Source organism: Hibiscus syriacus, unplaced genomic scaffold (assembly GCF_006381635.1).
Source record: "Hibiscus syriacus cultivar Baekdansim isolate YM2019G1 unplaced genomic scaffold, ASM638163v2 tig00116945_pilon, whole genome shotgun sequence".
NCBI lineage: Eukaryota > Viridiplantae > Streptophyta > Magnoliopsida > Malvales > Malvaceae > Hibiscus > Hibiscus syriacus.
The window spans coordinates 43,465-187,643 of NW_024063480.1; the positions used below are offsets into that span (position 1 = coordinate 43,465).

Genomic DNA, 144,179 nt, shown 5'->3' on the forward strand with positions numbered 1-144,179 from the left:
AATTCATTGAAGGATTAACATTGTAATTAATTCTTTGATATCCGATGAACTCTAGTTTTATGATTCGTCTCAATTGTAAAACCGTGAAAGTGACAATATTTTCAAAATTTTGGACCAAACATATTTCAAAACTCTTTTTTTGATATTTTCAGAACTTTGAAAATAAAAGAAAAAGAAAAAAACATTTTCAAACAAGACAGTCTCTCTAGAGTGGATCTTGGTAAATGCCATGTGACTCTTAGACATAAAACTCATGCTCAAAATCAATGCTGAAGCAAGAAATGAGGAACATTTGGGCCATCTTTGAAGATTCAACATTAAATATTGGGGTATTTTTGATATTGGGGCATCATTTGGGGATTCAACATCATAATGCAAATTATCAGACCTTTTTCAGGAGATAAAATATAACCAATTCATGTTACATGCATATTATGCATACATTTTAGAACATCATATTTGTCATTTTTTTCCCACATACATAATTTTTGCAGCTTTTACAGTCAAGTTTCGACTTCAAGATGAATGATACTCGATTCAAAAGCACCTTTAAAGATTGATGTTGGTTGCTTAACTCAGCAGCAAGAAGCTACACTTCAACCAATTTGACATATTGAAAGATCGACAGATCTTAGAATCAACTTTAGGTGAGTTCGAGAGCTAATTCAGAACCAATCCAGTTCACATTTTCAAGTTGGATTTCAACTTCACGACGAAAGATGTCCAATTCCTGGCTTAACTTCACGACGAAGGGGCCACCCACTGTAACACCCCCAACCCGTATCCGACCCGGATACGAGTCCGAAGTGTCACATTGACTTTTCAAACATTTATTTGTATAAAATAGTGAGTAATTTAAAAACTTTGATAACAGTTAACTCATTCAAAACGTTTACAAAATATATCAGACATTTGGTAAGGAGAACTGACCTGTCTTGCCCCGCATTACTCTTTACTCTTCTCGAAACCTATGTGTGAAACAATCACACGTTAAGTCGAAGACTTAGTGAGGCATAAAAACTTATAAGGTAAACGGTAACTAATAATCATACCTAAACAATTCTTACTATCATTTCATACCACTCATACTTTTACATGTAACGAATATATGCATACATATATGTCCTTATCATTCATATATCTTATCTCATGTTCCTATGATCTCTTATGTCCATATCATATAACATATACCATAACCAATTGCACATACACATACCATGTCATGTAAACCATATATAGATATTATCATAAAACACGTACACTCAATCAATTATATTATCATCTTCATTTCTTTCTTATTTTATCACTATCATTGATTCCTTTCATCATATAGTCTTATAAGTTACCATTTGTACAATCAATATCACACATGAAATTCCACAAGGGAACAACCATATTATCCTATCACTTTATTAATATTATCTATTTAATAGCCCGTGATACTCATGTGAGAACTAAAGATATGCGAGTACATAGAGGTTGTGCACTAATGTTGTCACCACAGCTCATATAATTGCACCGAAGTGCCACGTAGAATTGCACCGGAGTGCCGCGTAGAATTGCACCGTAGTGCCATATAATAATGTCCCGAAGGACCACATATCACTCCTTAAGAATCATATACATATACTAGGGATCAAGTATGTGTCTCACCAGACTTCACACATGTTCCAAAGAATACATATATATCCCGAAGGACCACATATCACTCCTTAATAATCATATACATATACTAGGGATCAAGTATGTGTCTCACCAGACTTCACACATGTTCCAAAGAATACATATATATCCCGAAGGACCACATATCACTCCTTAAAAATCATATACATATACTAGGGATCAAGTATGTATCTCACCAGACATCACACATGTTCCAAAGAATACATATATATCCCGAAGGACCACATAGACCCTCGACTCTTGGCATGCCAACTATACCCCTAGCTCTCATGACACATAACATGGGCATTATATTTTATATCCTTTTACATATTCATGTAACCATATCATATATTCATATAAGCTCATGGTTTTATTTACATATACATGTAATCACGTAGTTTCTTTCATGTAATTCATGTCACTTTTCATATGAATTCATATTCATATGTCATATAGGATTCACCCTCATGTATCATATATACTTTCTCTTTCATATGGCTCATAACATTTCTCATGTGTTCATATGACATGTAACTCATTGTCATCTTATCATGTTACCACATAGACATATCATCGTACAATACATACAAAACATATCAATACCTATATTCACATATACCTATCACTTCATTATCCTTATTATTATTCTTATCATCACCATTAATCTCTTTTACTTACCATATTCATATCAATAACACATATACCCATGCACACATATAAATCATAACAAATACATACTTCTATGAATTCATGTTTTTCACTATTGGAAATAGACTTATCATAAGTCTTATTTTCCCTTGAACCTCATATACTAGAGAATGTGCACTCACCTTAGCTTTGCTTTGATTCGATTATAATCCTTCAATTGATCGGGAACAGGATCACGTTCTACATCTACATCATCATACATAGATCTATATTAGTATTATAACTAATATACTCTAATAGTTCACTCTTTAGACCAAGAGAAAAGTTAATTTCATCTTTTAATGAAGGTATGCATCGATGCACTACTGATGCATCGGTGCATAAAATGTATTCGATGTTGTATTATTACTGGGATGCATCGATGCATGCCTTATGCATCGATGCACTAATTGCATTCGATGTTTCCTTATTAATGTGATGCATCGATGCACTACTTATGCATCGATGCACAAATTGCATTCGATGTATTTATTTTAAAAGAGTGCATCGATGCACTACCAATGCATCGATGCACCTTCAAACAATTTCTGGGTTTTAACATTAATGTATCGGTGCACTATGAATATGCATCGATGCACTCTGTCCAGAACCTCTTTTTGAACCCAAAAAATCCTTCTTTTTGGATTAAATCCTTCATATTTCCACCCCTTTCATATTCCTAACTTTCATATACATAATTAAACTCATTAATATTCATTTATCTCATCTTTAACCTTAATATCCTCTCCTCTTTAGGAATTTCAATAATCATACCCTATTTTCCACATGTTTCAAATCCAATTCTAACACTTAATACTTCTTAATTAAGCTGATGGCAAGTCAAATCCAACTTTAGAACTTCAAAAACCTTTCTATAACAAAAGTTCATTTATAAACCCTTAATAGAAATTCCTTTCTAATTCTATCTCTTTGGTGTTTTAAACTTATATAAGCTTTCCTTAAGCTTATATAACCCTCAAAGACTCAAATCCAACTTAAAATTTTCAAGAAATCAAAAGCTAAATCAAACTTACCTTTGCTCTTGGCTTCCACGTGAAGAAGAAGAAGAAGAAAGGAGAAGAGAATTCTGGAGAATTCTCTCCCTTTCCACGTGTATATAATTCCATTTTTTCCTTAAATGATCAAATGACCATTTTACCCTTTATTTCCTTTAATAATTACTAAATAACCTTCATCATATATATCCAATAATCATTGAACTATTTCATTCTTCTACTTAGTCATCAATTCTGAAACTTTACAATTTGGTCACTAATCTATAATTTGGGATGTTACAAATCTCCCCTCCTTTTAAAAAAATTCGTCCTCGAATTTTCACTGCACATCCTGAAAAAGACATATCTTCTAACGTTCTCATGCTGCTTTCTGAACTTAATCTTTTGTATCATCTTTAATAACTTGGTTCTTATCTTTTCAATTATTCGGCTACCTTTTTACTTTATATCTCCTATCATGTCACTTATCAGATAGACAATAACATTAATTCTTATTACTCCAACTCATAAATCAATCAAATTCCTTGCCAATCTTCAATTGTCTTTCAAGAATCACCAAACTTTTATTTCATCCTTACTTGACTGACTCCAAAACTTCCTTACTACATATAAATCTTTATTCATTTCTCTGACTACATCCACTTGACCAAGAAACATAACCTTAAATCTTCATCATAACTGATTAAACATACACTTTGCATAACTAAACAATTTCTCATATTACCTGACATACCTTTCTTACTTCTGGTTAAACTTATAACCTATATCTCAACATAATCTTTATCACATCTAATTCTTTAAACTTCATCCTTTCATTTTCTTCATAACTCAAAAATATTCTTATACGCCAATCATATCTTTCTTTCATGTTCACATACTCTTTTCCTATCACTTAAACTTATCTCTGATTACCAGTCTTTATTATATCTTTATAATTTTACTAATCAACTTCACTTATACAAAACCTCATTCTTATCATATCTTTCTTGTATTTTCTTCCTTCAAAATTTTCTTTAAAACATATAAATATTTATCTCCTTGCCTATATCATATTTATATGATCAAAATATACAACCACATCCAGATTCGTATCTCATTTGATTAACTTACTTTATGTTTCCTTCAAATCGGATAATTCTAACATCCATGCCATTACAGCTAATTAATCTTTTCAATCTAGGGCGTAAGCCCTGATCAAATTAATCTTACACATCATTTCAGTTAAAAACAACCCAGTGTAATTCACTTATTGAACCCATACTCTCATTCATATACAGTATTATGCCTTGTCTCCTTTATTACCTTCATCGAACCATTCATATACATTCTTTGCATTCGGAATTATTTCAACAATAGTTTACTCAAACTAATCAAATAAACATTCAATCTCATACACCATTTCACTTCCATTATTCAAGCTTAACATTCTAACTTCCTTTATTTATAAACTGATCATTGATGTACCCATACTTAAACTCTTCTTACCAATCCTTAGTTTTACTCAAACATTTGAATCCTCACTTCCTTCACTCTATCACTTTACTATAATCACAGTATACAATTGTATCCAGATTCACTTCATATTTGGTTATCATAACCTACCATATCTTGAAATCTTGTAATTTCAATACATTTCGTCCCATAATCTTGTTAGCTCACGCTAACTCTTTCCATCTTAAATACAAAAATAGTATCTACCTCACTTGATACATTTAAAATACTTCTTATGCTTCACATTATTTAATTTCTAGCAAAACACTTAATCCATTCCTTGATCTTTATCTATTTATCCTTTTATAATCCGCATTGTCTTATACATAACTAAACCATATCATGTTCTTCATAATCCCATGCTCTTTTATATCACATATATTTATCCATAACCATCACTCCTTATCACATTTTCATTACTTTGATAGTCAACTTTACTCGCACAAAACCTTATTCTTTACCATTCTTATACTTATGTTTTCTCCACTTGTTTAAAAAAAAATCACCAGATTTCAATACTTTTTCTGCTTCGATTTACATAACTTCTAAAAGAGCTTTTAACCCAATTCACAAGGGTTGTCTTTAACCCTGACTTACCCTCAATTAACTCTTTGTTTAATCTTTCAAGATCAACCCTACTGTTGGAGTCTGTCGAACTCTCATCTGATTTGATTCTTTGACGGAGAATATAACTAATTCATGTCTGGTTTAAAGTTGAACCAGAATCTCTACCTTTATTTGATGGTGCGAAAATTCTATGAAGCACTAATTCTCTTAATCATCTAATATTTTATTTCTCCAAACTTTTCGTTCTGAGCTTTTTCCCTTTAAAGCTTTAACACAATTAAACATTTCTTGAAACGATAACAAATTCAAAACCAGTAACACTCTTTTGATTTAAGGCGCAAGTCCTAACAAAATATCACATGTATCATTTTCAGTCGGAATTAACTCATCAACAATTCTGCTTAGCTTAATAAACTTATAATCATACTCATACAAGGTGTAATTCCCTTGTTTCAATCTCGTGTATTCCAGTTTCATTTGTTTTATAAACTGGTCATCAATGCACTTATTCTTGAACTCTTATACAATTCTAATCACATCATTTAATCTTTTAACGTTCTTATGGTGACAATTGTCCACCATACTCTAACTTACCAAAGTAGTAACAAAAATACTCAATTCAACATCTCCACTTTGAAGAAATGAAAACCTTCTATCATATCATTCAACCAAAGGTCTATAACAATAGAACATTCCTCAAATCCACCCTTGAACTTGGGTGCTCGCAACTTTATCAACTAATTTGATACATTCATTCTATGAGTTAAAGAAGTATAAATTGAAAACACATCAGAACATTCTTCAATCATGAAGAATAATTTTCCAAATTTTATACAGGCATTTCCTGAGGTGTTCGCTCTTCTCCCTGCCTGGCCAGGGCAGGTGAATGCTATTACCTTCAGGTTTATTACCTTTCACTTCTTTCGAAGCTCTTATTATCATACTTCTATTATCACATAATAATATATTTTTTTATTAGCAAGACATCATACTCCTTACACTATCAGATCAGAAATTTTTTTTCACTTTGAGTTGGCATGTACACTTTTTAAAACACTTCTGACTTCGATTTAAGCCTAGAATCAGCTAAACCATAGCTCTGATACCATTAAATGTAATACCCCCAACCCGTATCCGACCCGGATACGAGTCCGAAGTGTCACATTGACTTTTCAAACATTTATTCGTATAAAATAGTGAGTAATTTAAAAACTTTGATAACAGTTAACTCATTCAAAACATTTACAAAATATATCAGAGTTCATATAATTTATATCTTTAGACTACATGCCAACTACACTCTATAACCAGTACATATATTTTCTGATCTGACATTTGGTAAGGAGAACTGACCTGTCTTGCCCCGCATTACTCTTTACTCTTCTCGAAACCTACGTGTGAAACAATCACACGCTAAGTCGAAGACTTAGTGAGGCATAAAAACTTATAAGGTAAACGGTAACTAATAATCATACCTAAAAAATTCTTACTATCATTTCATACCACTCATACTTTTACATGTAACGAATATATGCATACATATATGTCCTTATCATTCATATATCTTATCTCATGTTCCTATGATCTCTTATGCCCATATCATATAACATATACCATAACCAATTGCACATACACATACCATGTCATGTAAACCATATATAGATATTATCATAAAACACGTACACTCAATCAATTATATTATCATCTTCATTTCTTTCTTATTTTATCACTATCATTGATTCCTTTCATCATATAGTCTTATAAGTTACCATTTCTACAATCAATATCACACATGAAATTCCACAAGGGAACAAACATATTATCCTATCACTTTATTAATATTATCTATTTAATAGCCCATGATACTCATGTGAGAACTAAAGATATGCGAGTACATAGAGTTTGTGCACTAATGCTGTCACCACATCTCATATAATTGCATCGAAGTGCCACGTAGAATTGCACCGGAGTGCCGCGTAGAATTGCACCGTAGTGCCATATAATAATGTCCCAAATAACCACATATCACTCCTTAAGAATCATATACATATACTAGGGATCAAGTATGTGTCTCACCAGACTTCACACATGTTCCAAAGAATACATATATGTCCCGAATGACCACATATCACTCCTTAAGAATCATATACATATACTAGGGATCAAGTATGTGTCTCACCAGACTTCACACATGTTCCAAAGAATACATATATATCCCGAAGGACCATATATCACTCCTTAAGAATCATATACATATACTAGGGATCAAGTATGTGTCTCACCAGACTTCACACATGTTCCAAAGAATACATATATATCCCGAAGGACCACATATCACTCCTTAAGAATCATATACATATACTAGGGATCAAGTATGTGTCTCACCAGACTTCACACATGTTCCAAAGAATATATATATATCCCGAAGAACCACATAGACCCTCGACTCTTGGCATGCCAACTATACCCCTAGCTCTCATGACACATAACATGAGCATTATCTTTTATATCCTTTTACATATTCATGTAACCATATCATATATTCATATAAGCTCATGGTTTCATTCACATATACATGTAATCACGTAGTTTCTTTCATGTAATTCATGTCACTTTTCATATGAATTCATATTCATATGTCACATAAGATTCACCCTCATGTATCACATATACTTTCTCTTTCATATGGCTCATAACATTTCTCATGTGTTCATATGACATGTAACTCATTGTCATCTTATCATGTTAGCACATAGACATATCATCTTACAATACATACAAAACATATCAATACCTATATTCACATATACCTATCACTTCATTATCCTTATTATTATTCTTATCATCACCATTAATCCCTTTTACTTACCATATTCATATCAATAACACATATACCCATGCACACATATAAATCATAACAAATACATACTTCTATGAATTCATGTTTTTCACTATTGGAAATAGACTTATCACAAGTCTTATTTTCCCTTGAACCTCATATACTAGAGAATGTGCACTCACCTTAGCTTTGCTTTGATTCGATTATAATCCTTCAATTGATCCGGAACAGGATCACGTTCTACATCTACATCATCATACATAGATCTATATTAGTATTATAACTAATATACTCTAATGGTTCACTCTTTAGACCAAGAGAAAAGTCAATTTCATCTTTTAATAAAGGTATGCATTGATGCACTACTGATGCATCGGTGCATAAAATGTATTCGATGTTGTATTATTACTGGGATGCATCGATGCATGCCTTATGCATCGATGCACTAATTGCATTCGATGTTTCCTTATTAATGGGATGCATCGATGCACTACTTATGCATCGATGCACAAATTGCATTCGATGTATTTATTTTAAAAGAGTGCATCGATGCACTACCAATGCATCGATGCACCTTCAAACAATTTTTGGGTTTTAACATTAATGCATCGGTGCACTATGAATATGCATCGATGCACTCTGCCCAGAACCTCTTTTTGAACCCAAAAAATCCTTCTTTTTGGATTAAATCCTTCATATTTCCACCCCTTTCATATTCCTAACTTTCATATACATAATTAAACTCATTAATATTCATTTATCTCATCTTTAACCTTAATATCCTCTCCTCTTTAGGAATTTCAAGAATCATACCCTATTTCCACATGTTTCAAATCCAATTCTAACACTTAATACTTCTTAATTAAGCTGATGGCAAGTCAAATCCAACTTTAGAACTTCAAAAACCTTTCTATAACAAAAGTTCATTTATAAACCCTTAATAGAAATTCCTTTCTAATTCTATCTCTTTGGTGTTTTAAACTTATATAAGCTTTCCTTAAGCTTATATAACCCTCAAAGACTCAAATCCAACTTAAAATTTTCAAGAAATCAAAAGCTAAATCAAACTTACCTTTGCTCTTGGCTTCCACGTGAAGAAGAAGAAGAAGAAAGGAGAAGAGAATTCTCTCCCTTTCCACGTGTATATAATTCCATTTTTTTCCTTAAATGATCAAATGACCATTTTACCCTTTATTTCCTTTAATAATTACTAAATAACCTTCATCATATATAACCAATAATCATTGAACTATTTCATTCTTCTACTTTAGTCATCAAATTCTGAAACTTTACAATTTGGTCACTAATCCATAATTTGGGATGTTACACCCACGGTTTCAACTTCACAACGAAGGGAATCGTGCTCACCATTGTCTCTCTTAAGACAGTTTCCCTTGAAACGAATCCTATCTCTTTCAAGACAACTTCTCTTGAAGCATCATCTGAATCGTTACACTCAGGTCATGCACATACTTGGGATGGTCGAGAAGCATTTCTCAAATCAAAAATAGAATGTGCACATCAGATTTGAACATTTGAAGAATTTGAGATCAGGGATCAGAACTTGAAGATTCTAGAACTAAGATTTCAGAAAAGCAACCGGAGATTGAGATTTCTCTCATGTGCCCAAAAATAACATATGTTGCATATGCATTTGAGGCATACCTAAGAGCATTGCATCCATCTCATCACATATATGCATAACTTTTTCAGGTTTTAGCTAGAGTCAATTTCAACTTCGCAGCGAAGGAAATTGGACTCGAAGCGACACAATTTGCTCGAGAGTAGATTTCAACTTCACGACGAAGGATATCTAGCTCGAAGCCAAACTTCACAATAAAGGGGTCTCCATGGTTTCAACTTCACGGCGAAGGGAATTATGTCTACCCGCAACATACAATACTTGGATTTCAACTTCACGACGAAGGATATTCAAGCCAAGGCTTAACTTCACGATGAAGGGGCCATCCGCGATTTCAACTCCACGACGGAGGATATCGTGCCACTCCAGACAACGCAAGTTCAACTTCACGACGAAGGGACCGCTGGTTGTCAATAAATAACTTCTCAATTTCAGAGCCAATTTCAACTTCACAGCGAAGGATATTGGACTCAAGACAACGCAAGTTCAACTTCATGACGAAGGGACCGCTGGTTGTCAATAAACAACTTCCCAATTTCATAGCGAAGGATATTGGACTCCAGACAATGCAAGTTCAACTTCACGACGAAGGGACCGCTGGTTGTCAATAAACAACTTCCCAATTTCAGAACCAATTTCAACTTCACAGCGAAGGATATTGGATTTCAGACAACGCAAGTTCAACTTCACGACAAAGGGACCGCTGGTTGTCAACAAACAACTTCTCAATTTTAGAGCCAATTTCAACTTCACAACAAAGGATATTGGACTCCAGACAATGCAAGTTCAACTTCACGACGAAGGGACCGCTGGTTATCAACAAACAATTTCCCAATTTCAGAGCCAATTTTAACTTCACAGCGAAGGATATTGGACTCAAGACAACACAAGGACGGCTGGTTGTCAATAAACAATTTCCCGGTTCCAGAGCCAATTTCAACTTCACGACGGAGGATATTGGACTCGGAACAATACTTGGATTTCAACTTCACGACGAAGGATATCCAACGCAAGCTCAACTTCACAACGAATCGGCCACCCGCAGTTTCAACTTCACGACGAAGGGAATCGTGCATACAAGCATCATCATCTTTAGATTGGATTTCAACTTCACGGCGAAGGATATTCAACTCAAAGAAGGAGTGTCTGTCAACACACTTTCCAGTTTCAGAGTCAATTTCAACTTCACAGCGAAGGATATTGGCCTCGAAACAACGCAACTTGCATTGGATCTCAACTTCGTGATGAAGGATATCCAATTCTCAGGCTCAACTTCACGACGAAGGAGCCATATACAATTCCAACTTCCCCAACATATTGACCCAACTTCACGACGAATGAGTCATCTGTAACACAACAACACTGAAGTCTTCAAGACAAGTTCCACCTTCACGACGAAGTATCTTGGGCTAGAAGACGATCCATGAGCTACTTCCCAATACTCTGAGTTCTATTTCAACTTCACGACGAATGATTCATGCTCAGAATTTTCCAGTTTTGACTCAACCTCACGACGAGGGAGTCATTTCGTGATTCATATTGACAAACCAGTTTCAATATCGGATTTCAACTCTACGACAGAGGATGTTCGATGTGACCGAAATTTGCGTCTTTAATCTTTGCTCTATTTTCATTACACGATAATGAGCAAAGAGGGGCAACTGTAGACACCAAATTTCGACATTTTCCATTCAATTAAAATTATTATATTATATAATATAGTTATGTATTATATTTTATAATACACATATATTTACATATTATTTTACATTTTACAGGCCCAACAACGGGTGGCCCAAATGCCAGTCAGCAGCCCAACTGGTCCAAACCCGTGAAAATAGCTAGGGTTTTTGAAACCCTAGTTCCAAGATCCATCAGCGCCGCGCTCCACTCACCGTGGACTCCTCGCCACTCACGCATCTCATCCAAGCCAACACCGTAAGCTTCCCTCATGTTCCACGTCCCCAATGCCGATTTCCTCGGCAACAAACCAAGTCAAGAAACGTGCAAAAAACAAAGACCAGTGTAGTTAGGACTCTAAAAATAGCATATTTTCTTCAGTATAAATATTGCATGTAACTTAGATGAAGGGGGGGAGGTTTTTTTACAGAGAATATCACACGAAAATGCTAGCAAATCCTAAAAGGAAATACGGGCATTTGTAAAGTTTTTGACAGAGAAATAAAAGAAAGATTGTCTTTTACCTTATTCGGTTGTTATTGTTGTATGCCTTCCAATTCTTGTTTTGTTTTTGAACCCGAATAACCCAAAAGCGGGTTGCGCCGATGATCGGAGGGGGAGGTGGTCGAATCTTCTTTTTTGGATCTATACCCCTACGAGGCGAATTTTGGAAAAATATGTTGATTTCGGAACGAGGGTACAAGGATCTTTTGAAAAAATGAAAGCTTTTTCAATTTCGCCGCCGATGAACGGCGGCCGACGAGGTGGCGCACGACGGAGCGCGGCTGGGTTCTGGGTTCCTCATGAGTACCGGCCGCCTTTGTTCTTCAGCATGAAGAACAAATGAGAGCAAAATAAAGAAGGGGTAGGGGTGCTCTCGTGGAGAAGAAGAGAAATGAGGTTTTAAAAAATATATTGGCTTTTATAGTAAAGCCCACAACCCGACCCGATAACCCAAGCGGATCCCCTAGGGGATCCGCATGTTTTTGAATAAAATAGGGTAAACTACCCTTTTGGTCCCTCTGATGTTTCAGTACCTTTATTTTGATCCCAAAATTGAATTTAAACCCGATTTTCTTTTAATTTGGCCATTTGATTTGTTTTTTTTTCAATTTAGCCCATATTAAAAGTCAATTAGTGTTTTAGCTTTTAAATTTTATTTTATTTATTTTTTACATTATTTAACATATTACGTTTTTTGTTTATTTTATTAGTATTATGGTATATTATATATGTATATGTTCCATACTTCATCGTATTTATATTAATAATTTTAGTTATTACTTTTGTGCATTATTGTTATTGTTAGGAATGTGATCTTAATTCCCTTAAGTCAAATTTTTTGCCGTCTAAACAGATTTTGGCATTGTCTTGTTCAGGAAATTCAATGAAAATGGAATCCAATGCTGTAAATTTCTACTAAGTGATTCCCACGTATATGTTCCTTTATGACTATATTCCAACAAAGCAACAATTATTATTTTTTGTTTCATTTTAAATTAACATATTTTTTTTGTTCTTTTTATCATTCATTTATTCATTTGTTTATTGATTTCCTTTAAAATTTAGATTTTTTAAACCGTTTCCCCCTTCTTTTATCTAGCTTTATTTATTTATTTATATTTTATTTTATTTTCTCATTTTGATTTATTTAATATTCCTTTATTATTTCCTATCTGACATTTTGACTTTTTAAGGTAATTTCATTCGATCAAAGGTAGGTACTTCGAATCGGGTAATTTAATTTTTTTTGATTTCCACAATTAAAGACAACCGATAAATTAATTGGTACCGAAAGGACGGTACAAGGGTGCTAATCCTTCCTTGACCGTAACCGACTCCCGAACCCGACGTATTTCTGGTATAACGCAGATCAGGTAAGAAATAGGGTATCCGATCAATCCATTTATTTTAAAATAAGTGGTCGGTGGCGACTCCAATTCATTTAATCCAAGTCGAAGCCCACATCCCGGGTCCAACCGAAAGACGGTTACGACAAATAGTACAGAAAATCACGTAAGTTTCATAAATATAAAATATCAGTTATATACTTATATCATGTATACTTAAAGTAATGGTTTTTTTACATAAGCCACTAATTTTATTAAAAATTAAGATCACAAGGACTATACAAGAAATATTAAAATTATAACAAAAAAAATCGAATAAAAATAGTTACAAATAGAGCTAATCACACCGGCAAACGAACCAAAAAAAGGGATCAAGCTACTGAAAGACCACCAACAAATCGTAAATTAGAATCGGGTGACGTTAAAATCTATCTAATGGTCCAAAGCAGGGAAGATCAACAAGATATTAATAAGCGCAATCTTGATATGTCATGACGATGTCAAAGACGGACGCAAAATTTTATGTTAGGAAGAGCGAACTTATAACATTTTAAGTAGAAGGGAAATTGTAAAATTTTAGGAGGAAGAAAACATATTTTCAATAGAAAACAAAAAGAAAATATCTAAAACATAGAGGAATTTGAAATTTTCAGGAGGCGACCGCCCCCTCTAGGTTCATCCCTTAATCAACCCTTAGTAAAAGATAAATGAAAACAACAGTCAAATGATCGAAAAACGTGTTAAAAGACATAAGAAAACATGTCATAAAGGCAGATGAAAATGTGCCATACATGCAAATTTTTTCAAAATAAAAAAACAAAAGAAATAAAGATGCGATCTAAGAGAAAAACGAACAATAAAGAATACCGATGATCGACAATCAATATAAAGTTGGTGTCACCGTCGATCAACAAAGACGAAAAGAAAAAGGGATGAGCGACGCACCAATGAGAGAAAACTAGAATAAATTTTAAAATTAAAGAAAGAATATCTTAGAATATAAAATGTATAATGAAAGTTAAAAGAAAATTCAAATCATAGAGAATACTTAAAGTAATATTTAATTATGTAATCAATAGTAAAAATTTATGATTTTCTGTACTATTTTCAAGCAATAATATAACTCGAAAACAACTTTGACGAATCTGATAAATTTAGAGTAAATTTTAGATTTCGAAAAACAATATAACCTATTAGGTTTCTATCTTGATCTTTCAAACACAACTTTAGGTTAGGCAAGTTGGAATTTTGATTAAAATTTCCAAGGTTCAACATCATATCTGTCTCGTTTAGTTTTGAAATACTTACTAAAATGCTCATCATTACATTTAATAATTACTATTTTTATTTTAATAAAATTATTCTTTTATATAATACTTAATCTTATAAAAATAATATAGAAAGTTATACTAAAGGTTAAAACATTAAACAAAATAGAATTCAAAATAAGTTAAGATATATATAACTCGAGTCACATGGCATATTGTCACATGGACTGAAAAAATCAGGGACTAAAATATGAATACTTTTCACATTAAGGGACTAAATGTTACTTTATCCAACGGCCATTGGATGTTTCAAAGGGACGAATTATACACTGCAAGCAATAATTTATTATTAATTTATTTCCCTTTTATTGCCCAATAAGCTAGGCTTTTTCATGGTATTATACATAGGATGAGGGAAATAGAAGGAAAAGGAAAAGAAGAAAGAAATGTCCAAGAGGAGCTTGCAAGTTTGCAACAATGGTGGTGCTGAGATTAGAGTTCTGCATGGAGTTGGTGAAACTCGCCGTAAAGTTCGTCATTGCGGTGGCTGAAAAGGTCGAGAAAGCGTTTACCGAAAACAATCACCGGCGACTGGTTGCAAGGACGATGGTTAACCGGTCTTTCCCCGCTCCGGTTCCCTTTGTTGGTCTCTTTTGAAGTGTTCCATTTGTAATATGTTCTTTCTTTGCCAGCAAGGTAGGTTTTGGAGTTTGAAGGTGTAAATTTGTCCTAAATTTAGAAACAAATTATCAGTATTTGTGATTTCTTTTCATCTCAAACCATAACATTGTTGCTTAGAAAACAAGAAATCTATAATATAACTTAGTTCTCGTACTCTTTCGATAAATGAAATTTAGTCTCTTTATTTTAAATTCTACGAATTTGGTGTCCGTTAGCAATATTCTTAATTAAACTTTAATTTATGAATATGATAAGTATAGGAACTAAATTCTTGAAATTTTATAAAGAGAGATTAAATTTAGAATTTCTGAAGAGTACACCGACTAGACCCATAATTAAACCAACCTTCTTCTTGTATAAAGAATCCTAACATTCCCAATGGCCATTTTTGGGCTAAATTATGGTTTTCCTCCTCCTACAACGCTTGAATTTGGAATTTATTCTTTTGTATTTTAATTTGATATTTCCACTTTTGTAATGTCATTAATCAACCCAAATGGTTGAAATGTTAATTATTCCATCAAAAGTGTTGATTTCTTCTTCTTTTTAAAGAAAAAATTTGAACACAAAAGAATCATGTCAGTACGATGAGTTAAAAAAACGTTTCAAAGAAATATCCATAAAAGCATTTTAATTGATTTTTTTAATTTTTTAAATTTATTTTACAGTTTATATCCAAGACTCGTAATTATTATTCCTAATAATATCGTCTCCAAAGTTTGAACGTGATTTCTCTTATCGAAGGTGCAATGTGCTTTTAACGTTCCACTCGATACTTGCCGGTAACAATGCGAACTATTTGAACTAACTAATTATATCATAAAAACAGAGGAATGCAATTATATCAAATTATAATATAGAGACTAAATGCCAAAGTGAAGCATAGTACAGGGATCAAATCTAACATTTGACCTTTTTTTAATCTTTCCTTTTCGAAGTTTTAAGATGAGGAAGAAAGGAATAGATGGTGGAGATGCAGTTGAAGTTTACTGTAAGACATGTCTCTCAACAGTGCTGTTTTTAGCAAAACATGGACAAATTTTCATAACACTGTCTGTCTCTGTTTTCAGACAAATTTAATTATTGCATTGATAGGTATTGGCAGATGATTTTTTGTTTTTTTTTCCTTCCTTTTTTTCGGATTTTTTATTTGCATTATTAACTATACATCGAAAGAATAAATGCAAGCTTAATTATTTTATATTATGTTTATCGGTTATAGTTGTGTTGTTGGTGTTTTTAAATATTATATTTCAAATTGAAAAATTATTAGATATATTGATCGTATAAATTCTAGATTTTATAAATATATCTGGTTGAATGTTATATCATAAATGTTTTTTCTTTTTTATTAATTTGAAGGGAATATAATGTAATATTTGTTTGAAAGACTAAATCATTTGACAATGAACGCTTATACACCTTGTATATATTGTTCTCGAATCTGAGACTTCAAAAAGTAGCAACAATCTTTTAATCAGTGAGATCACTTGATTCATACGTAATCTTATATATTTAAATGACCTTTTATCCCATATCATGATTCTTAAACTCTAAATCTTATACTTTATAAAATTTAAGCTCTGAATAGGACAAATTATATCAATAAAATCTCGTTCGTAGATTATTTTTCGCCATAAGAACACGAGATTAATCTTTTAAAATATATATATTTTTAAGGATATAATTCACTTACATTTCATAAAACTTATGGATTTTACACGAAAATATACTTGTTCTCTTAAACTGTATCTTTTATATCTGTATTTAATTTATCTCTAGGTATATTGGCTTTCAATAAGCATCTAAATTATAATTTTTATTATTATTTTAATCTTTAATAATATTTTTTATAAAAAACATTTAATTAATAATATGATGACACATTATATCTCATATCATTTATTAATATTTTAACTTAAAAATTACTGTTTATATATTACTCATCACAAGATTATTATTTTTCTAAAAAAAATATTTGATGAGATGTACAATATTATCACTTTTGAACTTCATAACCCCTTCTTTCTTCTCTGACATGAGTTTAATAAACGTATACATAGGTATAAGCTTAGACAACGTCTTAGATACAATCCCACAAAACCTGTATTTAGATGGAACAATTCGAGATCATTTATGAAATTCATTTTCATTGTAGTGTAACAATCAATATCGGCATAGTTAAGACTGATTCCGGCCACGACGCTCAAACAAGCCGTCGTAAACGGACACATCGGATCCAACCCCATCGACAATTTTATTGAAAAGATCGGAGTAAATAGCCTTTTTAAAGGCTTGAAGGCAGGTGCACGCTCTCTTTAAGCCCCTGGTTTGCAAAAGTTTCTATTACTTTAGCCCCATGTTCAACTTCGTCGGGGAGTTCACCGTTCGGTGAAAGGCTCATAAGCTGGTGACGAACGATGTAAGCCACCTCGGCATGGTTAATGCGACACCTTAGTACGATTCCCGACCATCCTTTATCACTGCCCACCTGCATACAACTCGACAATGTGTGGAGGTTTGAGCTTCTTTGCATCGTTGGAATGATAAAGCCTCTGAAATGCCATTTACACCTAAGCTTTATCCATATGACAACCTACGGGTGGAGAACCCTAAGATGATGATGTGTGATTTCATTTTGTAGATTATGATATTCATCAACATCATCCTTTTACCCCTCTCTCTTGCTCCAAGTTTGTTTATTCCTCACTTTTATGGATTATTATTTTTAAAATCCCATTTCAAATCGAAAATGAGTCCCAAAAGTTTTGAGTTATTTGTTTTTTCAATCCAAAAATCAAATGATTTTTTTTATTTTATCGATATATTTTTCAATGAAACGAACACTGAATTCGTGTTCAAAAGATAAAAAAATGAATGAACTAAAAATTTTAAAAATCAACAATCATCGACAACGATAGTCAATGTTAACATGTGACGTCAACCAATAGTGATCGACAACAATTAAGAGTGATAGCCAACAGTGTGAACTTTGACTGAATTCAAAGATCAAATTAATATTTTATCTAAAATGGAGGTGTTAAAATAATATTTTATATAAATGTTTAAATCAAATTAACGTAACTTTTTCAAAATCGATGACTAAAATCAAACAGACCAAAAATAAAAAAGACCACTAATGTAGTTTACGTAAATATTAAAAGCTAAATTTATATCAATTAAAATTATATAAAATTGATTGAAAATGTCAACATCACAATTTTTTTTTGAGGAATCATTTTGCCCAATTTATTTAAAGATTAACACTAACAAATCCGAACTAATACAAACTGCTGATCAGCTAGCAAGATGAAAATTGATATCCAACATAAATCTAAAAGATGGTATGCATGTATGTATGCATGCATGTATTATGTATGCCTGTATTTTCAAACACTTGTGATCTTAAAACATGTAATAGAGAAGTTGGGTGCCGGTCCTTTTGTTTTCTGTATATACTACAATATGACATCCCATTGCCGGGGGATGTCCATGAATAAGCACAATTATGGTAAAATGCACATTCATAGTTGATGATGAGGATCGATTTTAAGAACCAAGCAGCTTCTTCCTTCTGGCATATCCTAGGACAAGCAGGAAAATCAACACGCTCCCTTCAGTAATACATCCCAAAAAGATATCAAATACCCCGTCCGTGTGGTCCCACGTATAAGGGATGTTCATGCCGAACCACCCGGCTATCAATGTTTCGATGGCTATGGCGAACGATGCGATGGTCAATGTCAATTGAAGTTGAATGAGCTCGTTTCGTTGGTTGTCGAGTTGGATGTTAACATAGTCTTCTGTATCATCGATGTACTCTCGTACCTGCGGGGATGTATCAAGTCAAGGAGATGAAAGTAGATGCATCAATTCCGCATGATAAAGACGAATACTCACAGATAATATCTTGTTTTGCGTTCCGTCCAGCTGCATGAAAAAACCCTCGAGCAACATCTCTAAATCCTCGACATCATCATCATCCAAGTTGTGGATGCTCACCAAACTTCCGCTCCTGTTTGAACCGAGTAAAGATAGACAATGGTAGTGATGCTATTTGAGGCTGCAGCTCCTGATAAAGCCTCCGATTGCTGATTTTGGATCCACTTTCTTGTCAAATACAAATTTTCCATATCTTCATTGTCATCCAGTAGATGTTCAATTTCATCCCTCACCTGACATTCAATGGGTACTCGTTAATGTTCCACACAAAAAATCAAATATGGGTATTGGGTAATTGATGCAGCATCAATCAGTTACAGCTTTAATGAATCATATTTTCACTTTAAATTTGTTTATAGCAAATAGTAGAGTTTCAACCCGATCCTTGGGAAGTTATATTCGTATTCCGATCATTCTGACATGTCATGTAATTGGCCCTCCCTCCCTTCAAAGACACAGAGGCACCGAATCCAGATAAGGAGCATTCTCCTTATGAGCAACACCTACGACATAGAAAGAAACATACAGATGCGGAAAGACACATACATAAAGATTAAAGAATACCTTTTGTACATGTGCAAGAAGACGAGTGAGATTGCTTTTCAAACTCCGCACGTGCTCCAGATTCTTGGTACTGACATTTCGGGCCAGTTCATCCAACACAGGGTAAGCATCCCTCTCGAGTTCTGCCACACTTTTGTCCAGAAATGAGCAGACAACCTCTAATGCTATCTCCAGAACCTGAAACTCAAATGGAAGCTCATACTGCAAACTCTCCATGGCTTCAGGAACAGGCAACCACCATCCACCAGTTGAAACATGGGTTTCACTATCATTTACACCCACCGTGCCCGTTCCTCGAGTCTTATATTCACTTCTATAAGGAAGTTGTAGTCTTAGTTGATCCACGAATTGAAGAACCTCCTGTTGTAGAGGATCCAGTATGAGAACTTCTTCAGCTGTAACAATAGCCTTTATAAACTCTAAATTGACAACCATGGCTTTCTCCCGGGCTGGAAATTATACGATAGAATCTCAGAAAGATGTCTTAGTGGTTTCATGATAACGATGAGTTAACAAAGCATCCAATATCCTTAATTGTTTGATACATATACCTAGACAATGAAATAGACCAAGGTACAAAACAGATCGAAATAAGAAAAAAATGGAATAGAGTCTCGAGAGCATATAAAACTAAACTATAATTCACGCCCTTCATCCTTTGAGAGCAGACAAGCAAATAGTGGAATACACGTGCTTGGTTCACAGCTATGTATTTCCCAGCATCCCAACAAAAGAGATTCTCAATCACAAAAAGTGCCAACTGCCAAGGAACTCTGTCATTAAGCATGGTGGTGTCATGTATATGTGACCTTAAATATGGGAGTTTTTCTGACCGAGATCTGCCTGAACACCACATTCAGCTTACTATCACGAGCGTAATTCATAACCAAAGCAAATAAAATCTTTAATTAATACCGGATAACTTAAAACGTTCAATCAATTCCCATTGTAAAATCCAACTGAAATTCAACAATCAACAGAGAGTAACAATATATGCTGAAGAGTTGGCAAGGAACCAAGAACAAAGAATACTTCAAGAGAGTAACAATCAACTAAATTGTTCAAATTTTACCAAGTTTCTCCACTTATTTCGAAGGTCCAAAGTCATATACTCATATCAGGCAGATATGGGTTGGACAAGAGGGCGTAGAACACAGGTACTTCGACAAAAAAGAAGTGCCAGAACAACATGTGTCAGAGGGTTAATCAGCAAGAAAACTAAGAAATCACTCCAGTGGCACTCATTTCCAACCAAAATGCTCCCTATCTTACTTTTAGAAGCAATCTTCAGACTTAAAAACGAGAGCAGTTCATAGTTCATAAATCTGAATCTTAGCAAGCATATGCAATTCCACTCTAAACTCACAGCTTCTACACTTCCTAGTACATAAATCCTCAGTACATAAATAAGGGGACACTAAATCAGGCGAACCCTAAAATCAACTAGATCGACATCAGTAAAGTAAAAAATGGCAAACTATAAGCAAACTAAATCCATCAAAAGCAATTTACCCAAAGAATTGAAAAAAAGAAAGCCATAGTTTCAAATTGTTAAACATACCAAGAATAGTGGAGGAGTGAGAAAAGACAGGGTCGAGGATCCTCAATGTTGCGTAATACGACTATCGGATAGAGCAAAATCGCAACTGATAATTTGAGAAAATAAAAATGAAGATAAAAGAGACACAAAATTTACGTGGAAAACCCTTAAAATATTTAGGGTAAAAACCACGGGCAACGGTAGAAGAATTTCACTATGTGAAAATAGGAATTACAACCTCTCGATCTACCAAGGAGAAAACAATGATAATTCTCTCTAGATAAAAAGGAGAAAACAACTCTCAAGAAACTCTCTAAATTCTCTCTAGTTTTAGAAGAAAGCTAGAATGTTTTGGGATGATTTTGAAGCTAAATGAGCTAGGGTATTTATAGTTAAAACATAAGGACTAATTTATAAATACCCTAAAGTTTAGTGACTAAATTGAATTATCCCATTTAATATTTAAACAAAATTTCCATCCCCCCTTTTTGACTAAAATATGCCGGTGGATTATTTTAATTCACCTTTCGGTGGATTTGCTTATTTTTCAACAATCTCCCACTTGAAGATTTGATTGGAACAATCATATCTTCACACCATTCTTTCTACCTTGTACCTTCATGTTGCTTATGTCTCTGACAGACCACAGGAGGATCGACACCAAGTAAATTTATCAGTGTTGATCGCCTTCGTCATGAAATCTGCTATGTTGTCTTTAGTATGGATCTTCTGCATATCTACTGTCCCTTCTTCCACCTTTTCAAGAATGAAATGGTACTGAACTCGTATGTGCTTTGTCCTTGAATGAAATGCGGATTCCTTGCTAGATGCAAGGCGCTTTGACTGTCACAAAACAGAGAGACATACTCTTGATTGTGCCCAAGCTCCTCCAATAGCATCTTTAACCAAATTGCTTCTTTACTGGCTTGTGTAGCTGCTACATATTCTGCCTCTGTTGTGGACGTAGCCACAACTGACTGCAATTTGAAACCCAGCTTACAGCTCCACCAGCAACTTTGAACACATATCCTGTAGTAGATTTGCTTTTATCCAAATCCCCTGCATAGTCAGAATCTACATACCCATTGATTAGTAAGTTTGATCCTCCGTAACATAATGCAATATTTGAGGTCCCTTTGATGTATCTTAGGATCCTCTTTATTTTATTCCAATGCTCTTTGCCTGGATTCGCCATGTACCGACTAACCACTCCCACTGCTTATGCAATGTCTGGTCTTGTGCATATCATAGCGAACATTAAACTTCCCACTGCTGATGCATACAGTACTCGAGACATCTCCATCCTCTCTTCTTCACTGCTAGGACTCATACTGGAGGATAATTTGAAGTTAATAGGAAGAGGGGTAGAAATTGGCTTACAATCTTGCATGCTGAATCGTGACAAGATCTTCCTCAAGTAATTCTTTTGTGAAAGCCAAATCTTCCTATTACTTCTGTCTCGGTGAATTTGCATCCCTAGAATCTTGTTTGCTGATCCCAAGTCCTTCATTTCAAATTCCCTAGCCAGTTGTGCCTTTAATTCTTCAATATGATCTTTGTTGGGTCCTGCAACCAACATGTCATCCACATACAACAACAATATAACAAAATTTTTATCATCAGACCTCTTGAAATAAGCACAAGGGTCTAAATTAAGTCTGTTGTATCCAAGGCACATAATGAATGAATCAAATCTCTTATACCAACACCTCGGCGCCTGCTTTAGACCGTACAGAGATTTGTTCAACCTGCAAACCAAGTTCTTCTTTTCTTTTTCTTCAAAACCTTCAGGCTGGAGCATGTAAATCTCTTCTTCAAGATTTCCATGAAGAAAAGCTATTTTAACATCTAGCTGCTCTAGATGTAAGTTCAATGTAGCACACATTGCCAAAACTACTCGAACTGTTGTTAGTCGAACCACAGGAGAAAATATTTCATTGAAATCAATACATTCTTTCTGAGCATATCCTTTGACCACCAGTCTTGCACGATACCTCTCCACTTGATCGTCACCATTTCGCTTGATTTTGAAGACCCATTTGTTACCAATTGGCTTCCTTCCTTGTGATAGTGGCACAAGGTCCCATGTATTATTTTTATGAAGAGCTTCGATTTCTTCTTGCATCGCCATCATCCATAGTGAAGCATATGAGTTGTTTATTGCCTCCTGGTATGTTGATGGCTCACCATCCTCTGTTAAAAGACAGTATGCAATATTACCTTCTATAACATAATCTGAGTGCCAATTGGGACGTCTTCTCATATGGTCTGATTGACGAGAGTTGTTGGAGCTTCAGAACTCTCTGGTTCTTGTTCATCATGTGCTAGTTCTGCTTCAGAAGAATCTCCTTGTTCAACCTCCTTTTCCACATGTATCTACGTAGTCTCTGACTTTTCAGCGCTACTATCTTCTTCTTTTCTTTGTAGCTTATCTTCTACAAAGATAACATCTCTGCTGATGATCACTTTGCAGGCAATGGGATCCCATAAGCGATACCCCTTTACACCATCAGTATACCCCAAGAATTTGCATTTCCTGGATTTTGGATCGAGCTTTGAAATTTCTTGGGAGTTGTACATAACGTACACAATATTTCCAAATACATGGAGGTTTGAATAATCAACCGGTTTACCAGCCCACATCTCCATTGGTGTCTTCAGCTCTATTGCAGTTGATGGAGCTCGATTCACCAAATAACAGGCGGTATTGACTGCTTCTGCCCAGAATGATTTTTCTAGGCCTGCATCCCTCAACATTGCTCTTGTTCTTTCTAACAAGGTTCTGTTCATCCGCTCTGCCACTCCATTTTGTTGAGGAGTGTTCGCCACTGTGAACTGTCTTTTGATGCCTTCTTTCCTGCAAAAGTCATCAAATTCTTCGCTTGTGTATTCTCCTCCATTATCTGTTCTGAAACACTTGATCTTATTTCCAGAATCAAGTTCCACCCGCGCTTTGAAGTTTTTGAAAGTGGAAAACACGTCTGACTTCTTCTTAATAGGGTATACCCAACATCTCATAGAGTAGTCATCAATAAAATGAGACAAAGTATTTTTCTCCGCCTAGGGATGTAACTGGTGCTTGCCATACGTCAGAATGAATCAATTCTAGAACACTTTTGCCTCTAGAATTTGATGTGTTGAATTTCAACCGGTGCTGCTTACTTGTTATGCAATGCTCACACAAAGTAAGTGATACCTTTGTTAAGCCTGGAAGTAGCTTTTTCTCCGCAAGGACTTTCATTCCTTGTTCTGATATGTGTCCAAGTTTCTTATGCCATAGCATTGCAGAATCTGAACTACATGAGGCAACAAAGGCTTCTGCTTCTAGCAAAGTCTCTCCCTTCAGCATGTACAAGTTTGCAGCTATCTTTTCGCCTTTCAACACCACAAGCGCTCCACGGAACACCTTCATGATTCATTTCCGTGTTTCAATCTTGCTTGCATTATTATCCAACAATCCGTAGGATAATAAATTTTTCTTCAGACCTTTCACGTGCCGCACATCTCGAACAACTTTAATTGTTCCATCATACATCTTCAATTTGATGGTTCCCACGCCAATGATTTCTAAGGCATGATCATTGCAACTATACACAGATCCTCCTGAGACAGGTTCATAATGATGTAACCATTCTCTTCTTGAGGTCATGTGATATGTTGGCTCCCGAATCAATGAGCCATATATCTGCAAATCGTTTTCTTCCTTCCACGGTGGTTGACGCTTCACAGCATAGAGCATCTCCATCATCTGAAGTGTTTGCGGTATTGCCTTATGGATTAGAGTTTTTATTTAGACTCCAATAATCCTTCTTCAAGTGACCCTTCTTTCCACAGTGGTAGCACTTTAAATTCTTCTTACTCCTCGACTTTGATCTACCATGTTTGTGACTGCTGCTTTGGCCACGTTCTGTTGATCTCCCTCTCGTCGTTGTCAACGCTTCTGCTTGTTGCAGATTTACTTGTCTGTCTTCCTTGTTCTTGCGCCGATTTTCTTCTTGTAGAACAGCAGCTGCAACGTCATCGAAGACTAGACTGGTGACATTACTGTTTGTCAAGTTGATGATGAGTTGATCGTACGAATCCGGTAGACTTTGAAGTAGAAGTTCAGCACGTTCTTGTTCTCCTATTTTACAGCTTAAGGATGTAAGCTGAGAAAATAAGGTGTTCAGTGTATTTAAGTGCTCCGTCACTGAAGTAGATTCTGGCATACGAAGAGTGTACAATTTCCTTTTAAGGAAAATTTTATTGTGCAACGATGTGGCCTCGTACAGTTTTGTGAGATGATCCCATATCTCCTTAGCTGTCTTCTTCTCCTCGATGCTTGACAATACTTCATCTGCTAATGCTAGATGAAAGTTTGCCATAGCATTCCCGTCCATCTCGTTCCATTTGATGTCATCTGTGAAATCCACCGGCCTTTCATTGATAGCCGCTAGACACCCGTCTTTCCTCAGGATGGCCTTCATCTTTAATTTCCACAATGAGAAATTTCTCCCATTGAACTTTTCAATATCAAATTTCGTTGCCATAGCTTCTTTTACGGATAGCTCCCACTATTTCACTATAGTGAATAGTTCTCTGGAACCTTCAAAGAATGGGTAATAACTTATTACTTTCTTATGTTAGAGGATCCACCTTTTAGTGGCAACCACAAAGCCAATAAGCAGATATTACACACTCCAATCTGGCTTTGATACCAATTGTTGCGTAAGACGGCTATCGGATAGAGCAAAATCGCAACTGATAATTTGAGAAAATAAAAATGAAGATAAAAGAGACACAAAATTTACGTGGAAAACCCCTAAAATATTTAGGGTAAAAACCACGGGCAACGGTAGAAGAATTTCACTATGAGAAAATAGGAATTACAACCTCTCTCGATCTACCAAGGAGAAAACAATGATAATTCTCTCTAGATAAAAAGGAGAAAACAACTCTTAAGAAACTCTCTAAATTCTCTCTAGTATTGGAAGAAAGCTAGAATGTTTTGGGATGATTTTGAAGCTAAATGAGCTAGGGTATTTATAGTTAAAACATAAGGACTAATTTATAAGTACCCTAAAGTTTAGTGACTAAATTGAATTATCCCATTTAATATTTAAACAAAAATTCCCATCCCCTTTTTGACTAAAATCTGCCGGTGGATTATTTTAATTCACCTTTCGGTGGATTTGCTTATTTTTCAACACTCAAATCCCTAGCGGGAATTGAAGCCCTTTTAATTATCGCACTCTTATCGTATTCCACCAGCTCCGAAACCCCACTCGTGTCGAATCTCATCCATAGTCTAGCTCCCGCCTTCTTCTTCTTCCCCTTTCTCGCCGCTCCCACCCCACCACCACCGCCGCCGATCAAGTTGCCCGTACTAGGAAGCGGAGGTGAAGATGAAGAATCGGTTACAATAGGCTGCGGAGGCGATTGAGGTGATGTCGTGGACTTCGGACGCCGTCGCCTAATGGACGGGCGCCGGAACGAGAAGGGGCTTTTTCCCATTGAAGACTTCTATCAACTATAAACCATGGTTGTTGGTAATGCGATTAAGGGAACATGTAATCTAGTGCTGCAGAGATTGGAGTTTTTGTTCCTTCTTTCCCTTCTTGATTCAGCTTCTTCTTCTTCTTCCATAAACGAATTGAATTTTATTTTTTTTAATTTATTTGAATTCAGATTGCAGAAATGAATTTCATTTTTTTGATTCTCTCGGTGCCCCTCAACTTGGTGTTTTTTTTGGGTACAATATTTGAATCATTGGTCAGTTCCCGTTCCCGACCGAGACATACAATTAAGGGTAAATTATGTATTTAACTTTGTCATTTATTTTTTCTTCTTCTAAAATCATATATAACATTATATTTTAATTTATTTTTATCTCACTGTTAATATCAAATCGATAAAATATTTAAATATTAAAAAATATCAAATTAATTTAATAAAATATATAACTTTTGAAAACTTTGATAACTAAAACTATCATGATATAATATCATTATTTTTATTAAATTTAATCATAAAATATCAGAATAAAAATAAAATATAATATTAAATATAATTTTACAAAGAAAAAAATAATTGTGTAACTAAATATAAACACGAGAAATGACGTGATATTAGATTAATTTACCTTGATAATAACTTGGATGTACGGCAATATGCATATAAATAAGGGTAAACTACATAAATGATCACTTATGTTTGGAAAAATTTCTTTTCCCCACCGATGTTTTAAAATTAACAATTTGATCATTAATATTATTGATTTAATAATAAATCAATCACTCGTACAATAGCAAACTATTAACATCAAACGATCAATTTATTATAAATCAATAACATTAATAACCAAATCATTATTTTTAAAACATCGATGGAGAAAAGAGAAACTTACTGAAAATGACCATTTATATAAAGAGAAAATCGCCTCAGTGACAAAAAATGCCTTATAATATACGATTTTAACCAACTTTTTCCGGATTTGCCAAAATGACCAAACAAAATCGCAATGTGATCGCTAATTCGCAACGCGATCTCCATTATCGCAAATTCGCGTTGTATTTCGCGTTGCGATAGTTGGAAATCGCGTTGCGATGGTCTACAGTGTCGTTGCGATTTTCCCAATTCGCAATGCGAATAAGTAAATCGCAACGCGAATTGGGAAAATCGCAATGCGATACTGACTATCGCAATGCGATAATACAAAATCGCAACGCGATACTGACTTTCGCAACGAGATAATACAGAATCGCAATGCGATTTTCAAAGTTCGCAACAGGTTTTAGTTTCGCAACACAAATTTTTTGGGTATATATCTACGCAGCAGCAACAACTCATAACCTAAATCCCTAAATCGCAACTCATTCCATCTCCATCTTTCACTCTCTCTGGCGATATCTGTTCCTATATCCGTTCCTACATCCTTCCCCATCCGGCAACAGGTCTTAGTTTCGCAGCTCGTTTGTTTAGTAAATTAATTTACAACCATGAAATCATCTAATGTTGATCATGTTTGGATAGATTTGTGTTTTGGAGGGTCATGGGAGAATGTTCATGGTGTTTTACAATATATGCCTTTACCCATGAATCTTCAACTAAAACTGTCATTAAAAAAGTTAACTTATGAAACTCTAATGTTACGTGTTTCAAAGGAATTGAATTTAGAGCCCCTAAGTGGATTTAGGTTATCTTATCAGAGAAATGATAAAGTTTATTTATTAACCGACAATGAAGATGTTGAACGATTCATTGCTTACATTAGTGTTTCAAGTGATGATGTTACATTGTATGTTGTTGAACCTAGAAGTAGTATTGTTGGGTCAGTAGCGGGTAGTAATCAACTAAGTTTTTCTCAAAACCTATAACCTTTCTCTAATCCAAATCCCAATCAACTTTCAGCACCAAATTCCGGTTTTCGTATTGACCAATTAGACGATGATAAACCAACAGAAAAAATTGTGAGTACTAGTCAGTATTCGAAATTTGATCTTGGTCAATACCTGGACTTTGATATTGTACAATACTCGGATTTTGATGATGTTTCAGAAGAAGAAACAGACCCTGCGTGTAATGATTTTGATATTGGTCAATTCCTGAATTTTGATGATGAAACAGCCGTTGCCGAGGAAGATGTTGTTGATGATAATGAGGAGGAAGTTATGATTGTGAATGAACATGTTGAACATCCATTCTGTAATTCATATAATCCTGAAGAAGAAAAAGAAGAAGAAAAAGTCCCCGAAGAAAAGAAAATGCCACGGGAGTATAACTGGAATATGCCAGAATTACTTCAGATACCGGAAGAAGAGTTGGTAAAGAAAGCAGTTGATTGTTACACAAAAGTTATTCGTATCAAGAAAGATGATTGTTTTGATACAAAGGAAGACTTGAAGATAGCTTTGTATACGAAATGTGTGGAAGATAGCTATCAACTAAAAGTTAACAAATCAAGCAAAGATCATTTCGAAACAAGGTGTATGATTGAAAAAAACTGTACGTGGCGTATGATTGCAAAGAGGATAAAAGATTGCGAAATGTTTCAAGTTAGGAATTTTATTGATAAACATACATGTTCAAGAACCCAAGTTTTTCCTCACCATAGACAGGCAAACAAAAAGGTGTTGGGTGGTTTTCTGGCTGAGTTAATGTTTTTGAATGGCAGGGTATATCGGGGACATGAAATTATGACTGACATGAATGCTCGGTTCAAGATTAGTATATCATATTCTCAAGCTTGTAGAGCCAAATGTCATGCCTTGGAATTGTTGAGGGGGTCGCCAGAAGCATCGTTTGTCCAACTGCCGGCTTATTGTCACAATTTAAAGCTGAAAAATCCTGGGTCGGTAACTCATATCAAAACAGATAGAGATGGACGCTTTGAGTTGCTGTTTATCGCCATTGGTGCTGTGGTTAGTAAATCAATATAATTCTGTTGACTCATTTTTGTTAGTTACATGCATTTCACATTTAAATGATTATATTTCTTATGTATATTATTTTGTAGATTCGTTCGTTTATTACTTGCATGCGCCCAGTTATTATAGTTGACGGAGCACATTTGAAAGGTCGATACCTTGGAGTAAACTTATTAGCAGTAGCCATGGATGCTAACAATGGGATATTGCCAATAGCTTACGGGGTTGGAAAATCTGAAACCTCTGATTCATGGACATGGTTTATGGGGCATCTTAGGGATTGCATAGGTCCTATTAGCAATCTGACAATCATATCCGATAGGGCAAACTCAATTGACAACGCTGTTAGAAGGTGTTTTCCAGATGCTTTTCATGGACTTTGTGGTGTTCATTTGTATAGAAATCTAAAATCAAGGTCTGCTGGTATAAAAAGCACAAATGGACATACTGGAAGGCTGTAAAAGCTTATCGGGAAGTGGATTTCAATAAGCATATAAACTGTTTAAGACGTGTTTGCCTCAGTGTGCTCAAACACTAGAAGATGTCGGGTTTGAAAGATGGTCAAGAGTACATCAACTTGGAGCAAGATATGGTTTCATGACGTCTAATAGTGCAGAATCAATCAACGCTCTAAGTCGTCATTCCCGAAAATTACCCATTACTATGTTAATGGAGTTTTTTCGAGCCTCTATTCAACAGTGGTACTACAAGAAAAGAAACAATGCAGGTATTATTTCTTTGAATTCGTAACTTATCATATATTTTACTAAGTTTTATTTATTTAAATTTACAGGAACATTGGAACATCGTGTTACACCATGGACTGAAAAAAATAACAAAACGTGTTGTGAAGTCAACGTCATGGAGAGTTGAACCATGTTCAAACACTTTGTTTGAAGTACTGGATAATAACTTAAATGGGCTTGTCGATCTAAATGCAAGGACGTGTAGTTGTATGAAATGGAAAACATCTGGTTATCCGTGTGGCCATGTTATAAAAGTTCCTCTTCATCTAAACCAAGATGATTCAAGCACATATACGCTATGGATTGCTACACTACAGAAGTATATCGACAGACTTATGTCGAGATTATCTACCCTATTCCACATCCTTCTGAGTGGGACATACCAGATGACTTACAAACAGTTTTGCCACCAGCCATGGACAGAAGGCTACCTGGCCGACCAAAAAGTCACGATCGTATACCGTCTAAGGGTGAAGAGAAGAAGAGATCGACATGTAGTCGGTGCAAGGAAAGTGGTCATACAAGGTTGACATGTGGATCACCAGTGCCATCACAATCATCTTTTCCTCTACCAAAATATGGATCATCATCAAAATCCAAAGCTCATATGGTGTCAAGAAAAAGGCAATCAAAATCGCAATCATCTTTAAAATCCCAATCACATCTGGCTTCACCTTTTGGGACTGTTAACTTAGGTGATTTTTAAATGCAAACGTTGTATTATGTAGATTTTTATGTGTGAACTTTTAACATTTTCAGTTAGGCATGTATTAGTAACTTGAGTTTGAAAATTGCTATGATCTGTTTAGTTGTTATCACTTAATAGGCAATCATCTTAATGTCTATCGCAGCGCGGAAATTACTATCGCAATGCGAAATGAAAATCGTAACGAGAGAATCGTAATGCGAAATGAAAATCGCAACGCGAATTTCACAACGAGGGAATCGCAATGCGAAATGAAAATCGCAACGCGAATTTAATTTCGCGTTGCGATTCTCTCGTTGCGATTTTCATTTCGCGTTGCGATTCTCTCGTTGCGATTTTCATTTCGCATTGCGATAGTACTTTTTGCCTTCAACATAATGCAGATTGAAATCAACAAAATCAACCATTACATTTCAATCAATTAAACAAGCACAAATAAGAATTATGTTAACATCAATTAAACAAATCAACTTTTACAAATCACCTTTTACAAATCAATTAAACAATCAAAAAATAAGCAATAATTCTTATTTCCTCATCTACTATTGAATCAACTTTTGCAGCCATACATCATTTTCACGCAGCTCACTTCTGAGATTAACCTGCATAAACCAAACATTTGCTCAAACAACACTTTCTACACATCTAAAACCTACAAACAACAAATTATTGAATTCTAGGTACTTAACCAAACATTTTCAAACCACAAGCCTATAAACATACCAATTGTTTATGGACATTTTTATAACGCGGATGCAGGTAGGCAACGTCTCGTATATATCGATCTAGCCATATAATGCCGAAACCACAAGCCTACTGCAGCTCTATCTCTATCGGTGGGAGGTAGATACTTTATACTTCCTGTGATCAAACGGTCCAACGCCAAGCATATGAGAGGACCACAATCCCCTCTGGGTCCTTTCGTTTGTTGTGGTGCGGTCTCGTCTCTGCTAACTATAATATTAAGCTTCTTTGGCTTCTTGTTTCCAGAACGAGTCCAATAATTTATCGCATCCAAGAATTTAGCCAAATAAGAGCTCCATCCCTTAATAATATCTCTTAAATCAGCCAATGATATGTAATTTATCATGCTGTCATGTACTATTGCCTTAAGGGATGGGATCTGAAGCTCGACGAGAAGCCAATGTTTACGTTCCAAAACAGGGATAAACACCTGCAATCATAAGTAATAATTCATTCATTTGCGCACTTATTTATGAATACCTTTAAACTCAATCTAAAATAAACACTAACCTTATCGACCTCCCACCATGCAGGATAAAGTTTAGCTTGTCTATTGCCCAACGCAAATGATTCATCTCGTTGATTCTTCAAGTGAGCGGCGTTAAAAGACGTCGGCATAATTGTATATCATGTATTTCTTTTATTTTCCATAAGTTTCCTAATTATTAGAAGACGTGACACCCACTCATCGATATGCTGTTTTACAAAAAAAAAACATATATTAGTAACTTACATAAATTTTAAAAAAATAATCAAATTAAAATATAAGAAAAATATAAGACTTACCCCTCCATCGAAATAGCCATTGTCTTCGACCCCTAATAATACGCCCCACCAAGACCGATCAAGCAACAAATAGATATCAACGTTGAGCTTGCATATGTCAGTGAAACACCCCTGGCTCCGCTCATGTAGATAAAAATCAACTGCGGTCTTAGCCCAAAGGGTGTTATCCAGAATTATATCCGGTAGTTGTTTCCTCTCCACTTCAGATACCGGTATGGTACTGGCCAGTAACTCATACGAGAGCCAACTTGAATCCATCATGTCCGGCACGTCAGAGGGTTTCTCAAGAATCCTACATATGACGCCATGTGAATCGGGCTCTTGAATGGTGGGAGGGACCTCTTCAACGATGACAGTGGCCTCTTGAACGGTGGGAGGGGACCCTCGAGGAATGATAGGGGCCTCTTCAACGATAGGAGTGGACTCTTGAGGGATGACAGGCGAGTCAGGCTTCTTCTTGCGGTGTCTTCGCACAATTGGGGTATACGGAGACTTAATAGCACGTGCACGCCGTCTGATGCGTGAACTCTGTCTTGCAAGAAAAACCCGACGTAAAGCATCCACCTTATCGGTCCGCTAAATAATTAAATACAAATATCAGTAAATAAACAGACATGATATTTAAACAGTGAAAACAAGACAAATATTTCAAACTTTCAACCAAAAGACAAAACAAAGACAAATACTAACTTCACAGTGTTAAAGAATACACAGTTTAGCAGAATTGGCAGCAACCGAATAAATTTACTTCAACCAAAAGACAAAACAAAAAGACAAATACTAACTTCACAGTGTTAATAAACAGTTTAGCAGTATTGGCAGCAACCGAATAAATTTACTAAGCAATCTAAGTGAAATGGTTAATTTAAGTGAAATTACGAGTAAATTTATCATCAAGTTAAATATGGAAAATCTTAAACTTAACTCGTTGCGTAGAGTATGAACCTCATTCTGCAACGATACTACCATCTCACGTAGAGCGGCAACCTCACCACGTAAAGTAGACACCTCCACACGCCATGCACCATCGTTATCGCGTAGAGTACTGATCTCCTCACGCAAGGCATTGACCTCATCACGTAACTCCCTTGACTCATCCCGTGGAGGTGGAGAACAGGGAGATAGAAGTCATGGCATCTTTGCCGGTCGCCTATCATGAGGTGATGGTGGAGAAGAGGCTCGATGATGTGACGGGATAGGCGATGGCTCTCGTTGTAGAGGTGTATAGTCTGGTCGATCAGGTGATGGCTCTGGGTGAGGTGATGGCTCTCGAAGTGGAGGAAATGGAGGCTGCTCATCATTCGTGCCATTAAGAAAACGCTGACTAGCTTGCCACCAATCAGTGGCAAGCTCAGCCTCCGTGGGTGTCAGTCTCATTAATGGAATGTTGGCCTCCTAAAAATATAAAAACTCAAACAAAGTTAAATGTCCACTATTAATAACTTGTTTATATATGATAGTATTTGTGTTAACTTACATTATTTATTGTCGCATATGGTATTAAGTCTTCACAATCCAACAGACGTTTCCTCTTCCAGGAAATAGCCCTGGGAATATCATTTGAAGTTTTTATTGCATATGTCTTCATGGCGGGAAAGGCCTCGAATATCCAAATCTACAAATAATATAATAACAAACATTAGTAATTGTTAAATAATTAATTATAATTTTGAAAACATTATATAGAAATTCTTACCTTAAAGGCCCAAACAAAGCCTGACAAAGTGTATTTCGACCCATCGCCCCGCAAACTTTTGCGGTCATCAAAGGCAGACGACAACTTAGTCCAGGTAGCTTTCCATATATACGAACCCCACGAAAACAGATTCCATGCATTTAGGTCCTCTACCAATAATATTAGCTCCTGAGGAATAGGTTGTCTGGCCTCTCTGCCTAAAAAGCCGGCATACAAAAGTAGTAGAAGGCATACTCGGGCAACATCGACGTCATTCATCCGAGTAAAACCATCTTTCTTATTAAACAATTTCTTCATGTCGTCGACGTGTAAGTTCGGCTTCTCTATTGACTCATCAGGAAAAACCCTGGATAACCATGATGGGCGGGTGATATGACGAGTGTACCGGCCTACATCATCATGTCCGAATAGTAGACCAGTGATTAAGCAGAACTCCTTCCGCCCAAAACAAGTATACGCCGGTGGAAAATGAAACCATATCTCTTCCTCACCACGTTGTATACTGTCGGGTAGATCGCTAGTCATGGTCTGAAGCCACAAATGGGTCAAATTAGCATCTCCACCCGGATGCTGTACTCTCAGCCATGGCCCGAAGCAGGTTTCCTCAAACAATTTTCTTTGTGCAGGTGAAAGCTTCGAAGCAATTGTAGTGGCTAGGCTAACTTTATTCCTTAATGTTAATGAAGCCGAAAAAATTTCTACAAAAAATAAACATACCAAGTTAATATACCAAAAACTACACTGTCAAGATATACCAAAAACAATAAACATAAATAGTAGTTTATTCTTGAAACTAAAATTTGCAACACTGTTTTGTCTTTTGGTTGAAATGAAAATCGCAACGAGATAATGAGAATCGCAACGCGGAAATGACTATCGCAACGAGAGAATCGCAACGCGAAATGACTATCGCGACGAGAGAATCGCAACGCGAAATGAAAATCGCAATGCGATTTTGGTTTCGCGTTGCGATTTTTATTTCGCGTTGCGATTATCTCGTTGCGATAGTTATTTCCGCGTTGCGATTTTCATTCTCTAAACTATTCTTCTTCTGCATTACTTCAACCAAAAGACAAAACAAAGACAAATACTAACTTCACAGGCTAAACAGTTTAGCAGTATTGGCAGCAATCGAATGAATTTAATAAGAAATCTAAGTGAAATGGTTAATCTATTATTGAAATTACCAGTAAACTTATCATCAATCTCAATATGAAAAACCTAAAATAATGTAAAAATTTCAAAATAAAAATAAAAAAAACTAACCCTCGGAGGTTGATTTTCCATTTCTGAATGATTGTGAGGGATTTTTGACTATGAATGGTTGTGAGGGATTTCGCCGGCGATGGGGACGGAAATCTTCGGAGATGGGGGCGGATTTCGCCGTAGAGAGTGAGAGATGGAGATGGGACTGAGTGTTGTGATTTTGGGTTTGAGGTTATGAGTTGCGATTACTGTGGACGGTTCAGTTTCCGATTATAAGAAAAAATTCGTGTTTGGAATTTGAAAAAAAAATACGCGTTAATACGAATGGCGCTATGTAAATCGCGTTGCGAAAGTCAGAATCGCGTTGCGAAAGTCAGTATCTCGTTGTGATTTTGTATTATCGCATTGCGATAGTAAGTATCGCATTACGATAGTCAGTATCGCATTGCGATAGTCAGTATCGCATTGCGATTTTCCCAATTCGCGTTGCGATTTACTTATTCGCATTGCGAATTGGAAAAATCGCAACGACACTGTAGACCATCGCAACGCGATTTCCAACTATCGCAACGCGAAATGCAACGCGAATTTGCAATAATTGAGATCGCGTTGCGAATTAGCGATCGCATTGCGATTTTGTTGGTCATTTTGACAAATCCGGAAAAAGTTGATTAAAATTGTATATTATAAGACATTTTTGGTCACTGAGACGATTTTCTCTTATATAATTTACCCTATAAATAAAGAATAAAACCCATTAAGTAAATCCTTTGAGAAGTTCCTTATCCCTAAAAAGGAAGTGCAGATATTTTAGCCATTAAGTTCTTACAGATAAAGGACAAAAGTATTATAAACCAAGAGTCTAATATACATATGTTATCTGTTTTTCTGCCATTCTAAATCAGGCTTCCGATTATACATCTGTGTGTAGAAAAGAAAGAGAGACAAAGCAAAATCTCATGCAAACCAACAATACAACCCCCTCAAACCCTGAAATTTCATCTATAGGCTTTGCTCCGGGCTCTCGACCCGTACATTGCCTCATGGAAGCACAGACGGTTAAGGTTTCAAACAACTAAAAGGTTTAGTCGCACTTGATGTTTCTGTAGATCCTCCTTACGAACAGATTAGAGCCGAGATAACCGACGGCACCTGCATTTTGGAAAAAGGAAATGATGAAGAACCACATGATGTAGAAACAAATATCCAGAGCGAATGCTTGTACTTTTCAAAAACTTACCACAGAGAATTCCCAAACCAAGACAGAACATCAAAGTATATCCGAAGTAGAAGCTGATCTGGAAGAAGCCAGACATCTTCGTTTTGACATGGTAATAGTAAATGGAGTACAATACAAATAGATTGCGGTTGAGGCAGCGGAGAAGAAGGATGTCCACTGCCAATGATAGTTCTCGGCATTTAACAGGAAATATGTTCCCACAATCGTTACACAAACGGTTACAATGATTAGAATCAAGAAGACCAGCAACATAAAGCCATAGACATAATAAACCTGCAAAACATACAATTTCCATGTCAGAAAAGAAATGAAGACTATGTTCTAGCACAGTAATTTCCAGTTTGTACAGCATAAGAAAGAGTGAAAGGCTACCATGAAGAATAAAACATATGGAAAAGAATTTCACCTTGTAATTCCAGAAGGATGTGAAGACAAAATACATTTCAATGAATATGCTGCCAAATGGCAGAAGCCCTCCCATCATAGAGACCACAGAGGGCGTAAGATACCATTTCTTTTCCGGAATTGGGCGAGGAATGGTCTTCACACGGCATGGATTATTTGGAGCACCACTCCAATTTCTTCCAACAACTGTACCAAGAAGGGCCAGAGGGAATGCATTAAAAGCCCAAATTACAAAAACAACCACCATTGTTCCAAAAGGAATGGCTGCTAGAGATCCATAAAATATGGCAATTGTGTTCAAGATGAAACCAATCGCAAAGACCATAAATGGGAACAGAGATGCTGTGAGGATCATAGCCTTTATCCAATTTTTACCTGAAAATGAAAAAAAGAGAAGAATCAAACTTTTTTGAATGAGAGACAACTAGAGGAACAAATGCAAGTGAGAGGATAAGTGATAAAGATCGTATCGTACCCCCATTACGTGAGTACATTCCACCACTCACGTAACCAGAAATGAATGATGTAAAAGCATAACACAGTATAAAAGTTGTGACAATTGCTCCTCTCCTGAACCAAGTAATCAATATATAGAATTGTTAGTATTTAAAAAGCCTAAGTTGAAGTGTCAAGACCAAAGAACAATTTGGTCAACAAAAGAAGGATCATAAAATACAAGTCCTCTTACAAAAGGGATCCCTTTGAGGGCTGCATACAGGGTGATTTTTATATTATTTTTGTTGGTCTTTTAAAACTAGCAAGTATAATAATAAAGTCGGAAGTCTTTTCAAGTAGTTAGTTAATCTAAGTGAAGAGACTTTAACACTTTTTAATTTCATATTTATGAAAAAAAATTATTTAGTTCTTGTCAATTCTCAATTGAGTTGGTCTCACTTGATTAGTGCCACTAACTCTCAAGGGTTCTAAAATAAATATATATGTTCACAGCTCTCATGAATTTTGAAATCAAACTAGCTTCTCAACATACCCGACATACAATGTTCCCACAATTGCCAATAAGATGACAAGGAGAACAAGCATCGCTAGCTGAGCACCTGTGCCAACAACAGCAGAAAGCACGGCCAAATTGCGAGGAGGTCGGAAAACATCACCATGGACAAGTTTCCAACCAGATTCTTCACTCACATCCCTTTCCTGAGAGCAATAGGTGAAATTGCAAGGAGAACATGAATTTTCAAATAACAAAACCATCCTTAAAGAAGAGGAAAAAGAAAGCGTTTGGGTATTACTACCAAGCTTTCCAGATCATCATCTTCCCTTGCATACTTTGCATAGTCATTTCTCAGAGTTCGCAACAAGATCATTGACACCAAACCAGTGAGGAAGATAACCATCATGAATGAATTGAAAACGGAGAACCAATGGATCTACATATTGCAAAATGTATCAGAAAATTAAAGAAAACAGAGCAGCCTAATGCAAGACTTGTGAAAATAAATGAAATACATCGTTGCAAAAGAAAAAAAAAAAGAATCCACTGAAGTAAAAAATTATCAATGGTACTTACTTGGTGCTCAAAGAAAGGATAGTCCAAATAAACATCAAAGCGACGAGCAAAAGTGACATTAGTTGGAATCCATTTGACAGAGTATGTCATGTCCAATACTCTACCTACTTCCAGTGGTTTTGGATTCTCCTGAGTTAGATTGACATGAATAATCTGCAAGATTAAAGTGTGGTCAGTGGTCACTAAAGCTGATTCAAAAATAGGGAATGGAAGCCATATATATGCCAGGTACTACAAACCTGATCCTTATTGTACTTAATAACAATACTCTTATGTGTGTAGAGGACATGCTTGCCATTATCACTGTTCTTATCAGGATGCAATTCGCCAACAAAGCCTAAAAAGTTAAAACATAAACTCTTCAGCTACAACCCATAAGGATTAATAAATCAGATAAAAGGAAAAGAAAAAGGGAAAGGAAGTAGGCTATGCATACCCCATAAAGGCAGATCATCTGAATTTCCAGCATTGTTAAGAGCACAAACATGGCAAAAACAAAAAAGAAAGGAAGATAGAGTAAGCCCTCCAACAAGGTAAGCAATATAGACAAAATGATACCTAAATACACCAAACATCCATTCAATGATTTCAGATCCTGAGATTTTCAGTACTCAATCAAGCTGTCAAGCATCAATATCTTTGTAGCTCTATTTGTGCGTACTTACTATTCTTATATAAAAGAATGAAAAGCTAAACATACCCACAAAGAATTCAAACCAATAACTGTTCTCAAGAGCATCCTTGAGCTGTTTGACCTTCGCCTCATCAAGTTCCAGTTGGCAAATGGTACTTTTGTCAACACTCTCTGTTGAAGAATAAAACACAAAGAACAGGAGAAAGGATATAAAAGTCAACCACATGGAAAATAATTACTAAAGGAATTACAGCAATCAAAATAAGATTCTAACAATGAAAAAAACATACTTTGGAACTTTATATCAATTTGGCTATCGATCAGTTCATTTCCACCCAGGACCTCACCAAGACCACCCCACTTGTGAGCAGGATTTTTACCCGGATGACAAAATGGAAGGCTGAAATAGTTATATGTTTCTTGTGGATTGTTGTATGGACCGACTTTATTCACCCATAGGGTAACTGGATCATTTGTTTGATACTGCAAGGAAACCAAGACGAGAGTTTCTAAGTGTTGCCCATAGCTATTAGATTAGAGAAACAGAAGGAAAATATTATAGAAATCCATCTATATGCAATAACAAAAAAATCTGAATATCAAACACACATTGAAAGAACATTTATAAAATTAAGTTATCATCGAGAAGAAGTCTGATTTTAATACAAGGACATGCACAGGATAGGATGATGTAACATTGGTCTCAAAGAATGACTGACATTCAGAAAGATACTTTGATAAAGCCTATATGAACGGATATAAAATAGTAAGAATATTTTACAACCAACTAATTCGTAGCTGATAAGTCAATTCAATAAGGGATAGACAGATAAGTTTTGGAAAATCTAGCCCGGACCATAGTCCTTACACTAATAATTCAATTCAAGACTGCAGATCAAATTTCTTGGTAAAAGCAAATGATTGAAAACCAATGTTAGAAAAGAATAGTGTAATGATCAATCCACCAATATAAAAGAACTTAAAAGTGCTAAGATCTGTACTTAAACCTAAATGAATGGAATTGGGCAAAACATCCCCATTCTAGATACGCTACATTACATCAACGATTAACTAATCCACCTAACCTACACATGAAGAAGATATAACTCCATCGTATATATAAATAAAGAGACCATTTCATCGGTAATTCACGTTCAGTTTTGCATAACAAACGACACCTATAAAACCTAAACGTGGAGAAGATATAACTCAATCGTATATATAAATATATCGACAATTTCATCGATAATTCACGTTCAGATTTGCATAACAAACGACACCTAAATCAAGAATAAAACCTAAACGTGGAAATGATACAATTCAAGCGTGCAGAACACTATTTAAAGTACATTGTTATAGTTTGAGAGAAAGAAGGATTTAGGAGAAGAATTCAGACGAGAGAGAGATGATAGAGAAGAAAATTCATCATTCATTTTGCATAAGGAAATTTTTACACCAGATTCTGTTAATTATTTAGTTACAATTGCCAATCATTAATTGCCAGCTGTCCCAGCTATGTAACTAACTGATTCTTCTCTTTCTTCTCTTTCACAGGTACTGGGCCTTCTGTCTTGGGCTTCTCCTTCAGTCCATCCTCTTGCTCGGCCTGCTCTGTAAGTAACCCCGTGCCTTTCACCTGATTGAATTCCCAATTTGTTTCTTCAATCCCTAACCCTCGACCTTCATTTCCCAAATGTTCTTCGATATTTTCTCGCCGTTCCTCTTCTTCTTCTCCAATCCTGACAATACCCACCCCTCGAGACGAGCCTTGTCCCCAAGGATCGAACACCGAAAACTGCCCTTTCAGAGTCAAGTAATCTTCCCAAGTATCATTTTCTGCAGCAAGATTCTCCCAGCGAACCAGAAGTTGCGTAACAGGTTTACTGTTTCTGTTTATAATTCTTCTGGCCATAATTTTCAATGGTTTAATCTGTATTTCTCCTTCTTCATCTACTGGAGGAGGATCAGTAGCAACAATGGAGGAATCGCCTATGAACTTCTTCAGTAAACTGACATGGAAAACCGGATGCAACCGAGAAGAATTAGGTAAGTCCAAGCGATATGCGACTGCTCCTATTCTTTCTAGAATACGATAAGGTCCAAAAAATTTTGCTGCTAACTTCAAATTTCTTCGCAGGGCAATCGATGTCTATCTGTAGGGCTGCAATTTCAGGTAAACTAAATCCCCAATCTGAAAGGTTCTGTCAGTTCGATTCTTATCTTCTTGCTGCTTCATTCTATTACTTGCTATTTGCAACTGATTTTTTAGCAACTGTCTGGTAGCCTCTCTACTGCTCATTATTTCTGATATAGTCTGTACTGTAGACTCAATAGGCCAAACCATAATAGGTGGTTTATACCCATATAACGCCTGAAAAGGTGTTATCTTTAGAGCAGTATGATAAGTGGTGTTTGTACTACCACTCTGCATGTGGTAGCCACTTAGCCCATTGCTTAGGTTGATAGAAGCAAAGGCCCCTCAAATACTGTTCTAAGCATTGATTGACTCTCTCCGTTTGTCCATCTTTTTCTGGATGGTAAGCAGTACTGAAAAATGTCTTTGTGCCCAACTGTTTCATTAACTCCCTCCAAAACACACTTGTGAATGTCTTATCTCTGTCAGAAATGGCCATCTTAGGCTGGCCATGTAACTTATACACATTATCTAGGTATAGCTTAGCCACCTCTGTTGCAGAATAAGGGTGAGCCAAAGACAAAAAATGGTTGTACTTTGTAAACTTATCCACAATCACCAAAATACAATTTTTCTTAAATGAAGTAGGCAGACCTTCAATGAAATCCATAGTGATTATCTCCCAAGCCTGATTAGGAACAGGAAGGGGCTGTAGCAAACCAGGCTTTGCTACATGTTCTACCTTAATCTGCTGGCAAATTTCACAACTTCTCACATAAGTAACAACCATAGCTTTAAGATTTGGCCAGTAAAAATGTGACCGAATCCTATAATATGTAGCTTGAGCTCCTGAATGGCCTCCTTGAGGAGAGTAATGTAAGGTCTTAATAATCTTCAACCTAAGACTGCCATGAACTCCAATATAAACTCTACCACTGTATCTAAGGATAGCTTTAGAATATTTCCATTTATTGTCAACTGTAGGATTAATAGTAAGAGCTGAAATCCAATACTGAGCTAAAGTATCCTCTTGATAACTTTCTTCCACCTCTTGAACCCAAGCAGGTATTAAAACAGTAGCTTCCAAAGCAAAGTAGTGAGCCTGATCCTCCCATCTTCTAGATAAGGCATCAGCAACAACATTCAACTTCCCTTTTCTATACTGTATGGTATAGTCCAACCCCAGAAGCTTTGTCAAACCTCTTTTCTGAATAGTGGTAGTCAGTTTCTGTTCTAAAAGAAACTTTAGAGGCTCATGATCAATCTTAATAATAAAAGATTTACTCTCCAAATAATGTCTCCATTTTGAAACAGCCAAGAGAATAGTAAGGTATTCTCTTTCATATATAGATAATGCTGAATTTTTTTGACTTAGAGCTTGACTCAAATAAGCAATAGGTCTTCCTTCTTGTGAAAGAACATCCCCTATACCTCCAGAACTAGCATCTGTTTCTAGATAAAATGTTTTAGAAAAATCTGGTAAGGCCAAAACTGGAGCAGAACACATAGCCAATTTAAGATCCTCAAAAGCTTTATAAGCAGCATCAGTCCACTGAAATCCATCCTTTTTCAACAATTGTGTCAAAGGCCTACTAATAATGCCATAATTTCTGATAAATCTTCTGTAATATCCAGTTAGGCCTAGAAATCCTCGTAAAGATTTAAGAGTTTTAGGCTTAGGCCAATTCTGCATAGCCTCCACCTTGCTAGGGTCAGTAGATACCCCTGCAACAGAAATAATATGACCAAGATACTCCACCTGATTTTGTCCAAAGAAACACTTGGACCATTTTGCAAATAATTGATTCACCTTTAACACCTCTAAAACCAGCTGTAAGTGTTCAATGTGATCCTGCATACTGCTACTGTATACCAATATATCATCAAAGAAAACTAAAAAAAATTTTCTGAGGAAAGAATTGAATAATTCATTCATAAGTGCCTGAAATGTAGTAGGAGCATTAGTAAGACCAAAAGGCATTACCTTGAACTCATAATGACCTTGATGAGTTCTAAAGGCTGTCTTGTAAATATCTTCAGGTTTAATTCTGATCTGCCAATAACCTGACCTCAAATCAATTTTTGAAAAGTATACTGCCCCATGTAACTCATCCAACAAATCTTCCACTATAGGAATAGGAAATTTGTCTTTGATGGTCATACTATTTAATTCTCTGTAATCCACACAAAATCTCCAAGTTCCATCCTTTTTTTTAATTAGAAGGCAAGGAGAAGCAAATGGGCTCTTACTAGGTTGAATAACAGAAGAAGAAAGCATAGAAGCTATCTGTTTTCCACTTCAGCCTTTTGATTGTAAGGAAATCTGTAAGGCCTTAAATTGACAGGTGTAGCAGTAGATTTGAGTTGAATAGCATGGTCATGAGATCTCTGAGGAGGTAGCCCTTTAGGTTCATCAAAAATTGATCTGTACTGATCCAACACATGTTGAATTTCAGTAGGAATAATAGTAGACTTCCCTTCCATACTCAATAAAACAACATGACCCAAAATATCTGAATCCCAGGCAGACATTTTAAGTAGTGTAGCTCCAGAAATTTGTAGTAATTCATTAGAGGACTGTTGACCTTGAATACAAATCTGATCCCCTTGATGGTCAAAGCTCAAAGTCATGTTGTTGAAGTCCATTAGTATTGGACTAAATAGCTTCATCCAATCAACCCCAAGACAATGTCACTTCCTCCCAATTTAAGCAGCCTAAAATCATGTAAAAAAGTATGGCCATGCATTTGCCATTCTACCTTGTTGCACCGAGCTGAGCTGAATAATTTCTGGCCATTAGCCACAGTGATAGCCAGAGGATTAGGGGTAGTAATCTGTATACCAACATCAACCCATTTAGGGGTTAAAAAGCTATGTGTGCTTCCACTATCAATTAAGATATTCAGGGGTTTCCCTTGAATTGTACCCTGAATTCTCAAAGTATTATGGCCAATACAACCAGTAATGGCATTCATAGAAATTTCTAGATTTTCTTCTTCTGGCTGCTGAATCTGTTCTGCATCAGTGGCACTAACTTCCACAGGAAAATTATCAATCTCTTCAGTCATCATATTGAATTGCCTGTTTTTACACTGATGGCATGGTAAATATTTCTCTCCACATTTGAAACAAAGATTATTTTTCCTTCTATAATCCATAAGATTCTGTTTTGGATTAGATGATGAGGTCGGCTTTGTAGGCACTGGCATAGCAGGTGTCTTAGACATAGATATGGGGTTTGGGTAGGGTGGGGTTTTAAAAGAAGGCCTTAATCTTTTATTTTCAAACTCCACAGAAAGTTCATAAAGCTTGGCCTGTTTACATGCTTCAAACAAGTTTCTAGGATCCAAAGCCTTGACCCTATGCTTAATATCATCTCTTAGACCACTAATAAAAAGTGATACAAAGAACTCCTCAGTTAAAGTAGGATTCTGCAACAACATATAGGGCTGTAACTCCTCAAATTTTTCCTGATAATCTTCCACTGACCCTTTTTGAGTCAATTTAGTAAACTCTTCCACAATATCACAGAAAGATCTATCACTGAATCTGTGACAGATATCAGCTTCAAATTCATGCCATGTTACATGGTGCTTCTTAATTATATATCCATCAAACCATATTTCTGCTTTGCCTGTCAAATACATAGTAGCTACCTCTACTCTTTGCTCAACCGGAACACTACAAATAGAGAAATATTTCAAGCATTTTTGAATCCATCCCCTAGGATTGACCCCATCAAAAAATGGTAGATCTATCTTAGGTCCGTGCCACATAGTTCCAGCACTGTTAAGTGAACCTCCTGGCCCCCTTTTTTCAGTTTCCAGTCCAAACAGATTAGGTCTATAATCATTGTTTTCACCCACTTGATTTTCAGGCCTAAAACTGTTCTTAAGAGCTAAACATGCATCCGGTTTAGTCTTTAATAACCCAGGTTCATCCGGTTTATAGGTAAATCTAGACTTGTCATTCACCACAGTCACCAAAATAGGATTTCTGTCCTTATTTTTAGAAGTATCAGGAGATTGTACCTGCTCATCAGTAGAATGCTCCTGTTCCTCATTCATGCCTGTCAGAATCTTTAACAGTTCCTTCACATAACCCTGATTAGTGGCCATTCTGGACTCTAATGCAGTGATTCTATTCTCTTGAGTCTCCCACCATTTAGGTGGATTAGTTTCATCTTGCCCCTTCTTCACCAAAGCAGCTAAGTCTTCAATCTGTTTTTGTATCCCAGCTAAATCAGTTTCCGCCATAGACTGGTTCTTCTTTGTCATGCCCCCCAGAAATTTTTGCCAGAATCAAAGCTCTGAATACCAATTGTTATAGTTTGAGAGAAAGAATGATTTAGGAGAAGAATTCAGACGAGAGAGAGATGATAGAGAAGAAAATTCATCATTCATTTTGCATAAGGAAATTTTTACACCAGATTCTGTTAATTATTTAGTTACAATTTCCAATCATTAATTGCCAGCTGTCCCAGCTATGTAACTAACTGATTCTTCTCTTTATTCTCTTTCACATGTACTAGGCCTTCTGTCTTGGGCTTCTCCTTCAGTCCATCCTCTTGCTCGGCCTGCTCTGTAAGTAACCCCGTGCCTTTCACCTGATTGAATTCCCAATTTGTTTCTTCAATCCCTAACCCTCGACCTTCATTTCCCAAATGTTCTTCGATATTTTCTCGCCGTTCCTCTTCTTCTTCTCCAATCCTGACATACATCAAATCTAGACATGCACGATAACGATTTAAACCATTTCGTAGATAATTTAAATTAAGAAAGAGCCTACTCATCAGAGATCCATATCTTACACCTGATACTTGCAAGATAAAAACAAATTTTCTTCTTATTCTTCTTTTAGTATAACGAATGCTTCAAATGACAGGTAAATCAAGAATTTGCACAAATCAATGGCGAGACTTAAAAAAGGAAAAGAAACTGAGAAGGAAAAAAAGTTTGGCATAGGGTTTGAGTTAAGAGGGAAAAACGGAGAGATTACCTTGTGATCTGACTCGGAAGAGGAAGCAGGAGATAAAAAGAAGAAGAGAAGGAAGGCGAGAAGAGAGGAGGATCGGACGGTGAATGACATGGCCGACGAATGTCCGATCTGGAGGTCTGGAGGCCGATTTCGAAGGACAAGGACGGTGAGTTCTCTCTCCTTGTTCTTTTGTATATTTGTTGAAGTTTGGTTTTTTTTTTTGGGGGGGGGGGAGGGGGAGTTTGTGTGTCTTGTTTGTAATTTTAAAGAAATTACAAGAATGAACCTTGTTAAAATGTAGATCGGTTCTGACGTTGGACTCCGTTGTTGTATTTGTTAAAATTTAGGCCTCAAATTGTCCCTTATTAAAGGTTTAATACCAATTTCAGTCCTCATACTACATACAGATTTTCAATTTGATATTTTTTTCCATTTTACTTCTGTACTTCTTTCCATGTCTCACCTTACTCCATACTTATATTTACGTGAACCTATCAGAAATTTTTACGTGGAATAGATATAAAATATATATATATATATATATATATATATATATATATATATATATATATATATATATATATATATATATATATATATATAACATTATTATAAATTTAAAAATATATAAAAAATTTAAAAAATCATTATTTTATTTTTATTTGTATTAATCTTTTAATTTTATAGCGTGAAGTATAAATAATTTTATAAAGTTAATACATTTTAATTGATTCTATTATTTAGATTATAAATATATTCCTAAGATATTTTATAATCTATGTTAATTAATATATTTTTATAAAATAAATATAATTTATTCATTTTAATTTAATTTAATTAAAAATTACTTTTTATCAACAATTCGACAACTTTTTAATTTAGTTTAATGATTATGTATTAGACCCCTTACGATATAGTTCTAGATTTAACTCACTTTTAGCAATTATAGTTACTGATTTAATCACAAAATATCGAAATGAAAACATCCTTTATTAGTAGCAACTAAAATAAAATTTAATCAAAGTACAAATGCCTTTTATTAATATTTCAAATATAAATAATTATATATATATATATATATATTCTTAATAATACTTTATAATCCTATTTCTCCCCTCAAGTTTACATGCCAAAGCTCATGGACGCCTGTAGAAACTGTGACCATAATCGCCACTAATGCGGTTTATAAATCTCATGATCAACGTTTTTCATTTTAATGTGAGATCATTATATTTCGTCTCTCGCAATACTCTTGTCACGAATCGTTATTAAGATTATCCATCTTGTTTATAAATCTCTTGTACCTTCAAACAATAATAATTTATCAGCCCAAGTCTTACTTAACTGTTCAAAGCTAAATTCTTAAGTATATAAGCATTTTTCGGGTTTTACTATCAATTTGGAGGATTTCGAGTCTGAATTTGACCAAACGGATTGCGGAATCGGAATCAGGACGTCGAAAAACATAAAGTATGACTTTTTAAAATTCAAATTCTTGGTTAAAATCAAAGTCAACGGGTTTGACTGATGATTTGGATGCCTTCGGGTTCGAATTTGGCAAAAAGGACTTCGGAAACGGATTCGGCACGTCGAAAAATGTCAGAATAGGTATACTCGAACAAAATCAAAGGTCGTTTAATGACAGTTTAAAGCCGGTAAAAGTTGTGGTCAAAGGGGTTCATTAGTCCACATCGAAAATTCCCAAATTGTCATTTTTTCACAAAAATTCCCAGAATGTCACATTTTTCACAAAAATTCCCAAAATGTCACTGGGTCGGGTTAACGGGTCGGGTCAGACCGGTCAACCCGGGTTCAGACCGATCAAACTGGTCATAACACCACTCATCAATTCGGAACTCCCCCACGTGCAGGGGCGGCGCGTGGGGGCACGTGAAGGGTCTTCCGGACTCCAAAAATTCCTGAAAAAAATTCTAAAAATTATTTTAAGCGATTTTGAGTCACTTACCAACCTCGGTTCAAATTTTTGAACGGTGGAGAGCTCAATTTCACTTCGATCGAAACTTTGACCGCTCCACCTCCCACACGCGCCGCCGCCTACGGAGACAAGGACGACACTGTCGGACTCGGAACGACAACAAGAAGAACACGATGGTGCGGGAGGTGTCGAAAACCGATCAACGATCGGAGATGAATTTAAGATTTTCCCGGCGGTGGTGCTAAAAAACATCGAGACTTTGACTCGAAATTCACGTCGTTTGGCAGCGCTTCGCTATAATTGGTTTACTGGGTTTTGATCACGGGTCGACGATGAACACGATGGTGGTTTCAATTTTTCGATTGGAAGTCGGATGACGTCGGAATTGAGCTTGAAAGTAGAGATACGGGAGGAAGAATTTTAAGTAAATAAAGCATGTGTTTTCTGATTTCAATCAGAAAACATGCTTATAATACAAGCCTGCCGACACTCCTTGGTGGAATTCAGGGCTTGGTCCATGAATTTCCTTCAACTTCTAAAATGGCCTATAAGTTTTCATAAATTTTAATTTAGCCACTAAATTTCACCAAATTACACCGATTTAATAAATTTTTTTTCTCGGGTTGTTACAATTCTCCCCCTCTACAAGAAATTTCGTCCTCGAAATTTACCTTATGAGAATAGTTGAGGAAACTGAGCCTCCATTGACTCCAATGTCTCCCAAGTAGCTTCAGAGGGGCTTCGGTTACTCCATTGAACTTTTATCATCGGGATACGTCTATTCCGAAGAACTCGCTCATCACTTTCCAAGATCTGAATAGGCTCATCCTCATATGACAAATCAGGTCTTAGCACTACCTCTTCAACCTGAATGATGTGACCCGGATCTGGACAGTATCGCCTCAACATTGATACATGAAAGACATCTTGAATACGATTGAGCTCATGAAGCAATTCAAGCTGATATGCAACAGGTCCTAACCTCTTCAAAATACGAAATGATCCAATAAATCTTGGACTCAATTTACCCTTACGCCCGAATCTCAATACTTTCTTCCAAGGTGATACTTTTAAAAAGACCTGATCTCCAACTTCAAACTGAATATCTTTCCTCCTTTGATCTGCATAAGACTTATGTCTATCAAATGCCTCTTTCAGACGGTCACGAATCAATCTCACTGTGTCTTCCGTCTCGCGTATTAACTCAGGTCCCAAAGTCTTTCGGTCACGCAACTCAGTCCAACATATCGGAGTGCGACATTTACGCCCATAGAGTGCTTCGTAGGGTGCCATACGAATGTTGGTCTGATAACTGTTATTGTAAGCAAATTCAGCCAACGGCAAAAAGTTCTCCCAACTACCATGAAAATCAATTACGCAACCCCGTAGCATATCCTCCAAAAATCTGAATCACTCTCTCAGATTGACCATCAGTTTGTTGGTGAAAGGATGTACTATAATCCAATCTTGTTCCCAAAGCTGTATGTAGCGCCTTCCAAAATCTCGAAGTAAATCTCGGATCTCGATCAGAAATAATAGACAATGGAACACCATGTAATATGACAATCTCTGAAATATACAATCTCGCCAGCTTGTCCAAATTATAATTTACCCGCACAGGAATGAAGTGAGCTGACTTTGTAAGTCTGTCAACAATCACCCAAACTGAATCCTTTTTCGAATGAGTCATTGGTAACCCAGTAACAAAATCCATAGTAATACGCTCCCATTTCTATTCAGGAATCTTGATAGGCTGTAACAAACCTGATGGATGTTGATGTTCTGCTTTAACTTGCTGACAAGTCAAACACCTAGCCACATAATCCGAGATGTCCTTCTTCATACCGACCCAATGATACCTCTCCCTCAAATTCCGATACATCTTATCTCCACCAGGGTGCATAGCATATGGACTACTGTGAGCCTCATTAAGGATAATTTGCCTCAACTCAGCATCATCAGGCACACAATATCGACCCTTAAAGCATAAAACTTTATCCTGATCAAGGGAGTAATCTGTGCTTGTCCCCTGCTCTACTTGCTCAAAGATAGATAGCAAGGAGCTATCAAGGGGCTGCTTAACTTTAATTTCATCAACCAAAGTCGGCTTAATTTGTAATTCTACTAACAAAGTGTCATCGCCGTATAAATTCATCCTGGCCATTAAAGACCTCAATTCCGATACCGCCTTTTGACTCAAAGCATCTGCCACAATGTTAGCTTTACCAGGGTGATAATCAATCACACAATCATAATCCTTTAGAAGCTCTAGCCAGCGCCGTTATCTCAAATTAAGCTCCTTCTGAGTCAGAAGATACTTTAAGCTCTTATGATCAGTGAAAATGTAACACTTCTCTCCATAAAGATAGTGTCTCCAAATCTTCAAGGCAAAAATCACTGCTGCTAACTCCAAATCATAAGTAGGATAATTACACTCATGCGGCCGCAGTTGACGGGACGCATAAGCCACCACCTTACTTTCTTGCATTAGAACACATCCAAGTCCTGAATGTGAAGCATCACTATACACTGTAAAATCCTTCCCGGACTCTGGTTGAATCAACACTGGTGCTTGAGTCAAAACCGCCTTTAATTTCTCAAAGCTCTCCTGTTATGCCTCACCCCAATCAAACGACACGTTCTTCCTTAACAACTTTGTCAAATGAGCAGCAATGATCGAGAAGCCCTCGACAAAACGTCGATAATATCCAGCCAAGCCCAAAAAACTACGGATCTCAGAGACATTCTTGGGTCGTTTCCAATTCACAATAGCCTCGATCTTGCTTGGATCGACCTGAATACCTCGAGCAGAAATAATGTGCCCCAAAAACGACACTTCTTGAAGCCAAAACTCACACTTGCTTAGTTTGGCATATAGTCGATGCTCTCTCAATGTCCGCAGAACAATCTTCAAATGCTCGTCATGCTCTCACAATAGGTGAAGATCCCGGATAAGTCTCAATCTCGAACTCTACCTCTCTATTAGGAGGTAACCCAGGCATCTCCTCCGGAAAAACATCAGAAAACTCGCTAACTGTACGAATCTCCTCGATCGTGGACAAGGAACCTTTAGTGTTAAGAATACATGCAATGAAAGTCTCATACCCCTTCCTGATCATACGATCAATTTCTATAGTTGAAACAATATTGGAGAGATAGCCACGCCGTTCACCAATTAACACAATAGTCCGACCATATGAAGTCTTCAGAGTAGCACGCTTGTATTCGCAATCTAAATTTACCTTGTGTTTATTCAACCAATCCATCCCAAGAATTAGATCGAACTCCTCTAAAGGAAGCTCCATAAGATCAGCGAGAAAAATTTCTCCCTGAACCTCTAGAGGACAACGCTGAAATACTTTATTCACTAATACTGCCTGTCCTATTGGACTCGTAACCATAACAGTATTATCAGTGTTCTCGATCTGAATTTGAAGGTTTTGAGATACTGAGCTCGATACATATGAGTGGGTGGAGCTATTGTCCAGTAATGCAAAGTAGGGAATAGAATAAAAAGTAAATGTACCTGCAATAACCTCAGGCTCATCTCTATCATCTTGACGTCTGGTGGCATAAATCAAAGTTGGTTGTCTAGCCTCTGAAACTGCAGGCTCTCGAATCTGCTGGGGTCGAGCTCTACTATCGGCTCTGGATGTTGATCCATAAGGCTTTCCCTGATTACGACCTCTAGTTGGAGTCTGTACTGAAGTCTGAGAACGCACAGGAGTCTGGGTAGCGGTCCGCTCTGACGAAGCTAACTGTGGACAATCCCTCCGAAAATGATCACTGGATCCACACTGATAGCATACCCCCATTTTCTTACGACACTCTCCTGTGTGTCGTTTACCACAATACTCACAAAGGAGTCTATGAGGCCATAATGAAGAACCACCTCGACTGACAACTGAGGGTGAATATGGTGCAGGCCTAGAACTGGTATTGCTTCTCAAAGGACCCGAAGTACGAGTCTTCTTTCCAGGACGTACAGAGAACTCGTTTGGGCCAAAAAATCTCCCAGGCCTCTCTCGATCAACACGGTCTCTTGCTGGAGCCAATGTCTCTACCTCCTCAGCATCCTTCGCTCTGCCTACCAGCACATCAAAAATCTCATCCTGATGGGTCACAATCTGTCTACGCAGCTCGTATATGAGTCCAAGGGCAAATTTACGAAATCGATCTCTCTCGGTAGGTACCATACTGACTCCATATTTTAGCAACTTCAAGAACTCGATCTCATACTCAGAAACGGTCATGTCTCCCTGAACCAGGTCCTGGAACTGCTGTCGTCTCTGAGCCAGAAAATGGCTCCGAAAGCGCTCCTTAAAGAAACCACAGGTCAAACGATCAGTCGAAACACTACTGACAACTGTCTCCCACCAGGTGTGGGAATTGCCATCTAACGTCGCAACTGCACCCAGATATCTCTTAGTTGGGTCCAAACCCAACTGATCCATGCGTCTCTCAGTATCCTGGAGCCAATCTTCAGCTTCAGTAGAAGGTCCATCAATCTGTCCTCCAAAAGTTCTGACTCCATTAGTAATCAGAGACTGAGAAATATGCACATCTGATCCAACACCAGCAGCTCTGACCGCTCCCTGAATCAACTGTAGAAATTGTCTACCAAAATTCTCATCAGGTGCAACTCTGGTAGAATCAGACTCAATATCAGTCGCTCCTATGATTGGTGTAGTCATGCCAATACCAGCGGTAGGAGGCAAATTCGTCGGGGTCGCAGGAGCAAGATCAACTGTCGGAGGTGGGGGATCTACCCGAATCTCGTTGATCGGGTCTGCAAATCTAGCCACTCGACCTCTCCCTCGGCTAGTTCGACGTCCACGTCTAGCACTCATTTTTGTAGATCTCTAGTTTACTACAGAAGATAAAACTCAGGGTTAGATAAACACTTGGAGTCTCGAACACAATTAAAATCGTAAAAACTTTGAGACATGACCTTAACAACAGGTTTTGTAAAATATTTCAAAACCGTAATTTCAATTTAGACTCATACTCAGTCCGAGGTTTAAAAACCAAAAGCTCTGATACCAATTAAATGTCACCCCCTAGACCCAGCCTATGCGTTTCGACTAAGTATAGCGGATCACATCCATGATTTTTAAAGACATTTTCCGAAACCCTTATTCGATCAATGTAAATTCACATTATAAATACATTTATAAAAGGATATAATAAATTACGATAAAACCTAACTCATGAATATAAAACTAAATAGTTAAAAATTTATTTTTTAAAACATGTCGTAGAATTTGGATCACTATAAACCAATTATCAATAGCTTAATAATATTCATTTCTAAAACAAATACTTCAAATAAAAGCTCATGTTACCAAAATAAAGTCAACTTGAAATATAAAAGCATTACAAATAGATGTGCATCAAGATATATGTTGATTCTCCAAGTTCTCGATCTGGGGTATCTAACCAACAGTATCTAAAAGGGGGAAAATATTTTCAAAAAGTGAGCTAGGCTCAGTGTGTCCCAATAGTACAATAAAATCATAGTAGGTACAATAACCGAGTAATAGTTCAGAAATCATCATAAAATCATAATGAAGTTTAACTTTTGAAAATCGTAGTTTAAATCCCTTCTCCTGTACAGGAACCGTAGTTCCCAAGAACTGCGTCCGTAGGGCTACCTTAAGCACACAACAAAAAGGAAGCCTACCTAAGGATAAGCTTTTGGGCCTGTATCCTTAGGTCCGTAGGGCTTACTCTAAGCACACAGCAAAGAGGGCCAACCTAATAGAGCATCTTGGGGCTCGTGAGCCTACCCAAGAGTCCATTAAGTCCGTAAGGTTTACCAGCTTGATCAGAGCTATACCTCCGTAATTCAATCCAACCCAAAATCAGTATTTCAAAAATACTATTTATACAGTGAGCATAATTTCCATAAATCAGTAAACATCGTTATCATATATTAATGAAAACCAATAGTCATATATCAGTCATTGTCCATAAACCATCAATAAACAATAAATCATAGCTTTCAATGTATCATATTTCAAAACAGATAAAACAATTAAATAGTACTTAGGGAACACACCTCGATAATAGGTTCAAGTAGTAGATTTACTGATTGCTGGTCTCACCACGTTCTGCTACAGTTTTCGAACCTAATTTATAATAACACTATATTACTAATGGGTAACATAATTAATCTCTAAAATCATAAAATTTATGAATCTTACGGGTGAATACTGGCACACGTGGTTTAACTGATCTAGAAGAGCTGGGTCGAGCTGTCGAACGATCCGGAGAGTCTCTTGTACCTTCAAACAATAATAATTTATCAGCCCAAGTCTTACTTAACTGTTCAAAGCTAAATTCTTAAGTATATAAGCATTTTCCGGTTTTTATTATCAATTTGGAGGATTTCGAGTCTGAATTTGACCAAACGGATTGCGGAATCGGAATCAGGACGTTGAAAAACATAAAGTATGACTTTTTAAAAATTCAAATTCTTGGTCAAAATCAAAGTCAACGGGTTTGACTGATGATTTGGATGCCTTCGGGTTCGAATTTGGCAAAAATGACTTCGGAAAGGATTTGGCACGTCGAAAAATGTCAGAATATGTATACTCGAACAAAATCAAAGGTCGTTTAATGGCCGTTTAAAGCCGGTCAAAGTTGTGGTCAAAGGGGTTCAATAGTCCACATTCGAAAATTCCCAAATTGTCATTTTTTCACAAAAATTCCCAGAATGTCACTTTTTTTACAAAAATTCCTAGAATGTCACCTTTTTCACAAAAATTCCCAGAATGTCACTGGATCGGGTCAGACTGGTCAACCCGGTTCGAACCGGTCAAACCGGTCATAACACCACTCATTAATTTGGAACTCCCCCACGCGTGGGGGCGCGTGAAGGGTCTTTCGGACTCCAAAAATTCCTGAAAAAAAATTCTAAAAATTATTTTAAGCGATTTTGAGTCACTTACCAACATCAGTTCAAATTTTTGAACGGTGGAGAGCTCGATTTCACTTCGATCGAAACTTTGACCGCTCCACCTCCCACACGCGCCGCCGCCTACGGAGACAAGGACGACACCGTCAGACTCGGAACGACAACAGGAACACGTTGGTGCGGGAGGTGTCGAAAACCGATCAACGATCGGAGATGAATTTAAGATTTTCCCGGCGGTGGTGCTAAGAAAACATCGAGACTTTGACTCGAAATTCACGTCGTTTGGCAGCGCTTCGCTATAATTGGTTTACTGGGTTTTGATCACGGGTCGACGATGAACACGATGGTGGTTTCAATTTTTCGATTGGAAGTCGGACGACGTCGGAATTAAGCTTGAAAGTAGAGGTACGGGAGGAAGAATTTTAAGTAAATAAAACATGTGTTTTCTGATTTCAATCAGAAAACACGCTTATAATACAAGCCTGCTGTCGCTGCCGACACTCCTTGGTGGAATTCAGGGTTTGGTCCCTGAATTTCTTTCAATTTCTAAAATGGCCTATAAATTTTCATAAATTTTAATTTAGCCACTAAATTTCACCAAATTACACCGATTTAATAATTTTTTTTTCTCGGGTTGTTACAGTATCAGTCTATAGATTGGAAGTTTCTACTTTTCATCCTGGTTTCAGCTCAGGATATATTATAATGGTCTTTGGTTTCAGAAAATGGTAACCAATTTCCAGCGGCAAAATCGAGTATCAAGAACTAGTTTTTTTTTTTCCAAATCCAAATGTTTTATAACTCTGCCTTGGATTCTAGATCATCCGATGATTGGTCACTAGACGAAGTCTCGGACGATGGTGATGATGGTGATAATGAAGTTGCTCGATCGGGATTTATTATCAGATCTGTCCACTCCAAAACTGTTCTTCTAGCACCCAGAGCATTGACGTATGATATAGATGATCAAAAAGTGATGCAATGTAAAAGGAAAGTGGTATGAACATTATAAGAATCACTGGGGTATAAATATAGAGTAATGTACGATTATAGAATACCTGAAGTTTTGGTTCTTTTGTCATTGGATTGTTGCAAAGATCGATGGTCTTAGCCTTCGATTTGGTGGCATTACCACATCAAGATTCACACCACAACCATTCTTGGGGTAATGAGAAGACTGGTACTGTATGCTGAGCATAGTTTGGAAGATCCTGAAATAGTAATGATTGTTATTTGAATATTGTATATATATATTAAGCAAAAATATCGGTGACGATGTAACGGATTTAACTTGCCTGATCCAGATTGGATAGACTGTTCGGATCTTTGCTAAGACTTTCATAAAAGACTCTTAATTATCACCAGCTGCTGTCTCACGGAACTTCACCAAGTCAACCACATACAATGCACTGTAGAAGTACGACTCGTTAAGCCTTTGTTATGTTAACAAGGAAAGAAGTTTACTGTTATACAATTTGATAGTGATCACAAACCTAATATGGTATGGTCTGCCACGCAAATGCTCTTTCCAGAATCCCTGTAAGGAGAAGTGGGGAGGGCGTAATTATAAAACAGTTTTATTATAGTTATCGTTTTCAGGTGATAAAAAGAAATGAAGCAGACTGAGGAAAAGGACAATTTTGCGGAGAGTGCAGGGATGGTAGCACATTACTTGTCTCCAAAATCGATATCCATCCATGTCCTTATTGTTATTGCAAAAAGGAGTATACGCAAGAGGTCTTCCCTTTATATCCATGTCATAGAGTTCTCCTATATCCGCCCTCACAACTTGATCGGCGTCAACAAATATAACCTGCAAATGCATTTTCATGCATGAAATTGGGAAACAAAAGCGATAGAAGAGAACAGATTTCTAACAAGAACCGGAGAAGGGGAGAAAAACCTTTTCCAATGAAATGGGAAATATAACATCAAGGAACAAAATCTTGTATGCCCAAATAATTCGCTGCTTTTCTGCCTGCTTGTGCAGCCACGTAGGCCATTTGTAGGTGATTAGTTCATAGTCAAAGCCATATTCCTGAGCCATATGTGGAACCATCCTGCATAACCCGAAAGCAAACGTGCATTAGACATGTACTAACAGGGGGAAAAAGTGCTAGACAAAGACGAAAAGAATGCCAAAAAGTTATATACAACCTTGAACTGAGGAGACGAGTAGTTCCTTGTGAACCAGAATTTCGCTGGACGATTGGTATTCTTTAAAACACTTAAAATCATAATTTTAAGGAAGCGTTCATATCTGCAAATGGAAATCAAAGAGAAGTTAAAAAATGATTGTGGGTTAGAAAAGTGATTGAGGATTAGTAAAGTGAATATAACAAGAATGTTGCCGTTTCACAGGCAGATAATTGAACTTTTTGAATGTGTGGAAGAGCTTATATTACGAGCTTTATAGATTACAATATTTTAACTTCAGCAAGAGCAGAAGTACTATTATAATACAACATAAGGGTGCAATATGTCAATTCTTTTACTCCATCCAAATAATGTTTCAGACTGAAAAGTATTTTCAAAACAGTCATCCCACACAAACTGCAACCGATAGCATTTACTCAATAGTTTCCTCAACTTCATTGTCATGATAACTGGTTAAAGTTAGAAAGGAGACAAAACACAAGCAAGGAGACAAAAATAAGTTTTAATTGAAGTGACGCATGTAAACTACAACCTGGAAGAGAAATAATGGAGTTAAGCCCAAGAAAACAACCATGTACATGCTGAAAACTTGACAAACCAAGAGCGTGGACTTGAACACTTTCAAATGTCCTGAAGAAATTGAAAAAATGTTGATTGTTTTTCCAGGTCGACCACCCTTTCCATGATCCCGAGGGAGGAAAATGAATAAGTGATTCCAGTACCTTAGGAAGAAATTGAATATAAATAACAAACAATAAGGCAAGCAAAGCCGTGCCGGCAACTGAATCATACCATAAGGAGAACCAAGAATGAAAGATCTTAAAATATAAAACTAAATGCTGCTCATCTTTCAACTGTAATGGGGGTTCTGAATGGTAAACATATTTACATACTACTGCTATGTACAATTTTGATCTGCTTACCATATTATTAGACCTCAGTGTTGCTACTGTTAAGGTGAGGACTAGAATAATAAAGTCCATACTACAGCTGCACCCAGAAACTAATATCAGCGGAAAAAAACCTAAGCAGCTTATATGCTCCCTCCCACAACTACAATGGTAGCTTATTTTGACCATGGTTTAAGGGACATTCATTTTTCCTTTTCTTATATCATCTTTTGTCTTATTTTGATCCCCTCTCACAGCTTCATATTTATATCCATTTCTTGCAACAATTAATCCTAATTTAAGGTGAAGTATAACACAACACGATATGAACATAGATTTACAGGGGGGAGGCTCACCACCAAACCGTCACGACTCTTTTTTGATTTCTCGCTGCCACGAATAAAACCAGAAGCCCATTTGAGAATGTTTGAGTTCCAGCCTTACGTCCCTGCTAGGTATCCACAAAGATACCTCAGTCATCCATGAGCACAAAAAGATTGCAAATTACATTTCAAACAAAAAGAAAAAGCTCACCTTTTCTTTCGAACGGTTGTCATCATCAGATGAAATAAACAATTTTCTTTCTCTTTTCCCTTTTTCTCCACTACTTCAAGATGGACAACTTTACCCCTCAAATCATTTATGGTAATTCGCTTTGACAAAGATTTCTCTTGATTCCCATTATCACCATCTCTGAAAAGATACAACTCAGAACTTCTGCCTGGAGCAAGTTGCATGTACCAAACTCCAGGAGATACTTTCATCTGCCAATAACCCAAGTTGGCCATCACAATAGTATCAACCAAATGAGGTGTATTCTTTGTTCCAAGAATTAGCTGAAGACCTCTGGGAGGATCACGATCCTTCTCGGCACAATGACCTAAATTACGCACAAAAGTCTAAGAAAATGTACAGAGTATCTCACTACTCTAGTTAGGTTAATTTTTTTACATTATTTCCAAACAAAAACAAACTCACCAGTCAGAACAAGAGCTTCAAGTTCAAAAACTGCATGTAATGTCCTGGTGTCACCCAGGTTCTCAAGCAAAATATTGTCCAGGTCATGACTGAAGTATTTATATTCACACAGAGAGAATGAGAGAGATTAGTCAATGCAGTAAGGTACAAGATGTTGCAAGTCTTCAACATCTCGTAAGGAATATATAGGAAAGGCAATAGACAAAGAAATCATGGTGTTAATAATAAGGAAGAAGCATACACAGCAATGACAGGCTCCACAAGCCATGGCTCAGGAACATCCAGGTTCATTGCAAGTGTTTTGGACAATGGCATATTTGCGAAAAAGACTTTTGGTCCACTTACTGTGTAATCAGTGCTGCTAAAGTCTTCCTGCAAGGTTTTTGAGTCCTCAAATTTGAGTGAATTCTAAAGTGAGATGCATACCATGGTTGGGATCACATATCTGTAATAGTTCTTCGATGGAAGATCAACAAGGGAACTCTGCCACAAAAGTAAATGTTTATAATGTTTTCCTAAAAATTTTGTAATTGAATGACTTCAAGAAGGAACAAAATAAAAGAAAAAAGATCGCGTCTTTTATTGGCGGCTTTATCATTATTGCATGGAAACATCAAATGTATTTTTAGAATTTTGAAACGAAGAATTTGATTTCGGTAAACTATTAAAGAAAAAATGATTAATTTAATTTTTAGTAATGCAATTTGAACGCTAGCTAAATTAATCGCTTGAATATCTCTGACTGTAATTTAATTTTAAATTTTAGTTTCGTTATTTGATTAAATTTTAAAATTCAGTTTGATATTTTTTTTAAATTCAATTAATAAGGAGGGACAATGACCTCTTGAGAAAAAAATTCATAAATAATTTGATTTTCTCTTTAAAGTATGGGATCTGACCTTTTTCATTATCCAATCTAGGCCGTTGAGGTATCACCATTTGATTTGTATAACTTGCTACGAGATCATTACTCTCCCTCCTAAAAGGCATATCCTTTAATTATATAATATTAGCGTTTTAAACTCAATAATCTCTTATTTTCTTTCCGATGCGAAGTTAATATCAAAGATATATATTACTAGACAATAGCCCCATTTGGTCTAGTTTCTAAATATTGACATCAATGTCAAGTTAAATAACAGGCTCCTACGTTTAGATTGAAAGTATTCATAGGTTTCATATATGATTACATCATTAGCTATACAACATACATCTAAACGCTAAACTCTACCGTCTTTCATCTCTTTCGTGAAGGCAGCACCGGCTACTGCACGTTCTGCGTTGCACGATTCTCGTGCGGGGTATCGGTATAGACCTGCCCTTGCTCTCTCACATCTCTAAACATGGAAAGAAACGAATTGCGACCTTCCGATGAAGCACCTCCCAAGATCCATAATAACAATGAACTGAATGAATTTAGAGTTCCAGGATTAGGACCAGCTTGCTGAAGCTCTGGTTGTCCGGGAATATGCAGAGGGTTGCCACCCTGGCCTATGTTCTCATTTTCTGACAGTCTTCGAGGTCCTGCAGCTTCTCCAACTCCATTTGCTGGTACTTCTTGGTCAGATCCAGGCCTCAACCCTGGCACAGAGTTCGGATCGGGTCGAACTACACCGGGATTCCTGGTGTTCAATCTGGTAATGTGTAGTGTAGACGCAAGGATAGTCGAGGATGTGATATGAAAATCCGGATGTTGCTGAAGTTGAGACCGCCTGTTTTGCATAAACCTTTGAAGAGCAGGTACCTATGGGAATAACAGGTTAACCGCTAAGGCCTTTGAATCTCAGCAGTATCGATTAGAGGCGTTAAAACATGAGATTCAAATCATCATACAGAAAAGGAAATTATTGGGCTGTTCAATAATTGTTACCTCGAAACGATTCCAGAAGTACAAAATAAGGTGCTGCATGAATGCTGCAGTAGTTGAGAGAGCCAAATACGAAAAGCCTGGAGAAAATAGAAACATAGACTTCGGATAAATGAAATAAATTCCAGTAAAGCAAACCAATATTCTGATAAGTATAGGATGATACCATATGCATAGCAGAAGAAATAAATGTGAAAGACCAGAAAGTAGAGCAAAAAGAAGCGTGGAAAGAACTTCATCGATATCGGAGTCCGAACACTGCAATTTATTGACAGAAACAATCATATTAAATAGGTATTGCAACAGAAAGTAAAAAAAGTAAACGCGTTTTGATGCATAGGCGTGCATTGTACATATTAACACAAACCCAATCAAAAAGTGATAAAAGACACAACAATCATCTCCTCATCTAGGCGAGGTGATTTCGAAAGAACGATACAGAGATTTCGAACCCAATCAAAAAGAGAAAAAAGACACGGAGCTATCTAATCTCATCTAGGTGAGGTGATTTCGAAAGAATGATTCAGAGATTGAGCATGCCATTTTGCTCATGTTTATTATGCCTGCTCGTAGAAACCACCTACCCTATGTTACTCAGACTCAGATGTTGTCTCCTGCACGTATATGTTTAATTTTTATCTTTCCCATGTAGTTAGAGGGTCCTTAGAGGGTTATCCTCATCATCATATCCGAAAATATGCCAGACACGAGTACTTTAAGAATGAAGAGTCATAGTAACATAACACTCACCTATCTACCTACATGCGTAAGAAAACATGCATAACCCAACTTTTACTAATTGAGAGAGAAAGAGAGAGAGACCTGATCAGTATAAATAATTCACACAACCAGACAAGAATTAGAACCATGAAAGCCAAAAGCTGATCATCATAGAACTCGAATAGAAAAAATAGGATGCCAATCATAATCTGCCAGAAAACAATGACATTCTGTAAGAGGCTAGTGACAACACTTGGAAATTCAAATGAAAAGTAAAGAGATGTTCTATAATCAGAAAAAGGCTTTGAAGAGTACTTAATTTGAGATAAAGATTTAGGCGCCTACCGGTACAAAAACAAGTGATTCGATCACATGCACAAATATCAACTGAAATGTTGGAAGCCTATGTCGAGCATGGTGTTGAAGCTGCACTGCAATAATTTGAGAAAAAGGATATATCCAATCATATTTGAAGATTGAAAGAATAAACGATGCATTACAAAATCAAGAAAGCACTTCCACATCACTCTAGTCACGGGATTCATCCGTCAATATAATCTGATCGAGAGACTTCATCTTAAAGGATTTTTTTTTTTGATAAGAATTTCAGGCCTCATTAAAAACCCCCTTCTTGATTAATGGATCTTTTAAGAAAGCACCTTAATCAGCGGAAAGTAGAAAAGAGTGCCTTAGGATTTTATTGATCAAAGACAAAGTACATAAAATACAACCAGAAGACAAACTAACAAAACCTAAAAAATTACAGAACATAGAAAACAAAACCCCAATGCGACCAGACCTCCCTTAAACAACACCAAAACTGACTTAGCCCCAACAACCTCAATAGACCACCAACCCTATTGAAAACCCTCTAAGGCAACCTTCATTCATCATCCAATCCCCTGTTTAACTAAAGTATCAGCCTCACAATTGCAGCTCCTCGGGATATGTCTAATAATGATCTCCTTTTCCAAGATTAGGGAAGCAATTTTCTGAACCAACGAACTAAAAAAACGAGGAGATGATGTCGGCAGCAAAATCCAATCCACTACTGATTTACAATCACTCTCTATAATTAACATTCCCTTCCTCGCCCAATCCGACGAGAGAAAAAAGTCAATGCCTTTCTCAATGGCTTTCAGCTCAGCAAGTGGAGGACGACCTGGTCCAACAGCGTGCGAGAAAGACCCGAGAATTTTACTTTCTGAATCTTTTAAAATGCCCCCCATTCCCCCTAGCAGCCCGTCCCACTGACTGCCCCATCAACGTTAACTTTATAAAAATGAAGTGGAGGAGGAAGCCAGCCCTGAACCTTCATCCTTTTAAGGTTCCTAGTATGGTGCTTGTCTGCAAGTGTAGGGTCCCCAACAAGGGAGTCTACCTGAATAATGACGTCCGGATGCTTAGCCAGGAACCATTTAGCCAATCTAAATCTACAAATGAAGAAAAGAGTATGGCTGTCCAGTTTCCAATCCTCGAAAACCACCGAGTTTCTAGCCTTCCATAATGACCATAGAGCTACACCCGGTATAAAGCTCCATATTAGATAATTTGGCCTCATGTCCGACCAAGAGCACAGCAAAGAGACTGGATCTTTAGGTAAAACTGACGAGACTTCCCATAACCTCCAAAAACTGCTCCATAGGTCCCATGCTACCAAACACGATATGAACAAGTGCTGAACTGTTTCTTCCTGCTTAGCACAATACGGACAAGAGACCTCCTCCAATGAAACACCTCTTCTTGTCAACTCCGTTCTAACTGCCAATCTTTGATGAAAGACCTGCCACAGAAAAGTTTCGACTCTTGGGGGAGCCAAACCTGACCAAACGAACCTTTTCCACTTGAAACTATCCCCTGAATTTGTAGAAAGAGTCAACCTACATGCTTTAGCGGTGAACAGTCCATCTCCCTTCCCCGACCACGCCAAAAAATCATCCACCGATTCAGACAGACCAACATTTTCCAATAATGACATCAATTGAATCCAGTAATCCAGCTCCCAATCACATAGATTCCTTCTCGTTTGAATATTCCAAATCCATCTATTACTCAAGAAACTGCCAAACTCTGAAACTTTTCCCCACTTGTTATTGGAAAGAACATAGATCCTTGGAAATTGATTCTTTAAAGAATCCTCATTTAGCCAAACATCGTGCCAGAATACAATAGACTTGCCATTGCCTACTTGAATCTTCGAGTGAGATCGCAAACCATGACCAATTGCATCCTCTGCCAAATAGTTTCTTGTAATACCCTTCCATATCCAAGAATACGAAGGAGAGACTACCTTTTTGAGGTCTAAAGACATATTACTCACATTATGTTTACTGCAAATCATGTTCTTCCAAAGAGTGTCTTTTTCATTTGCTAACTTCCATACCCATTTACCTAGCAGTACTCTGTTAGCGAAATTCAGATCTAAGATTCCCAAACCTCCCTCCTCGAAGGGTTGACAAACCCTTTTCCAATTCACCCAGTGAATTCGACTTTTTGAAGAACCTTCCCCCCACAAAAAGTTGGCCATAAGAGAATTTAACTTCCTATAAACCTTACTCGGGATTTTGAAAACAGAGAGGTAGAAAATCGGCAAGGAGGACAAAACTGATTTTATCAACACCAATTTGCCCGCCATAGATAGTGTGGAAGCTTTCCAACCGGATAACTTTTTGATGAAACTCTGAAAGAGTGGCTCCCAAACAGTCTTTGAATTTCTCTTTGCACCTAATGGTAAACCTAAATATACTGTGGGCAGGACACCTACTGCGCAACCAGCCTCCTTAGCCCATTCATTTAATACGTCGTCATCCACATTAATTCCATACAAATTACTCTTCGACAAATTCAAACGGAGTCCAGTCATTACGCTAAAAATCCTCAAGACTCTCTTAATATTGAGAATATAGGTAGGTGAATCTTGGCAAAACAAAATCAGGTCGTCAGCAAATTGTAAATGGGTTAAATTAAAGGGAACCGATCTTCCAAAAGCAAAACCTTGAAAAAATCTCACATCCGTTGCTTTCACTAACATACGGTTTAACAGTTCCCCCACTAAATTAAACAAGAGAGGAGACAAACTACATCCTTGTCTCAACCCTTTGCCCATCGAGAACTCCTCTGTAGGAGAGCCATTCACTAACACCGAAATCGACGCCGTGGAGAGGCAACATTTTATCCAGGAAACCCATCTCTCCCCAAAGCCCGACTCTCAATAATCTAAAGATAATTGGCCATTCAACCGTGTCATACGCCCTCTGAAAATCAGCTTTGAAAACTACCCCTTTCAGCACTTGCTTCCTCCAATAGTCTATGCCTTCGTTTGCAAGAAAAACACAATCTAAAAGCTGTCTCCCCGGAATAAATGCAAACTGTGAAGGGCTCACAATATCTTGAATCACTGAAACTAGTCTCCTTGCTAAAACTTTGGAAATGATTTTATAGAGACTGCCAACGAGACTTATAGGTCTATAATCTTCAATTACTTTCGGATTGTTTTTCTTTGGGATCAGAGAAATGAACGCATGATTAACCCCATGATCCTATTTTCTCCCACAATACACATCCTCCATAAACTTCATAAGTTGCCCCTTCATAGTTGGCCAGAATTTCTTGAAAAAACTCATCGTAAACCCGTCGGGACCTGGTGCTTTAGAACTGTCCGAAGAGAAAATAGCCTCCCTTACTTCCTCCTCTGAAAACATAACCTCCAGGCTATTCCTTTGATCTCCTCTCAATTTTGCAAAATTTAAATTCAAGTTCTCCACCTCTAAAAAATCTTTAGAATTATAGGCTTTCTTAAAGAACTAGGAGACATAATCTTTAATCAGCTCTGGATCTATCATCACCTCCCCATCCATTTTCAATGTCGAAATGGTGTTGAATCTGTTTCTGTTTACAGCACATAGGTGGAAGAACCTAGTGTTTCTATCACCATCATTTATCCATTTCGCCCTCGACATTTGAAACCAAATACTTTCTTCAATTCTATGCAATTTCCAGAGCTCTTTTCTGAATGACAGAAGTTGTTCCCAGTCAAAAGTAGAAAGCCCACTGCCTTGCGCCTTAATTTCCAAATCATTTATTTTGCTCTCCAACCCTGTGATAGCTTCAGATATCCCTTGTTTACTTCTGAATGGCCATTCCTTGATACTTTTTTAGTTCCTTTTAATACACTGTAAATTCCTCTTCCTCCTCTATCTTCAACCCGATCTGACATTGCCTTCTGAACCATATCTACAAAACCATCTTCCTCCAGCATATAGTTAAAGAACCGAAAAGGTTTAGGGCCCCAATTTTTCACATCTTCAACCAATAGTATCGGGTTGTGATCAGAGAGAGATCTAGGAAGCAATTTCTGAACAGACTTGGGGAAGCAGCTTAAGAAGCTGCTACTCAATAAGAACCGATCAAACCTTACCCAAGTAGTGATTTCTCTATTATTACCCCAAGTGAAAGTGCCACCTGCCAAAGAAAGATCTATTAAATTTGATTGTTGCAAGAAATTCCTTAGCAGACCCATTGAATGCCAATTTTGTGAGGCACCAATCTTCTCCTCTTGGTCGAGATAAGCATTAAAATCTCCCCCGATGCAAATTGGCAGATTAACAGAGTGAACATAACTCAACAGTTGCCTGAAAAACTCCTCCTTTTCTTCCTCTACAGAAGGACCGTACACATTAATAATAACACACTCCACTTTAGACACCTTGAACTTCCCTGTTAACACCTGAAATCTACTTTGATTATACACCTTGCTTACCTCATAAGCATTTTCATTCCACAAACACAACAATCCACCGGCTGACCCATCCGCTGGCTGGAAACTTTCTCCCATCAGCAGCTTTCCTCCTAATTTCCTTCTAAGCCCCTTCTTGCTTTTACTCAGTTTTGTCTCCTGTAAAAGCAATATGACCGGTTTGTTCTTATTTACAAGTCTCGACACCCCTCTAATTTTTTCCTTTCTTCCTAAGCCCCTAACATTCCACGAAATAATATTACATTCCAACATATACACTTCAAGCCCAAACCTTCGAGGAAACAAGTAACTGACTCACTTAGCAGCTTCATTTGCCACCCCTGCACCTTCCTCCATCTTTCTAATTTTATCAATAAAAGCCTCCCTCCCTTCCTTGAAAGAAATGCCTAAACTCTGACAGACTTCCCAAGTATTCAATGCTTCCTCAAGAACTTTAGAGAAGGAACAAGAGTAGACTGTAGATACTTCTGCATTGGCCAAAGCTTCTGAGATTAAACCTCTTCTCTTCTTTCTGTATTTTCTCTGATTCCTAGAAGCAATAACCTGATCTGCCACCCCACTGACTGGAGAAATGCTGCTACTAATAGGGCTCATAGGCTTGTTGTGACCATGGGCAGAAACAGTAGTATCCTTATCCTGACCCCTAACCCCTGAAGCTGATGAAAATTGCTTAGAATTATGAAGTACCAGCCTGTTCTGAATGTGCTTATGAATATTTGATGAACATAACCAAACTCGTCTTGTTTTTGACCTTCTGTATACCCTCGCAAAACGTCCACAACCCCTTGATCCTTCGGAAGTCTTACTAATTGACACGCCTTTAGATACCTGATATCCTAATCTCCATCTCCTACAACTCTTCACCTTTGCATTTCTGTTGACCTTCTTAGACTTAATTCCTTTGTCACCCATATAAAAAACCTCAACTTCTTGAATGCCTTCATTCTCTTCCTCTACCATGTTAGTATTGTTCTCCTCATATGTTTCAGAAAGTGATTGGTCCTGTAAATGGCTTTCATTGTCCGCAGGACATCGCTGGGCTAGTGAAACACACCCATACTGCTCAGGCCCAAACACCTCAGATCTACCCATTTTATAATTAATCCCACAGTCTTTGACAACTTTATCTTGTCCCGAGGTGCCACCTTCCACGCTGAACACCTTTTTCCTTCCAACAGCAGGAACACCTGACACTTTCTGCATACTTTTAGCCTCCCCTAGTACTATCCCCTCATCCCAATGGCCAGCCCCTGTAATATTATTGACTTCCACGTTAAAATTCAAATTATCATCGATCATTGTGTCATCCCCATGAGAAGCACCTTTAGCCCGTGCTTCTTGTCTATTCCGAGCTTCTGACATCTTCTGGAAATTCAACTGCTCTTGCTGACCTTCTCTATCATCCCCTTTGCTCCCTTTCGATGAAGTCTCTTCTCCCTGGTCAACTCGTTCTTCCACAGAGCCATCTTCTTCCTCCCCCTCGTCAAGCTCAGGAAAGAACTCATCACAGCCTTCCACTTTAATCTTAATAATAAAAGATCTACCATAAGTATTAATGATTTCCTGGGGCGGAATATCGAACGGGCTTTCCACTCTTAACAGCAAATGAGCCACCCTGCAGTCCACTCTTTGAGCAGTTTGATCCTGAATCTTCACTAACTTGCCCCATCTCGCAGCCAAACTAGAAAAGAATGAAACTGACCAGCAATTTAAAGGAACACCCATCAAGGATACTGCACAGAAAGGTAATGGAACGCCCTTCTCCTCCATGACAGGCTCCAGCCTTTCAAACCAGAAAGACAATGCCTCCCATTTGTCCTCCACTGCTACGATTTTCTCCTCCACAGACTTAAATACAATCAGACATGCATTTCACGCAAAACCCCACCTTATCACCTTGACATTAAAACCCTCAGTCCTTAAACCTCTTTGCACAAGCTCAACTTCGAAAATCTGCTTGCATATACCAGTTAGAGATGATCTTAACCAAGTCCTTTCTTTCATTCGAATATGAACTTCCAAGGGCTTCTTAACCTCCCTCGTAACTCCACAGCTATTCCTCTGCTGACCCTCAGTATTATCCCTTCCCACTACCGCATCCTTATAAGATCTTCCATCATGAAATTTACTTAGCAACTCCCTCCTTCTCGCCTCAACTTGGACTGTTGATCTCTTCCCTCTCGGCTCCACTTCGCTGGCAACTCCAGACCCCACTCCAGTAGCTCGCTCTCGGTCGCGCGGATAACTTCTCTTCTGGTATTTCGCAATCGACACCGATATCCTCCTTCCATCTACCACAACATTATTCATCCTATCCTTTGCATCGAATAGATCCTCCTTACAAGCAAAATGCACAAAAGCGAATGTATAATCCTTGTACTTTGGTCTCCTAAAAATTGAAAAAACACAATCCCGTGGATACACAAACTTCGAGTTGCTTGTACCATATGTCACATCTACTGAGAAAATGGAATTGAACAAACCTGTGAACTTCAACATACGAGTCTGAGTTTCCCTCAATGTAAATGATACTGACATGGTGGTTGTGAAAAATACGAACAAAGACATCATGAGCACACCACACTTGGTGACAAGATAGTCTGCATTGAAACCAGATAAAAAGAAATACATAACTCACCCACGGAAAATTTTATCTCCTTGTTTCAAAACAAGATTAAAGAAAATATATGTGACAAAATCTCTTGTTCTTGTTATTTTTATCTTTATTTTTTGTTTTTTTGAGAATGTGCTCTGAATTACGTTAGCATCTTCGAGTGCAGATGGGCAAAGAGTTAAAAGAACACCCATTTTGTGTACAAGTGATACAAAAGCATTGGATGGCCAAGTTTGAGTAGTAAAGATCCTGATGTTTGAAAATAAGTTAAAACTACAAACCTCCAACTCTTGCGGAGCCATCTGGCAATTCTTGAGCATAACTAAGATTGTAGAATTCCTTTGTCTGAAAATTATAAAGATAACCTGAAATACGGTTTCCAAATATGTATAAAGAGTATAAAGTAACAAAAATAGCCCAGAAATCAAAATGCAAAAAGAGCACAAAATGCATCAATATATTCCAATTAATTCATAAAGTCCACCATCATAATGGATATTCTAAATTAGCCTTCGTAATATGCTATATACAATATACGCCAAAATCATTCAATTTAAGTAGAAGGGGACTGAAAATATTTAGGTAAAACAAAAGCCAACATTACGACTCGGAGGATCTGCAGATAGTCAGCTTATCATCACAAGACGTGCAGATAGTCAGCTTATCATCACAAGACGGCCACTTTCAGCAAAAATGTGAATTACACAATGTTAGAGAGATGTCAAATTACTGAATATATAAAAAGGATTACCAGTAAAAATTGTGTTCATATAGAAGTTAAAACTGGAGCAGGAAATAGTACTTGGCATTTCATCAACAAAATTAGAATTAAACTACTGTGTGATATTTGACAAACAGGAAAGTTTATAAGGAATAAAATGAAAGCCATGCTTAAAAAGATAAAACAATCCTAAAATAGAATTGGGAGAGAAATCCAAGAAAATATACATACAAACAAATTTCGTTCTACAAAACTCAAAAAGACGCCAAAAGAAGTGCAATGCTGCACCCACATAAAAATGTATTACCTTGACCAGGCTGGTGCAATAAACTATTCATCAAAATAGTGTCGTAGCCAACAAATCTATTGATGAGAAGTTGCTGCCACCTGCTGTAAGATGGCATTCATTAATATATGGCGACTTTATTTTGTTTAGTAATAGCATTTTGATCAAGAACAAGCAGATAAAGCAGATGACATGATACACCCCTAAGAAAAGATGAAAATGGAAGAAGCAAATAGTAAAGTTCAACACATGTAACCTGTTTCCAAAACAGGGATGCCGAGCTGATATGCTAATATTAATAGTACGTATGTTATGTTGTGACTTAGCGGCTTCGGGCAGCAAGAAATAACCCTGCAGCAGCAGCAACATTCTAAGCTTCAAAACAAGACTCAAATGAGCATATATTCACCAAAACAATAGCTGAAAATTCAGAATATAGAGAAAACACCTTTTCCATGGTATAGAGATAAGTCGGTTCAAATGCTTTACTTCTTCTCACAAGCCAGTGCACTGCAATCAACAGCACATTTTTAAAAAATATATAAGAAGTATTTAACATCCCAAGAATCCCAAAATACCAACTTAATATAACATATTGTGTGCACAAGCTCGGGTATGTGTGTGAAAGCAATTAAAAAATTTTCCTTAAGTTCAGCTTGCGCTCAGAAAATATCATGTCTTATTAAATTATGGACAGCACACAGGCAAAGACGATTGTTACATTATGGGTACCAAATTGATGTAGAATTACATACACGGCACCAGCTATTGCAATTTGATATTCATGATCAAGAAGCCCATTGATTCACAATTACTTCTGAATAATCATAATTTATACCAAGAGAACAAAGATGATTAGAAGAAGGACATGATTTACCTGCATATGAGTTAATCCTATCCAAGTGAAGTATACGCAACCATTTAGGAACATCCAGATTTAAATGTAAACCTGTTATATTCTGCACTTAAGAAGTTCAAACTCAGCAAATAGAAGTTTAAGCCATGAAATAAGAACATTGTTTTTTCCTTATTCACTCACCCACAACTTCTGGAAACTTCCAAAGATCTGAATGCCATGTCGCCAAAAAAAAGATAAACGCCTGTGCCACTTTTTGCCAAAGTGCACAAAAGCTGCTTTAAATGTCTGTTTTGCTGATAAATAGAAACTATTACGTGTCTCCTCTTTCTTGATTTTAAGAACCGCATCATCAATAGTTGTCTTAGAGGTTTCGCCATTGCTAGAGCTTTCTGCTTGCTTCTCAATAAATTCATCATCGGTCTTCCAGAACTTCAATGCCAATTTTCCCCTCCTAACACCGGAACCAAACCAGTTCAACCAAAATTTAGCATCCAAGAACATCAACCCATCATCAATTGCATTTGCAACTTCTTTATTTTCAGTTACAGTTTCTGGATCAGGATTATTTACAGCAGTGGATTCAGACTCATCTTGTGACCACAAGCCAGCACTGGTTATCTACAATAAAGAAACAAGTATGAAGTCTAATAAGTAATCGTTTAATATTAAACAGAGTTCTCATTCTCTTGAAAATTTATGTAGCATTCATATGTTACAAAAATAAAATCCGGCTGCCAACCTTAATCTGAACAAGTTGGACTTCGTTTGATTCAACTCCAGAGAGCTCACTCGAACAACCAGGCTTCAAATGCAAGAAACATCACAATCATTCTAAGTCTTCCTTACATATTAAGAAAATCAATTTAAAGAAGAGGACAAAATAGAATAAAAAACAAAATTGCAAGCTGCCATCCCTCTTCCACTGAGATCCTATTTCAATTCCTAAGGAAATAAGCACCTGCTGCATGATGATAATATCAATTCTACCACGCTACTGTCACAACGAACCATCTCTAACTATTTCTCTGAAGCAGGGATAAACCGAGAGGGGAGTGGACGGGGGCAGTTCCCCCCACCCGAAAATCACTAAATTATCATATATTTTAGATATTTTGTATTTTCTGTTGATAAATACGTCCCTCCATTAATTTTTAGAAGTTCGCGCTCTGAACCCAAAATTTTGCCTTCCATCCCTGTTTTGAAGGGTGTGTTGATCACGGCAATCATCAATTATACAATTAGCATAAGTCGGCCAAACGTTCAGGAGTAAATTGAAACCATGAAAAATACTAAACCAGGATGAAACTATAACAAAAATTATATATGGAAAAAAAGCCAATCAAAAGACAAAAAAAGTTCAAATACTAGCAATACCCAAAGAGGATTTACTGAAACTTACACCATCTAAGCACTTAGATTCCGATTAAACCATTTATAAGAAAACCAAAATCAGAAACCACACCCCAAACCAAACAAAAGAAAGAAATACCAGGAAAAAAGGGGAAAAAGTGAGAATTGAAATACCTGTTGAACATAATTGGCGTGCATAACGACAAGAATAGAAAAGGAAGTGATGGCAATAAAGAGATAGATATACTCCAAAGCTACTCTCACTCGTGGTGTTAATATCTGAGAAAATCTCTCTTGAACCCTTATAAACGTTTGTTCTGGATCCATATCTCCCTCTCAATCCTCTGTTCCACAACTTTTAGATGAATCGGGCTTTCATCGGGTTTTCTTTTTCTCTGTTCAAATTTTGAATAATTTGTTTTCTACTTTTCTGGGTTCACCTTAAAGTAGCTGATGGGTATTGAAAATGCTTTCTTTAATCTTAAATCTTGACTTTGACTGGCATCATTTTATTTTAATCATTTGTTTTCCATTAATGAATGGACCAACAACAGAGTATGAACCGTAGAAAACGATGAGGCTGGCATGGCATCTATGGGTTTTGGTTGGGCTTGAGTTTGAGTTCAAACTCGAGCATCAGATCATATCGGACGAGAAATGTCTCATGTATGTAGATATGCTTTTTTTATATATATAATACGCAAATAGTCTCTTAACTATGTATTATTAATATTTCGTTATAAAAATTATAAAATTATAACTCAACCTATGAAATATCAAATCGATTATTTTTATTAATTTTTTAACAAAAGATAATTTGATAATTAATAAAAGGGTAAAGTAAATAAATAGTATGTCAATTATATAGTGTTGTTTTATTAAGTCATATGACTATTAAATGTTACAAAATGATTTTCTGGCTATGGGGTGTTGCTTTGTTGAGTCATTTGACTATTAAAAGTTACAAAATAATCACTCAATCATTCGTATGTTCTAAACTCGTCCATTTTTGTTAAAATATTGACGGTCGTCTGAGATGGACGTTAACATGTTGACTGAGAAATGATAAATTAATCTGACCCCAGAATCGTTTTGGCTGTATTTTGTTAATCGAATCTCCGTTTATATTATATCGTCGAGCAAGTGCTTGAAAGCAACGACGGTGTCAATATATATCATTAAAATATAATTTTGTCATATATCAGTCAGTAAGTTAACGTCTAACTCAGACAGGCGCAAGTTTTTTTAATGAAAATGACAATTTTAAAATATATGAATAATCACGTGACTATTTTGTAATTTTTAATAATCAGAGGACTCGACAAAACAACGAGATAATTTTGTAACTTTTAATAGTTAGGATACTCCATAAAATAATGTCCTATAGTCAAAGGATCTATTTTGTACTTTATTATTAATAAAATTAACATAATAACATATTTAATTTTTAATTTTTATATTTTATATTTTAACTTAATCCTAATTTTAAAAAATTGGTTCTCAATATTTTAATATTCCATCAATTAAATCCCCTCAACCCATTGTCACTCCTCGACTTTTACACCCAAATCAATTTAATCCCCCTCAACCCAAACCAATTGAATCCAACCTACCAATTCTTTACCCACTTCCGGCAAGCACCCAACACCGAAATCAGTCGGGAAGTGTATTACTTTTTAAACCTATTTAGTTAATTAATATAAAATCAGAATTGTGTTAGTTTGATTGATCAACTAAATAATGTCGAGAGGGAGTAAATTAGATCTTTAAACTTTGTTGAAGTTATAGAAAAATAAAAATAATTTATATAATGATTTATAATAGTTTGACTTCTAAATCATGTCTACACTTATTATTTTAGTTATTCGTATTATTTTTTTTCAAATAATTTTACTTATCTAATATTCTTCTCAAGGATATGTTCAAGAACACTTGACAAGAAAAAAGATCCTTCAACTTAATGAATGATCCATAGGGTACAACAAAACAATACTTTTTTCTCCATTCAATGATTATGTGAGTGTGCTTGTAGGCATCTTGATAATTACAAGAGTTCTTCAACACTTAAGGAGTTTGATATTATAGTAATTAAGTGCCTTAAGCAATTTTTTAAAATTTTTAATATAATTGGAAAATTTGGGCTTAGTCCCTATATTATTTAGGATTTTAGAACTAATCTCATATGTAGTTTACGATATATATTATTTGTGTTAATTTTTTTTCAAAACCCAAGTTGGCCTAGGTTCGAGCCATATGAAGTGCAATTTAACATTAATTTTTATATAAAAAACGACATCATTTTGAGCATCAAAATGGCCAGTGACGGAGTCAACATGCATTAAGGAGTGTCAATTGACACCCCAAAAGTTTCTAAATTTTTTTTCGGTCCATATAAATTATATATACATAATATAAAAGAAAAAAATGGCATCCCTTCTAAAAATATTTTGACACCCTTTAGAAAACAAATTGACCTCATATTTTAAAAAAGTAACAATAAAAATTTTAAAATTCAATTTTCCCACTTAATTTTTTCCATATATTTTCTAAATTTGACACTTTAATTTTTTTTCTAGCTCCGCCCCTAAAAATGGCGTTGTTTCAAAGTGGTATCCATGTTATCAACCACCAACCACGTCATTGTATCTATAACCCCCTAGACCAGGCTTAGATGATACGACCGAATCTGGGAGATCACACCTACTCAAATTGTCAGAAATCATGAAATTTTCAAATAACAATATGTATTGTCAGAAAATCAATATAAATTCATAACAGAAATAGAGTCTATAAAACAAAATATAATCCGAAACTAAAGTTCAAAATAAGAAAAAAATGCAATATCCTAAAATTCCAAACATAATAATAATAGTATAAACAAATAATGAAAGTAGAGATATAGTTTGAAATCGTTCATACGGTATATAGGGAATAATGTTACTAGTCGATCCTCTAAGTACCAGTCGAAAATCCTAAAAGTCTGAGAGATATGAAAGGACAAAAACTAAAGAGTGAGCTATAGAGCTCAGTGTGTCCTTTAAGTGCAACATACATTCTCAACAAATTATAAACAGTTCAGTTATGTCATATAATGCAAAATATAACACAACCAATAATAATCAGTTGATCATTATCAATATAGTGCCAAAATAGAAAATTCATGCAACTTTACATTCCACTGTGGATTCAACAGAATGGGGTCGTTACCCTTCAAAAGGTACCCAAACCTAAATACAAAATATCAGGATGGGGATATAGCTCTCCGTAGAGGATCCCAATCAAAATCAGAATTGGGATATCGCCCTTCGTAAAATATCCCAAAATAGAATTAATACAAGGATATAATCCCATGCAGAATCAGGACGGGGATATAATGCCATGCAGAATCATGTATGCATCAGTATACAGTTAAAAAATGATACATTCACAATCAGAAATCAGACATATCACAGACCGTCATCAGAATACAATCATGCTAACAAATAATATCATAAAATAAAACAACATAAATTTATTAAAGGTATCATATGGGTAAAGGGGCACACCTATAACAGCTAAACACTACCAATTAAGCCTTACGCTTCCCACAATCGGTAGCACTATGTCATGCAGAATGGTGACATAAAAATAACACATCACCCTATGAATATAAAACCATATATCTAAAAAAATATGCCATTAAAACATTTTACAACACTTACATGAATCTCGAGACGAATGTCTAGAGTCAAATTGAACTGAGTAAGGACGATCGAGATTTACCGGGGACGGAGACTTGTGCTCACTTTCAGAATATAATAACAAGAAATTAGTCCAAAACCTCATAATTTACTTAACATAATTAAGATTTTAAGTAATAAATTATGAAAAACAGGGCTTTTGGGTTAGAATTTGGTAAAATGAACTGCGAAAACGGACTTAAAACGTCGAAAAACATTAAGATTTAGATCTTTGGAAAAAAGTCAACAGTTAATAGTCAACTGGTTTGATTTCGTCAATGGTTTGGTTCGATCAATGGGTTGGGTCAAACCAATTCACTGTTTGAACCGCCAGGACGAATCCCACTCTTGCTCGATGGAGAGTGGGGCACGTGGAGCCTCCTCCAATGACCAAAAAAATCCCAAAAATGCAGAAAATTACTTTAAAGCACGGGGAGTTACTTACAAAAATCGATTTTCTGAAAAGATTAACAGAGATAGGTTTTTATAAAATTCAAATATTCAAACCATCACCGATGACAAACGACAATGGAGAATAAAAATCTAAGGACATTGAAACGGGGTCGACGAGACGAACATTATGGTGTTGGAGGTGAGAATCACGATGGTTGGAATTATGATGGATTGACAAAAAAATGAAATCGGTGATGGAGATATAGAAACTGTGCGACGGAAAAATAAATTCAAATTTGAAAATAGAAAAAGAAGTTGAAGCGGGGGTTAGGGGTTTTAACCTTAAATTTTTGGGTAAATTATGCTATAAGTCCCTATACTCTTGAGAAGTCTTACCTGAGCACAAAAATTTTAAAATTCTTCAATTTAGCCCCAAAATTTGAGATGTTACAACTCTTCCCCCTTAAGAAAATTTCATCCGAGAAATTTTACCTGGCGAAAAAAGATGAGGGAACTGCTCTTTCATGGATTTCTGAGTTTCCCAATTGGCCTCCACGAGGCTACAATTACTCCATAAAACATTAATCATCAGTATGAGTCGACTTCTGATAACTCCGTAAAAAGCCACATTTTGGGGCCTTTTGACTTAAGTTATTGAATGTTTAAAGGCTCATTTAGGACCATGTAGATGCATTTAGAAGCATTTAGTTGCATGTGGTGGATTTCGATTTGATGTGGCATTTTATTTTTACAGCGGTGCTACTTTATGGGAAAGGTACTTGTCTGATGAGGTGCAGGTATTGAGAGCAAGGAAAAGATGAAAGAAAATACTGTGACATAAGGAGATTGTTGAGCAAAATGAATTTGCCAAGTTCATCCGGCATTTCGAAAGTACTTGAATTACGGGAAGATATTTTTGAAGCCAGGTGTATCCAGCTGTCCGAGAGCTCTGCCCGAGAAATCCACCTCGAAAATACGCCTGGAGGGATCAGCGCTGCAACCGCCGGTTCTGCTGATGACGCCACCTGACCCTGCAGATCCTGGTTATTCTTGGGCGTCTGCCACGGGATTATGTCGGTCACTCAGCCAGCTACCCAGGCTGTATCATCACCTGTCTTGCCCGACTCTCAAGCAAAGTTAACCATGGTTTAGGAAAGTTAACTCTTAGTTCAAGGGTTAATTTGCCCCTATAAATAGAGGATGAAACCAAATTGTTAGAGACTTTAGTTCCACCTAGATTTGAGCTTAAAAAGTTAGAGTGAGAAGGTCTCAACTCTCTCAGTCAATCCGTCTTGTCGTGGCATTTCTCATTGACTAGTAGAAGGGAGTGGCGTTCTGAGCGTCCGAGAGGACCCAGTATACTGGGAGCAGTTCTTGTGGCCGAGAGGAGCATTGGGCAGTACACGTCAAAGGCTTTCTCTCATTCCCTTAGTTCTTTGCTTTCATATTTTGTTGTTGGGTTGTAAGGAACGAATGGAACTTGTCTTGTACTTGTTTATTTCAAACCCCACCATGAACTAATCCTATTTGGTGGGAGTTCGCTTGGATGTCTAAGTTTTATTTTCAATGAATGGTTGCTTTATTATGTTTTAATCTATTTTGTTTGTGAAAATTAATGCTTTGAGGTTGTAGGAGCTATGAGAGTAACCTTTCCTTAGAAGGTGTTTAGGGTTCGAGAGAATGCCTAGGCAAAATATCTCTAGTCTTCGAGAGAAGCTAGGGAGGAACTATATAAACAAAGGGGTTTAGAATGTAACTAGGCCTAATCCATCTTAGAGATAAGAATAGGATTTCATTTGACTAAAAGGAGTAGAGCATAACCGATAGGTTAGATGCTAATGCTACCGCAAAAAGGTATTGCCGAGACATATCCTATTATTTGAACCAATAGGATCACTGCAGGAGTTTACGCCAATCGGATTTGCCAGGGCATCTTTAATCTGTCGAGTCCCTTACTAGAGATAGCTTAGGGAACTTTAGTAGACTCTGTCGGGCAGGTTAAGCATAGAGGAAGTACCATTCAGAGAAATGGACTTAGGTTTTCCTAGTGACTCCCATCGCTCATTCCCATTGCTGCTTGTCGTGTGAGAAAGCTAAAGTCCTATATAGTAAATTCCATAATTGCATTTCATTTTGCCTTGACATTTCCATTTGCTTGCATGTTTCACAATTAAATTTGCCATGACATATCCATCTGCTTCCATATTATCAACATTCAATTTCCACAACATCTATCTCATTTTGCCAAAACATTATCATTTGTACATACCATCACTAACTTTACTTAGGTGACAAAGTAAAGTGCCTTAACAAACCTATTTGATTTCCCCAATTCCTTTGGAGACGATACTCTACTTATCACTTTATTACTTGTTCAATTGTGTATACTTGCACACATATCCACACCCATATTTAGTACTCACAAATAGCGGACAACTTCTCAGAACTTGATCCTGATAGACAAAAAATCTGAATAGACTCCTCCTCATAACTAAGATCAGGTCTCAAGTTAATATCCTCAACAGAAATAATATGAGACAGATCATAACGATAACGTCTCAAGATAGAGACATGAAATACATCATGAATATACTCCAACTCATGTGGTAACTCAAACTGATATACAATGGGTCCTACTTCGCATAGAATCTGATAAGGTCCAATAAACCTCGGACTGAACTTGCCTTTACGACCAAATCTGAGAACCTTTTTTTCACGGAGATACTTTTAGAAAGACTCTATCACCCACATTAAACTCAATATTGTGTATCTTTTAATTAGCATAATATTTTTGTCTATCAAAAGTAGCATTGAGCTTGTCTCGAATCAATCTAACAGTACCATTTGTCTCTTGAATAAGATTGGGTCCTACAACCCTTCTCTTGGATAACTTATTCTAACATAATGACATACGGCACCTGCAACCATACAAGGCTTCGTACGGTGCCATATGAATATTGGTACGATGATTGTTATTATAAACAAACTCAACCATTAGTAAGTTATTCTTCCAACTGCCCTAGAAATCAATAATGCATCCTCTTAGCTTATCCTATAGAATCTGAATAGCTCGATCAGACTAAACATTAGACTACGGGTAATAAGTCGTACTAAAATTCAATCGAGTACCCATAGTCTCATAAAAAGCATCCCAAAAACGAGATGTAAATCTCGGATCTCGATCAGAAATAATGAACAATGGAACTCTATGAAGGCAAATAGTCTCAAAAATATATAATCGAGCTAATATGTCCAGAGTATAAGTAGTTCGAATTGGGTTGAAGTGAGCAGACTCAGTAAGACGGTCAACAATAACCCAAATTAAATCATTCTTAGACTGCGTCAAAAGAAATCGACTAACAAAATCCATAGTAACTCGCTAACATATCCACTCCAAAATCTGGATGGATTGAAGTAAACCAGATGGAAACTGATACTCAACTTTCACTTGCTGATAGGTCAAACATTTAGTCACATAATCAATGACATCTCTTTTCAAACCAGACCAATAGTACCATTCTCTGAGATTTTGATACATCTTAACACCGCTAAGGATGAACATGATAGTTGGTTATTACAAAGGAGACTAGGTTATGCTAGTATGAGTGTTTTGTAATGGTTAATTCAAGGAGATTTAGTAAGAGGGTTGCCTAAACTAAAATTTGATAATGATAAAATCTGTGATGCTTGTGCTAAAGAAAAACAAAAGCGAGTTTCTTTTCAATTCATTAATGACGTATCAACTAGTACAATACTACAATTGATCCATATAGATATTTATTGGGCCATATAGAACTACTAGCTTGGGTGGAAAACAATATGCATTTTTTTGGTAGATGACTATTCTAGATATACTTGGGTTCTATTTTTAAGTACTAAAGATGAAGCATTAGAACATTTTATCACATTTTCAAAAATAATCCAAAACGAAAAAGGTTACTCTATCACTAGTGTTATAAGTAATCATGACACTGAATTTGAAAATCTTGGATTTACTGAGTTTTGTAATTCTAATGGTATTAACCATAATTTTTCAGCACCTAGAACCCCTCAACAAAATGGAGTTGTTGAGAGGAAAAATCGAACTTTAGAAGAAATGGCTAGAATCATGCTTTGTGAAAATAATTTGCCAAAATATTTTTGGGCGGAAGCCACAAATACCGCTTGTTATATTATAAATTGAATAATAATTAGGCCAATTTTAAAGAAAACTCCATGTGGAATTTTCAAAAATAAAAAGCCTAAAATTAGCTATTTTCATCCTTTAGTTGTAGAAGAGTCTATACATGTTTTCGATGATAATCCCCTTCCGAGGAAGGATTCTTGTGTTGATGATGATGTAGGTATTATGCAAGCAAATGATGTTAGACATGACATTGGAGAATCATCATCAAAAGAAGAAACAAAAGATGAGGAAACTCATTATCCTCTCGAGAATCTAACCATTGAAGAAAGGGAAGTGTCTTATCCAAGAGAGTACAACTATGTCAAGGATGGTGAAATTATAGGTGATCCATCCAAAGGGGTAACTACTCGATTTTCTCTTAGAAATATTTGTAATTATATTGCATTTATTTCATGTATAGAGCCTAAGAACATTAAAGAATCATTAAAAGATGAACATTGGATTATGACTATGCAAGAAGAGTTAAATCAATTTGAGAAAAGTAAAGTATGGACATTAGTTGAAAGACCTAGTAATAAATCTATTATAGGTACTAGATGAGTATTTAGGAATAAACTTGATGAAAGTGGTAATATAGTAAGGAACAAGGCTAGACTTGTTGCTCAAGGCTATACTCAAGAAAAATATATAGATTTTGATGAAACATATGCTCCCGTAGCTAGGATAGAAGCAATTAGAATGTTATTAGCATTTGCATGTTTCAATGAATTCAAATTATACCAAATGGATGTTGAAAGTGCATTTTTAAATGGTTTTATAAAAGAAAAAGTGTATGTGGAACTACCTCCAAGTTTTGAAGATTCAAAATTTTTTAATTATGTTTTTAAATTGACAAAAGCTCTTTATGGTTTAAAACAAGCTCTTAGAGCTTGGTATGAAAGATTGTCAAATTTTTTAATTGAAAAAGGTTTTTCAAAAGGGAAGGTTGACACTACATTATTTTTAAAGAGAAAAGGTAAAGATTTATTAGTAGTTCAAATTTATGTTGATGATATAATTTTTGGTTCTACTAATGATATTCTTTGCCGATAATTTTCTAAGCTAATGCAAGGTGAATTTGAGATGAGCATGATGGGGGAGCTCTCATATTTCTTGGGACTCCAAATCAAGCAAAGAAAGGATGACATCTTCATCAACCAAGCTAAGTACGTCAAGGATATGCTCAAAAAAATTTGGATTGGAAAATGGGAAACCTTATGCCACTACAATGAGTTCCTCTACAAAGCTTGACATAGATGAAGGAGATAAATGTGTGGATATTAAATTATATAGATCCATGATTGGTTCATTGCTTTATCTAACCGCAAGTAGACCGGACATTATGTTTAGTGTCAGCTTATGTGCTAGATTTCAATCATGTCCTAAGGAATCACATTTACTAGCTGTTAAGAGAATCTTTAGATACCTTAAGGACATTCCTAGTTTAGTACTTTGGTATCCTAGAGACTCTAGCTTTAGCTTGCATGCCTTCTCTGATGCGGATTATGGAAGATGCAAATTAGATAGGAAAAGCACCTCCGGTACTTTCCAATTCCTTGAAAATATGCTAATTTCTTGGTTTTCAAAGAAATAAAATTGTGTTGCATTATCTACCACTGAAGCGGAATACATTTCAGCTGGTAGTTGTTGTACACAAGTTTTATGGATAAAACAATAACTTTTTGATTATGGAATTGAAGTAGGTACCATTCCTATCAAGTGTGACAATACTAGTACTATTTGTCTAACTAAAAATCCCATACAACACTCTAGAACTAAGAACATTGAAATTAGACATCACTTCATTAGAGACCATGTCGCTAAGGAATATATAGTTCTAGAATTTGTTTATACTTTGCACCAATTAGCGGATATCTTTACAAAACCTTTAGACAAAGAAAGATTTTGGACACTTAGGAGAGAATTAGGTTTAACTGACCTATCTTCACTTAGTGTTCAAAATAATTTTAGCACTTTTAATTAGTTTTAAGAAAATGCTTATAAAAACAACTCTTTTGATTGCATTCTTTGCTAATAATTAGGGGGAGTTTATGATTCTTAGTGAAAATTAATTATATGTTCAAATAATGATTAAGGATAAATTTGATTGATTGAACATGATTAATTTTCAATATATGAGTTGCCAATACCACTAGAGCTAAATAATTTAGCATATTGAGTGTTTAAAACGAATTTTCACATTTTTATGCATAATGCATCGATACACAGAATAGTGTATCGATGCATCCCTTTGAATGTGCATCGATACATCATGAAGATGCACCGATGCACTCCTTGAATGTGCATCGATGCACACTGCCATGCATCGATGCGTCCGTCGGGTTTTTTGAATAAAAACCATATTTTTCTTCTTTTTCTCAAAACCCTTAAAACACTCTCTTGCTATCGTTTGTCCATCTCTTTCCCTATACTCTCCATTTTCTCAAAATCAACAAAAAATAGTCAGAATTTTTGAGCATTACATCTCCAAATCTTGCTAACATCATTAAATCGTGCAAAACATCACTACATTCCACTCAATCCAAATTTTTCAAGGTAATATTTCAAAAACCTCTATTTTATTGATCTTTTGAATTTAGGACTAGTTTTGATTAGTTATAGGTTGAACAAAATATCGGGCTTTGCTTCTAACACCCCCAACCCGTATACCAACCCGGATACGAGTCAGAGATATTACATTGACTTTTAAAACACAACACATTACAAATATTAGTAAAATACTTGAACTCATATTACGAAAATACAATAATATACATATGGCACTATAAGTTTACCAAAATATTCAGAGCATACACAACTTAACTTTTTAATTTCATGCCAACATCCATTTTCTTAACAAAATGACCTACTGATTAAGTTGCCTCTGATCAGATAGTTGCAGGAGTAATGTTGTCCAGCTGCTTAACCTCGATCGTCTACTTTATCGGATCCTACGTGTGAAACACTCACACGCTAAGTCATCGACTTAGTGAGGCAATAATATAATAATAATATCAATAAACATAAAGTAATTGCCAAAATGAGATGGGTTGCAATAATAAGATGTATGTAAACAATGCAATAACCAAAACCATGTTTCTTACACATATACTTGTCAAATTCATATTCATAAGTTCGCCTTAGTAAGTTCATTAGCCATGGTACCATACAGAGAACCTAAGGTATGTGAGTATTGTGAGGTTGTGCACTATGCTGTCACCACAGCTCATATAATTGCACCTTAGTGCCATGTAGAATTGCACCGGAGTGCCGCGTAGAATTGCACCGTAGTGCCATATAATAATGTCCATAAGGACCATATATCATTCCTTAAGAATCATATACATATACCAAGGATCAAGTATGTGTCTCACCAGACCTCACACATGTTCCAAAGAATACATATATGTCCCGAAGAACCACATATTATTCCTTAAGAATCATATACATATACCAAGGATCAAGTATGTGTCTCACCAGACCTCACACATGTTCCAAAGAATACATATATGTCCCGAAGGACCACATAGACCCTCTACCCTTGGCATGCCAACTATACCTATAGTTCTCATTTACATAACATGGGCTTTCACAATTTATCTAACTCATATCACGTAGACATATTATTTCCATACCTTTATCATATAACTCATATAACTTTTCTTTCATATTCATGTCCCATAATGCATATGGTATGGATTCATGTCATATATAATCATATGAACTACGATCATGTATCAAAATATTGAATCTAGACTTATCACAAGTCTAGAACTGAATAAAATACATATTCATGCTATGCATATGCACTCACCTAGATTTCTTTGTCTTTCCCTCGATTGATCCTACTTGTCGATGGTTCCGGAACTCGGTTAGGCTCAATATCTACATAAGCATAATTTTCAAGATGATTATCAGATGCCTAAGTCTTGAAATTAATCTTTAATAGCCTACCAATTTAAGAGATTAATAGTTTAGTCTTTCTTCTTTCTTCTTCTTCTTTTTTTTATATGTGGTAATCGGTTCCCCCCTGGGAGTATCGATTCCCCTCCAGCATTCTGGAAATTCATATTCATTGAGGGGGTATCGATTCCCCTTGAATGGGTACCAATTCCCCTAGCCTAGAAATCCTATTTTGAGCTCAAAAATCATCTCATTTCAGCTCAAACCTTCATATTTTACTCCCTTTAATACTCTTAACTTTCATACACTTACTTAAACTAATTATTATCCATTCAATACCTCTAAAACTAAAAGAAACTAATCTTCCATGTAGAATTTAAGAATCTTACTCAAATTCCAACTTGTTCTAATTTTAATTCTATCACCTCATACTTCTTAATTAGCTTGATGACAAGTCAAATCAAGCTTCTAATTCTTATTATGACCTTTAATCTAAGATTTCATTCAATGGCTCCCAACCTTTAATCTCCCTTAACTTACAATTCTTTGAGTTCTAGGATCATTGTTTCTCTCCATCATATTTCCTAAATCTTCATTAACCAAACCCATGCTTAACTCATAAGAATTAATCCAAAAGAAGACAACTCACCTTTGCTTGCAAGCTTCACGGTTGGAGAAGAAGAAGAAGAGAAATGTCTGGAACCTTGTTTATCTCAAATGCTTTCCACGTGATTTATAAAATCACCTTAAGGAATATTAATTATTACTCTTACTAAAATACTCTTTTGCCCTCTTAATTTTCCTTCTTTATAATTCAATCCTACACCAAATAACTCAAATAGGTCATTGAACTCTTCCATCATTTTACTTAAATCACCAAATGCTGAAACTTTACAAATTAATCACTAACCCGACATGGAGCATGTTACAAATCTCCCTCCCTTAAGAAAATTCGTCCTCGAATTTTCAATAAGAAAAGAGATGGGGATACTGATTCCTCATATCCTCCTCACGCTCCCATGTTGCTTCCTCTACTTTGTGATTCTTCCATAAAACTTTAACCAATGGAATAGTCTTGTTCCTCAATTGCTTAACCTCATGAGCTAAAATTTGAATCGGTTCTTCCTCATAAGTCATATCCGGTTGTACCTCGATCTCTTCTGGATTTACGATATGGGAGGGATCCGATCGATATCTTCGAAGCATTGAGACATGGAATACATTATGAATCTTTTTCCATTTCTGGTGGTAAAGTCAATTGGTATGCTACGGTCCCACCCTTTTTACAATCTCATATGGTCCAATAAACCGGGGACTTAACTTTCCTTTCCGACCAAACCTCAACACATTCTTCCATGGAGATACCTTTAAAAACACTTTATCCCCAACTTCAAATTCAATCTCCCTTCTTTTAAGACCAGAATAAGATTTTTGCCGATCAGAGGCCACTTTGAGGTTATGCTGAATTTCTCGAACTTTCTGTTCTACATCTTGAATTAAATCCGGACCAAGAACACTTCGATCTTTGAGTTCATACCAATTTAATGGAGTACGATATTTTCTTCTATATAATGCTTCATATGGGGCCATCTTTATGCTAGACTGATAACTATTGTTGTAAGCGAACTCTGTCAGCGGTAAATACTTTTCCCACGATCCTTTGAATTCCATTACGCATGCTCTCAACATATCTTCCAATATCTGAATAGTTCTCTCTGATTGCCCATCAGTCTGAGGATGAAAAGCCGTACTAAAGTTTAAACGAGTCCCCAACGCTCCATGCAAACATTTCCAGAATCTAGAAGTGAATCGAGGGTCTCGATCAGAGACTATGGAAACAGGCACTCCATGCAATCTAATAACTTCTCTAATATACAGCTCTGCATACTTTTCCATAGAGAAATCCGTTCTAACCGGACTTAGTTAATCGATCAACAATTACCCAGATTGATTCTCTTTTGTTCGGAGTCAAGGGTAACCCCGAAACAAAATCCATCATAACATTTTCCCATTTCCATTGAGGAATGAAAAGAGGTTGCAATAATCCTGATGGAACTTGATGCTCGGCTTTGACTTGTTGACATATCAAACACTTAGACACAAATTCGGTGATGCTTCGTTTCATCCCTGACCACCAAAATCGATCCTTCAAATCCATATACATCTTGGTTCCACCCGGGTACATCGTTAACGGACTGCAATGAGCCTCTGTTAATATTTCTTTCTTCAAGTCGTCATTGTCGGGTATTACAATTCTTCCTTTACAATATAGATTTCCATCTGACTTAATCTCAAAGTCTTTAATCTCTTTGTTCTTTACTTGTTCAATTCTTTTCAAACACACTTCATCTTTACTTTGCAATTCTCTATTCGTTCTAACCATGATGGTTTAAGGGTTAATTATGCACAAAGACCACCGTCTCCCGTTAAAGATAATCTTACATCCATAGCTCGTAAAGCTGCAAACGTCTTTCTACTCGGAGCATCTGCTACCACATTAGCCTTTCCGGGATGATAGTCAATTATCACATCATAATATTTTAAGAACTCTACCCATCTACGTTGCCTCAAATTCAACTCTTTTTGAGTCATCAGGTACTTCAGGCTCTTATGATCCGTATATAAGTAACAACGCTCCCCATAAAGATAATGACGCCAAATCCTGAGAGCGAATACTACAGCAGCCATTTATAAATCATGAGTGGGGTAATTCTTTTCATGTGTTTCAACTGTCTCGATGCATACGCTACCACCCTTCCTTCTTGCATTAATACACACCCCAACCCGTTATGGGATGCGTCACTGTATAATACAAAATTCTTGCCAGATTCCGGTTGAACCAATATCGAGTTTCCGTCAGAATTCTCTTTAAAGCTTCGAAACTTTCTTGACATTTAGAAGTCCAAACAAATGGTACGTTCTTTCTCATTAACTTTGTTAGAGGCAGCACAATCATCAAAAAATTCTTAACGAATCTTCGATAGTAACCGGCAAGTCCAAGAAAACTCCGAACTTCAGACACATTCTTAGGAACTTCCCAATCCATTATAGCTTTAACCTTCTGAGGGTCTACTCTAATCCCAACTGCCGAGATCACATGCCCCAAGAAAATTACTTCGTTTAGCCAAAATTCACATTTAGACAATTTCGCATAGAGATTTTTATCCCTGAGAATTTGCAAAACTAGCCTCAGATGTACGCTGTGCTCTTCAATGGACTTCGGGTAAACCAGTATGTCATCAATAAAGACAATAACAAACTGGTCCAGATAGGGCTAAAAAATCCTGTTCATGAGATCCATGAAAGCAGCTGGTGCATTCATTACTCCGAATGGCATTACGATGAATTCATAATGACCATATCTCGTTCTGAAAGCCGTCTTCGGAATATCTTTCTCCTGGATCTTCAATTGATGATAACCCGAACGTAGATCGATCTTCGAAAATACCGAAGCTCCTTTTAGTTGATCAAACAAGTCATCAATGCGCGGAAGGGGATACTTGTTCTTGATGGTCACCTTATTAAGCTGTCGATAATCAATACAGAGACGCATTGATCCATCATTCTTCTTAACAAATAACACCGGAGCTCCCCAAGGTGACACACTTGGTCGAATAAATCCTTTTTCTAACAACTCTTGTAATTGATTCTTTAACTCTTGCAATTCTTTCGGAGCCATCCGATAAGGTGCCATTGCAATTGGAGCGGTTCCTGGCATTACTTCAATTTGAAATTCTACCTCTCTATCCGGAGGTAATCCTGGCAACTCAGCCGGGAAAACTTCAGGGAATTCTTGAACAATTGGAATCTCCTTTAGCCCTTTCTCTATAGCTCTTAAATCTATTACATTTGCAAGAAATCCTTGACATCCCTGTAGCAATAGCTTCTTAGCTGGCATTACTGACATTATATTTGCTAAGGGATTAAACTTTTCACTGCTCACACTTATCTCTGTTCTTCTTGGACTTTTCAGGGTTATTTTTTTCAATCTGCAATTAACATCTCCATAGTAACGGAACAACCAATCCATTCCCAGAATCACTTCAAACTCGTCAAAGGGTAATTCTCATCAGATTAGTAGGGAATTCAATTCCCTGAACCTTTATGGGAAACCCCTTACAGACTTTATTCACCCGGGCACTATGGCCTAACAGAGTTGTTACTATAATCTCATTACTCATAGCTTCTAAGGGAATCCTCAACTCCTTTACTAACTTACTTGTAATATAAGAATAATTAGAACCCGGATCAATCAGTACCAATACTAATTTATCATACAACTAAAAAGTACCTGCTATAATATCAGGGTCATCACGGTCTTCACTTGTCTTTAGATTGTACACCCGTGCGGTTGATCAAACTTTAGGTTGAGCAGAGAATTAAGACGGGTTCCTTCCTCTGCCTCTTCCTCGTCCTCTTTGTGAGGAAGAACCAACTCTTTCAGATGGTGCAGGCTCACCAACAATCAATGGATAATCCCGGATAAAATGTCCGGCATCTCCACATCGAAAACAAATCCCAGCAGCCATCCGACAAGCCCCATAATGGTTTTTCCCACAGTGCTGACACTGTCTCACTTGACTCGAAGTAGATCGCCCAGCACCAGATCCCACTGACTGCGTCTGTCTAGGTCTTGCCTGACTTGCTCCCCTAGCAGACGATGCAACTGATTCTGATCTAGCTTGTGATCGAAATCCCGAGTCTCTTCCCCTTTTTGATGGTACTGAGCTAGAAGAAGCACCCGTTCTTTTTTATGTTTGAACTCTAAAATCCCCGAATCTCTCATTCTGAGCTCTTTCAAGAGCCTTGGCGCGATTGATCACCTCTTGGAACGAGGACCAAATTCAACACTATCAGCATCTCTTTCAATCTAGGGCGTAAGCCCTCCACGAACCATTCGCAAGCCTCTTTTTTGGTAGGCACAAGCTCAGATGCAAACCTACTCAGCTTGTTGAACTCACATTCATACTCATATACAGAGCGGTTCATCTGTTTCAAATTCAAAAACTCCTGCTTCATTTTCCGAATGAACTGTTCTCCTATGTACTTGTTTTTGAATTCATCTAAGAACAAAGACCAAGTCAACTGGTCACTGGGCATCCTTATGGTGACATTCGTCTACCATATCCTCGCCTGACCCCTCAATAAAGATACAGCTCCATCTAACTTCTCCACTTCAGAACAGTGGAGACCATCTAACATGATTTTCAAATCATTCAACCAAAGATCCGCTGACACTGGACCTTCCTCAGCTTCTCCCTTAAATTCAGGAGCTCCTAAGCCTCTCAACTCTTTTGCTACATTTATTCTTTGAGTTAGTGGAGCAGAAGGTTGAAGACGCGTCAGAATAGCGTCTAACGTTCTGAAGAACGTATCTTGATCTTGCACAGGCACTCCTTGAGATGCCTATTCTTCACCTTGCCTGGCCAGGGCAGGTGAATTACTGCTTTCAGCATTCCTATCTTCTCCCGCTTCACTTCGGGAGCTATTATGTCCGGACATCTAATAAGAATAAACACATTGTTCTATTAGCAAAACAACATACTCATACTATACCAGATCAGAAGTTCTCACTATTTGTTGGCATGTATTCCATTTAAAGACTCTATAGACTCTGGTTTATGCCTAGAATCGGCTAAACCATAGCTCTGATACCATTAAATGTAACACCCCCAACCCGTATACCAACCCGGATACGAGTCAGAGATATTACATTGACTTTTAAAACATAACACATTACAAATAATAGTAAAATACTTGAACTTATATTACGAAAATACAATAATATACATATGGTACTATAAGTTTACCAAAATATTCAGAGCATACACAACTTAAATTTTTAATTACATGCCAACATCCATTTTCTTAACAAAATAACCTACTGATTAAGTTGCTTCTGATCTGATAGTTGCAGGAGTAATGTTGTCCAGCTGCTTAACCTCGATCGTCTACTTTATCGGATCCTACGTGTGAAACACTCACACGCTAAGTCATCGACTTAATGAGGCAATAATATAATAATAATATCAATAAATATAAAGTAATTGCCAAAATGAGATGGGTTGCAATAATAAGATGTATGTAAACAATGCAATAACCAAAACCATGTTTCTTACACATATACTTATCAAATTCACATTCATAAGTTCGCCTTAGTAAGTTCATTAGCCCATGGTACCATACAGAGAACCTAAGGTATGTGAGTATTGTGAGGTTGTGCACTATGTTGTCACCACAGCTCATATAATTGCACCTTAGTGCCACGTAGAATTACACCGGAGTGCCGCGTAGAATTGCACCGTAGTGCCATATAATAATGTCCTTAAGGACCACATATCATTCCTTAAGAATCATATACATATACCAAGGATCAAGTATGTGTCTCACAGACCTCACACATGTTCCAAAGAATACATATATGTCCCGAAAGACCACATATCATTCCTTAAGAATCATATACATATACCAAGGATCAAGTATGTGTCTCACCAGACCTCACACATGTTCCAAAGAATACATATATGTCCCGAAGGACCACATAGACCCTCTACCCTTGGCATGCCAACTATACCTATAGTTCTCATTTACATAACATGGGCTTTCACAATTTATCTAACTCATATCACGTAGACATATTATTTCCATACCTTTATCATATAACTCATATAACTTTTCTTTCATATTCATGTCCCATAATGCATATGGTATGGATTCATGTCATATATAATCATATGAACTACGATCATGTATCAAAATATTGAATCTAGACTTATCACAAGTCTAGAACTGAATAAAATACATATTCATGCTATGCATATGCACTCACCTAGATTTCTTTGTCTTTCCCTCGATTGATCCTACTTGTCGATGGTTCCGGAACTCGATTAGGCTCAATATCTACATAAGCATAATTTTCAAGATGATTATCATATGCCTAAGTCTTGAAATTAATCTTTAATAGCCTACCGATTTAAGAGATTAATAGTTTAGTCTTTCTTCTTTCTTCTTCTTTTTTTTATATGGGGGAATCGGTTCCCCCCTGGGGGTATCGATCCCCCTCCAGCATTCTGGAAATTCATATTGTTGAGGGGGATCGATTCCCCTTGAATGGGTATCGATTCCCCTAGCCTAGAAATCCTATTTTGAGCTCGAAAATCATCTCATTTCAGCTCAAACCTTCATATTTTACTCCCTTTAATACTCTTAACTTTCATATACTTACTTAAACTAATTATTATCCATTCAATACCTCTAAAACTAAAAGAAACTAATCTTCCATATAGAATTTAAGAATCTTACTCAAATTCCAACTTATTCTAATTTTAATTCTATCACCTCATACTTCTTAATTAGCTTGATGACAAGTCAAATCCAGCTTCTAATTCTTATTATGACCTTTAATCTAAGATTTCATTCAATGGCTCTCAACCTTTAATCTCCCTTAACTTACAATTCTTTGAGTTCTAGGATCCTTGTTTCTCTCCATCATATTTCCTAAATCTTCATTAATCAAGCCCATGCTTAACTCATAAGAATTAATCCAAAAAAAGACAACTCACATTTGCTTGCAAGCTTCACGGTTGAAGAAGAAGAAGAAGAGAAATGTCTGGAACCTTGTTTATCTCAAATGCTTTCCACGTGATTTATAAAATCACCTTAAGGAATATTAATTATTACTCTTACTAAAATACTCTTTTGCCCTCTTAATTTTCCTTCTTTATAATTCAATCCTACACCAATTAACTCAAATAGGTCATTGAACTCTTCCATCATTTTACTTAAATCACCAAATGCTGAAACTTTACAAATTAATCACTAACCTGGCATGGAGGATGTTACATTGCTTATATGATGTTTCTAAACTAGATTTTACAATTAATTTCATCAAAATCTCACAAATTTTCAATGAATTTTTTAATTTTTGAAATAAATTTTTTTGAAAGTCCTAATTTAATTTTAAATTTGATATTTTTGATTCAATTATGTTGCTTTCATGAAAAACTATACATATTATAATTTTCAAACATTGTTTTCTAACTAGTTTTTCAAAAAAAAAACTTTGCCCATTAGGACTCGGTTTAGAGAACCTTGAATTATTGCGAACTTAATTGAGTTTTGGGATTGATTATATTGCATACATGTGTTTTATATTTACAGGTTACCCATCCTTTTTCGATTCTTAAACCATGTCCAACCAAAATGACCTAGGTCCTCTTCATCGAGTCATTCAAATCGACCTCTCATTCCTCCTCAACCTTCAAATCCAAACAATCCCAATATGACCATTATAAGTTCATGTTTTAATATGCCTGAACGTAGTAGAGAAGAACTGTACCATAGGTACATGAATTCTTTCCAATCATACAAAATCCGGGAAGAGCATATTCCTTATGTTCAAGCCATGATAGATATCAACTTCGAATACCTTCAAACTCTCAAATCATGGAAGTTTGATAAATTGTTTCACCTAAACCCAATCGTCTATCATCAGTTAGTTCGTGTTTTTACTCTAATGTAGTATGTATTCAAAACCAGACTCAATGTGAGACTATAGGAATTAGATCCTACCTTTTAGGACAATATATTCATATTGACTCTGAGTCTATCGCTAAACAGTTTGGGCTAGATGACAATGGTTTATATAATGAAAAAGAAATTGTGGCATATCCCTATCTTCCTAATGCTAGTGTTAGTATTCTACGATCTCATCGCGATCGATTTCTCTATTTGGTGATCTTTTGGTGGTTTAGACCATTCGGAGGTAGGTACTCCACTCTTCGTATTAGAGATTTATGGTGGATACATTGTATCCAACATAACAGGAAAATCAATTTGCCACAAATCATTTTTAGTGAACTAGTATATACCATAAATGTTGTCCCTTCTAAACATGTCGAAACTTTAGTTTATGGGTTTCTACTTAGTAATCTTTTTATCAAACTCGGTTTTAACGTCTCTCTTGAAAATCTCATTCCTCTTCAAAACCAAATCAATCTCACCTCCTTGAAGAAAGCTGATTGGAAACATGATAAGGAAACTGGTCAATGGGTTTATCGACCCTCTAAGCAAACTCCGGGAGCGAGTTCTTCACGAGCACCTCCTGCTCCTAGCTCATCTCGTACTCCACCTCCACCGGCACTGGTTGTAGACGATGATCCCGAGCTTCAAGGGCTATTTCAAGATATTGACGATCCCGACAATGCGCCGGTACAATAAGAGGATCAAGTGCCTTTATATTTCGTTCGTTTTTTGAGACATTTGATCTACGGTTTGCTTCCATCGAATCCCATTTAACTGCAAACAACGAAGCGGTAAATCATCGCTTAGACACTTTGGAAGCTCAACAAATGGAGTTTCAAAGGGAGATGCTTGCATATATGGATGCTCTTACTCTTAAGATGCAAGCACGATTTCCTCCTCATCCCGATCTTTCCATGGACGAGTAGACCTTGCTTTGTTTTTGTTTTGGATCAACTTAGAATTTTACTTGTTAAAACATTTTGAATGCTTTTGGATTATCTTACTTTGATTGTTGGATGTTTGAATTTGTTTGGATTTATATTTTGGTTGCTTTGGATATTAGATCTTAATATATATATGTTTGGTTTGAATTTTCTTTTTGATATTAATACTTATTTTTGCATCATTAGATATATATGACCAATTATCCATTACATGTTTATGAATATTGATTATGAAAACTAATGGCTAGTCTCTCTTTTGTTTCTGATCTTAGCAGCTTAAGCTTTAATTTTATAAAGAACAATTGGCTTATTTTTTTTTAAATCTTGTTTAAAGACATTTTAGAGTCTTTTTGATTTAACAAAAAGGGGAGAATATGGTAAGAGGGAGTAAATTAAATTTTCAAAATTGTTTACTAAAATTATGTTAAAAGAAAATCTTAAAATTACTCAAATGTTTTGTTATATCAAAAAGGGAGAGATTGTTGAAAACATTTTGATGTTTCGATATAAAAAATTAAGTGTAAATGAATTTTAAGATTTACAAATGATTTTCTAAGTATATTCAATTTAATTACTCGAATATCAAAATATTACTCCAAGTCTTTCAAAGATCAATTTCAATCCTTACTAAAGTGTAAAGTTGTGTTTTACTCTTAAAATATTTTTGAAACAATTTTCACAAAGTATTTCGAACCAAAAACGAGCCTAAAATCAAATTTTCAAAAGTGTACCGATGCACCAATCCATGCATCGATGCACCATTGAATAAATTGAACATCGAATGCATTTTATGCATCGATGCACAAGCCATGCATCGATGCACTCAGACTATTTTAAAACGTCGAATGCATTTTATGCATCAATGCACTGTTAGTGCACCGATGCACTAAGGGTCCAACGGTCCAAATATTTGAATTTTACACATAGTGTACCGATGCACTAGCCCTATGCATCGATGCACACACGCTCCCAATTGATTTTATTAATTCTTTTCACACTTAAACGACTCTAATTACTTCATTAATGATCTCTAACGTTTAGAAGTGATTCATGGAGTATTTAAACAAGCTTAGAAGCCATTGATCAACGACAAGAATCAAGAATTAAAAGAGAATCAAAGAGAAATCATCAAACCTCAAGTTTGAGCATTTCAAGCCTATTTTTCATTCAATATTCATTTTGCTTTCAAGAACACTACTTGTAATCAATTGTATTCGTTCTTGAGTGTTCTTTTCTTTGTTCTAGAATTATGCAAACACATTTACCTTGTGAGGTTTTTCATTAAGTTTGCAAATTTGTAATCTTCTCTTTGAGAAAGAGTGTTCTCAAGAATTGGGGTATATTCTTGAGGAAGTTGTAAGGTTATCTCTTTGGCCTCAAAAGAAAGAATAAATTAGTTTGTTGGAAAATACTTAGTGTCGATAGCTAAGGTAGTGGATGTAGACTTTGGTTAAGAAAGTCGGACCACTCTAAATCATTGTGCAAATCTTTTTAATTTTCTGCAAAAGCTTCCACAGAAATTTTAATTGTCAATTCACCCCTTCTTGGCCGATTCCATCGATCGATTAACTCAACAGTACCCAAACCAGAATACATAATATCATGATGGAGATATAGCCCTCCGTAGAGGATCTCAGTCAGAATCAAAATGGTGATATCGCCCTCCGTAGATGATCCTAAAACAGCATCAGAACTCAGAATAAGGATATAGTCCTCCAAAGAGGATCCTAAAATAGAAACAGGATGGGGATTATCCCATGTAGAATCAGAACAAGGATATAATCTCATGCATAATCATGTATACATCATTATACAATTCAAAAATGATACATCCGCAATCAGAAATCAAACATATCACAGACCATCATAATTAGAATACAATCATGCTTACAAATAATATCATACAGTACAACAACATAAATTCATTAAAAGTATCATATGGGTAAATGTGACACACTTATAACAGCTAAACACTACCAACTAAGCCTTATGCTTCCCTCGATCGGTAGTATTAGGTCATTCGGAATGGTGACCTAAAAATAATACATCACCCTATGAATATAAAACCATATATCTAAACAGAAATATACCATTAAAACATGTAACAACATTTTTGCGAATCTCGAGACGAATGTTCAGAATCAAACTCAGCTGAGTAAGGACAATCTGGATTTACCGGAGAGTGATGCGGAGACTCGTGCTCATCTTCATAACATAATAACAAGAAGTGAGTCCAAAACCTCATAATTTACTTAACATAATTAAGACTTTAAGCAATAAATTATGCAAAATGATACTTTTTTGTCAGAATTTGACAAAACGGAGTGCAAAAACAGACTCAAGATGTCGAAAAATATAAAAATATGGGCATTTGGAAAATATCAACGGTCAACGATCAACGATCAACTGGTCTGGTTCGGTCAAACTAGTTCACTATTTCAACCGCAAAAACAAAGGCCGCTCTCGCACGGCGGCGAGTAAGGTGCGTGGAGCCTCATTCGGTGATAGGAAAAATCCCAATTAATGCAAAATATTATTTTAAAGTACGGAGAGTCACTTACAAATGTCGATTTTCTGAAAAGATTGACGAAGATAGAGTTTTTACAAAACCCGAATATTCAAATCATCATTGGTTGCAAATGACAACGAAAAATGAAAATCCAAGGACACTAGACGAATGAGGTCGTCGAGTTGAACACAATGGTGCCGGAAGTGAGAATCGTGACAGCTAGAATCGTGACGGATTGACGAAAAAATGAAAATAGTGATAGAGAGAAGGAAAAACTGTGCGGCGGCAAAAGCAAATTCAAAATTGAAAATAGGAAAAGAAGTAGAAATGAGGTTAGGGGTTTCAACCCTAAAATTTTGGGTAAATTACACTACAAGTCCCATACTCTTGAGAAGTATTACCTAAGCTCAAAATTTTTAAAATTCTTCAATTTAGCCCCAAATTTGATATGTTTTAGTATCATTAATGATTTAATGACGGAATGACAAAATTAAAACGGAAATCAAAATTTAATATTATAATTGATAAAATTGTATATATTACCATTAATTTTTTTAATTGAACTTATTAAAATGAATGTTTAGATTCAATACATATCTCACATTTATTTAAACTTCTTCCATCTTGATTAAGGACCAGATTTATTTTAATAAATTCAATTTTTCTATAAATAATTGATTTTAAACCATGTCTTGAATGTTTACCTTCAATACATAGCTCATATTTATTTAAACTTTTTTATTTTTTTTGATATAGTATTTATTTAACCTTATTTCATCTAGATTAAGGACTATATTCGTTTTAATAGACTTTTTTAAAGACAGAATGTTCGTATGTCCTAGTCTAGCCTATCATATATCAACAGTTTCAGTAACATAAACAAAAGTAGTGGTTTTATTCTCATTAAACTTAATCTCAATCATGAAAAAACTCCCACTTAATATTCTTCTTCCTTACGTATTTTTGTATTTCGAGAAAGTACAAGATTATTCAATTCAAAACCTTGTTCATGTCTGTCTTATTTGATAATCCGCTACTAGTTAAATTTTTACGCATGGCATGTATATGAAGAATATTATATAATGTTCAGATTTTGTCGGAAGTGAGGTTAAGAAAAATTCTTTTCCTTGAAAAATTTACTAGTTTAATGTTTTTTTATAAAAGCGAAAAAGAATCCTACCTCGAACCGATGACAAGTTATCTCCAAAGTCACTTTATTACCGGCAAAAACATGGTTTTCACAACTAGATCGGTTACTGAACCGGTCATGTTACCGGTTTACTGGTTTAACCGGTCGAATCGGTCTGATCGGTCGGAAGAACCGGACGACGTCATAATTATTTAAAAAATTAAATAAAAATATCAAAAATATTTAATAAAAAATAATTTTTTATATCACAAGTCATATTCAAAGCAAGTCATAACATATATAAGTTAAAAACCATAAAATCAAGTGAAACAAAATGATTCAAATTAACTACAACATAATATTTAAGGTAAAACATATTAAATAATAAATATAATTATATAACTATAATTAAAAATAAATTTGGGGTTAAAAAATCATAACAAAATGATATTGTTTGGTTTAATTTTTTTTTAAAACAATCTCACATGGCTAAGAAACATAGAAGAGCATCCCAAAAGTCTAAAGAGTAAAAATATGAGAACAAAACAATCCCACATTGCTAAGAAACATAGAAGCGCATCACAACTAACTTCTATAAATAATAGAGGTAATTTGACATTCAAAATTATGGAGCCTTTTGGTGAGCATTGAGTGAACTATTCTTTCACTTCAAGCAAGCTCAAATTTTAGGCTTCAATCGAGCTTCTATTTTTTTGAGTTCAAGCCTTTATTAGTTCAAGTTTCAATATTATATTTCGAGTTTGAGTTGAACTTGATAATTTTTAGCTTGTGAGTTTGAGTTGAGTTGAGCTTACTTTTAAAGTTTTCAAGTTCGAGTCGAGCTCAGCAATACTCGAGTTCGACTAGGCTCGTTTAACAAACGACGTTGTTTGGTTTAATTTTTTTTTTAAAAAAAAAAAAAAATCCCGGTTTTTCCCGGGTTTTTTCGGTTTTCAGCCGGTCTGTTCGAACGGTTTAGCAGTTCTGACCGGTTCACTAATAGCGGTTCAACCGGTTTAGATTGAACCGGATTAAGCAACGGTTTCCGGTTGAACCGGTTCGTCCGATCCGATTTTCAAAACAGAGGGCAAAAATCAATGTCAGAGATGAAACGAAAGAAAGAAGAAGGCGAGGGTAATCATTTTCTTGAAAATTTTAAATTATTATATATTTTAAATATTTATTTATATTTTTAATTAATAAATTATTTTTATCTCTAAAATTTTATAATTTTATTTCCCTAATATAAAATCTTACATTTGTATTTGATAAATATATATTATAAAATTAATTAATTTTGAAATTTAGTCTGAGTATGTATTGCATAGGACCCAATGACAAATTCAAAAAAATTCTATAGATTAGATCAATACAAACATAATAAAAAATTTATCTAAAATAATTCATATACATTTTTAATTTAAAATATATTAACAATTACATATACATATATATCGATTAAATCTAGAAAAAATATATTAATATAATTTTCTTAACCTAATTCATACATATCTTTTCTTTAGGGTAAACTAACAATTTAGTCATCCATCTATTACTTAATTTATGTTTTAGTCACTCAACTATTTATTTTTTAAAATCATACATATCCTTATGTTTTAGTTCTGTTTTGATTATCTGCCATTAAAAAATTAACAATGATGTTAATATGACATTTTTAAATTATTTTTTAATCCTGGCGTGTTATTATTTAATGATGATATGACAACATCACAACTAATTTTTTAAAGACGAGTGACGAAAATAAAATCAAAACGTAATATTAAGTGATTTAAAATAAATAATAGTTAGATGACCAAAATATAAACTAAATAATAAGTGGATGACTAAATAAGTAATTTACTTTTTTAAGGAATGGGATGGACCATAGCGTAAATAGGCCTAGGCCTAGATACGGCATAATGGGACCAACTGAAACTAGGCCTAACCCTAAGCCTTTTTATTGTAAGTCAGTGAATCTTATAACATTTTAAAATATGTGAAATAAGGGCTATTTGATTTTGATGTTGTAGTCACCCGAATTACTCATCATTTAATATGTTATCCAATCTACCAAATATAGAGGTCATCCATATGTATCATATTTCCACTTTAAAATTTAAATTTTTTTAATTATTAGTTCATTTTGTTAATAGTGTCCAATTTTATTCAAGGGTATATACTTAAAATTTTATTTATATTCAATACATTAAAAAGATTTGTGTTACTGAAATATGTGTGTCCACCCTAAAAAATATTTATAGATTCACTACTAAAATTCATTAATTATATTTGCTATAAATATTTAAAATATTGTATTAAAAGTACTAAATGTATTTATTTCTCGATGATGAAATATTTTCTTTTAAATTCCAATAATGAAGAAGTAGAGAAGGTGGAAGCAAATTATATATCATGATTCTATGTTGATTGGATGGTAGATATTATATATTATATTGGTTAGGATTTTAAGTTTTAAAGTGATTTAAGTAAAATCTAAATTGATAGAGCGATAAGAGATAATGAAATGTCATTAATATTCTAAGTTATTGAAAAAGATGTCGGAGAATGATAACTATAACAACATATGATACATAAATGAAACTATAAAACTTTCATTTTAGAAGGGAATATAATATAAAAAGAAATAGCATAGAATACAAGAATTTTATGTTAATAAAATATAATGCATAAGTGTTACCTTTTCATTTATGATTTAATATTCAACGGGATTAAAATAAAAATAAATAAAGGTTTAAACCGCTTTATTCTAAACATATAATGCATTTTTATTGAAACCCAAATTGCACAACCATAAGTTATCGTCGTCGGCTTTTAAGAAGGGTGCAAGTTCATAGCAGGGACAATAACGGTGCCGATCTCCATCTTCTGCCTGAAATATTGAGTTAGCTCTCCGGTCACATTAAGGCTGACTTGCACAACCGAGGGAACCGTATTCAAAACGGACCTTTTACTTCCCAATTCTCCTATCAGGGCTCTGCAAATCAATTGACAATTGATTAATCATACATACATATCAACAATATATATGAAGAAAATTAAGTAGCTGCGGTCACCTTGAAGATGTTACAACCGAGACCAATTCTATGCCTTCTTCCTCGGCTGATATAGTAACCATGAACAATTTCGGCACCACAAATAATTGGCCGGTCTCGACTTTGGTGTCGAGTACAAGTATGCCGTCGAAACGATTTTTAACCGGTGTGGGGGCGAGATTTTAAAAACCACGTCATTTTTAATTATTTTTCAATTGAATTTTTAATTAAAAACAATGTTATTTTTAGAAAAATCTATCGTTTCGAAAATTTGGAAATCCTTTTACGATAAAAACATATGGTTCGAGGAGTCGCCACCAATCTTTGATAAGGGTGTGATTGGGCACCCAAAAACGTTGTCATTTTAAATAAGAATTAATTTTAATTAAAATGACAAATTTACGGTCTACGTTACCAAAATCCAAGTTCGGGAGTCGGTTACGTGTGGGGAAGGATTAGCACCCCCACAACGCCCTAAATCGGTACCTAGTCGATTAATTAATGTCTTTGCAACGAATTTCACAAGTTCGAGTTTAATTTAATTAATGATCCCTTTAAACAATAAAAGTGCAAATTCGTAACATTGAAAAGCAACAAGATATGTTAATTTAAAATTACCAAGTCATTAGAAAGACAAATGATATTCGATAACGATCTTTTCTCAAATAATTTAAATAGCCGAATATTTCTTTTTCTTTCATTCTCAAATTTTAAAGTGATTAATAAATTCTTTTGGTGACACTGTTGGGATACACTTGTAATTTAAAATCATCAAGAACAACTTTTCTGTAAGTTAAGAAAAGCCATTCCGACAGTTTTAAATTAAAAGGGTATTACCCTTAATCCAATTATGTGTTTAGGTTAAGTCATGCAAACGAGGCTAACATGCTTTAAACGTTACACCTAAATATATACATACTAACAACATGCTCGGAATACTATATACATGCATACATTTAAAATAAATATAAATTAAACTTACGAACATGGATAAAATACTAAACAAAGGGGTGAAAATGTAAAGAACACAAACAACAGGCTCTTTTCATACAAAATCATGCTCTTTTCACACAAAATCGTTTCCATCTAATACAACATAATACAACCAATGGAGACTAAACTGAAAGCTTCTTAAATTACATATCCAAAGTAAAACAGTGCGAAAATAACCATAACATGATACTGGACCAAAACGGAACGCGCTGAAAATTAGGAGGTAAAATTAAAATTCCAAAAAAGCTTGATTTAGGGACCAAAATGGAATAGGTCTAACCCACTGGACCTTATGCGTGGTTACCCCCAATCATCTCAAAACACAGACAGTTCCCACCCCAAAAAACGCAACCGTTTCAACACTGCCCCAAAGCTACGTCGTTTTGACGTATTAACACATGGGATACTAGGGTAATTTTTGAACCCTAAATTCATTTCTCCCTCAGCCTAAACCAAATAGAAGAGCCTCGCCCCTCTCCTTCCTCTCCCCCTCTCTCTCGACCTTAGCTTAAGCGAAACCTCGGCCCCCGCCGTAGCAACGACTCCGACGAATAAGTCTCGGTGACTAACCTAAATAGAAACCACCTAAAACCCATCCCTAGCCTGAAAACTTAACCCCAAACTACTTCGAGACCCCTATTATATTCCACTTCGCTCGTACCCAACACCAGATCCCTCAAATCCCTGAAGCCACAGGCCTAAAACTGACATGCACGACTCGAAATCAACTGGAGACAGAGGGTTTTACCTTCTCACAGACGAGGTATGGATTCCTAGCCAAGGCGACGAAGCTACTGGATCGAGAGGGTAAGTTTCTTTTACTTTCGTTTTGCTCTCTGGCTGTTTAAATGACTATCTGGGTATTTCACATTTTATTTTTGGTTCCTTTGATCACTGATGGTTGATTGGAATGCTTTGCTGTTGAGGGATGATTTTTTTTGGTTCTCGATTTGCTAATGGGTTTTAGACTCTGGTGGTGGATTTTTCCTTGATGGTTGATATCTCCCGTTTTTCATTCCGTTCTTGGTTTTATGGTTTCCCCCCTCGATTTCATTTTCACTGCTATATCTAGTTGATTTTTTTTCTTTCTGTTTTCTGTGCCTTTCGTTCTGCTCCTTGCTTGGTGTGCTTGCAGGTCACAGGTGTGAGCTGGTCACGGGGCTTCAGCTGCCTGGGCACGGGTGATGGGGAACAACCTCGAGGGACTTCACGTGGGTAGCACTTGGTTGGTTCGCACGTCTTGAAGTTCTGAGTGCATTGGGAGCCGTTGGATCACCTCCGATTTAACGGTGGAGGCTTCTGGCGGCACCTGAAGGGTTATGAAACCCTAGAGGTCCTTTGATATGGACCGTTGGATGAGATACAGATCCAACGGTCCAGGGCATGCGGCGGCTGATAACCAGAAGCTAGAAACCCTAATGAGTTTTAGGGTTTTTTACACATCGGCCTGGACTGCGGAATGTTTGGGCCTACTTGTTGGGCCAGTCTGATCCAATCTGTTGTAAAATGGACTGTAACACAAAAAATAAACATTAATTATTACTTATTTATTTATTATATATTTATATATGAGTAGGACAATATTTATACGTACTCATCATACTCGTATGCATTACAAATACAAAATGCGTGACCCCTACGACACATATTACTAATAATTTCGACTAATATCAACCTATAGACCCGATAACAACCGAAAAAGAAAATAATAGAAAATGATATGCATATAAATTCAAAAGACGCCCCGGACAAAATGAGCATCTACATCTGCCTTGGAGACTCACAATCTGTACTTTATCGGTTCCTTTAGCAACGTAGAACATCTGTGGATGAGATGCGTAGGATGGTGCCCTTGTGGCTTTGGGTGCAAGTACTAAACGAGTGACAGAAAGCCCCACTTGTTCAAGTAGAGGAAATTGAGTACCCTTTAAGGTGGTGGATTTGCCACCGTTGTCGACTTCAACGTCGGGAGACAAAGCTTCGATGTTTCGGGTCCAAATGTTTCCGAGCTCCTTGGTCGGTTCGGGGATAGTTTCAGCTTGTTCTTCATCGAGCTTGAGCAGAAAGACCCCCTTTTGACTACGTGCTAGTTTTTCAGCCTTTTGAACACTGATTTGGTAAGTTCTGGCAATGAATTCAGGTGAGAAAGCTGCTATGAATCCCAGAGGTCCGGTTAACAAGAAATAGGTGATTTCACCGGCAATATAAGCATTGGTAGCATCAGCTAAGAACACTATAATCACATCAGAATCTCCATAATTGTACCACCATGAAACTGATGCATATGGAATTGGGATAACGTCCCCTTTCTTAATTCCAATGAAACTCATCGTCTCTTTTGTGTTTCCTGGCATCGTTAATCCAACTCCACACACACCTAACACAAATCGATATTATCATGACCGACGCAAGACTGACAGTCCATCCCTAAAAATCATCATCAAGAAATCATGTTTTGAATGAATTCATAGACATGCAAGGCTAAATAGAAAACTCAAAAGACTCACCTTCAAGAACATAACCTATTTTGTGGCAGTCCGAATAGTGTGGAAGACCAAAGCCCCGTGGCTTCAATACAAGCTTACCAGCTGCAACTTTGACTTCGCCGAGCACAGGAGAGTCGGCAGCGGCCCAGTTGTAGTATCCACCACCTTCGGTCTCGTTGAAAGTTACCGGAAACTTGGGAGATAGCTCCATGTTCATTTTGTTTTTATCTTGCACTTTCCTTATGCAAATCAATGATACTATTATTATCTATGTGACAAACACAAGGAAGAGACAAATTTATAGCATCCTTGAGATAAATTTATTAAGAAACGTGGTGTATAAAATTTTTTAAAAAAAATTGGGTAACCTACTTTGTACTACAACTATCACTTTTTTCCTGTTTTGGCCATCTAACTTTTTTTAAAAAATCATATATAACGTTTCATTTTGATCATCTGTCGTTAAAAAATTAATAGTGATACTGACGTGTCACTATAAGGTAATAACTCGTTATCATTGAAAAAAATATAAAATGTCACACCAACAGTTAAATTATTTTTGTAATGGCAGTGACCAAAATAAAATCAAAACGTAACGATAGAAATGATTTTGAAAAATTATAGTTGAATGACTAAAACAAAACAAAAGTGATAATTGGAATACTAAACGTGTAGTTTACCCTAAAGATTTTAGTATCTTAGATTTTGATGCTCAATTTTTTACTACAATTATTTCAAATAATTAAAATTTATAAAATATATTTAAATATTACTTTATCAAATACTTTTAAAATATATTTTTCACAATATTATTAATAAGAAATCCAATTTAAGAAAAAGGAAAGGATTAAGTTGTTCCTGTCCATTTGTATGATTATAGAGGACATAATTAGTCTATATTAATTTAAATTAAGTAAAATTAGGCTTTCATCAATTTCAAATTTTAAAATTAAATATTTAATAAATCTTTATTATTTTAAACTTAAATAATGAAGACATAAGACTTTTATTATCCATATTTAATAGCACTCAACTCGTAAATTATTTGTTATATCTTCACAGATTATCTTTGGAAACTTTCGAATGTTTGATTAGTCTACAATATTGAATAAAAGCTTCTAGTTAACCATAATGCATAGAAAATATCTCTTATTGGTCCACATGATGCGTCAAAACAAAATTTAAAGATGATGATTAAATTCGTCTAACCTATTAGCTTATAAATAGTCATAATAACATTATTTATGACACACGCTAAAATTCATTATAAATATTTTCAATTAGGACTTGTTGAAAACATTTTGATATTTCGATATAACAAATTAAGATAAATGAATTTTAAGATTTTCCAAAAAGATTTTCTAAGTATATTCGATATAATTATTCGAATATCAAAATATTACTCCAAATCTTTCAAAAGTCATTTTTAATCCTTACTCCAGTGTAAAATTAAGTTTTAATCTTAAAATTATTTCAAAATAATTTTACAAAGTATTTTGAACCGTTTCAAAGCCAAAAATTCCAGAATGTCCAGAGTGAACCGATTCCCCCACCCAAGGGGGTACCGATTCCCCCTGAATGGTTTGGCTCCAAGAAGAATAGAATGCTCGGAGGAACCGATTCCCCCCAGGGGGTACTGATTCCCCCCTGTTTAATGGTCAAAATATTTGAATTTTACACTTAGGGAACCGATTCCCTATGAGGGGAACCGATTCCCCCCACGCTCCAAGCTGTTGTATTAATGGTTTTCACACTTAAACGGCTCCATTTTGGAAATCAAACACCAAGTTTGTGCAAATCAAGCCAATTTTCCTTTCAATATTCATTTTGCTTTCAAGAACACCATTTTTGCTCATTTGTAATTATTTTTGAGTGTTCTTTTCTTGTTCTAGAATTGTGCAAACATCTTACCTTGTGAGGTTTTCCTTGAAAGTTTGCAAATTTGTGTATTTCTCTTTGAAAAAGAGTGTGCTCAAGAATTTGGGGTATAATTCTTGAGAGAGTTGTAAGGTTACTCTTTATCCTCAAAAGAAAGAACAAATTAGTGAATTTGTTGGAAAATCCTTAGTGTGGATAGCTAAGGTAGTGGATGTAGACTTTGGTTGAGAAAGTCGAACCACTCTAAATCGTTGTGCAAATATTTTCAATTTTCTGCAAAAGCTTCCACCAAAAGTTTAATTGCTAATTCACCCCCTCTTGGCCATTTCCATCAATCGATTAACTCAATAATTGGTATCAGAGTCTCACTCATTTGAAGGTTTAATCACCTCTTGAGTCGATCCGGGAAGAGTTAAATCGATAAAGATGGCGTCTACTTCCGGTTCATTCTCCATGGAAGAATCCATACCTATTGATGTGCCTCCACACTTCAATGGAACAAATTATCGTCATTGGAAGAGGTGTATGATGATATTCATCAAAGCATTTGATATGGAAGCTTGGATGATAATCAAAGGATATTCCTCTCCTATTAAGAAGGCAAAGAAGTGGGGTGTTCAAGAACGGAATGAAGCTCAACAAAACTCATAGGCTATGCACATGTTGTGTTGTGCAATTGATCCTAATGTATATAAAGGAGTTTCTTCTTGTTCAAGTGCCAAGGAAATGTGGGATAAGCTTGAGGAGATCTATAGAGACAAGGAAGAAGAAAACCAATAAAAGTGATGTCTCTATTAGCTCTCACAGAGCCAAAGGTATCTTCTAACTCATATATATCAAATTCAAAATCTTTTAATGAGTTACAAGATGCTTATGATAAATTATTTTCGGAGTTTGAGACCATGAACTCCAAATACAATAAATTGATTTCTAAATTTATTGCTAAAAATGATCTTCTTTTTAAAGCTAAAACAGACTTGGAAAATCAAAATGAAATGTTGAGAAAGGAGTTAGAGCTTTCAAAAATAAAATCTGAAAACTTTAAAAAAAATTTCAAATTAAACAAACTTCTTCTAGAAATGAAAATGGATTTTGAAAATCAAAATGAAATCTTGAAGAAGGATTTAGAACTCGTAAAAATGAAATTTGAAAGTATTGAAAAAAGAAAATTTCAATTTGAAAGATAAGCTTGAATGTTTTAACAAGAGAAAAAGAGATCATTCTAAATAATTCATCTAGTTCAATAATGACAATATGTTCACATTCTCATTATCATGGTCATAAGGAACATACTTGTCCTTTAAAGAAAGGAAAACGATTTAAAATTAGACAAGTATGGGTTCCAAAAGGAACAAGAGGCATTGAAACTAATGTTCAAGGATCCAAAGTAATTTGGATACCAAAATCTACTTAAATGTCTCTTGTAGGTGTGTGAGAGCAATGGTGATAAAGATGATGATATTCAAGATGCTCTAGCCACACATAAAAAGGGAATGGGTAACCTCTAAACTTAATGTTTTTATTATTTGGTTGCTCATTTAGTTTATGCATGCATGAGGTTTTAAAATGTTGAATTATGTTTTATCTCATGTATGTTAAAAAAAATATTGTATGATGAACATGGTAATTTTTGGTAATGTTTTATAAACTCTAGTTCATCATATTATTTTTTGGTCAAAATTGTTTTTAAAATGTAATTGATATCTCTTTAACAATTGATATCGATTTTTCAAGAACTTTGGTTTCGCAAAATTTTGACCTGAAATTTTTCTTAATGTTTATGCATAGATTTTTGTTTAAATATTATAAAGTTTTAATGCATAACATTTTCAAAAACTTTATGCATGTGCTCTTAATCTCTATAATCAACATTGCATAATGTTTTATATGTGAATGGATTAAAAGCATAATCTTTTGAAAAATAAATTTGATAAAAGATACAATGTTTTATTTTAAATGATTGCAAAATTGATTGATATTGCATCTATTTTCGATTATGCTTGTTGGTCATAAAATAGGGATATATACATGATGCATTTAGATTTTATTGATATGACTATTTTGTGCCTAGTTGCTAGGGATGAGCATGATAATTTGTTATGGCATAGGAGACTAAGACATGCTAGTATAAGTGTTTTGCAACGGTTAGTTCAAGGAGAATTGGTTTGAGGGCTGCCTAAACTAAAATTTGATAATGATACAATCTGTGATGCTTGTGCTAAAGGAAAACAAAAGCGAGTTTCTTTTAAATCCATTACTGACGTATCAACTAGTATAGTATTACAATTGATCCGTGTAGATCTTTTTGGGCCAACTAGGACTACTAGCTTGGGTGGAAAACAATATGCATTTGTCTTGGTAGATGACTATTCTAGATATACTTGGGTTCTATTTTTAATTATTAAAGATGAAGCATTAGAACATTTCATCACATTTTCAAAAATAATCCAAAATGAAAAAGGTTACTCTATAACTAGTGTTAGGAGTGATCATGGCACTGAATTTGAAAATCTTGGATTTATTGAGTTTTGTAATTCTAATGGTATTAGCCATAATTTTTCAGCACCTAGAACCTCTCAACAAAATGGAGTTGTTGAGAGGAAAAATCAAACTTTAGAAGAAATGGCTAGAACCATGCTTTGTGAAAATAATTTGCCAAAATATTTTTGGGCGGAAGCCACAAATACCGCTTGTTATGTTGTCAATCGAGCAATGATTAGGCCAATTTTAAAGAAAACTCCATATGAAATTTTCAAAAATAAAAAGCCTAACATTAGCTATTTTCATCCTTTTAGATGTAAATGTTTTGTTTTGAACAACGGTAAAGAAAACATTGGCAAATTTGATGCTAAAAGTGATAAAGGAATTTTTCTAGGTTATTCCTTAAATTCTAAAGCTTATCGAGTATTTAATAAAAAAACTTTAGTTGTAGAAGAGTCTATACATGTTGTTTTCGATGATAATCCCTTCCGAGGAAGGATTATTGTGTGAATGATGATGTAGGTATTATAAATACAAATAAAGTTAGACATGACGTTGGAGAACCATCATCAAAGGAAGAAACAAAAGATGTGGTAACCCATGATCCTCTCGAGAATCCAACCATTGAAGAAAGGGAAGTATCTTATCCAAGAGAGTACAACTATATCAAGGATGGTGAAATCATAGGTGATCCATCCAAAGGGGTAATAACTCGATCTTCTCTTAGAAATATTTGTAATTATGTTGCATTTATCTCATGCATGGAGCCTAAGAATATTAAAGAAGCATTAAATGATTAACATTAGATTATGGCTATGCAAAAGAGTTAAATCAATTTGAGAGAAGTAAAGTTTGGACATTAGTTGAAAGGCCTAGTAATAAATCTACTGTAGGTACTAGATGGGTATTTAGGAATAAGCTTGATGAGAGTGGTAATATAGTGAGAAACAAGGCTAGACTTGTTGCTCAAGGGTATACTCAAGAAGAGGGCATAGACTATGATGAAACATACACTCCCGTAGCTAGGATGAAGCAATTAGAATGTTATTAGCATTTGCATGTTTTCATGAATTTAAATTATATCAAATGGATGTTAAAAGTGCATTTTTAAATGGTTTTATAAAAGAAGAAGTGTATGTGAAACAACCTCCAGGTTTTGAAGATTCAAAATTTCCAAATCATATTCTTAAATTGACAAAGCACTTTATGGTTTAAAACAAGCTCTAAGAGCTTGGTATGAAAGATTGTCAAACTTTTTAATTGAAAAAGGTTTTTCAAAAGGGAAGGTTGACACTACATTATTTTTAAAGCATAAAGGTAAAGATTTATTAGTAGTTCAAATTTATGTTGATGATATAATATTTGGTTCTACTAATGATGTTTTTTGCCAAGAATTTTCTAAGCTAATGCAAAGTGAATTCGAGATGAGCATGATGGCTGAGCTCTCATTTTTCTTGGGACTCCAAATCAAGCAAAGAAAAGATGACATCTTCATCAATCAAGCTAAGTACGTCAAAGATATGCTCAAAAAGTTTGGACTGGAAAATGGCAAACCTCATGACACTCCAATGAGCTCTTCTACAAAGCTTGACTTAGATGAAGAAGGTAAATTGTAGTTGTTAAATTATATAGGTCAATGATTGGATCTTTACTTTATCTAACTGTAAGTAGATCGGACATTATGTTTAGTGTCTGCTTATGTGCTAGATTTCAATCATGCCCTAAGGAATCACATTTACTAGCTGTTAAGAGAATCTTTAGATACCTTAAAGACACTCCTAGTTTAGGACTTTGGTATCCTAGAGACTTTATCTTTAGCTTGCATGTTTTTTTTTGATGCGGATTATGGAGGATGCAAATTAGAGAGGAAAAACACCTCCGGTACTTGCCAATTCCTTGGAAATATGTTGATTTCTTGGTTTTCAAAGAAACAAAATTATGTTGCATTATCTACCACTGAAGCGAAATACATTTCAGCCGGTAGTTGTTGTGCACAAGTTTTATGGATGAAACAAAACTTTTTAATTATGGAATTGAAGTAGGTACTATTCCTATTAAGTGTGACAATACTAGTGCTATTTGTCTCACTAAAAATCCCATCCAACACTCTAGAACTAAGCACATTGAAATTAGACATCACTTCATTAGAGACCATGTCGCTAAGGAAGATGTAGTTCTAGAATTTGTTGATACTTTGCACCAATTAGTGGATATTTTTACAAAACCCTTAGATAAGGAAAGATTTTGGACACTTAGGAGAGAATTAGGTTTAACTGACCTATCTTCACTTAGTGTTTAAAAATAATTTTAGCACTTTTAAGAATAAATGAAAAATGCTTAAAATAATATTTTTATTGCATTCTGTTATTAGTTAGGGGGAGTTTATGATTATTAGTGAAAATTAATTGTTTGTTCAAATGATGTTTAATGACAAATTTGATTTTTTGAACATAGTTAATTTTTGAAATACGAGTTGACAATACCACCAGGATTAATTAATTTAGCACTATTGGATGTTTAAAATACAGATTTTTTAAATATTTGGCAGAGGGAATCGATACCTGTATAAGGGAACTGATTTGCCCTTTGAATAGGAACAGATTCCCTCCTTGAGGGAATCGATACCTCCCACAGGTTCTGGATATATCACGACCAGAAAACCAATTCTCTCAAAACCTCTATTCTTTCTTAAACGTCGTTCATCCTCTCTTTCTATCTAAATCTCATTTTTACCAAAATCATCAAATGCAAGTCGGAATTAGATCGTTCTTCAACTTCTAATCCTTGCAAACAACATCACATTCTCATAAAATCCAAATTTTAAAGGTAATATTTCAAAATCCTTTATTTCATTGATTTTTGAACTTAGGACTAGTTTTGATTAGTTCTAAGATGAACATTACATTGGGCATTGGTTATATGATGATTTTACAACCAATTTCGTCAAAAACACTCAATTTTTCAAAACTATCTTTAAATTTTGAAATAAAAAAAATAGAAAATTGTTGTTTTAATTGATGTTTTTGATTCAATTATGTTTTCATAAAAACTATACGTATTATGATTTTCAAACATTATTTTCCAAATAGTTTTTCAAAACATTGCCCTTTAGGATTCGATTTAGAGAACCTTGAAATATTGAGGACTCATTTGAGTTTTGGGTTTGATTATATTGCATACATGTGTTTAAATTTGTAGGTTACATATTCTATTCTGATTCTTAAACCATGTCAAATCCTAAACGACCTAGGATATTGTCTAGTAGCTCAAGTCAAAATTGACCTATTCCTCTACCCAATTCAAATAACCCAAATATGACCATTATGAACTCTTGTTTCAACGTACCTGGTTGTGGACAAGATCTATACCATATGTACCATACTTGTTTTGAGTCATACAAAATCTGGGAAGAGTGTATCCCTTCGATCCAAGCTATAGAAGATATGGACTTCCAATATCTTCATACTCTTAAATCCTAGAAGTTTGATAAACTCTTTAAACTCAAACCTTTGGTTTATGATCAATTAGTCCGCATTTTTCTATTCCAATGTGGTATGTGTCAAAAACGAGTGTCAATCTGAAACTATAGGAATTCGATCATATCTTTTAGGACAATTCATTTTTATTGACTCCGGCACAATCGCTACCCATTTTGGACTAGATAACTCAGGTTTAATGAAAAAGAGACTGTGGATTCACCCTATAAATCTAAGGATAGTGAGAGTACCCTAAGAACTCATCGTGATAGATTCATTCATTATTTGATCTCTTGGTGGTTTAGACTATCCGGAGGTAGGTACTCCTCCCTTAGGAACATAGATATATGGTGGATATATTGTATCCAACATAAAAAGAAGATTAATCTGCCACAGATCATCTTTAGTGAGTTTCCATAAACATTGTTCTTTCCAAGAATATAGAAACATTGGTTTATGGTTGTCTCCTTAGTAATTTGTTTATCAAACTCGGTCTTAGGGTCAATGGGTTTATCGTCCCGAACTTATAACTTTTAATTGTGAAATATTTTGATGTTCATGGATTGTTTTATTTTGGGTGTTTAAATTTGTTGGATAATTGGATATTTGAACTTACATGCTTATATATTTGGTTTAATTTTCACTTTCATTTTGAGCTTAATGTTTATTTTTGCATCATTTACATATTAGTTGCATTATGACCAATTTTTGTTATTTCACATTGTTTATGAATATTGAATTATGGAACTAATGGCTAATCCTTCTCTTGATTATGATCTTAGCAGCTTACGCTATATTTAGTTATCAATTGGATAATTGTTTTTCAAAAACTTGTTTAAAATCTTTTAAAGGTCTTTTTGATTTAACAAAAAGGGGGAGAAATGTTAAAGTGTTTAAAGGGGAGAAGTGTTAGAGTAAGGGGGAGTAATTTCAAAACTTGATTTCAAAATCTTAAAATTACTAAAATGTTTTGTTATATCAAAAAGGGGGAGATTGTTGAAAACATTTTGATATTTTGATATAACAAATTAAGATAAATGAATTTTAAGATTTTCCAAAAAGATTTTCTAAGTATATTCGATATAATTATTCGAATATCAAAATATTACTCCAAATCTTTCAAAAGTCATTTTTAATCCTTACTCAAGTGTAAAATTAAGTTAATCTTAAAATTATTTCAAAATAATTTTACAAAGTATTTCGAACCGTTTCAAAGCCAAAAATTCCAGAATGTCCAGAGGGAACCGATTCCCCCCCAAGGGGGTATCGATTCCCCCTGAATGGTTTGGCTCCGAGAAAAATAGAATGCTCGGAGGGAACCGATTCCCCCTGTTTAACGGTCAAAATATTTGAATTTTACACTTAGGGAACCGATTCCCTATGAGGGGAACCGATTCCCCCACGCTCCAAGCTGTTGTATTAATGGTTTTCACACTTAAACGGCTCCATTGACTCCACTAATCATTCCAACGTTTAGAATCAATTGAGGGAGTATTTAAACAAGTTCTGAAGACTTTGATCAACAAGAAATCATAGAGAAACAAGAGAGAAAGCATCAAACACCAAGTTGTGCAAATTAAGCCAATTTTCCTTTCAATATTCATTTTGCTTTCAAGAACACCATTTGTGCTCATTTGTAATTATTTTTGAGTGTTCCTTTCTTGTTCTATAATTATACAAACATCTTACCTTGTGAGGTTTTCCTTGTAAGTTTGCAAATTTGTGTATTTCTCTTTGAAAAAGAGTGTGCTCAAGAATTTGGGATATAATTCTTGAGGGAGTTGTAAGGTTACTCTTTGTCCTCAAAAGAAAGAACAAATTAGTGAATTTGTTGGAAAATCCTTAGTGTGGATAGCTAAGGTAGTGGACGTAGACTTTGGTTGAGAAAGTCGAACCACTATAAATCGTTGTGCAAATATTTTTAATTTTCTGCAAAAGCTTCCACCAAAATTTTAATTGCCAATTCACCCCCCCTTGCCATTTCCATCAATCGATTAACTCAACAGGACTAAAAAAGGAAGGGAACCACTCACCATCATGACCGATTAGCTTGACTATTTTTCTTCTTTTTCATAATGATCCATTCTCTTCTTCATTCAAATATCAATCAATAATTATTTTTTACTGATCATAATTTTTCATTTAAATTAAAAAATAAACCGCTAATGGCCTGACAAGATAATCTTCTGAGTCTCGGCATTATTTTATCAGAACATGCAATGCATTTTCTCGAAACTTGCAGGTGTATGCATTTCCTGTTGCAGAAGACGACTATCGAATAGAGCAAAATCGCAACTGATAATTTGAGAAAATAAAAAAATAGAGATAAAGTTGACACAAAATTTACGTGGAAAACCCCTAAATAATATAGGGTAAAAACCACGGGCAACGGTAGAAGAAATTCACTATGAGAAAATAGGAATTACAACCTCTCTCAATCTAACAAGGAGAAAACAATGATAATTCTCTCATGATAAAAAGGAGAAAATAAACTCTCAAGAAACTCTCTAAATTCTCTAGTATTGGGAGAAAGCTAGAATGATTTGGGATGGTTTTGAAGCTAAATGAGCTAGGGTATTTATAGTTGAAGCTTAAGGACTAATTTGTAAATACCATAAATTACAATGACTAAAATTGAGATTTTACCATTTCAAAAATCATCAAAATCATGCTGCCAATTGTGTTGAAAACATTTTGATATTTCGATATAACAAATTAAGTTAAATGAATTTTAAGATTTTCCAAAAAGATTTTCTAAGTATATTCGATATAATTATTCGAATATCAAAATATTACTTCAAATCTTTCAAATGTCATTTTTAATCCTTATTCAAGTGTAAAATTAAGTTTTAATCTTAAAATAATTTCAAAACGATTTTACAAAATATTTCGAACCATTTCAAAGCCAAATATTCCAGATTGCTCAGAGGGAACCGATTCCCCCTGAATGGTTTGGCTCCGAGAAATTCCAGTACGCTCGGAGGGAACCGATTCCCCCAAGGGGGTACCGATTCCCCCTCATCAACGGTCGAAATATTTGAATTTTACACTTAGGGAATCGATTCCCCATGAGGGGGTACCTATTCCCCCCACGCTCCAAGCAGAAATATTAATTGTTTTCACACTTAAACGACTCTAATAACTTCATTAATGATCCCTAACGTTCAGAAGTGATTCAAGGTGTATTTAAGCAAGCTTAGAAGCCATTGATCAAAAAAGAAACATCAAGTAACTAGAATCAAGAGAGAATCAAAGAGAAAGCATCAAACCTCAAGTTTGAGCATTTCAAGCCTATTTTTCTTTCAATATTCATTTTTCTTTCAAGAACACTTATTGTGCTCAATTGTATTTATTCTTGAGTGTTATTTCTTTGTTCTAGAATTGTGCAAACATATTTGCCTTGTGAGGTTTTTCTTGTAAGTTTACAAATTTATAATCTTCTCTTTGAGAAAAGAGTGTTCTCAAGAATTGGGGTATATTCTTGAGGGAATTGTAAGGTTACCTCTTTGGCCTAAAAAGAAAGAACAAATTAGTGAATTTATTGGAAAATCCTGAGTGTGGATAGCTAAGGTAGTGGACGTAGACTTTGGTTGATAAAGTCGAACCATTGTAAATAGTTGTGAAATTACTTTCAATTTTCTGCAAAAGCTTTCACCAAAATTTTTATTGCCAATTCACCCCCTCTTAGCCGATTCCATCGATCGATTAACTCAACAATTGGTATCAGAGCCTAACTCATTTGAAGGTTTAATCGCCTCTTGAGTCGATTCGGTAAGAGTTACATCGATAATCAAAGTCATCAATGGCCTCTACTTCAAACTTCGACTCCGATCTTAATTCGATGCCCGTTAACAAGCCTCTTTTCTTCAATGGGGCTAACTATGCCTATTGGAAAAATATGATGATGTACTTCATTCAAGCAAGTGACATGGGAGCATGGAATGCCGGAGAAGAAGGATACATCAAGCCTCTCACTCATCCAAGATTGTGGAGTGAAGGAGAGACAAGAATGTTCCAGCTCAACTCCAAAGTCATTCATATCATATTTTGTGCTCTTGGACCAGATGGATACGGAAGAGTTTCATCTTGTACAACCGCCAAAGAAATATGGGACAAACTTCAAGTCACTCATGAAGGTACCGATGAGGTAAAGAAATCTAAAATTAGTATTCTAACGCATAGCTATGAAAATTTCAAGATAAAACCAAATGAAGATATCAAAGCTATGACGGATAGATTTTCAACGATTGTCAATGGTCTCAAATCATATGGAGAGATCATTTCAAATGAAAAGCTTGTGAGGAAGTTAGTCTACTCCCTTCCAAAATCGTGGCAATCAAAGAAGACGACAATCATCGAGTCTAAGGACCTAACGTCCTTAACTCTTGAAGAACTAATCGGTTCCCTTCTCACTCATGAAATGATGCTTGAAGATGAAGTGGACCTCGATAAGATTGACAAGACACCAAAGGAGAAGAGAAGAAGAAAAACATTGGAGTTTCTCTCAAATCCACAAAAGATGAGAGTGATTCGAATGACGATGATGACGATGAGGAAATGGAATTATTTGCCAAATGATTCAGAAAGTTGATGATGCCCAACCAAGGAAGAAAATTCAAACATCATGAAGGCTTCAAAACTGAATCGAATGAGAAAGACCCGATCATTTGCTATGAATGCAAAAAGCCGTGGCATGTCAAATATGATTGCCCACAATTGAAGAAAAAGGGTCAATCCAAAACGAAACACAAGGCTCATGTAACTACATGGATTTATGAAGAAGGTTGCGATGAAGAGGAACAAGAAGTTGCAAACTTGTGCTTGATGGCTATCGGGAAGATTCTAAGGTAACCTCTAACTCATTCGATTTGGATGAATTATCTTATGATGAGTTATTCGAGGATTATAATGGGTTGGCTTCAGATTATAAGACTCTATTTTAAAAATACAAAAATGATATTTCAAAATTGAAAAACGAAAATAGTCTTATATCCAAGACCAACAATGAGCTTGAAAGTAAGATCAAAGAATTGCAAATCAAAATTAATGATTTTGAAAAGAAAAATACTGATTTCCATAACTTACTTTCAAAAGTTCATGATGATCATCAAAAGAAGATTGATGATCTTAAAACTTCTTTTGATAAAGTTGGAACAAAACGTTTTGAAAAAGGAGAAAATTCAAAATCTAACTTTGTTAGAAAATATTTTAAAAACTACAATCATAGAGGTCCCTAAAGAACCTCTAATGGAAAAATCGTTAGAAGTATGTGGGTTCCTAAAGAACTCATTACTACTAAAGATAAATATATCCTACACAAATGGATACCTAAGGGGACTAGGATTTTGGAAACTAATGAATATGGACCCAAAAGAATTTGGGTACCAAAAATCAAAAATTAATCTATGTTTGTAGGGAAAGGAGCATTGCTACAAGGCACGAGAAACAAATTCAAATTCATGGTACCTTGATAGTGGATGCTCGAGACACATGACCGGGGACAAAAACCGGTTCATAGAGCTTAACGCTAAAAATAGAGGATAAGTGACTTTGGTGATAATTCAAAAGGTCACATTGAAGGTATAGGTACAATAGATAATACCTCTTCCATACAAATTAAAAATGTTTTATATGTGAATGGATTAAAGATAATCTTTTGAGTATTAGTCAATTTTGTGATAAAGGATTCAATGTCATGTTTGAAACTAATGGTTGTAAAGTTATTGACATTGCATCTAATCGAATTATGCTTGTTGGTCATAGAATAGGAAACATTTACACGGTGCATTTAGATTCTATTAATGTGACTAATTTATGCCTAGTTGCAAAAGATGAGCATGATAGTTGGTTATGGCATAGGAGACTATGACATGCTAGCATGAGTGTTTTGCAACGGTTAGTTCAAGGAGAATTGGTTCAAGGGCTGCCTAAACTAAAATTTGATAATGATAAAATCTGTGATGCTTGTGCTAAAGGAAAACAAAAGCGAGTTTCTTTTAAATCATTAATGATGTGTCAACTAGTAGAGTATTACAATTGATCCATATAGATCTTTTTGGGCCAACTAGGACTACTAGCTTGGGTGGAAAACAATATGCATTTGTCTTGGTAGATGACTATTCTAGATATACTTGGGTTCTATTCTTAAGTACTAAAGATGAAACATTAGAAAATTTCATCACGTTTTCAAAAGTTATCCAAAACGAAAAAGGTTACTTTATAACTAGTGTTAGGAGTGATCATGGAACTGGGTTTGAAAATCTTGGATTTAATGAGTTTTGTAATTCTAATTGTATTAGCCATAATTTTTCAGCACCTAGAACCACTCAAATCTGGCTCGGATACCAATTGTTGCGGAAGATGGCTATCGGATAGAGCAAAATCTCAACTGATAATTTGAGAAAAAAAATAGAGATAAAGAGGACACAAAATTACATGTAAAACCCCTAAATAATATAGGGTAAAAACCACGGGCAACGATAGAAGAAATTCACTATGAGAAAATAGGTATTACAACCCATCTCGATCTAACAAGGAGAAAACAATGATAATTCTCCTTGATAAAAAGGAGAAAAACAACTCTCAAGAAACTCTCTAAATTCTCTAGTATTGGGAGAAAGCTAGGATGATTTGGGATGATTTTAAAGCTAAATGAGCTAGGGTATTTATAGTTGAAGCTTAAGGACTAATTTGTAAATACTCTAAATTACAATGACTAAAATTAAGATTTTACCATTTCAAAAGTCATCAAAATCATGCTGCCAATTGCTCCAATTGCTCTGAAAATTTCTCAATCAATTTTCACCGAAAGTTTGGTGGTTTGCCGCTATTGTTGACTTTTCAATTTTTATTTCAACATTTCCAATCTTCATGTGGCCAACATGGGTTTGACGTGACCGCATGGGTTTAAAAGGAGGCACAAGCCTGACAGATTTTGGACAACTAGGGCAAACTATTGCATATATAGAAAATGGAAACTCAGCACCTTAAGTTGGACATCAAAGCGGGGAAGATAAACCAGTATGTGAAACGTGGATAGGAGTTTGAGAACAATACTCTAATGATTTTTGGTAATAGAGTTTTGATTTGTTGACACATAGTAATAGCCAAGGAAGGAATCAAGATATTAATTTCATTTTTTGTAATAAAAAATTATTAATTACAAACAAAAGAGTAAAGTATAACTTCGTTCATCGTAATGGAAAAACCGATAATATTAAAATTCTTCAAAAAAAACAACAATAACTTGGATTTGGGGTTTAAATTGATCATTCAAATAGTTATCTCCATTGTCTCCGCACCAAATCTTGGCACCACTTAACTTTGACGATCAATCCAATTATTCCTTTCAGGTTACATTTAATGTATTCTAAATTAATTGATTAATTGGTGGAAACTGCTGTCAAAATTCAAAACTTATCGATTTAAATTAAAATTGATCTGCTTGTACTCCTCAAGGCCAAACTCAATATCCTTCAACTCCTTGCAAGTCAATGAGGTGATAACCTCCCTTTTCGAATGCAAAAAATCAATCTAATAGTTTTTTTTATGTATGATAACAACTAAACAATGATTCCAAATTTTTAATGCCAAAATAAACTTAACTAATCTTTTCTAAACTTTTCTCCGCTTACTTTTTTTTTCTTTATTTTTCTTGGCTGCAAGCCTGCAACGTCACTTTATAGCATCGGTTGTCTACTATCGGTATTTTCTATTTTTTATATCGCATTTTTATTTTTTTCTTATTTTTAATTTTTTTAAGAACTTTGTCCTTATATCGCACTTTCCTCTGTATTTTGGCATGTTTTCGGTCCTTTTTATTGGTTATTTTAGTTGTTCTCTTCTTTTAATGTACTCAAGGTTTAATTTGACGCCGTCTCAATTGATCAAGACGACAGTTATTTGTTCCCACGCTTTACACCCTCTTATTAAATTTGGATACACAATTTGCATTCGAAGATAGTTTTCTCACAACGCTCGACTCTGATTTACGATTGTTGGTGATCTTTCAGTAGTTTGATCCCCTGTTGTAGTTCATTTGCTGATAAAGTCAGATTTTTAACATTTTCATTGTATGATCCTTATATGATCTCAAGCGACTAGTTTATTGTGTCAATGATTATATGAAATGTCCTAATTATTGTTTAGTTTACGTTTATGGTTGTAAACTTTCATTGTAATTATGAATATTTCTTCTTTTATAATAAAAACAACTTCAATTTATATAAAAAATAAAATTATAATATCACCTTTTTAATATCAAATAGACTCGACTCAAAAGCTCGGAATATTATTTAGTGGGGGTAGTGGGAGTTGATATTAAAATACTTGGGCCTAAACAGGTGGGCCTGGGAGATAATGGTGAGGTAATGGTGAGGCGAGTCCAATGGCAAATGAAGACTCTGGGCTTACTGATCAGTATCTGTTGGAATTGGGTAACAAGATGGATGATGACATTAATAACTTTGTACACGTGATAGTTCATGTGAATAATTTTATCGATGTAACATTATTATATTGTATATTACATGTCAACAAATAATTGAAAAGCACTAGAAGAATTTTAAAAACAATTAAACCCTTTAACTTAGTAATTTACCCAAATATACTCTTAATTCTAAAAAAAGTTAAAAGCACTAAAAGAGTTTTTATCTGCATGTAAAAGTTCAAGACCCTGATTTGCTTAGCTGTACTATGGTGTCTTAGTTGCCAAAGTATCAATTGTGCTGTAATTGCTGCAGTATTACTTGGTAACAGAAAGACGGTGAACTTTTTGAAATATTTTTAAGTTGAGGGCAATGATTACTATTTTATTTCTTCTTTAGGATAGTAACATTTATAAAAGCTATAATAGTAATGCTGCTGTTTTGCTGTTTTATGTTCGCAAACATTTGATTTTAAATCTGGGAAGAAAAAAACACATGATCAAAGCATAATGAGATTGTAAAAGGGAAGAAGAATTATTTCTGCTATATATACTTATTATAGTTTTTTTTTATTAATCTGGGGTAAGTTCAATGTAGTATCTTTTCAAAAATAATTCTCAAACCATTTGACATTAAAGGCATTGTAAGTGTTTTGCAGGACAATTTGAATCGACTATACCTTCATTGATAATGCTTGTGACATATTAAGTACCGCTTGACCAAACTATCAACTTTGGAGAAATTGAGGTGTTCCCTAACATTGATTATGCCTGTGACATTAACTAGAGCATGACAAAGTTACTGCCTTTGTAGCAGTTGAGGTATTCCCCAATAGCTCGAATGGAACTTATATAGGAAACATGTCAGAGGCAGGATATTTGTAAGTGTGAGAACGCTTATTTGTATCTTTGAGATTATATTGGCATGGAGAAGTCTTTACTTCATGATGGGTATTAGCATTTGAGAGCTTTCATGTAAGAGATTTGGGAGTATCCTTGAAAGGAAAATTAGAAGCATAGATTGTCCTTGGAACAAAAAGCTGTGTTCTAAGAATTGCTTTAGTTCAAGGTTCTTTGTCTTATTCTTCTTGATTGTTGAATATGAAATATATGTTTTGAGAATAAGTTTTCATTATAAATACCAAATATTGGCTGAGCCGTTGTGATGATGGACCAGTTACTATGAACTGGCTGTGTGTTGTTTAGTTGTTGTAAGTGACGTTTGTTTCTGTTAGAAGGACAGAATATGATAATAGAGATCTCAAATAGGATTTATCATTTTCCATTACACCGGATTTTCATTGACTTGCCCTTTGTATTGGATTGAACAGGTGGTAGAGAGCTATATGATCTAATCTATTCATTGCTTTATACTTTCCTGAACTCAATAACCATGACTTTGATCGGGTACCTGGCAATTCGGTGTATGTTCCACTATGATTGTCAAGTCAAAGACTTTGTGATGAGATGAATCCTTCAGCTAGCCCGATAAAGACAAATTACAATAAAGCTGATTTCAGCTAGCCAAAAAATGGTAAATTAAATCAAGTTTATCTAAATAAGGAGTTGCGGTAAAGATGGACTAAGGGAGTTGAGGAACACCTGTTATAATCAATTTCACACGAGCACTCAGGAAGTTCATTTTTAGACCGATATTTCTGCACTGCCTTAGTCAGAGGAATCTACGAAGGTTGAACAAATGGGAGATTTCAGAGAACTGAAATGGAAGTGTTCTAGAAAGTCTAGTAATGGATTACGCTAGTTGCGTCATTTTGTCCGCATCCGATTAAAATACCAAGTCAAGAAAGAAGGGCATGTTGCAATATTCATGATAACCGAGAAGGAAATGATATTTTGGTGGTTGAAACCTTAGAAAATAGGAAGCCAACCCCTCAATTTTAACACTTGTCAAAGAGCTATAACCCTGAAAACATTAAAGAACTATTGATCTTTTTGATATTTTGTGAACTCATGTTTATAATTTGATTCGATTGTGAGCTTGAATTAAAGGGCAATGTTTTATAAAATTCTTTCATTCTTTGATCCTTAAAATAAAAAAATAAAAAAACATTTTCAAATATGACAGTTTCAAATGTGAAAGGTCCTTGAAGCTGGATAGGCTCATTGTGCCTCCATTGGAGAAGAAGAATAAGCAATGCCAGAACATGAAGCATTCCACAATCTTGAAGCAGTTGGTCTAAAAGAGATCAAAATTGATGAAGAATAAGAACTGACAGCATTTCCTTGTGACGCTGTCAGTAACCCATCAAGAAATAGATGATCGCCATATTTGAAAGGGGCACATATCCTAGCTTATATAAAGAGAAGAATTGATCACTTCTTAGGTAGTATGAAAAGAAGCCCTCAAACTATTTGACAACACTACTGTGTAGTAACACCAGAATGAGGACATCCAAGTTAGGATATTTTGGGCACGAAGAGATCCATGAGTACCCACTTTGGGGCACGGCAGAACCCACATCATGTTGAGATGACAAGATTTAGATCAAGGAGGCATGAAGAATGAGCCTTACAATTTGAGGTGATGGGGCCTTTTGAAGGCTCGTACCATGTTGGGGCACGACTGAACCCACAGCATGTTGAGATGACAAGATTCAGACCAAGAAGTTATTGAGAATGAGTCTAGCAACTTTAAGTTTCAGGGGCAGACCGTGAATTTGAGCAGAGCTTACCTTGTAAAGCAAATCAAATGAGCATTGATCAATGGCAGAGCCCTGGAAGAACAACTCTGAAAGCATAATTGAGCCAAGGACAGAAATGGGGCAACATAGTCATATTTCTTACTATAGCAAGATGTTGAGAGAGAAAACACTTTCTCCGAAATGAAGAAAGAAAACAAAGACGACAAGAAGATAGAAGAAGATCAGAGGGCTCGTCAAAGATGCAAGTTGGAAACTATGAGTTGCTACACAGGTATATGAAGCAGACCTTTGAAAGAATGATCAAATAGAAGAAGATCGAGCTCACCACTCTGGAGCTAAGTGAAAATTGATTCAACATTTATGCATTCATGAAAACATCATTTGCATAAAAGAAAATGCATTACACTGATACATTTAATTGCATTAGTGTTTCATGCATAAACACATGATTTTGACATATCTTCCAGTGAAAAAAGAAGATTCGTGATGTAAGAAGCCCAACAAGTTTGAAGGGAAAATTTCCAACCTCAAACGCAAGGAGTTATATTTAGAGAGGCATACCCTGAAGAATTGAGAGGCCTAATCCACAGAAGAAGCATTACTATAAAGTGATGACCATCAGATATAGAAGAAAAACAAATATTTTTGTGTATAAAGAAGTGAATCGATCGATTGGAAGGACTTGCACACATGAGATTGAAGCAAGTCAATCTCAAGCCTTCACCGAAGAGCAGTGAAGCAAATCATCTTAAGCCTTCACCGAAGAGCAGTGAAGCAAACCATCTTAAGCCTTCACCGAAGAGCAGTGAAGCAAACCATCCATAAAACTTTCAGGTAGGATGTTTTCATATTAATTTGAAAATGAAAAATGATGTTTTAAGAAGATGGAATTTTTGAAAACGAAGAATGTGATTTTCAAAGTTTCACAATTTATAAGTCCTTCGGGCATCAGTAAGTCTTTCGAGCATGATGTTTAAATCCTTCGGGTCATCTGTAAGCCTTTAAATCAAGATGATAAGTCCTTCGGGACATCCATAAAACCTTCAAGTAGCATGTTTTCACAAGAATTTGAAAATGAAAAAACGACGTTTTAAGAAGATGAAATTTTTGAAAACTAAGAATGCGATTTTAAAATTTCATAATTTATAAATCCTTCGGGCCATCAGTAAGTCTTTCGAGCATGATGCTTAAATCCTTCGGGTTATCTGTAAGCCTTTAGGAAAGATAATAAGCCCTTCGGGCCATCCATAAAACCTTCGGGTAGGATGTTTTCACATGAATTTGAAAATGAAAAAATGATGTTTTAAGAAGATGGAATTTTTGAAAACGAAGAATGCGATTTTCAAAATTTCACAATTTATAAGTCCTTCGGGCCATCATTAAGTCTTTCAAGCATGATGTTTAAATCCTTCGGGTCATCTGTAAGCCTTTAGAGCAAGATGATAAGTCATTCAGGCCATCCATAAAACTTTCGGGTAGGATGTTTTCACATGAATTTGAAAATGAAAAAAATAGTGTTTTAAGAAGATGGAATTTTTGAAAAAGAAGAATGCGATTTTCAAAATTTCACGATTTATAAGTCCTTCGAGCCATCAGTAAGTCTTTCGAGCATGATGCTTATATCCTTCGGGTCATCTGTAAGCCTTTAGAGCAAGATGATAAGCCCTCGGGCCATCCATAAAACCTTCAGGTAGGATGTTTTCACATTAATTTGAAAATGAAAAATGATGTTTTAAGAAGATGAAATTTTTGAAAATGAAGAATGCAATTTTCAAAATTTCATGATTTATAAGTCCTTCGAGCCATCAATAAGTCTTTCGAGCATGATGCTTAAATCCTTCGGGTCATCTGTAAGCCTTTAGAGCAAGATGATAAGTCCTTCGGGCCATCAGTAAGTCTGTCGAGCATGATGATTAAAACCTTTGGGTAATTTGTAAGCCTTCACTGAAGAGTAGTGAAGCAAATTCATCAGTAAATCTTTCGAGTGTTATGATTAAATCCTTCGGGTCATCCATAAGATCTTCGGGCAGGATGTTTTGCACCAAGGGAATAAGTCATCTGAGCCATTTTTAGCCTTTCCTAAAGAGTGGTTGAGCAAACCATCGGGCACGTGAGATAGAGGTGAAAGTCAAGAAGACTGAAGAAAGGAAAAAGACGTTGCTCAGACAAAATTAGGTCATTTTTTTATCTTTGTTACATTCTTGTGTTCACAACAACGAGCAAAGAGGGGTAGCTGTAATACCCTAATTTTTCCGGGCCATTTGAATTCATTTGAAGATGATCGGAAATTTATTTGGAGATTTTGTGCTCAATGACGAACTAATTCAAGTGGTAAATCGTGGAAGCTTGCATTTGGAAATTTTAGGTGCTTAATTGGATCGTAACCATATTTGTTTCACTGTGGAATTCAAGATATAATTGAAGACCAAATTAAAATTCAAATCCAGATTAAATGCCTAAAGCCCAATTGCAAACCAATTTAATTATAAACCCAAGTAAGACCCGGTTACAGGCCCAGAAGTGACCCAGTTACAAGACCCATTTTGAAGCACCTCAACCGAATGCCCCACGTGAAACCCTCGGGGCTGTCACCCGCACCCTGCTAGCACTCTGACCGAGCAGCTGGTTCCCTATCACCCACGCCATGCATGCTCCCCGCGTGCCCTACTTCACGAGCATCCCAGCTCACATGTGAAGCCACCGCTCACTATCCCATGACCGCCGTTGCTGCTACTAATCAAAAACCCTACAGTTTCAAAAGCATAGATCAAACAAATCAAGTACCAACGCACACAAAATGATATTTTATTTGCACTCACGGGATTTTTAGAGGAGTAAAAAAAGGGGGAAAAGATAGAAACAAACAGGGGGATTGATCACAACAGAAAAGGGAACCATTAGAGGAGAATTTTTTTTTCATCACCAAAAAAGGGGAATATTGGAAGCAAATCAAGAACATAATCAAAAAACAAAAGAAAAAGGGTTCACGAACAACAGGCAGCAACGAGAGAAATCAATCAACAATTGTAACAGGGGGAATTCCGTTTTTTTTGTATTGACAAGCAATGTGACAAATTTTTCCCTGATGTGAAGAAAGTGTGTTGAAAACATTTTGATGTTTCGATATAACAAATTAAATTAAAAGAATTTTAATTTTGAAAAAGATTTTTCTAAGCACATTCGATATATTAATCGAATATCAAAATATTACTCAAAGTATTTTAAAGTTTATTTTAAATCCTTACTCAAGTGTAATCTTAAAATAATTTCAAAACGATTTTACAAAATATTTCGAACCATTTCAAAGCCAAAAATTCCAATTTCTCAGAGGGAACCGATTCCCCCCTGGATAGTTTGGCTTCGAGAATTCCAGTATGCTCGGAGGGAACCGATTCCCCCAGGGGTATCGATTCCCCCTACTGTTCAACGGTCGAAATATTTAAATTTTACACTTAGGGAACCGATTCCCCATGAAGGGTACCGATTCCCCCCACGCTCCAAGCAGAAATATTAATTGTTTTCACACTTAAATGGCTCCAATAACTTCATTAATGATCCCCAACGTTCAGAAGTGATTCAAGGTGTATTTAAGCAAGCTTAGAAGCCATTGATCAACAACAAGAAACTTCAAGTAACTAGAATCAAGAGAGAATCAAAGATAAAGCATCAAACCTCAAGTTTGAGCATTTCAAACCTATTTTTCATTCAATATTCATTTTGCTTTCAAGAACACTTATTGTGCTCAATCGTATTTATTCTTGAGTGTTATTTCTTTGTTCTAGAATTGTGCAAACATATTTGCCTTATGAGGTTTTTCTTGTAAGTTTGCAAATTTGTAATATTCTCTTTGAGAAAAGAGTGTCTCAAGAATTGGGGTATATTCTTGAGGGAGTTGTAAGGTCATCTCTTTGGCCTCAAAAGAAAGAACAAATTAGTGAATTTATTGGAAAATCCTTAGTGTGGATAACTAAGGTAGTGGACGTAGACTTTGGTTGATAAAGTCGAACCACTCGAAATCGCTGTGCAATTACTTTCAATTTTCTGCAAAATCTTCCACAAATTTTTTAATTACCAATTCACCCCCCTCTTGGACGATTCGTCAATCGATTAACTCAACAATTGGCATCAGAGCCTAACTCATTTGAAGGTTTAATCGCCTCTTGAGTCGATTCGGGAAGAGTTATATCGATAATCAAAGTCATCAATGGCCTCCGCTTCAAACTTCGACTCCGATCTCGATTTGATGCCCATCAACAAGCCTCCTTTCTTCAATGGGGCTAACTATGCCTATTGGAAAAATAGGATGATGTACTTCATTCAAGCAAGTGACATGGGAGCATGGAATGTCGTAGAAGAAGGATATATCAACCTCTCACTCATCCAATATTGTAGAGTGAAGGAGAGACAAAAATGTTCCAGCTCAACTCCAAAGCCATCCATATCATATTTTGTGCTCTTGGACCAGATGAATACGGAATAATTTCATCTTGTACAACCGCCAAAGAAATATGGGACAAACTTCAAGTCACTCATGAAGGTACTGATGAGGTAAAGAAATCTAAAATTAGTATTCTAACGCATAGCTATGAAAATTTCAGGATGAAACCAAATGAAGATATCAAAGCTATGACGGATAGATTCTCAACGATTTTCAATGGTCTCAAATCATATGGAGAGATCATTTCAAACGAAAAGCTTGTGAGGAAGTTAGTTTACTCCCTTCCAAAATCATGGCAATCAAAGAAGATGGCAATCATCGAGTCTAAAGATCTAACGTCCTTAACTCTTGAAGAGCTAATCGATTCACCCTCACTCATGAAATGATGCTTGAAGATGAGGTGGACCTCGATAAGATTAAAGAGACACCAAAGGAGAAGGATAAGAAGAAAAACATTGGAGTTGCTCTCAAATCCACAAAAGATGAGAGTGATTCGGATGAAGATGACGATAACGAGGAAATGAAATTGTTTGCCAAACGGTTCAGAAAAATGATGAGACCTTACCGAGGAAGAAAATTCAAACGAAATGAAGGCCTAAAAAATGAACCAAAAGAGAAGGACCCAATCATTTCCTATGAATGCAAAAAGGCGGGGCATGTCAAATATGATTGCCCACAATTGAAGAGAAAGGGTCAATCAAAGAATAAGCACAAGGCTCATGTGGCTACATGGAGCGATGAAGAAGGTTCCGATGAAGAGGAACAAGAAGTAGCAAACTTGTCCTTGATGGCATTCGGGGAAGATTCTATGGTAACCTCTAACTCATCTGATTTTGATGATTTATCCTATGATGAGTTATTAGAGGAATATAATGGGTTGGATTTGGATTATGAGAAATTGTTTTTAAAATATAAAAATGATATTTCAAAATTGAAAAATGAAAATAAACTCATATCCAAAACCAACAACGATCTTGAAAGTAAAATCAAAGATTTACAAATCAAATTAGAAGAGTTTGAAAAGAAAAATTTGGATTTGCAAAATTTACTTTCAAAGGTCAATGATGATCATCAAAAGAAAATTAATGATCTTAAAGCTTCTTTTGATAAAGTTGGAACAAAACGTTTTGAAAATGGAGAAAATTCAAAATCCAACTTTGTTAGAAAAAGTTTTAAAAACTACAATCATAGGGGTCCCCAAAGAACCTCTAATAGAAAAATTGTTAGAAGTATATGGGTTCCTAAAGAGCTCATTACTACTAAAGATAAGGATATCCTACACAAATGGATATCTAAGGGGACTAGGATTTTGGAAACTAATGAATATGGACCCAAAAGAATTTGGGTACCAAAAATCAAAAATTAATCTATGTTTGTAGGAAAAGGAGCATTGCTACAAGGGACGGGAAACAAATCTAAATTCATGGTACCTTGATAGTGGATGCTCGAGACACATGACCGGGGACAAAAACTGGTTCATAGAGTTTAACTCCAAAAATGGAGGAGAAGTAACTTTTGGTGATGATTCAAAAGGTCACATTGAAGGTATAGGTATAATAGGTAATACCTCTTCCATACAAATTAAAAATGTGTTATATGTGAATGGATTAAAGCATAATCTCTTGAGTATTAGTCAATTATGTGATAAGGGATTCAATGTCATATTTGAAACTAATGGTTGTAAAGTCATTGACATTGCATCTAATAGGATTATGCTTGTTGGTCATAGAATAGGAAATATATACATGGTGCATTTAGACTCTATTAATGTGACTAATTTATGCCTAGTTGCAAAAGATGAGCATGATAGTTGGTTATGGCATAGGAGACTAGGACATGCTAGCATGAGTGTTTTGCAACGGTTAGTTCAAGGAGAATTGGTTCAAGGGCTGCCTAAACTAAAATTTGATAATGATAAAATCTGTGATGCTTGTGCTAAAGGAAAACAAAAGCGAGTTTCTTTTAAATCCATTAATGATGTGTCAACTAGTAGAGTATTACAATTGATCCATATAGATCTTTTTGGGCCAACTAGGACTACTAGCTTGGGTGGAAAACAATATGCATTTGTCTTGGTAGATGACTATTCTAGATATACTTGGGTTCTATTCTTAAGTACTAAAGATAAAACATTAGAAAATTTCATCACGTTTTCAAAAGTTATCCAAAACGAAAAAGGTTACTTTATAACTAGTGTTAGGAGTGATCATGGAACTGGGTTTGAAAATCTTGGATTTAATGAGTTTTGTAATTCTAATTGTATTAGCCATAATTTTTCAGCACCTAGAACCCCTCAACAAAATGGAGTTATTGAGAGGAAAAATCGAACTTTAAAGAAATGGCTAGAACTATGCTTTGTGAAAATAATTTGCCAAAATATTTTTGGGCAAAAGCCACAAATACCGCTTGTTATGTTGTAAACCGAGTAATGATTAGGCCAATTTTAAAGAAAACTCTATATGAAATTTTCAAAAATAAAAAGCCTAACATTAGTTATTTTCATCCTTTTGGATGTAAATGTTTGTTTTTAAACAACGGTAAAGAAAACCTTGGCAAATTTGATGCTAAAAGTGATGAAGGAATTTTTCTGGGTTATTCCTTAAATTCTAAAGCTTATCGAGTATTTAATAAAATAACTTTAGTTGTAGAAGAGTCTATACATGTTGTTTTCGATGATAATCTCCTTCCGAGGAAGGATTCTTGTGTGAATGATGATGTAGGCATTATAAATGACATTAGACATGACGTTGAAAAACCATCATCAAAGGAAGAAATGAAAGATGAGGAAACTCATGATCCTCTCGAGAATCCAACCATTGAAGAAAGGGAAGTATTTTATCCAAGAGAGTACAACTATGTCAAGGATGGTGAGATTATAGGTGATCCATCCAAAGGGATAATAACTCGATCTTCTCTTAGAAATATTTGTAATTATGTTGCATTTATTTCATGCATAGAGCCTAAAAATATTAAAGAAGCATTAAATGATGAACATTGGATTATGGCTATGCAAGAAGAATTAAATCAATTTGAGAGAAGTAAAGTATGTACATTAGTTAAAAGGCCTAGTAATAAATCTATTGTAGGTACTAGATGGGTATTTAGGAATAAGCTTGATGAGAGTGGTAATATAGTGAGAAACAAGGCTAGACTTGTTGCTCAAGGCTATACTCAAGAAGAGGGCATAGACTATGATGAAACATACGCTCCCGTAGCTAGGATGGAAGCAATTAGAATGTTATTAGCATTTGCATGTTTTCATGAATTTAAACTATATCAAATGGATGTTAAAAGTGCATTTTTAAATGGTTTTATAAAAGAAGAAGTGTATGTGAACAATCTCCAGGTTTTGAAGATTCAAAATTTCCGGATCATGTTCTTAAATTGACAAAAGCACTTTATGGTTTAAAACAAGCTCCTAGAGCTTGGTATGAAAGATTGTCAAATTTTTTAATTGAAAAGGGTTTTTCAAAAGGGAAGGTTGACACTACATTGTTTTTAAAGCATAAAGGTAAAGATTTATTAGTAGTTCAAATCTATGTTGATGATATAATATTTGGTTCTACTAATGATGTTCTTTGCCAAGAATTTTCTAAGCTAATGCAAAGCGAATTCGAAATGAGCATGATGGGGAGCTCTTATTTTTCTTGGGACTCCAAATCAACCAAAGAAAAGATGACATCTTCATCAATCAAGCTAAGTACGTCAAAAATATGCTCAAGAAATTTGGACTGGAAAATGGCAAACCTCATGACACTCCAATGAGCTCTTCAACAAAGCTTGACTTAGATGAAGGAGGTAAATGTGTAGATGTTAAATTATATAGGTCAATGATTGGATCTCTACTTTATCTAACTGCAAGTAACCGGACATTATGTTTAGTGTTTGCTTATGTGCTAGATTTTAATCATGCCCTAAGGAATCACATTTACTAGCTGTTAAGGGAATCTTTAGATACCTTAAGGGCACTCATAGTTTAGGACTTTGGTATCCTAGAGACTCTAGCTTTAGCTTGCATGCCTTTTCTGATGCGGATTATGGAGGATGCAAATTAGATAGGAAAAGCACCTCTGGTACTTGCCAATTCCTTGGAAATATGTTGATTTCTTGGTTTTCAAAGAAACAAAATTGTGTTGCATTATATCACTGAAGCCGAATACATTTCAGATGGTAGTTGTTGTGCACAAGTGTTATGGATGAAACAACAACTTTTTGATTATGGAATTAAAGTATGTATCATTTCTATCAAGTGTGATAATACTAGTGCTATTTGTCTCACTAAAAATCCCATCCAACACTCTATAACTAAGCGCATTGAAATAAGACATCACTTCATTAGAGACCATGTCACTAAGGAAGATGTAGTTCTAGAATTTGTTGATACTTTGCATCAATTAGCGGATATCTTTACAAAACCTTTAGACAAGGAGCGTTTTTGGACACTTAGGAGAGAATTAGGTTTAACTGACCTATCTTCACTTAGTGTTTAAAATAATTTTAGAACTTTTAAGACTAAATGAAAAATGCTTATAATAGTAATTTCTGATTACATTTATTGTTATTAGTTAGGGGGAGTTTATGATTCTTGATGAAAAATTAACTTTATGTTCAAATGTAGTTTAAGGAATAATTTGATTGATTGAACATGATTAATTTTAAATATATGATTTGCCAATACCACTAGAGAAGATTAATTTAGCATTTTGAGTGTTTAAAATATAGATTTTTGAATTATAGGGCAGAGGGAATCGATACCCCCTTGAAGGGGAACCGATTCCCCCTTTGAAGGGGAACCGATTCCCCCTTTGAAGGGGAACCGATTCCCCCCAGGGGAATCGATACCCCCTGAGGGTTCTGGTTATATCACGCCCAGAACTCTTTCTTTGCCTCAAACTCTTTTCTCTCCTTCTTCACGCTGTTCCCCTCTATACTCTCTCCCTATCTCCATTTTTACCTCAAATCAACGTTTCTTATCGGAATTCTTCAAATATCATCTTCTAAACCTGCTAGCATCATTAAAATCGTGCAAACAACATCAAAATCCACTCAATCTCATCTTTCAAGGTAAATTTTTCTAAACTCTCTATTTCATTGATTTTGAACATAGGACTAGTTTCAATTAGTTCTAAATAGAAATAGTGATCAGGCATTGCTTAGTCTTTAGAAACAAAATTTTTACAACTAATTTAATCAAAAACATAAGATTTTTTCCAAAATTTTTGAAATTTTTGAAATAAAAAAAAATTATTGTGTTTTGATTGAATTATGTTGTTGTTATGAAAACTATACATATATTGATTTTCAAAATCTCATTTTTCAATAAGTTTTTCAAAAACTTTGCCCATTAGGATTAGTTTAAGAGAACCTTGAAATATTGAGAACTCAATTGAGTTTTGGGATTGATTGAATTGCATACATGTGTTTTCTAAATTACAGGTTATCCATTCTATTCTGATTTCCTAAACCATGTCCAATCCTAAACGTGCTAGGTTATCATCTAGTCGCTCAAACCGTCAATCCAACCCACCTCCAAATCTTCCACGTATTCCTGAAATTCCTATTCCTAATCCGTTGACCCTAATATGACTATCCAAAACTCGTGTTTCAATCATCCTGGTCCTAGAAATCATCGTTTTTGGTATTATCAATATTTTGACTCTTACAAAATTAGAGAAGAACGTATCCCTTCTCGTCAAGCTATGATAGATATCAATTTTAGATATCTTCCTCTTTTACAAGAGTGGAAATTTGATAAACTTTGTGACCTTGAACATTTTGAATGCTTTTGGATTGTTTATTTTTGGTTGTTCGAACTTATGTTTAATACATTTGATTTGGATTTCGTGTTTATTTTGCATCTTTAGACATATATGACCAATTATCCATTACATGTTTATGAATATTGATTATGAAACTAATGGCTAACCTCTTTTTTGATTGTGTTCTTAGCAGTTTAAGCTATATATATATAAATAATCAATTGGCTAAATGATTTCAAAACTTGTTTAAAATCTTTTACGAGTCTTTTTGATTTAACAAAAAGGGGGAGAAATGTTAAAAGCGTTTATGAAGAGGAGTAGTGTTAAAGTAAGAGGGAGTAGTATTTTTCAAAATCAAAATTCATTTTTGAAATTAGAAAATCTTAAAATGTTTTGTTATATCAAAAAGGGGGAGATTGTTGAAAACATTTTGATGTTTCGATATAACAAATTAAATTAAAAGAATTTTAAATTTGAAAAATATTTTTCTAAGAACATTCAATATATTAATCGAATATCAAAATATTACTCAAAGTATTTTAAAGTTTATTTTAAATCCTTACTCAAGTGTAATCTTAAAATAATTTCAAAACGATTTTACAAAATATTTTGAACCATTTCAAAGCCAAAAATTCCAGATTGCTCAGAGGGAACCGATTCCCCCAAGGGGGTACCGATTCCCCTTGAATGGTTTGGCTCCGAGAATTCCAGTATGCTCGGAGGGAACCGATTCCCCCCCAGGGGTATCGATTCCCCCTATTGTTCAACGGTCGAAATATTTGAATTTTACACTTAGGGAACCGATTCCCCCCACGCTCTAAGTAGAAATATTAATTGTTTTACACTTAAACGGCTCCAATAACTTCATTAATGATCCCCAACGTTCAGAAGTGATTCAAGGTGTATTTAAGCAAGCTTAGAAGCCATTGATCAACAACAAGAAACATCAAGCAACTAGAATCAAGAGAGAATCAAAGAGAAAGCATCAAACCTCAAGTTTGAGCATTTCAAGCCTATTTTTTATTCAATATTCATTTTTCTTTCAAGAACACTTATTGTGCTCAATCGTATTTATTCTTGAGTGTTCTTTCTTTGTTCTATAATTGTGCAAACATATTTGCCTTGTGAGGTTTTTCTTATAAGTTTGCAAATTTGTAATATTCTCTTTGAGAAAAGAGTGTTCTCAAGAATATGGGTATATTCTTGAGGGAGTTGTAAGGTTATCTCTTTGGCCTCAAAAGAAAGAACAAATTAGTGAATTTGTTGGACAATCCTTAGTGTGGATAGCTAAGGTAGTGGACGTAGACTTTGGTTGATAAAGTCGAACCACTCTAAATCGATGTGCAATTACTTTCAATTTTCTGCAAAAGCTTCCACAAATTTTTTAATTGCCAATTCACCCCCCTCTTGGCCGATTCCGTCAATCGATTAACTCAACAAAGTGCAATGAATACAAAGCAGTAGAAACAAAACGTTTGAAAAAGATTTATTTGTTTCTTACATTGTTTTCCCATTATTAAAAAAATGATTTCGAACCAACAAAAAAGGGGGTCATTTACCTGTGTTCTTTTTCAGGTCTTCTCCGGAAGTTAGAGCATTCTGAGCATCCCTTGAAGCAAAAAGGAGGAGGAGCCTCGCCGGGGTCATCATCGGGGTGAGTATTCGAAAGTTTCAATGGCCCTTAGGTCTTTGCATGTTCATTTCTAAGCTTGGATCTGTGCTAGTTAGTATATAGGGAAGTTGTGGGTTTCAATTTTAAGAAAGAAAGCAATGTAGAGTATTTTACCTTAGCCTTTAGAGCATGGTTGTGTCGGTTGAGCATCGAGAGACCGATTCGAGGCTTGCATGTGTGGATACCGAAAGTTTTGGGTAGAAGAGAGTTTGGTTTAGGTCTAGGTTTCGCTTAAACCGACCATCGTTGGTGGTGGTCAGAGATTTAGTAGGTTTTTGCCCTGGGTTTGTGGTCTAGAGGGAACCGAAGAGCTTGGTTTTGGTTTAGGCTTTTCGTCTGGGTAGCTTGGGGTGGTAGCCACGGTGGCTGCCGTGTTTAGGGTCTGAGGAGAGCGAGGGCTACGAAGGAATATAAGAGAGGGAGAGGGAAAGCGGCGAGGTTTTTAGGTTTAGGCTGATGAGATATTTAGTTTAATAAAATTTACCCTATATGTCATATATGATTTGATCAAAACGACGTCGCTTCAGGTATGGCCAAAATGACAGCGTTTTATGAGATAATAGAGATACGTTTCAGCGCTTGAATGGGTTATTCTCAGTTTAAATCCTTCTCATTTTTCTTTTAGTGCATTTTAATCCGTGGTTCATCCTTTAAACGTTTCTGATTATGGCATCAGTCTTTACGCGTGTTGCATTTCAGTCCTGAGTTGTGTTGTTTTTAAGTTTTTATTACTTTTCATATTTGGCTTAGATTTTTCCTGGTTTTCATTTTAGTCCTAGGGTTAACTTCACCAATGTTTTATGGTTTGGACATCAGGATTCCATTTTTTACATGTTTCATTTTGGTCCTAAATATTATCTTATTAAAGTTTGGTTGTTTTAGGCATTTAATCATGTAATCTTTGCATGTTTCGTATTAGTCCTCAAATCGAATGTTGGCATGTTAATTTTGTCTCTTTATTTTGTGTACATTTAATTTTAATCCTAAATATCATTATATTTAATTTCTATTTTTTATACATTTGACCTCGAGTTTTTGCATGTTATATCTTAGTCCTCGAATAGAATCTTTTCTATTTTTTTAATTTAGTTATCAATTGTTGCGTGCATTTAATTTTAGTCACTCATCAGGTTTATTTATTTCAGCGGTTAATTTCTATTTTTGCATGCCTAATTTAATTTTCTTTCACTTTGGTCCTCTTTGAAAATTTTGAATATGAGATTTGAGTTATTAATAACACATTTAATTTTATGTTGTTTTACTTCAATGCATGTTCATTTTGTTGTATGCTTGTATGTACCAAGTCAATTATACTTTATCTTAGACCTTGAAAATAAGATAAATATTAATTTGGATGTTAATCGATTTAGCATAAAAGCCCTTGTAACACATTAATGAGAATATGATAGATTCAAATATTAATAATTCAAATTTTCCTTTGTAAAATAGATAACCTAAATGCATGTGAATATATTATTTTAAATTTAGATAATTATTCGAATGTGTGGCATTATCTATTTAGTTTATGTATGATATTCTCGTGTGCATAACTCGACCATACAACATAATTAGATTAAGGGTAATACCCTTTTAATTTAAAATTATTTTAAGTGGGTTGTCTTAACTTATTAGATATCTGCTTCTAACGATTTAAATTAAAATTGTATCCCATCAGTGACACCTATTAAATTGATTCATTATTTTAAAATTTGGGAACGAAAGAAAAAGAAATATTCGGCTCTTTAAATTTATCGAGAAAAGATAGTTAGAACTTATCTAAGATCTTGTCTCGATATTTGTAAATAATCGAATATTCTTTATCTTTCTAAAGGCTTGATAATTTTAACTTAATCAATCTTGTTGCTTTTGAATATGGTGGAATTCATGTGTTGTTATTTGTTGGGGATCATAAATCAAATTAAAATCGAATTTGTAAATTTCATTGCAAAGACATTAATTAATCGACGAGGTACTAATTTAGGGCGCTGTGGGGGTGTTAATCCTTCCCCACACGTAACCAACTCCCGAACTCGAATTTTGGTAACGCAGACCTAAATTTGTTATTTTAATTAAAATTAATTTTTTATTTTAAAATGACAAAACATTTTTGGGTGTCCAATCACACCCTAATCAAATATTGGTGGCGACTCTTTGAACCCGTATTTTTATCGTGAATGAATTTTCAAATTTTCGAAACGAGAGGTTTTCTAAAATCACATTGTTTTTAATTAAAATTCAATCGTAAAGAGAATAATTAAAAATGATGTGGTTTTCAAAATATCGCTTCCCTGCCTTTAAAAATCGTTTCGACAAATTACATATACATATATATTGATTAAATCTAGAAAAAATATATTAATATAATTTTCTTAACCTAATTCATACATATATTTTCTTTAGGGTAAACTATCTATTTAATCATCCACCTATTACTTAATTTATGTTTTAGTCACTCAACTATTTATTTTTTTAAAATCATACATATCTTAATGTTTTGGTTTTGTTTTGATCATATACCATTAAAAAATTAACAATGATGTTAATATGACATTTTTAAATTATTTTTCAATCCTAGCGTGTTATTATTTAATGATGATATGACAACATCACAACTAATTTTTTAAAGACGAGTGACGAAAATAAAATCAAAACATAATATTAAGTGTGATTTAAAATAAATAATAATTAGATGACCAAAATATAAACTAAATAATAAGTGGATGACTAATAAATAATATACTTTTTTAAGGCATGGGATGGACCATAGCGTAAATAGGCCTAGGCCTAGATACGGCCATAATGGGACCAACTGAATCTAGGCCTAACCCTAAACCTTTTTATTGTAAGTCTGTGAATCTTATAACATTTTAAATTATGTGAAATAAGGGCTATTTGATTTTGTTGTTGTAGTCACCCGAATTACTAATCATTTAATCTGTTATCCAATCTACCAAATCTAGAGGTGCATCCATATGAATCATATGTCCACTTTAAAATTTAGTTTTTTTTAATTATTAGTTCATTTTGTTAATAGTGTCCAATTTTATTTAACGGTGTATACTTTAAAATTTTATTTATATTCACTCCATTCAAATGATTTGTGTTATTTAAATATGTGTGTCCACTCTATAAAATATTTATGGATCCACCATTGAAATTCATTAATTATATTTGCTATAAATATTTGAAATATTGTATTAAAAGTACTAAAAGTATTTATTTCTCGATGATGAAATATTTTCTTTTAAATTCCAATAATGAAGAAGTAGAGAAGGTAGAAGCAAATTATATATCATGATTCTATGTTGATTGGATGGTAGATATTATATATTATATTGGTTAGGATTTAAAGTTTTAAAGTGATTTAAGTAAAATCTAAATTGATAGAGCGATAAAGATAATAAAATATCATTGATATTCTAAGTTATTGAAAAAGATGTCGGAGAATGATAACTATAACGACATATGATACATGAATGAAACTATAAAACTTTCATTTTAGAAGGGAATATAATATAAAAAGAAGAAAAAAGAAATAGCATAGAATACAAGAATTTTATGTTAATAAAATATAATGCATAAGTGTTTCCTTTTCATTTATGATTTAATATTAAACGGGATTAAAATAAAAATAAATAGAAGGTTTAAACCGCTTTATTCTAAACATATAATGCATTTTATTGAAACCCAAATTGCACAACCATAAGTTATCGTCATCGGCTTTTAAGAAGGGTGCAAGTTCATAGCAGGGACAATAACGGTGCCGATCTCCATCTTCTGCATGAAATATTGAGTTAGCTCTCCGGTCACATTAAGGCTGACTTGCACAACCGAGGGAACCGTATTCAAAACGGACCTTTTACTTCCCAATTCTCCTATCAGGGCTCTGCAAATCAATTGACAAGTGATTAATTATACATACATATCAACAATATATATGAAGGAAATGAATTAGCTGCGGTCACCTTGAAGATGTTACAACCGAGACCAATTCTATGCCTTCTTCCTCGGCTGATATAGTAACCATGAACAATTTCGGCACCACAAATAATTGGCCGGTCTCGACTTCGGTGTCGAGTACAAGTCTGCCTTGGAGACTCACAATCTGTACTTTACCGGTTCCTTTAGCAACGTAGAACATCCGTGGATGAGATGCGTAGGATGGTGCCCTTGTGGCTTTGGGTGCGAGTACTAAACGAGTGACAGTAAGCCCCACTTGTTCAAGTAGAGGAAATTGACTACCCTTTAAGATGGTGGATTTGCCACCATTGTCGACTTCAACGTCGGGAGACAAAGCTTCGATGTTTCGGGTCCAAATGTTTCCGAGCTCCTTGGTCGGTTCGGGGATGGTTTCAGCTTGTTCTTCATCGAGCCTGAGGAGAAAGACCCCCTTTTGACTACTTGCTAGTTTTTCAGCCTTTTGAACACTGATTTGGTAAGTTCTGGCAATGAATTCAGGTGAGAAAGCTGCTATGAATCCCAGAGGTCCGGTTAACAAGAAATAGGTGATTTCACCGGCAATATAAGCATTGGTTGCATCAGCTAAGAACACTATAATCACATCAGAATCTCCATAATTGTACCACCATGAAACTGATGCATATGGAATTGGGATAACGTCCCCTTTCTTAATTCCAATGAAACTCATCGTCTCTTTTGTGTTTCCTGGCATCGTTAATCCAACTCCACACACACCTAACACAAATCGATATTATCAGGACCGACGCAAGATTTTATAACGAAAAATAAAATCAAATTATCATAAAAAAAATATAAAGAAAATATCTAAAATAAACGATCTCATCCGCCCCTGGCAGTCCATCCCTAAAGATCATCATCAAGAAATCATGTTTTGAATGAATTCATAGACATGCGAGGCTGAATAGAAAACTCAAAAGACTCACCTTCAAGAACATAACCTATTTTGGGGCAATCCGAATAGTGTGGAAGACCAAAGCCCCGTGGCTTCAATACAAGCTTACCAGCTGCAACTTTGGCTTCACCGAGCACCGGAGAGTCGGCAGCGGCCCAGTTGTAGTATCCACCACCTTCGGTCTCGTCGAAAGTTACCGGAAACTTGGGAGTTAGCTCCATGTTCATTTTGTTTTTATCTTGCACTCTCCTTATTCAAATCAACGATACTATTATTATATATCTGAGAAACACAAGGACGACACAAATTTATAGCGTCCTTGAGATAAATTTTTTAAGAAATATGGTGTACAGAATTTTAAACAAAAAATTTGGGTATACACGTTTATTGCTACAACTGTCACTTTTTTTTTTGTTTTGATGGTCTAACTTTAAAAAAAATAATCATATCTAACGTTTATTTTTTGTCACATGTCATTAAAAAATTAAAAGTGATACTGATGTGTCACCATAAGATAATAACTTTATCATTGAAAAAAATATAAAATATCACATCAACAGTTAAATTATTTTTGTAATGATCAGTGACCAAAATAAAATTAAAACGTAACAATATGAATGATTTTAAAAAATAATAGTTGAATGAATAAAACAAAACAAAAGTGATAATTGAAATATTAAACGTATAGTTTAACCTAAAGATTTTAGTATCTTAGATTTTGATGGTCAACTTTTTACTACAATTATTTTAAATAATTAAATTTTATAAAATATATTTAAATATTACTTTACTAAATACTTTTAAAATATATTTTTTCACAATATTATTAATAAGAAATCAAATTTAAGAAAAAGGAAAGGATTAAGTTATTCCTGTCCATTTGTATGATTATAGAGGACATAATTACGTCTATATTAATTTAAATTAAGTAAAATTGGGTTTTCATCAATTTCAAATTTAAATATTTAATAAATATTTATTATTTTGAACTTAAATAATGAAGACATAAGACTTTTATTATCCATATTTAACAGCACTCAACTCATAAATTATTTGTTATATTTTCAGAGATGATCTTTGGAAAATTTCGAGTTTTTGATTAGTCTACACTATTAAATAAAAGCTTCTAGTTAAATATAATGCATAGAAAATATCTATGACGGGTCCAAATGACACATCAAAATAAAATTCAAAATCTGATGATTAAATTCTTCTAATCTATTAGCGTACAGATGGTCATAATAACCTTATTAATGATACACACTAAAATTCACTATAAATATCTCTAATTAAGACCGAAAGAAGGAAGGGAACCACTCACCATCATGACCGATTATCTTGAATATATTTTTCTTCTTTTCATGATGATCCATTCTCTTCATTCAAATATCAATCAATAATTATTTTTTACTGATCATAATTTTTCATTTAAATTAAAAAATAAACCGCTAATGACCGACAATATAATCTTGGCACCACATAGATTTGACGATCAATCCAATTATTCCTTTCAAATTACATTTAATGTAATCTAAATTAATCGATTAATTGGTGGGACAGATTCTACGAAAGTTGCTGGTTGCGGAGGTGTCTTTGAGTTCAAATTTAATTGGTGGCTGTTGGTTAAGTATGTTGTAGCACTTCTATTTTGTTGGTTTTGTCGAGTTGGGTTGGCTGATTCTGTTTTTGTAAGGGTTGTTTTGTCTTAGTCTTTGCTGGTTTTTTGTTTCTTTTCCGAGTGTGGGTATTCTCTTCCTCCGTCTAAGTTTAGGAGATGATTTTTAACGAGACTCACATTTAAAATTTAATTCTTATTTAATGGATATTTTTCTTTGGTGAGTAAAAAAAGAAATTAATGAATCAAATATTGATGATTAATGACGGCAATCGTACAAACGGAAGAATAAGAAAATGGTCGAAGTAAAAGCCAATAAATTGTTGTAGCGTGCCATGTGGTCATTTTTTATTTCACCGGCCTCACCACATGTATAAAGTTGGATAAAAAATCGATTCTATTTTTTTATCTAACCAAAAAATCGAATTTTAAAAAAATGATTCGGTTTCAATCGGTTTGGAGGGTCGAATGGTATAATCTATGTAACCAGTTTCGGTTTGAAAAAAACCGATTTTTAAAAAAATCGGCTATAAAAAAACCTATTTTAGTATTATTAAAATTACATCGTCATCAATTGCACCAAAGTTTACGATAATTGAAATACTTAAATACTTCCAAGTTCGATAAATTCAAATACTTAAAAACTTTCAAGTTTGATAATTGAAACAAAATTTACGAAAATTGAAACAAAGTTTAAAAACTACATCGCCATCTCTTCTTCAAAGTTTTTTAAACCCCAAACCGAATTTTTTTGAAATAAAAAACCGGTTTTTATCCGATTTTTTTCAAACTGGTTTTTAATCCGATAAAAAAACTACTCGTCTAATTTTTTACAAAACCGGTTATACTATCCGATTTTAAAATATCCGATACAATTTAAAAAAATCGATTTTTCTAAAATCCAATTTTATATATTTTTGATACAAAATCGAATATTCGAATTTTGTGCACCTCTATTCACCACCGTACAAGACACCATAGTGGAAAATGCCAAGCACGACCAATGCAGCTATTAATGGAATTGGCCCACAAAAGACAATAGAAGCTAGATAAACGTTGGCCTCAAATGACCAATCGCTTCTTTACTTTCTGTCGTTTTCTTTTTTTTGGAAATACAAATAAGTGATATATTATTTATAAAAGAAAAAATCAACATGTGAATTCAAGGACGAATCATATCTATTGCTTATTTAGTTTAATATCTAGTTATTATTTAGTTTCTGATTTGATCATCCAACTATTATTTATTTTAAATCATAAATAATATTACATTTTAATTTTATTTTGATAACATGTCTTTAAAAGTTTAATAGTGATATTGGCGTATTATAATAAGATAATGTCATATAAAGATTGAAAGTTAATTAAAAAAAAATCATGTTACCATCATTGTTAATTTTATAACATCGAGTGACCAAAACGTAACGTTAAATATGATTTGAAAAAAAATAATAGTTGAGAGACCAAAACATAAATTAAGTAATAAGTAAGTGATCAGATAAACAATTTACCCTAAAAAAATATGTATAAATTACGTTAAGAAAATTATATTATTCCAATTAATATATATTTTCTAGATCTAATATATAAACGATTGTTTTTATATTCTTAAATTAAAAATATATATGAATTACGTTAGATGATTTTTTATTATATTTGTATTGGGCTAACCTATAAAGGTTTTCTAGATTGTTAATGATCATAGGTGAGAGGAGTAATTATTTTGTAGGACTCTTTCAATCTTAAAATAAAATTATGTCTATCAACAATCAGTTGGTCTAGTAGGATGAGATACTATGTCTTTTAAGTAAGATCAGGGGTTCGAATCCTGGCGTTTGTGAATGGAGCAAACTGGGTTGGGAGGATTGCCCTCGCCTCTGCAGTATCCGATATGGATTATTAGGTCAATATATCAAATATCAGTGATTAATTCAAAAAAATTATGTCTTTACCATTTAACTTTTTTAATTTAATTATTCTTTAAATCCTTCAATTTCAAAATTAACGAAAATTAATCATAATCTTTTAAGTTTTATGATTTATTTAATTTTAAATATTATATTTGTTTTAATATTAAACGACTTATCCCTATGTAGTCCAATCCTAATTCCATTATTGGTTGAACTGGTATGAGATTTCCAGGAAGAATCTTTTGGGTGAGAATGGTATTTGCATTGTGGTCAACTAGTTTGTAATTAATGTGTTTAAGCTCTGTCACTCCTTGTGTTTTACTAAATTTATAGTGCGTGTTAGGATGCTTCCATTCATAGTTTAAAAAAAAAAATCTTTTGGTGTAATCATTTGTTTTTAACTTAATGATTGATTAATTCAGACTAGTAATATATTAGAGGCCCATCATAAGGGTTATTTTCTTAATCTAGTTTTTTCAT

At 35.0% G+C, this 144,179-nt stretch overlaps 5 protein-coding genes and 2 pseudogenes across 5 annotated transcripts; all 7 read right to left on the bottom strand.

Annotated features, from left to right (window-relative positions):
* Positions 1-18,799: 18,799 nt before the first annotated feature.
* LOC120188493 lies at positions 18,800-26,953 on the bottom strand (annotated as a pseudogene).
* Positions 26,954-36,764: 9,811 nt separating this feature from the next.
* On the bottom strand, positions 36,765-46,807 carry LOC120188494 (annotated as a pseudogene).
* Positions 46,808-56,428: 9,621 nt separating this feature from the next.
* Positions 56,429-57,681, bottom strand: LOC120188492 (UDP-glucose:glycoprotein glucosyltransferase-like). Its single transcript, XM_039191903.1, has 6 exons — positions 57,647-57,681; positions 57,398-57,551; positions 57,167-57,307; positions 56,988-57,031; positions 56,790-56,903; positions 56,429-56,705 (listed from the first exon to the last, which is right to left on the bottom strand). Exons 2-5 carry the CDS (start codon positions 57,539-57,541, stop codon positions 56,846-56,848), a joined length of 387 nt encoding a protein of 128 aa, XP_039047834.1. The 5' UTR covers positions 57,542-57,551; positions 57,647-57,681; the 3' UTR covers positions 56,429-56,705; positions 56,790-56,845.
* Positions 57,682-57,748: 67 nt separating this feature from the next.
* LOC120188502 (UDP-glucose:glycoprotein glucosyltransferase-like) lies at positions 57,749-60,053 on the bottom strand. Its single transcript, XM_039191912.1, has 8 exons — positions 59,946-60,053; positions 59,761-59,891; positions 59,520-59,608; positions 59,076-59,421; positions 58,575-58,641; positions 58,374-58,432; positions 58,230-58,281; positions 57,749-57,754 (listed from the first exon to the last, which is right to left on the bottom strand). The coding sequence occupies exons 1-8, from the start codon at positions 59,946-59,948 to the stop codon at positions 57,749-57,751; spliced, it is 753 nt and encodes a 250-aa protein (XP_039047843.1). The 5' UTR covers positions 59,949-60,053.
* Positions 60,054-60,600: 547 nt separating this feature from the next.
* LOC120188501 (membralin-like protein At1g60995) lies at positions 60,601-73,106 on the bottom strand. The gene is made up of 14 exons (XM_039191911.1): positions 72,867-73,106; positions 72,082-72,144; positions 71,523-71,960; positions 71,361-71,442; positions 70,932-70,993; positions 70,740-70,834; positions 70,505-70,584; positions 69,758-69,841; positions 69,346-69,462; positions 62,452-62,537; positions 62,209-62,315; positions 61,553-61,644; positions 61,390-61,466; positions 60,601-61,263 (listed from the first exon to the last, which is right to left on the bottom strand). Exons 1-14 carry the CDS (start codon positions 73,017-73,019, stop codon positions 60,784-60,786), a joined length of 2,016 nt encoding a protein of 671 aa, XP_039047842.1. The 5' UTR covers positions 73,020-73,106; the 3' UTR covers positions 60,601-60,783.
* A 27,665-nt stretch (positions 73,107-100,771) lies between these two features.
* Positions 100,772-104,743, bottom strand: LOC120188499 (cocosin 1-like). The gene is made up of 4 exons (XM_039191909.1): positions 104,531-104,743; positions 103,791-104,400; positions 101,052-101,171; positions 100,772-100,972 (listed from the first exon to the last, which is right to left on the bottom strand). Exons 1-4 carry the CDS (start codon positions 104,724-104,726, stop codon positions 100,810-100,812), a joined length of 1,089 nt encoding a protein of 362 aa, XP_039047840.1. The 5' UTR covers positions 104,727-104,743; the 3' UTR covers positions 100,772-100,809.
* Positions 104,744-138,873: 34,130 nt separating this feature from the next.
* LOC120188495 (cocosin 1-like) lies at positions 138,874-140,444 on the bottom strand. Its single transcript, XM_039191905.1, has 3 exons — positions 140,206-140,444; positions 139,267-139,996; positions 138,874-139,187 (listed from the first exon to the last, which is right to left on the bottom strand). Exons 1-3 carry the CDS (start codon positions 140,399-140,401, stop codon positions 139,025-139,027), a joined length of 1,089 nt encoding a protein of 362 aa, XP_039047836.1. The 5' UTR covers positions 140,402-140,444; the 3' UTR covers positions 138,874-139,024.
* Positions 140,445-144,179: the final 3,735 nt, after the last annotated feature.

What these genes read in the sequence shown, in the direction of transcription:
- LOC120188492 (XM_039191903.1), bottom strand. Translation starts at nt 57,541, where the DNA reads ATGGCTCAGGAATATGGCTTTGACTATGAACTAATCACCTACAAATGG. An exon ending in TTCCCATTTCATTGGAAAAG is followed by an intron (nt 57,308 to 57,397) that starts GTTTTTCTCCCC and finishes ATGCATTTGCAG; the next exon opens with GTTATATTTGTTGACGCCGA. An exon ending in GGCAGACCATACCATATTAG is followed by an intron (nt 56,904 to 56,987) that starts GTTTGTGATCAC and finishes GTACTTCTACAG; the next exon opens with TGCATTGTATGTGGTTGACT.
- LOC120188502 (XM_039191912.1), bottom strand. An exon ending in ACAACCGTTCGAAAGAAAAG is followed by an intron (nt 58,642 to 59,075) that starts GTGAGCTTTTTC and finishes TTCTGGGTGCAG; the next exon opens with CTGTAGTATGGACTTTATTA. An exon ending in ATATTCAATTTCTTCCTAAG is followed by an intron (nt 58,282 to 58,373) that starts GTACTGGAATCA and finishes CAATTTCTTCAG; the next exon opens with GACATTTGAAAGTGTTCAAG.
- LOC120188501 (XM_039191911.1), bottom strand. Translation starts at nt 73,019, where the DNA reads ATGGATCCAGAACAAACGTTTATAAGGGTTCAAGAGAGATTTTCTCAG. An exon ending in TCCAACTTGTTCAGATTAAG is followed by an intron (nt 71,961 to 72,081) that starts GTTGGCAGCCGG and finishes TCTTTATTGTAG; the next exon opens with ATAACCAGTGCTGGCTTGTG. An exon ending in CATCCCTGTTTTGGAAACAG is followed by an intron (nt 70,585 to 70,739) that starts GTTACATGTGTT and finishes ATCTTACAGCAG; the next exon opens with GTGGCAGCAACTTCTCATCA.
- LOC120188499 (XM_039191909.1), bottom strand. Translation starts at nt 104,726, where the DNA reads ATGAACATGGAGCTATCTCCCAAGTTTCCGGTAACTTTCAACGAGACC. An exon ending in ATTGTGAGTCTCCAAGGCAG is followed by an intron (nt 101,172 to 103,790) that starts ATGTAGATGCTC and finishes TTTCGACGGCAT; the next exon opens with ACTTGTACTCGACACCAAAG. An exon ending in TCGGTTGTAACATCTTCAAG is followed by an intron (nt 100,973 to 101,051) that starts GTGACCGCAGCT and finishes ATTGATTTGCAG; the next exon opens with AGCCCTGATAGGAGAATTGG.
- LOC120188495 (XM_039191905.1), bottom strand. Translation starts at nt 140,401, where the DNA reads ATGAACATGGAGCTAACTCCCAAGTTTCCGGTAACTTTCGACGAGACC. An exon ending in AATAGGTTATGTTCTTGAAG is followed by an intron (nt 139,997 to 140,205) that starts GTGAGTCTTTTG and finishes GATTTGTGTTAG; the next exon opens with GTGTGTGTGGAGTTGGATTA. An exon ending in TCGGTTGTAACATCTTCAAG is followed by an intron (nt 139,188 to 139,266) that starts GTGACCGCAGCT and finishes ATTGATTTGCAG; the next exon opens with AGCCCTGATAGGAGAATTGG.